Here is a 114,139-nt window from a genome sequence, read left to right on the forward strand (position 1 = left end):
CCGAGCCCTGATACCAAGATAACCCTGTAGAAAATAAGTAAGAAAAATCATGAAACTCAATTCTCAATAAAACTAATGTTGAATGATGAAATTGCAAAAAAAAATCAATTAAAAAAAAGACCAAATGAAAAACAACCTAAGACAACCTCGGGTTAACTTGTCAAACTTGTGTCTCGATTCATGATACTGAGATAACCATATAAAAAGCAAACTGAAAAAACCAAATAAAATCAATGTTAAATGATGAAATTGCAAAAAAAAATTCAATTAAAAAAAAAACCAAATGAAAAACAACCTAAAGCAGCCCCGGGTTAACCTATCAAACCTGCGACTTAATTCATGATTCTAAGATAACGATATAAAAATCAAACAAAAAAAATTACAAAATTCAATTCCTAGACAACCCAATAATAAAGAATAAAATTAAAAATATAAAACTAAATTAAAAGATGATGATCAAATTTGACATTAAAAAATAAATGATAAAACTACTTTGTTATTTTGGAGTGTGTAAGGCACAAAAATGAAGGATAAGAGAGTAGAAAAGAGATTGAGTTGTCGTAGCCCAACCAAACATCTTTTACACACACGTGTCTTGAATATTAAAAAACGCTGATACAAATCAAATGATATTAGAAAAGCCATTAATGAATATACGTGGCCGCCGCACACTCAACCAAGTATTGTAGGCCTTCTCACATGCTGACGCATATATTACACATGTCATCCATTTCGCATCATTTCTTTCAATTCAGTCATAGGATTCAATCATGAAATTCATCAGTTTAATCTTATTTTTCTTCACTCATCAAATCTTGAGAGTCATTGTTTTGTTGATATGACATGACATATGTTTTTTCTAATTAAATTGAAAAATATGGTATTCTAGCTTTTAATTAAATTTCTCTATGTGTTTGAGCATTTTGGAAATCTGAAAGTCACCATAAGAACATTAATTGAATTTAATTTTACGTTAAATGAATATAGTTTTTCTATTTAAGCTTCTATAGATGAGGTGAATTCAAAATCAATTGCGAGATTTGGAACATAAGTGACCATGCTCTTAAAAAACATGAGAGGATCCAAATCCACTGCGGATTGATTGTGGTTTTGGTGAGGGAAAAAAACGAAACCGAGGAGAGAAACACATGAGTGCGAGGTTACTTACAATGGCAACTTTGAAAACGAAGGTTGAATTCAACATGATATCTTTCTTCTGGGTTCAAACATGACAATTACTTAATTCAGGCCGCAATGGCACGTGTAGTCAATAGTAAAATCTCTTACAGAAAGGGCATGAAAAAAGGAAAATGGTCACCATCAATGTCTCGAAGACCATCGATCTGTTAAAGCGTTCACACAAGTGATTTTAATGTTTTCAAGTAGGGATTGTCCACGAAATTGCCTCCAGATGCAACCAAAACGCTACTGAAAAAACGATAAACGTTTCTTTCATTGAAAAATTACTCTCAAATAACTGCAAAAAAAGGGACTTTGGTGCACACTGCAGATAGCTACTGGGTTGAGCAAAATGTGGAGAAGAACAGCCATGTGCGTTTCCCTAAAAACAAACATAGCAAGCTTCAAACTGTTGAATTCAACGGTTCATATATATATATATAAAATCCTGTACATCAAAATTCATGCCTCAACTAAAAAAGCAAAGAATCTCCGTATTTCATAATAAATACATAAAAGTTCAAATTTTGATGGGGATTAAAGTTTAAGCCTTAGTGCAAGAGCAAAATCCAATGGAAATTAAAGGTAAATACCAGGGAAAAAATTAATTTCAAATAGTTATAGGTGGCCGTGGCCCTTTCTGGCGGCGTCCCGGAGGAATCCCCCATGCATCTACCCCACTGGCACATGCTCAAGGTTAATTAGGCCTGTTGCAGTCATGCGTGCACCGAACTACCCAAGGCTCAAGGTATACTTCGTGTGCGAAAGCTAAATAATAAACTTTGGAATGGCAACGAAGATCAAAATTCTTCCTTCCGCAAGGTCGGGATGTTCACATAAAATTGGAAAGCTGATCGCTTTTTGATGACTTGCAATAGAAGGTCGCCTATGGACAAAGTCGGACAAGGCCTTTTTTTTTTCCACGAATGATGCAATGGATTTTGATTTTTTAAATTGGATTGGGCATGTGCCTCATAAACTTCTACGAAACAAGATTTTTTTTCTTTATTGAGGAAGGAAAAATTACTTACGCGTGTATTACAGGAACCAGCGTAGCATGTGAATAAAAGCGCCTCCTCGTAACGGCACGTGCAACGCGTGTATTTCTCTACTTCCTTCTTTTCTTTTCTTCTTTGCTCGAACAATTGTCAACGCGTTTTTTTGTTTGTTTTCGGTGGAGCCTCTAGTCCAACCAATTGACTGGACAGTACCAATCCGATCTTGGCTGTTAGGCCTCTGGCCCAATAGCTTAACCAAACACTAGTTGGCTGTTAGGCCTCTGGCCCAATAGCTTAACCAAACACTAGTGGGATGTTAGGCCTTTGGGCCCATCACTTTTCAACGCTTATAATTTACTGTTTCCACCCATTCACCCCCACAAGGTCAGTCAAGGGAAAGCCTCTGCATAAATTCCTCGCCTTTATTTTAAAAATAGCCATTTATTTTTCTATTTTGGCTATGTTTGTTTTTTAAAATTCACTTTTTAGAAAATTATTTTTTAAATTTTTTTATGTTTGCTTGTTATTAGAAAAGTTGGTCAACAGAAAACACTTTCCAATCAAAGAAAAATTTAGCTTGGTTTCCAGGGAAGTGTTTTTCTGAAAAATTTGGGCGGAAAACACTTTCCAGAAATTGTGAAAAATTTAAAAATGTCATATTATTTACTGATTATATCAAATTTAGTCCTCAAACTTTTGATTGCTATATATATTTTGTTTTGAATATTTATTTTTCAATTTCATCTCTTAAAATTTATTTTTTATATTAACTTTGGTCCTAATTTTTATAATTGTTATTTGCTTTTTCCTTATCATTTTTTTATTGAAATTCTTTATGTATCAAATTTGGTTCTCATTCTTTTGATTGTTACTTATTTTATTTGAAATAATTTATGAAATGTTAATTATTATTATTTTAATTTCTTCATCTTTTATTTTTTTATTTTTTAGATTTGATCTCTATTATTTTGATTATTATTTATTTTATTTGAGATAATTTATGAAATTATATTTTTTTTTCAATTTTATTCTCATTCAAATTTTTTATTTGTAAGATTTGTTCCTTATTATTTTAATAAACTTGAGAAAAATAAAATATTAATAAATTATTTTCTAGCTCATTTTCCATGACATAACCAAATACTAGAAAGTATTTTCCAACTTATTTTTCATTACACTGCTAAACATTAAAAAATAATTTATTTTCTTAAAATTTATTTTTCAAAAAAAAACTAATTTCCAGCGGACAACCATTATTTCATCTTTCTAATCTTCATTCTTCATTAAAATTTGATTTTCAAATTGCCGGGCCCATCTCGGACCTTATCTTCCATGCCTATTCTAAAGCATCATGATCAACCATGGCCTTCTCAGTCTTAAGCCATTGATTACATGGTTTTAATCTAACCTACAAAGCCCATGGGCCGATCCATCTCAAAACTCTGGCCATTTTACAAATGCCACGTGACATCAGATATTTCATACACTGGATTTCATTACCGCTCTCTAAAACACTAAAAAAAAAACCATAAATCCCCATCTTCACTAAGGTTTAAGCACACCCTTCTCTATCTGTCAATCAATCCATGGCAATTTCAAGCTTAAGCTTTGCTTGTAGACCCGGTTTTCCTCTTAGGCCATCTCTTTTTCACCGCATTCAAAAAGTAAGTGAATTTTACGTTTCTATTAATGTTTACAGTAACTAAGTGAATTTGGATATTTTCTTTCTAAATGTTTTTTTTTTTCATTATTTTCTTGCAGGTTCGGTTCAGCTCAGTTGCAGCAATTGAAACCCTTGATGTTCAAGAGAATGTTATCAAAGGCAACAGTCGAAACTTGGGTACGTTTTGCTTTATTGGGCTGTTTTCAAGTTCTCTGGTTTTATGGTGAGTTTTGGTTTTTTTTTTTTTTTTTGAAATTTTGGAATCTTTTTTTTAACTTTTTTTTAGGGGACTGTAAGGCGCCGGAGTGGAAGAAATTGAGTTCCAAGGAACTTGGACTCAGTAATTCATTGATTTCAATGCCTACAAAGAAGGTCCTTAATGGGCTTAAGAAAAATGGTATTGTTTTGGGTCATAACGAATTATTTTGTATCTGTGGATTTTCCTTGTTTTGTTGGCGATGAAAGGAAACATAAGTTGTTGGTGATACTTACGTTTATGTTAGGAAAGTTATTGTTTGTTACTAATGGTCATGATGTTTGTTATAGTCTTTTGTTGTTAAAAGATTGAGTTTTTCTTTTGTTTATTTTAGGATATGAGGTTTATCTCGTGGGAGGTTGTGTCCGGGATCTTATTTTAAAGAGAATACCAAAGGATTTTGATATAATCACATCAGCTGAGCTTAAAGAGGTTAATTTATGCTTCGATGCAGTGCTAAGCTTGTATAATTGTTGGTTTCTTTGTCATTTTGTTTAACGCTTGTGATGCCTGAAACAGCTTTAGAATCTGTGTTTAAATGCAATGCCATTATAAAATGTTCTGTTGGAGCTATTTGACAAGCTTGGTGAAATTTAATCATGTGTATAGGTAGTAAGGACATTTTCACATTGTGAAATAGTTGGCAAATGGTTTCCCATATGTCACGTGCATGTTGGGGATACTATTGTGGAGGTATGATGCTCTTTTTCTCTCTCACTCTCTGATCATTGCATCTGACAGATCATTGAATTTGGTTATTCTTCAATTAGTACACTTTGTGCTGCCTGTTGACGACTTTTGCATCATGCCACTTCCAATTTTATTCCTTTTTGCACATAATTGCTATAGCATTTGTTTCTTGGAACTAAATCGTCTACCTTTTTTGTTTTCATTTTTGTATTTCTAACTCTCTTTAATAACAGGTTTCGAGTTTTAGCACCACAGGACGGAAGTTCAAGGTGGATTTGAGAAATGACATCATTTGTCCCATTGATTGTGATGAGAAGGATTATGTTCGTTGGAAGAATTGTTTGCAGAGGGACTTCACAATAAATGGGTTGGTAGTTGAAGATACAAATTACCATTTTCTAGTTAGTGAATATTGGATCTCTATTTTGCAACTCTCCTCATTCTTCAAATGTTTTGACGTGTATGTTTTCCTTCTTTTTTATATATTTTTTTCTGGGACAGTTTTTTTAACATGCATTTGTCTTTGCATGCAGGTTGATGTTTGATCCATATAAAAGAATAGTGTACGATTATATGGGAGGCCTGGAAGATATTAAAAAGGCTAAAGTGTGAATGTATTTCTTAACTTCGTTTGTTTTTTTCTATCATTTTTCAACAAGTCACAATGTATATTGTCCTCACATCAGCTTCTGTGGGCATAGGTGCGAACTGTGATCCCAGCTGGTATTTCTTTTCAAGAGGACTGTGGTGAGCCTTTGTCTTCAATTCAACTTCACCATCTATTACCAGTGAAGCATGTGCATTTCTAGTTCATTAACAAGTACCATATGCATAGTCAACACTTTTCTTCTCATGTTCATGATCAGGTTGTATGTGACTCCTTTCTATTTGCAGCTCGCATTCTGCGTGCAGTAAGAATTGCTGCTCGTTTAGGATTCCGTTTTACAAGGGAAACAGCTCACTTTGTAAAAAATCTTTCTCGCTTGTTATTAAGACTTGACAAGGTGATCAGCTCTTCCTTGCTTCCTTATAGTTTCTGATACATTTAATTTTATACACGGATGTTTAAACTGACCTAACTCTAGTATCAAAATGTTCTAGCCAAGAATCATGATGGAGATGAACTACATGCTAGCATATGGTTCTGCTGAAGCTTCTTTGAGGATATTATGGAAATTTGGACTTCTTGAACTACTTCTGCCCATCCAGGTTTGTATTTGATGTTTAATTTCTGTGTGACACTTCTGTTGCTGGGCTAATATAGATTCATCTTGCAGGCAGCATATTTTGTTCGTGATGGTTTTAAGAGACGGGATAAGAGAAGTAACATGCTTCTGGTAATCTTATTATTTTGGTTACTCATTTTGTGCCTTTCATCTGCTGGTTTGACTGTAATTGAGGTTCAATTATAGATCAGGTTATAAGTTCCGGCAAAGCTCGTCTACCATCTAGTCTTGATTTTGGTTGGGTCTCTAAAAACAGTGTTTCTTAGAAATTGGGTTTTGTTTCCTGCTTTTTCATAGTTACTGATTTTCTAAACTAATAATCCAACTAGGGTATACCCTCGGGCCTCGCCCATTGCCAGTTTTGTCAAGAAGACTCTTCTGAGTGGTTGACTTCTTAAATATTTCGAAAGCACGGGTAGTTGACTTCTTAAATGATTGAAGTGTTTGTTATTTCATCTGCAGTGTCTGTTTTCTAACTTGGATAAACTCCTTGCACCTGATAGGCCATGCCACAGCAGCCTATGGTAATATTTTTCTTGATCTAAAATTTTGCTTTTCCCTTTTCAGATGCTATAATAAACCAGCACATCATGATCAAAACTTTTCAAGTTTGTTTGTCAACTATGCAATTTATCACCTCTCATGGTGCATTGCCCGGGAATATATATGAAGCTGTTTATTTGATTGAATTAAAATTTGTAAAAACATTATCCATCAATGAAGGTAATTCAAAGTTACATCCTCTGCAGTCACATGCTTTTGAAAATATATTTAATGCATGCTAGGGGTTTTCTTTTTTGATATGTTGTTTCATTTTAACTCTGGTATTTCTAATGTCCTGATTGATTCAAGATCATATTGAAGCAAGCCCTATCTCAAGTAAATCAACATTTAGTACTGGCTGCACATAAGTTACCAAGAAGTCAAGACTCATCACATCATTTTTTTTTCTAGGGTTGGAATCTTAGCATTCCATAAAGCATTAGCTGACCAACCAAGGGATCCTATGGTAGTGGCAGCATTTTGTCTAGCTGTTCACAATGGTGGGGATATTTTAGGAGGAGTAAACATGGCAAGGAAGATCACCAAGCCACATGACATCAGCTTTCATGAGTTAACGAAACCTCAGGATCTGGACTCTAAGATGCTGATTGATGAGGTTGTGGATTTTGCTGCATCTGTTAAACAAGTTTTAAATTGGATGACCGATGAGTATTATGTTTCACTGGCAATGGCAGAGTACCCTCAAGCACCATATTCAGATTTGGTGAGCACTTCCTTTTCCTTTTCCCTTTTCCTAGTGAGGCTATGTTTGACTTTGACATCGTCATCCTATTACGAAAAACAGTAAGGATCCTGATAATGCATAAGAAATAGCATTATGAGGGATATGCTTTTGGAGGGGCCATTGCTTTTTTGCAATGGTAAAAATTGCATGGGCTTGCAACCAGAAAAATGGAGGTTCAAGTCTAGAGAACAGCCACTTATCCCAAAATTCTAATATATAGAACTGTCTTGAAATCATCCCTGAGATTTAGTTCCATACTTTAGCTCCATGACTAGATAGAGTGGCCTTTCAGAAGAAATTATCTCTGCTTAACTTTGCACTCCATCTTATAAATATAGTTTCATTTTTGAATTCTAGATATAACAATTTTCTCAACTTGTGACTTATTTCATTTTTATTGATATAGTTTCATTTTAAGTGCTTCAAATAATACTGGTAGTGGGAAATATCTCTGGTATCAGCTATTTTCACCAGAAGTAAAACTACTGATGATAAAAACAGGACCTCTCCACTATTCATAAAAGGTAGGATCAGTGCCTACAGATTTATGCAATCTATTAGCAGATTAGGGTGGATATTATTTCCACATGTAGGTTCAAGAATGGAGATAACTATTGTTTGGAGAGTATCTTGCTTTCTCAATGTTTGTTTTTTCTTCAATGCTTTCGGTATTTGTATTTATATTTATCATTCGGAATATGCCTCACATGATCTACAATGTGCAGGTATTCTTTCCGTTGGCAGTGTATTTAAGAGTGTGCCGGATTTTTGAGTGCTCAAGAGATGGCCCGGAAAAAGGTTTTCTGCCAAAGCAAGGTAGAAAGATCGATTACGAGATGTTGGGTTTGGGAGGCCTGCAGGAAGTTCGGCATACTTTTGCGAGGGTTGTTTTTGATACTGTGTACCCGCTTAATTAAAACACTATGAATATTATCATTTTTTGCTCTTCTCACGGAAAAAAATCATTGAACTAGCTATTGATTTTAATGGTTTTCATAAGGTTTATTGGTTATTATTAAATTAATCAGCGACTGGAGGTGATAAAAAAAGCCGACCAACTAATTAAACAGTAAAACCGACAAAAAATTAACTGAAAAAACTGAATCAAGAAAAAAAAATAAACTAATAAAAAAAATCTAAAAAAATATCAATTTTATTCAATTCGAATTGCATCAAATTGGTTTAGCCATAATTAAACTTTACTATAAAACGTTATCTTTCCCTCCTTAAAAACTTTAACTTCCAAATCAAGCTGTCCCCTCTCTTGCTCTCTCCATCTCCATGCCCTTCCCTCTCTCTCCACCGAAACATCTCCACCAGAAATCTGGCCAAACCAACTTAAATGGCTAGAGATAATAGACATTGCCAATGTCTAATGTTCTTACCGTGATCTTCCTGCTCTTGCTCAGGATTCAACTGTTAAGGTATATTGTCTATGCAAGTTTCTTTAATATGTAGAACAATCATTTTCCCTCATATTCTTTTCTAACAGTTCGCATTTAAGTCTAATAGAACTCCTGCTTCAATGTTTCATATTTCTTTTTGTTTTTTGAAAATTTGTTGTACCAATTTCCCAATGATTATTTAACTAACAAACCGTGTTTGTTTTTGAAGTCTGTAAAAGTCAACTTATAACATATGCTACTGAAAATTTCAGGCATATGTTCTCTGATCTTATCTCAATTTGTTGGTTTTAACCCTCTTATAAACCTTGCAACCTGTTTTGATTCTCCGTCTCTTGAAGCTTATTATGTTCTGATAGTTTTTGAAATTCAAAGGAGAAAGGAATCTCTCATGCAAAAACTACTTAATGTATATCCATAATGTAATAGGTTGTATTTCTTATTTTAACTGTGTTTTTATCCAGCATCTCCCCTAGAAAGAAGTTTCGCCCTTTAAGTTATATGCAACCAGTTTTACTATCTTCTCTTCTGAGAAACCTAAGTACTCGTTAACCTTGTCATATTCAGTGATCCAATCATGGAATTCTTTTATATCCAAATCTCCATTGAATGCTGGGATTTCTATCTAAATGTAAAACTTGTGTGTATTGCAGCTGTCTGTCTTGAAATGCTAAGATCCTGCAACCTCCATCAAACTCATCTCCACCAACAACCTCCACATTGGCAAATAATTGCCTAGATGGATCTTTAAGAATAGGTATGCCGTTAAGCCTGCCTAGAAGAAAGTCTCTAGGCAAGTTCTTTCCTCTTCACGGTCCCTTTTTACGTCTACCATTAGCCAAACTAGATCTGTTATGGCTTGCTCCAAATAACCCATTCTTTGTTCCTAAGCTTATTCCAAACGATTCATTCTTTGTTCCTGAGCTAGCGTAAAATAATATATTTTCTGCTCTTAAGCTCACACAATGCCCTGGAGTACCTCCAATTTTGCATCATAGATTAGGTTACTACCATCGCCCTGGAGTACCTCCAATTTTGCATCATGGATTAGGTTACTACCATCTTCATTTATCAAAGAGATTAGCCTATTTTGATACCAGTTGACGAGGTATATAGCGTTGCCAAAACTCTCCATTATTTTATAAAATATGAATAATGGTCTAAATATCTATTATTAAAACTTACTTAACTAATGTAATCTATCTAATATTAGGATTCCTAACTAATAAAATATTAATTAAATTAAAAATTCTAAACTAAAGAGAAAACAAATAATTAAAATCTAAAATTAACTAGAAAAATAATTAAAATAGAAAAACAATAATTTTAGAATTCATGTCGGATGCTTCCAGGTTTCTTCATGAACTTCTTTTCAAACTTAGCCTTATCTATCTAGTCTATAAATATAGTTGCAACATGTTCCACGTCAATCTTTTTCATTGTTGTTGTGCAGTCTTTTATAGTGGTGTTAGAACCATCCTGGTTAGCTTTTTAATCCAATCAAGTCAATGACTTAAGTATTAAATTTTTCTTATTTCTTTAAAAACGATGGTGTCATCCTAACATTTATTTTTTTGTATTAAAAAAAATTCAACCCAGCCCGTCACCCATCTAGTTCAACCCGAACCTGGACCGTGCAATCCTACACTAATAAGTGACGCAAGTTCAAGAACTGTAAAGGCCACAACTTGACATGAAGATATATTGGAAAACGTCTCAATTACTCAACCTGCTTCCTACTTTGTACGAGTCTTGTTCCACATGCAAGGATTTTCCTTGATTTGTTTTCTGGCTCGTGTATATACACACTGAATTACAGATTTTTATTATTATTATTTTCACATTCTTTGTATCATAGCTCTCGCTAGCTCCCATTAAGCTGGGAAAATTGAAGATTTTTTGATAATAACGAAATTGAAATACATCACATCTTACAGATTGGCTCAACTTTGGGATCAAAAGCCAAGGCTTCTTTCTAACCGGTTTGCTGTAGTGCTTCTTCGTAGAATTCACTACTAACTGGTAATATATCTTGTTATAAACTTGATTTGCTTGAGACAAGACTGCTTTCAAGCAACCAACTTACATGCTGTTAAGCTGCCAACAAGCCAGGATTCAACGAAGTTGCTGAACCTCAAATAACTTAACAAGAATGGTATGGTTCCAATCAGGTAGTATGACCTAATGTTGTTTTAAAGCGAAGTTATATATTAATTAGTGAATCAAGAAAGTAGTATCGCGTACTCAAGCAGACAAGATTGCTTTGATCATTTTGTCATCACACAGAAGCCAGTTTCTGCAGATGATATAAAAGCTTTGTGAATCATGATCGTCTGGACATATATGGACAGAAATATGAACTCGGTAATCAAACCATGGAAGCTGGTATGTTACTTTCACATCATAATACTCTCCTCTTTGTGGGAACTGAGATCCAACATTGCTTGTTAGACTGTACTAATTAACATGAACATATCAGAATAGAAGATGAAATGAAAATCATCCTCTTAAGAATCAATCAACGATGATAGAACAACGAAATACAAATCATGTTTTAAAAGAATACTGCCAATGAGCATGGTATCAGCTGACCAACTATTATTTGTCCATCAAAAAGAAACCCTTAGGAGGGTGATATACTTGTTCACCGGTAAGCTCGAAATTTAAGGCTTTGCAACAGCTGGAGCAGGAGCAGCACCACCAGTAGTTGGTCTATGAAAAGAACAAGAAAGTTGTTGAAATGCAATCTTCAAGGACTCAGGAAGGAAGATAACAAAGCATAAGACGATACAAAGCTAAAGGAAAAGAAACTTACAGGCCAACAAACACTTTAAATGCATCATAGATACCCCATTGTGCTCCTGTAAGTGTTCCTATCATGACAATTCGGAGAGGAAGGCCGCGGGTAAAGAGACCCCATAAACCTAGCTGCCTGATGGCCTGCGATAGAAGAAACCATGACAAAACATTGCAGGTGAACAAATGCTGACAAAATGTGGGAACAAAAACACTTGTGCATTAATTAAAAACAACTAGGGGACACTAAAATTCACTTACATCACCAGCAGTCGCCCCCCTGGCACTGTTGAGGAAAGACACCAGGTTGTCAGCAGGGTGTGAGACAATAGCACAGAGTATACCAGCAAGGTATCCACCAGCAAAGCTGACTCCAAGCTGCAAATTTTTGCTGCACTGGTCTTTTGGTGTTGGGATGACATTCTTGTATAGTTGCTCCACAATAGTCTCAAAGGACGCAAATTTCATCATTGTATCTGCAAGAAATATACCAATTCTGATCATCAGCTACATTCTTAACTTTAAACAAACAGATCCTTTTACTGAACATGTTTCGGCTTACATGGAATCTGACGTCCCCAAAGAGGAACAAGCCCTTTGTATAACCTGAGAGCATTGAACATTCATTCATCAAATAGACATTCGGTAATTTATATCGTGCCCTAAAAATTACCAAATAATCACAAAACGAAAGATTTTTTGTGCCAGTGTCATACCCAGAATAACCTTCAGATCTGAGAAACTTTGGCATGCCATCTGCCAAGCCCCTAGCAAAACCAGGCTGAGTTTGGACACGAACTTTCACTGCCTCCATAGGGCAGAGAGCAACATCAGCAATTAATTCAGCAGATGCTGAACCAGCAAGATAAATCAAGGTCTTGTACTTGGCTGCATATTCAGGGCCAGCCATATCTGAGTAGTACTTCTTAAAGAACTCATAGAATCCAAATTTGCAAGCACCCTGCGCACTATAACCAAGCAAGGTAGGAACCCATCCTCTAAAGAAACCTCTAACTCCCTGCTCCTTGAGCAATACTCCAAATCCTGAAGTAATGCTCTTGTACTTTGATGGGTCAATCTGAAATATCAATTACAGTAAAATTTCTGCAGCTGACCTATAAAATTGTGGCTAGTGGGGTATTCATTTTCAAGTCCACATCTAATAGTAATTTTGCTCCAAAGATGGAGATCAAACTTCTCAAAAAAAAATTTATAAAACTCTCAAATTAACAACCAACCATAAGAAACGCAAGAAATTACTTCTCTTTAAAGAGAGAGAGAGAGAGAGAGAGAGAGAGAGAGAGAGAGAAACAGGACAAAACCCTTAAAAATCACAAATTAATCAAAAGCTTTTACATCCTAGAAACAAAGAATAAAAAAGAGCCAAGAATTGTTTTGCTTCATAAATGAAAATCAGTTAAAAGGCAATTTGCCAAAGTTTAGGTAGTACTTTCAACTCATTATATTTTTACAACATCCTAGTTAATAGGATCATAAAAAGTGTAAGATCATAGACAAAGAAGTTAAAAAATCTTAATGTTATACCTGCATATTGCACTTGACAAGATCAAGAGGAGTGACAGTCATGTGAGTGAGTCCACAGCTAAAAATCCCACCAGCAGTACAAGCCAAATAATAAGCTGGTGAGAACATCTCTATCTTCTCCGAAGGTGCTGGTATGGCAAAGTTCTTTGACAGCACTCCATGATCACCACTGTTGGATGATGGTGAAAGCTTAGACTGTTGCAGGAGGTGCGGCACTCCTCCATTATAACTGGAGCCAGCGGAAGAAGAGTAAAGAAAGCTTGGGATCAAAGATTGACAAGAATTGTTGTTCTTGGCCATTTGAAACAATTTTTTTCGTTGGATTGTTCTTTTTTTCTCTTTGTTGGTTTTGTATCTCTGTCTCTCTATGGCTTTGAGGAGAAAATGGAGCTAGTGTTGGTCCTGTTTAAAGGGGGGAAATAAGGAGAAAATGTGGCTGGAGAGAAACGAAGTGTTTGGAGCGCCAGAAAGTTTTTCAAAGGGCTGCCCTTCCTTTGCGCGGTAATTTAATTATAGGCTGTCTGGCTCTGTTTATTCTAGTTAAGCTACGCCGCGGGCTGTCACAATTTTTTCCCAACATTAAAAAAAAAAAAAAAAAAAAAAAACACCCACAATATTAAGATGATCCAGGTATTTCTAAAAAAGGAAAAAAAATATTCAAGACTTGGATTAAAATGCAATGATAGTAAATAAAATAATAAAAAAATTGATAATATAAAAAAAACTGATCCAACCTCATATAAGTTAACATGTCAAATCTATAAATAAAAATATGATAACACCATTAAAAATATTAAAAAAAAAATTGAAGGTCATTTCTAGCAAATTAAATTGTTGAAATTTATAAGAAAAAAAAAATAACTTAAACCCATCCGAGTCAGCAAGCAAAATTTGCAACCTGGTCATGATACAAGGATAACCATGTTAAAAGTAAATTTAAAATGAATAAAATTATGAAATATTAATTACCAAACAACCCAATTCAAAACTGGAAAAAAATTTAAAAATACATAAAAAAAAGATTTAAGTCAACTCAAATTAATCCGTTAACACTGCGATCACGAGCATTAAATTGAGATAACCCCACGGGAAAGAAAGTGAAGAAAAAAAAACAAAGATAAATTCTTAATAAATCAAATTTGATATAAGAATTAAATGAAATCAAACAATGAGGGAAACAATTGAAGAAAAAAATCAATTTAAAAGACAAAACAAATAGCAATAAAAAGAATAAGGATCAAATTAGATGTAAAAACAAATGTCAGGAAAGCTTTATATTTTGACAAGGAGAAAAGAGAGAAAAGAGAATAGAGGAGAAATAAGTCTATTGGAGCCTAAACGCTACTCTATCGTGCACACACGTCTAACTACTAGAAAGATTACGATGATACGCCTCTAGCACAGCCATAAAAGGCGGCTTTTGGCCGTGAACCGATACCACATGGACTGCCAAAAGGGTGTGGGAGTTACCCAAAAGCACACGCCAACCACTTTTGTTTAAATTTTTTTTATATAATTTTAAAATATTATATTCTCTCAGTTAATTTGATAATAACTAAAAATATATATTGAAAATACAAAAAAAAAATCCTTAAACACTACTTGGAAATTTTTACTTTTAAAGGCAAGTTAATTATTTTAATTTTGATGTGCCTATAAAATATAAAAAAATCAAATTATTCATTATTAATTTGATAATGATTATATTAGCCTAATAGCTACCTCAATAGCTAGCTCATTGGGTGTTTTTTCAAAGGGCAAAACAATAATTATATTGTAATGATTTGTGTCTAGGGAATTCACCTTGCCTTTCAATTTTATTTTTTAATTGAATAGTATGGTCAAATTTTAATGGCATAATTTCACGATATTTATATTGTGAAACAAGGAGGAGCAATTGCAATATTTGTTTTTTTTTTTAAAAAAAAAAGAAGAAGTTCATTTCCACTCAAATTCAAAAAAAAAAATATTATATTTTTCACGTCTATGTATATTGAAAATAAACTTATATCTTAAATATAGATATCATCTCTTCAAAAAATCAATAAATAAACTTATATCTTAATAATATTTATCTGTCAGCAATTTTTTAAATAGTAATATAAAATTTACCTTCAAATTAAGTTAATTTTATTTTTACCATCTTAGCTGAGATTTTAAAGTCAAAAAGTGTATTTGATAACTTGAATTGTGATTAAATAAATAATATTAACATTGAAAATCCAAATAATATATAATGCATTAAACACCAACTTATCTTGACTAAACCCTCACCTCCTAATAATAATTTGCAAGCTATAGCTTACCAGTAATTGCCAATTTGACATTTTCTATTGGCAATTACAGGTAAGCAGAGACGTGATAGTGTCATACTGCCATGGATTCAAGCTCGGTGAAGACGTAAAGTTTGGTACATTCCACGGGACACGACTTTTCAGGGAAACCCCAAGGTTCCATCTCTTCCGGCAAGCAAAGAGCCAGAGGCTGGCCCTTTCCTTTTTGTTTTTGGTTTTTTCTTTTCTTCTTGTTCGGTGTCTTCGATTTTGGCTGATTTCCTGGCGCCCTTTCTCTTTCGAATCCCTCTTGGAAAAGTAATAAATGAGAAAGGTTTGAGTTTACAGGACCAAAATGTCAAAGGATAATTATATTCAATATGATCCTTATTCTCTTGAATTATTTTTTTCATTCAATTTTCTCTCTTAATATTTTATTTTATTTTTTTCTAGATTTAATTCTCTTTTTTTTAATTACTCTTTTTTTTTCATCTTTTTCTTAATTTTTTTTCTTTTAATTTTGTCCCTGTGTATTTTATTTTATTTGTTTATCCAATTTTGGTTTTCATTCTTTTATTTGCTCTTTTTTTATTTTATTTTTTGATTAAGTCTCTCATTATTTTTTTTTCATTAGTTTTTAATATTAGATTTGTTCTTTATTGTTTTGATTACTATTTATTTATTTTTTTGAATTTTTTGATGGTTAAAAATTTTATTCAAGATTATTTTTGGTCTTCTTATGGTCATCTTGGTCTCATGACCAAAGTTACTGGTTTTGAAGATTAGCCCGATTTAACTTCTTCTTTTTATTCTTTGTTATTAGGGTATTGGGCCTTGAACTTTATATTTTTTTCTATTTATTTTTTTATGGGTTATCCTGGATCACGTGTTAGTCAAGTTAACTTGAATTTACCTAGGTTATTATCGTTTGAATATTTTTTTATATACTCAAAAAAATTAACCCGGGGCAAAAAAAATAAATAAAGAATGAATCATGTAAAGGTGATCATTTTCGGTTCGGTTCGGTTTTCACATGAAAAAATTAACCAAACCAAAATTATTATTTTTTAAAATTTAAAACTGAAACTGGTTCAAACCGACCGGTTTCGGTTCGGTTTTTGTTATTAAAAAACCAGTAAAATCGAGAATCAAATCCCGTTTCTGCTGATTTCATGATTCAAAATGATCATAGATGTGGGATAAGTTGCTGCTGGACAAAAACCCCAAGACTTAGAGATTCAAATCTATATTTCGATGCAGAAGGCAATCCATTATTATCTAAAGATGTAGCTGAGACAACTCCTTGTAGGAAGAGGAGCTGGAAGCACACTACAAATGAAACTCTTAGGAGTTTGAGTCAGAAATTTAGGCCAAAATCCTTTGATGAATTGGTGGGACAAAATGCAGTGGTAAGATCTCTTTTGGGTGCCATTTCTAAAGGAAGGATAACCTCTTTATATCTCTTCCATGGTCCTCGTGGCACAGGTAAGACCTCTACCGCGAGGATATTTGCTTGTTGCTGCCCTGATTGCCTCTCACATGAGTACAAATCATGTGGTGTCTGTCGAGAATGTGTTGCATTCTTTTTTGGGAAGAGTCGGGATGTGAAAGAATGTGGCGGCTGCAAGTGTTAGAGTGTTGTTTTGGGGTTTAGTGTAGTAACTATTTATACTATCTTTTTATATATATTTTTTAAGAGTTATATGGTTGAAGAATCGGTTCGGTTAATTCTAGTTCAATCGGTTTTAGACATTTAAAACCGAACCGGAAATTCTTTTGAATTTTCTAATCAGTTAAGTTTTTTTTTTTTAGAACGGTTTTTCGATTAATTTTTTTTTTTGGGGGGGGGGGTATGAAAAGAAAATACTCACAAAAAATTTCCTTAACCGTCTTTGGTAATAAAATCATATGAGCGTGAAGTAAAATAATTTTAGTTTTAGTTTATAGTATTTATTTTTTATTGATGGGTAAATTGATTTAAAGCTGCTCCTTACCATTAAATTATCACACCCAAATTCTTGAAAGAAAGAAAGAAACAAAACAAAACCCTTCATGATCCGATTCTTACATTTCTTTTTCTCAAGATACCGATCAATAAAGGGAAAAATGAAAATGGCAGGAATACAATTTGAGTGAGAGTACAAAGCCGGGTTCTTAAAATCTGGGGACAACTCATCTCTCATTTTTCACCTTTACAGAGAGGCCCTTACTTGTTTTTATTGAAAATAAATGCATCAAAAATAATATTAAAAAAAATTTATTTCTTACATCAACAAATTTAAACAATCTAAAAATATAAAAAAATTAAATTTAAACAAAAAAAATCAAAATTTAGTTAAACGTGATTTGCACCACATTCCCGAACCGCATTTTTAGTATCAACCATAAACTACAAATGTTTTGAAATTTTTTATTTTTGTTTTTTTACTTAAAATAAAAAAAATTTATGTTTTCATATCATATATATGTACTAGTATTAAAAATAATTTTTTAAAAAAAAATTAATAAATTTTTAAACAAAAAATATTTTAAATCACCAAGCAATGAGTTTCAAGTTCTTGGCTCCATGCCAAGCCGAGACCTTGGTGAGTTAAGAGCCGAGAATTCTACTAATTGGTCGAAGCAGTTGACATGCGTTTTTAATAATGTGAATTCGAAACAGATTAACTTGATCGTTCTCAAGTGATGATATAATGAGACTAGTTAGGTCTTGTTTGTTGGATTTGCTGCTTGGCTGTATTTTTAAAAAAAATTGAATTTTTTTTTTTAAATTTTTTTTTTTTTAGTATTTTTAAATAGTATTAATATGTTGATATTAAAAATAAATTTTAAAAAATAAAAAAAACATATTAATATATTAAAAAAAAAAATTTAAAAACAACAAATATCACAATTACAAACACTGACTTAATATCTACCTTAATATCTTAATATCTGGCTACTTGATCAACTACAGTCTAGTGGGCAATTACATAACCCTTATCCCTTGGGTACGTATGCTCAAAGACTTTGGACTCAGCCCACTCGAAGCGCAATTACCTAACCCTTCTCACTTGAGTACGTATGCTCAAAGACTTTGGACTCGGCCCACTCGAAGCTCATAAATCCCACACACGCATCATTCCTTTCCAGGAAATCTCTGCCTTCTTGTAAAGGAGTCGGCAGTCATGTTACTAAGAAAGAAATAATGCGCACTTGAGGGCCTAGCTGCTGTGGTCAATCGTGTGACTTGTTCCGCTCCCGTTCCGGGTTCGACCCTCTATGTACACGCCTGTCACCCCCGCGGTGCCTTACCTGCTCCTGGGCTTGCAGGATGTCCAGTGGGCCGTGGGGAATAATCGTGGTGCGCGTAAGCTGGCCCGGACACCCCACGTAAATCAAAAAAAAAAATGCTAAAAAAAAAATTAGCATATGACTAGAATAATGAGGCGCATTTAGCATGCTGAAAAATACCTCACTCGTGTTATAGATTCCTACTATATAAAAAAAAAAAAAAAGTAATTGTGATTAATAAAATGAATTTTTTTATAAAAAAAAAATAAGTCATGATGACCTTAAAATGAAAATAATTTGAAAACCGATAAAAAAGTAAAAATTAAATGAGATTTTATAAAATAAAATAAAAAATTCATTTTTAATTAAACCAATAATATAAAAAAATATATATTAATAAAAAATGTAGAAGGATGAATCCTGAAAAGAAAATATTCAATTTTATAAAAAACAACCTGAGTCAATCTACTGAACACATAACCCAAGTCATGAAAATATGATATATCCACGGAAAATATATCAAAAAAATTTGGAAAGCTCAATTATAAGTCAATCCAATGTTAAAGGATAAAATTAAAAAGGAAATACTATTATAAAAAAAAAAAAAATGATTCAAGTTAACCCTAGCTAGCCTGCCAAACCCACAACTCAAGTTGTGAGACCCGGATAACCCAACAGAATGAAAATAAAAAAAATAATGATGCTTGTTAAAAAACTATCTCAACCAAATATCCTAAGTTATTAGGTGAGACTTCAAGATATGATTTATATTATTCTATTGAATGATGAAATTGAAAAAGAAATGTTGTAAAAAATAACAATAAAAAGAATCAAGATCAAATTTGACATCAAAACAAATTGAATCCCCATTTGCTATTTTGAAGAGAGCTAGACGCGAAAACTGGGAAGGAGAGAGAAAAGAAATGAAAAAATATATATATAAAATTTGAATGGTACCAAGAAAGGGCAACTCTGCACGTGTCATTAATGTGCGACGAGCTCTCTTACACACTGGAGCTTGTGTACACCTGCCAACAACTCTTTTAATTCTCTCAAATTAGTCTTTAAACACTTTTTTATATTTCAAATTTGATCCCTAAATATATAATTATTTTAAATCAATAAAATAGAATTTTATTTTACGGAATTAAATATCAAATAAGCACTAGAATTTTTCCTCGACACTGTAAACCAACCTAATTTGAAAGGATATTATTGGAAAAAAAAACTTATGGCACTATTACAATCTACAATAATATCTATTTATCTTGATTTTCATTGAAACCTAAAGCTCTTGCTATCATAAATCAACCTAATTTAAAAGGATAAAATTAAAAAAAAAACTGAGTGACAAAATTTATTATAGCACTATTACAATCCATAATAAACCTGAAATCCTTTAGTTTCTTTATAATATTTAGCTACAATGATTATTAAACATAGGAGATAAATTAGTGTAAAGAGCTCCTTTATTTTTCATTCCAATTGAACCAGAGTTTAACCTTTTATTTTTCATTTCAGGATACACTGTATATCATTAATGACGTGTAATAGATATTTATCCCTTATTAATGACATTATAAGCAAAAAAAATTTCAAGTCTTTTCATTTCTTGAAGACAACGAGGTTCAGGAGTTATAAATATTTCTTGAACTACTCATGTAAGAGGTTCATGACTTTTCTTACTCTAAAAACTTATATATTCCATAGTATTAATCACTCCCCCAAACAAGAATAAACACTCTTGCTATTAAAACTTGAGGCTCTTATTTTTATTGATTTTTTTTCTATAAAAATTATTGATTTTATCATCAGAGAATCTTTAAATTTCATCGATAGAGATTATTTTTGCAAGTACTAAGATTTTTGCCTTTAATTTAATACTTTCTGAGCTAAAAAGAGAACTAATTACATGAATATTTCGATTAACCAATATCCAAATACCAAACAACCGGCTCGTTGAACATACTGGATTTTGGTAAATTGTAATATCATTGGTCAGTGATTCATAAGGGAAATAATATGGAGAGTATTTATAGAGTGGGAGGTATGCTTTACCTTATTAGAAGAGAATATACGTGAACAGAAGCCTTGATGCAATTCAGCATCCGCAGCTTAACTGTAATCAGAACGAGTAGGTTGCCGGCTGAGAAATTCTCTTGTTGAATCAAAACTGTGTAGTAGTTTTTTTTATAAGAAGAAATTTGAGAATAATTAAGTTTTGGATATTTAAGTATTATGTGAGCAAATGATTAACCATTATAATCAATATTTAATGAATTTTTTTTCTTGGAATTGGATTTGTCGAAACACATTAATATTTATGCACTCTTTTGTCTTGTCATTAGTGGAGAGTCGGTGTCAAAGCATTGGCTACAAAACTATTCACTAACAGCAGTATACTGAAATGGGTTAATTCTCACGTGAGAAATTTAAAAGACAAGTTGCAATTCTTGAATATGGAGAGAGCCCACAAAGCAGAAAGTGATCCAATCACATGCAAGCAGCAGGGAGGCCTTGGATAATGCCCAGAGTGAATCTTGTCCACTCGTATCCCCGCTAGCTTCTCGCCTGTATTAATCTTTTTTAACAATTTTCAATAGCAAAAGTTGATAAGAGCTCTTTCTCTACCACCTGCTATTATCAATTCCTTTCTTAGGGAAAATCCCTTTCAGGATTCCTGTAATTCCATCACAAGTTATTTGGTGTTTGAGTGTGTGTTCTCCGCTAATGGCCACAGTCTCAGCTACTTGTCTTAGGTTCCAGCCTTTGTTTAGCCAGTCAAACAAGAGTAGTCAGGTAACTAAAGCCTTCACAATTCTCTTGCTCATACCGAAGAGTTTCTCTTTCACTACTAATCTCTTAGAAAAGTTTGCACGTCACAGATAATTACTTTTGTTGTTGCTCCATGATATTTGTTGAAAAATATGTTTTCTTCAGGATTTTTCTTCTGGGAAATTGTTGTATAGGACAGAAAACTAGTGCTAAAGCAATTCCCTAAACCGATTACAAATAGCCATGTCCAGAAATAAATAGATAGCAAATTATACCAAAATTGAAAAACAAATTGAGCCCATTTTCTTTTAGTAAATACATAACAACAATTTTAAATTTCTCATCGCAGTACATGGATGGAAGAGTTTCCACTGTTTGATGTTCATTTGTGGTTCTTATTGGTACAGGCAGCAGCTAGTTTAAAGCCTGTGTCAGTGGGTTGGGCAAAGAATAATGGCTTCCCTTCTTTGAAGGCCTCTCGATTCCGTGTCTCTTGTGCTGTAATTTCACCCTCCTCCACATTGTACATTATACTTACTGTTTTCTTGCTAAATGATCTAAAGCTAATCTTAACTTCAAGTAAAACTGAATTTAACCTTTAATTTTATCTCTATTTTCTTCTTTTTGGAATCCTTCGATCTAGTTTTATTTAGCCTTGTTTTATTAATCCTAACAAGATGTGAAATTAATTGTAATGTACATGATTTGATAGGCAAAGCCAGAGACCGTGGAGAAAGTTATTGAGATTGTGAGGAAACAACTGGCTTTGACTCCTGAGACTGAGCTCACCAACGAATCCAAGTTCGCTGCACTTGGTGCTGACTCTCTTGACACAGTAAGCCATTTTTTGGCTAGCTACTGTTAGGTTCAGTGGTGTCAATTCATTTCATCAAAGCCATTCAAGAATTTACTACTTAATTAAGCAATTTAAAGTGAGGTGCGATCTTATAATGTTATTGCAGGTGGAGATAGTAATGGCACTGGAAGAAGAATTTGACATTAATGTAGAAGAGGAGAACTCTCAGAACATAACAACAGTCCGAGAAGCAGCTGACATGATTGATAAACTTGTTCAAGACAAAGCTGAAGGTTGAAGTTGAGCCCAGGAATCAGTATATTAGTTTGGCGGGTTTGATCTTGTTAGGATTTTGTTGATTAATTTCTATGCCTGGTTAAATTTCCAATTTTCTTGCTTGTTGCAAGGTAGTGAACGAGTATGTTAAGTTTCGCTGTGTCATATTTTTGTGATGCAAACACATGTTTTGGTCCTTGACAGAGTAGGCGTGATCGCCTGAGATGAAATTTTAGGCCCATAACAAGCAATGTTTTTTTTTTTATTATTATTAATTTGAGTGTCATTCAGCTTATATATGTCTCGATTAATCTTATAAATTTTAAAATTAATAATTATATAAACCTCTAATAATTCTAAAAAAATCTAAACTCGTGACTATAAAAAAAAACAAATTTAAAATTGACTATCAAAAAAACAAATTCAAAATATAATGAGTTGAGGTAGCCTTTAGAATTGCAATTGGTCTTTCTTAAGCGGGTAATTCGACTTTCTTTCACAATATTTGGATATGGAAATTGACTCGGAAAGACATGGATAGTTAGAGTCACCGTGTTAGTATTGTTTTATTTTTTAAAAAATCTTGATATTAATTAGGTTAAGTTTGGATTTTATTAATTGGGGTTAATTAAATCACTAAATATTTAATCCAGGTTATACTTTAAATCTTTAATTTCTCTAATTAACCCATCAGGCTAAGTGTAGAGTTTAATGTTTTGTTTACAACTAATCTACAAATCCATATTTTTTTTTAGTTTAACGTGGGTGTCCGGGTCAGCTTGCGCGCATCTCAATTAATCCCACGGGCCCTAAAGTTAACGACCATGTAAGCCTCCAGTGACTATCATATGAGCAACCACATAGCTCGAACCTGAGACTACAGAGGGAGCAAACCTTTTAGTTCCAAGCTCTTACCACTGCGCCACCACCTAGATGGTTAATCTACATATCCATATTTGCAATTTGATGCACTTGCCGCCCTCCAATTCCTCTCTTCCTTATCTTTTTCCCATGCTTGCAAGCTCCAATAGCATTTTGACACAGCAAGAAGTTCGTTTGGTGTATGTTAGGCTATAATTAAGTGATTAATTACTGGATTGGGGATGACAAGGAGACAATGCGGTGTCGGTGAAATATTAATGTTATAAAGAGTAAATAATAAATTACACTTGGAGCAAGAAATAAGGAGTTCAGTGTTATTTTCAAGGCTTTTTTTTTACTATTTTTATTACTCGAACAAAAAGATGTGCCGTGATATGTTAACCAAGGTATGTTTTGAGCAAATTTTACTAGCCAGATAGCCATTTTGGTTAGCCCAGCAAGTGTTTTTATCAGGCAAACCAGGCCCATTATTTTCTTGGTTCACTCAACTATTCTTGCCACTGCAAACAAAAATAAAAAAATTAATTTCAAGAAAAAAAATAAATCCAACAGTCCCTAGGAGTGTCTTTGGGGTTAGGTGTGGTAAGGTGTTATTGAGTTTCCTTTTAGGTATAATTCCTTAGAACACAAACTACACCTCGTTCGTTATAAGCTCAAGATATATGTTTTTTGTTTTTTTTTTCCTACCAAAAACCTTAATCACACCTCACCCCGCCTCAATTTCAAATATACTTTTAATTAAGAAGCTTGACTTTCAACTAATTTAATATTAAATAATAAAATTAAAAAAAATAACTAAAACAACAATGATCAAATTTGATAAGATAAAGAAAAATAAAATCACAAAAATAACTCAATTATAAAATTTATCTCAAATAAAATAAATAACAATAAAAAAGACACATATGAAGAAATTAAAAGAGAATAGAATTGAAAAAAAAATAAATTTGATAAATTATTTCATATAAAATAATAGTAATCAAAATAATAATTATTAAATTCGAAGGAAAAAACAATTGAAATGATTCCTTAAAATTCTAAAGGGTTGGGCACTATAATCAAGGAGGAGAGAAAATAAAAGAGAAAAAAAGATCATGGGAGGCCCATTGTCCACACGTGCCCCCGTATAATGGAGGGGTTGCCGTGACGATTTCAATGTCTTCACAAAAGTTGATGTTTGAGCACCGAATGCATATGTTGCATAAAGGGTTAGGGGATTGCCCACACGCCAACAAACTTTTTAAAATAGTATTTATATATGTTAAAATACTAAACAACCCTCATGAACATGAATATTACAAAAACCCATAAAAAAATAATGAAAATGCTCTTTCACATCAATTTTAGTTTTTATTTTATTTTATTTTAAGATCAAATATGTCTTTTTATTGTGCTAAAAATATAAAAAACCAAAAAGCTCATAGATAAAAGCTATATTTTCTTATGTTTTAAGGGTGACATTGTACTAATATATATATATGTGGTTAATTTGTTAATGACTAGTAAATCTCCTAAAAAAACAATTTTATCCCATTAGTTATGTCATTAGGTTTTTCTTGTAGAGAATGAAAAAAAACACACATACATTGTTTTAATCTGCAGTGATTTATGTGTTTGGAACACCTTGCATCTACGAGCTTTTTTTAAAAAAAATTTAATAATAAAAAATATTAGCAAGTTAATTAGTTAGGCTTGTTTGGTATTATATTAGCGGTTATTTTTCAAAATATTTTTTGCTTAGAAATGCATTGAAATAATTTTTTTTATTTTGACATCAGCACATCAAAACAATCCAAAAAATACCTTAAAACATCAATTTGAAGTAAAGAAAAAAAATATAAAATCTAAATTTTTTTCAAAAACAATTTTAAAACACAAAAACAAATGGACTTGGAGCTCATTTAATATTGTAGTAACGGTTGTTTTTTAAAGTGTTTTTTCTTGAAAATACATCGAATTTTTTTTAAAAAATTTATATTTAATACCAGTATATTAAAATGATCTAAAAATATAAAAAATAATTTAAAACAAATAAAAAGATAAAATAAATTTAAATTTATTGAAAAATATTTTTGCGCAAAAATAAAGTGGTAAAAGAATTATTTGTAGCTATCAACTTGGACATGACAAGTGTTGAAAAACTACACGGGCTGGTGTTGCAACAGCTACTGCTTGTGTCGTGGGTTAAAAAGAATCACGCTAAATTGACAAGCCATTGCTTGTCATGTCACAGAATTTTAAAATTGACAACAAAGCTTGAATGTGCATACAGGACTGATATAAAACATCACCTGAGCAAGCCATGGGTTATAGAAAGATCACCTAATTTATTTTTAAAAAATAAATAATATTATTTTAATAAGATTTTAAAAAAAATATGTCAATGATTAAAGACTAGATTTTACCCTGGTCGACATGATATTTTTATATATCTTTTTTAACTTAGAGCCAATCCAAATCCCAGGTAAAACCACCCGACCAAACTAGATTCCAGGTTTGATAACTTTGGCATATAGTTAAAAGTAATAATTGTACATGGACTGATGGACAAGCTCGCATCGGCATGGCTCCATGCCTTTGTCCTTTAATGGATTGGACTTTCCCTTTCTATGAAAAAGATGACCAAGTAAGAGAATTTACTGCGCTGCCAAAACATACGTGTCCGAAACCCGTTGACAGATCATCGAGATCCTAGAGAACAAAAATATTGGACACGTCACCCACACTCTTTCTTTTCAACAGATATTTAAGGATCGCAGCTCGAACAAAATTATTTAGTTTTTTTTTAGCTTTAAAGTAAATTTTTATATTTTTAAATTACTTAACATGTTAATATTTTTTTAAAAAATATTTTTTAATATATATTTAAATAAAAATAATAATATATACCACAGTGCAGCAACCGCATTTGGATTTGGGTCCCACCATTTTCCACTCACGAATCGCCTACCGCGAAACTCGAATTAGGGTCAACCCGCTTCAAACGGCAGGTCGTTTAGGCCCCATTTGGTACAGCTATATCCTAGTTGTATATGTATTTCAAATGGGTCGTCAAAGTTTCGTATTAATTAAAATTACCCCTCGATTAGAAGACTCTACTCAATATCATCCATAATCGAAGGTAATCTCATCTCTTGTGCTTTATCGAGTCCATGCCTGTTTTACCGATGATGAGTATAAAAAATTATAATCCAAATGCTAGTGGCGTGGACACCTAGTCGTTCATATATTTAGTTTAGAAAATAGTTTTCAATGCTAAATAATTGTCAGATATATAAACCTGACATTTTCTATAAATTAACGTAGATTTAAATGCGTGCAAAATAGTAAAATTATTAGTTTCTTTTAATAAATATAAAAATTAAATGTGAATCTATATAAAGAAACGAAATACAATCCCTTTAGAAGTTAAATTATAATTCAGCAATACTCTTTTATTCGCATATAAAACATGATCTAGGAATAGTTTTAGAATATCCATTTTAGCCTAAATCCAAGTTTCGAATGTTGTATCTGAGATCTTATTAGAAATATTTTTATTATTGATATACAAAAACTGATAAAGATCACTCGACATTTTAAAAAAAATAAAAAAATAATTTCAATTATTTTTTATATAGTGAAATGATTCCTCAATATATTATCAAATGAGTAAATTTTATATTGGGTAGTATATTAATATGATTCCATGCAGGTGATTATTTTTTGTTTTTTAAAATGTCTTTGTAAAGAATAATGGCTTAATAAATTTTTATATGACAGGGTATTTCTCTAATTTATTTTTATATTTCTAATCAGCATAAATTTACTATTGAATATTAATTAAATTTCTAAAATTATAAAGTTAATTTGTTGGAATTAATCAGATGACGTATGCATGACCTAGAAACTTAACTTATATCCGGAAAAAAAAGAAGAAGGATTTTCTCAGTTTTGAATAGATGCTCCAATTGAGATCTTTTGATAGTTGAGACACTGATTTGTAGTTTTCTTTTTTTTTTTAAAAAAAAATCGACACTATTTCATTTTCAATTTCAAGCTTCAACTGCTATGAGATTCAGCTCAGAATTCTTCAACCGCCTCCTCTTTCTCTCTTTCCTTCCCTCGATTTCCTCGACAAAAATCCAGCTCTCTCAAAATCCTCGCTTCCCTAACACACACGAAAAACACGTACATTTATACACATACGAACACGTATAAATACAAAAAAGATTTTAAAACCTTTCCGCGCAAATGGATCGGAGGAGGGCGGGGAGTCCGGTGTATACCAGACAGTGGAGCAACGAATCACGTGGTTCAAACAGTACGGGCTCGTCATCTCCCGCGCCGATGTCACCGGCGCACCCGAACTCACGTCTAAGTTCAAACATGTCAACAATCAAGCGCACACAAAACGTGGCCGCTAAGGCTGCTGCCCAACGGCTGGCTCAGGTGATGGCGTCATCGCAGACTGCAGATGACGACGAAGAAGATGATCTAGATTTCCGATTTCCTGCTCGACCGGCTCCGGTTCCTGCTTCGTCGGGGTTTAGTAGTGTTAATCATAGAGGGAGCTCTAATGGTGTTTCGGTTACTAGACCTAATAGATCTCCGTCTCCTGCGGTAATTTTTAGTGCGTAGTGGCTTATACGATGCGTTTCAAAATTTAAATGAACAATTCGATTCTATAGTGTTTGAGAACTAGTGCTAGTAGTAGTTGCTATATTGATGTACAGATCTCTGCTTGCAGTGGCAATTTCGATATTTAATGCTTTTATATGGATAATTATGTGTCAATTACATTGATTTTCAATTTAGATATCTGATTCCAATTCTGTTGAAGTCGAGTTTGGAAATTCAATTTTTTTTTGAGGTTATTTTTGTGTGTGTATGTGTGTTAGGGTTTGACTGGATCCAGGCTAATTGCAGATTTGGTATTTTTAATTAGTTAGGTCGGAACTTTATGGAGAATGTGCCATCAGTTCGGTCTACATCGGCTGGAAGGCCATCGATGTCAGTTCGTGCAGCTACAGTGGTGCCACCAAGCAAACAATCACTAAGAACTCCCGTTTCTATTCCTCCTATCGACCCTCCATCCAGTAGGAATAGAGATAATAAGAGGTTCGGCTCTTGTTGTAATCTCCTTCTTTTTCTTTCTTTTTGGCGCTTTTAAGCTTTTGGAAGTGAATGTGGCTTATGGTGTCGATAGCTATTGGCTTAGCTTTTAATATGTTTTGGTCTAAATTTTTATTTTTATTTTTGTGGAGTATATGGATTTACAAGATGAAGAGCTTACGGGTATTTAAGTTCATCCATTTATCAATTGGCAACTTGAGTGTAGACTTCTATTTGTTTGCATCCTATCGATGCTTTGTGTTTCATTACTTGAATATTCTTGTTGCCATTTACTGCAGGTTTACATCAGATGTGGGACAACTTAAATTGGCTGATTCAGGAGATCAGCGTGAAGCTTCAGCACTTCGTGATGAAGTATGTCATTCTTACCAATCGTTAATAGTAGACATGCAATTACTTGTATTTATTGAAGATAGCTATAAATTGGTTGAACCAAGTTGCTTTGAGCTTTGAAGCTAAAACGAGCTAAATTTTGCAGCTTGATATGCTGCAAGAAGAAAATGAAGCTATACTTGACAAGGTGTGTGATCCCTCAAGAAAAATTAAAATTTTAGTTAGACTTGTCCTGTGATTTTTAACATTTATACCTGAGCTTTCTGTGCAGCTTCGTAGTGCTGAAGAAAAACGCGAGGAGGCAGAGGCTAGAGCCAGGGAGCTTGAGAAACAGGTAAGTCATATCATTTAGTCATTGGTTTGGTTTTCCTATTTGTAATTTCTCTTCTTCAGTATGTTGACTTTGATATATGAAGCAAAGCAGCCTTGGTCTCTTATCCGTGTCAAGCATACTTTCTTGCTTTTCTTTTTCTTAATCATTGTATGAAATTGTTTATATGCTTGGTAGAGTAGATACAAAGACAGTATCCTCTTTTAGTACTCTTCCTTCAATGGGAAAAAGGAAAAAGTAACTGGCTCTAAAGTACAAAGGGATGTTTGAAGTATACCTAGACAAAGAGCTCTGAAATAAACCATATTGAGTGCAGGTCCAGTTTGATGTGTTACTAGGGTACTTGTGGCTACTATCTAATTGGTGAGTGTGCTAGGGAGAGTCAGCAAGCCAACCAATTTTCTTTCTGTTCTGTAATTGACAAGCTAATATACTAATATGTCATAGCTGGTGCTGGTTACTTATAAGAAGTCTAGAATATGTTTCAGGGATTGTCGATAAAGCATGGATATTCTATTTCAGATGCAATGTGGATAGGGTTTATCTCGGGGAACTAGTGCCTCTCAGCTTTTAGGAAACATATCTCAACATTTAAAATCTCATATGCAGATACATTTGACTATGGTTATTTGCCTATATTTCCTTTTTCCTCATGTCCAACACTTTTATTCATCATGTAACTGATGGGAAACATCACACATTGCTTTTTCCAAACATGTAACTGAGTGTTTCAAGATTGACATGATTTCTATCTAGCAAATCCAGTTGTCTGTTAGACGACTCACCATATGGTCATTTACGAGGGTATATTGTTGACCTGATTGCCATTTTCATCTCATATTTGGCCTCTATGTTAATTGCCATAATTTCTGTAAAGGTTATTTTTTCCTATGTTCTCAAGTTCACTATATGTGACACTGTCAAACAAGCCTCAGCATATCTGGAATACACTATTTGATCCACTTGGATTATAGCACATGCTCTAAATTGGTTAGAAATTATAGCTCAACTCAGTTTAGTGGCCAAAGCACTCAAAATTTTTCTGCATGGTTGTGCTTTCAACAATGATTTACAGATCTTATTTCCATTTCCAATTCTCTATTAATAGGTTGCTGCTCTTGGAGAGGGTGTATCCCTTGAAGCTAAACTGTTGAGTCGGTAAGTATGGTTAGTTTTGTACGTGCCATGGTTCATTTGATTTCCTGGTTCTTAATTCTATTCTTTTTTTTTTAAAATATATATATGCAGGAAGGAAGCAGCATTGCGTCAAAGAGAGGTGAGTTTGGGGACTACGTGCCATTGGAGCATATATGAATTTGAGAGTAGAGTAGTCTTTAACTTTTTATTTCTCATGTTCTCCAGGAACATAAACTTGTTGGTCCATTACTTGAGCTTTTTTTATTACTTATTTTCTCTTTTTTGGCTAACAGTATCAATTAAATTTGCTGATTTTATTTAAGTGCTCTCTTCCTTTTTTTTTTTTTTTTTTTTTTTTAAGGGTGCTGACTCTTATTCTTTTAACAGTTCTTGTTACAGTACTGAAAAGTTTCTTGTCACAGGCTGCTCTTAAAGCTGCAAAACAATCTACAGATGGTAGAGATGCAGAAGTCGCAACCCTTCGTACAGAACTTGAGGTGCGATATGCTAATTCAGCCAAGTTGGTGTTTATTCTCATTAGTTACCTTGAGATGTCAAGCCTTACCTCATTTTTCAAACCAGAGCTTGAAAGATGACACTGCAACAGCTGCGGAACAGCTGCGAGAAGCTGAATCTGAAACAAAAGCTCTTCGCATGATGACACAAAGAATGATTTTGTCCCAGGAAGAGATGGTGTGTGCATTAAATTGAACTTGAGGTTTATATTTAGCCTTATAGCTGTTAACTGTTTGCTGCCCATATCTTTTAGGAGGAGGTTGTCCTGAAGAGATGTTGGCTTGCACGCTACTGGGGTTTAGCTGTTCAGCATGGTAATCAACTCAAATATGATCTTTCCTGCTTGGGGAAAAATGGTTACATGCTTTGAATTGCTTGTCTTTGTTTGAAGGGGCATATAGAGACTGAGGCATGAAGCCCAGCTAGCTTGTTAGATATGCTAGTGCACTTTGATGGGTTTCAACTTTTGATCTATATTGGATAGCCACCATAGAAGACCTTTTTTAAACCTTTCTTTGTTAATGGATCGTGGTTGCCATCTCTCTATTGTCCACATCCGACTAGGGGTGTGCACAGGTCAGGTCAGGTTTGACTGTATTTTGTATCCAACCTGACTTTTAATTTCTCCAACATTCTAACCCGTACAAAACCCAAACAGTTCAGATGAGGCTGGTTGGATAGTTTTTTTAAGATAATGTTGATAACCACAGGTTAGGTGGTTTGATAAAAAGAAGAAGATATCGAGTAAGATTATCTGAATTAGAAGGGAAAGTGCCAAGTCTTGCATTTTTGGATGAAAAAAGTATCGCCTGACTAGCAGGGCTAGAAAAGCAACTAAGGGAACTTTAATGAGCAGTTTCCCCATAGCCAAAGCTTAAAAAATTCAGACAAACCACACTCACTGTCGTACTTGAATTTGAGAAGACCATGATGATAGATTGGATCTAGCTTCAAGTCCCCTTTTGTATGTATATATACATATATATAGACAAATTGGATCGATCTTCTAAGGTTAGAGTTATCACTGCCACCAAAGATCCACAGCCGACTGATATCCTTCAAAGAGGTTTAGGGATTTTGTGGTTCTGATTTTTCAGGATGTAGAAGTTTTAGGATTAAAGGAGGAGAGAAGGTAGTTTGTTTTTGACAAGTGCAGGTGGCTGAAGCAGGGTAGCAAAGAGGGTAAATAAAATTATGTATCTATAAGAGGGTTAGTTACGTGGAAACTCATAATTTTAACTTTACCCTAAGGTGGTGCCATAAGAAATACATGGTTGCAATATATGCGGGTTGGGTCAGGTTTGGCAGTTTTCCAAAACTCTGACACACAACCTGACCCGCACAATCCATTTTCTAGCTCTTTAGATCCAATTCTATTTGATATATCTGGAAACCCAGCTTTTGTGGGTTGGTCACGTTAGATGATGTAGATGGATTCAATAATTTGAACATGCCTAATGTACATTATGTTGTTTTAGGTCTATTGGCTATTCATATGTGATCTTCCAATGACAGACTTATTAGTCACGCAATGGTCATGTTTTCTATCCATGGCAGACTCATTCCATCTCTTCATTCTTCGGGCTAGGCTAGAAAAAACATTTAACAGTATTGTTGCATACACATCCACAAGCTTTGAACCGTGTCCTTTGGCTACTGCTAAACTGCCTTTTGTTCTGTTTCTTTCATTTCTTCAGGGATTTGTGCAGATATAGCAGTGTCAAAGCACGAGCATTGGTCTGCTCTAGCTCCTCTTCCATTTGAAGTTGTCATTTCTGCTGGACAAAGGGCTAAGGAGGAGTTGGATAGAGGCTAGTTTGATGATTTCTTATTAGCATATTTCCTATTTTTGTTTCTTTGTTTAATTTTCTCCATCATTTACCATTAATTAGTCTTTTAATCTATAATGTTGTATAAATGAAACAGGTGGTGGTGATCCAGATAGGAGTAAAGTAGTTCGTGATTTGAGTGATCTTACTGGAGAGGGAAATATTGAAAGTATGCTTTCAGTTGAAATGGGATTGCGGGAATTAGCTTCTTTAAAGGTCTTCTTTTTTAAAAAGATATATTTTAACCTCATTGTCAGTTGCTTTAGTTTTATTTTCTTTGATATACTTGTCAGTAGCATTTCGTAGAACCATACTTTCTTAGTTTACATGGGTTTTTTTGTCAGTTGACATGGATTTCAAGAATCGCTTGTAATGATTTCTCATACTGTCATGCACTTTTGTAATAACTTTTATGTACCAAATGCATAGTTTTGCTTGTTGAGTCATTCATGAACCTTATTGTTGGTTATTCTAGTTTCATTTTCATTGATGTGCATATTTGTCGCTTGCATTTTTTTTTTCAGTTGACATTGATTTTAAGAATTGCTTATAGTGATATCTTTTACTGTCATGTACTTTTGAATACCATGCAATTTTTTGATTTTTTTTTTGTTCTGATAATGTCCCACCTCACCCTGTTATAAGGTTGAGGATGCAGTTGTACTTGCTCTGGCTCAACACAGACGACCAAATATGGTTCGACAATCCTTCTCAGGTAACTTACCTCTGTTATTTATAAGTTATTTTTCCACTCAACAAATGTGTTGGTTGAATTTCTTTACTAAAGATGTGGTATAGCATTTTAATGGTGCTTTTCCTTCTTTTGTCATATGAATTTTTGTAGCCTACTGTTTAGAATCTTTGTGATGAGTGTTATGGTAGTTTGATATGCAATACTAAAATCTGGTATCCAATAAAAGTTGTTCTGAGTTTGCTGAAAATTTTTACTCATACTAGATTAAGTTTTTGGATGTTTATCTGTTAATGATGTTACCGTTTGAAGCAACTCTTACAAAAGAAAACATGATAACCTGGCATATATCTTTTCCTCTTGTTTTTTTTTCTTTCCCGGTTTTCAGATTCGAGACCACCAGGTGATCCCAAGTTTACTGAGGCCACTGGTAAGAGCTGTAACTTATCTGTCATCAAGTTATGTTTCATGAAATAAAATTAACGAGCCCTGTCCCTTGTTTTAACTGCAGAATTAAGTAAAGCAGAGGCAGAAGATGTTGATTTCAAAGAGGTCAGCAGCCGTTGTACTTGACTTATTATTTGTTGTCACTGTTTTTTCATTTTAAGATTCCAGTCTTGCTACAGGACTTTGTTACAATACAAAGCCACTATTTTTTTTTTCATCTGTTATCATGTGCATAGAGAGGAAAGAAGACTTCCCCTCTCCTGTATACCTTACCTGACCATTCTTTCTTTCAAGGATCTTATCTTCTAGGTCTAGTCTAGCATTGCAAAGCCTTTGTAGGTCCACATGCATGAGGAGGTCTGTATTGTACTTTTATTAGTTCTGAGAAATTATTTCAAGCTAGAGTGGAATCCTAGACCTCACATTATCCATGTATTTATGTCTTCCAACTGTTAAAGCATCGAAACATGAAAGTTTAAACTAAGCGTAATAGCGTGTAGGTTTTGAGGGAAGGGAATGGAATGGAATGGAAATGAGAGTAATGGAAAGGAAACTAACCCAATTTCCTTTGTTTGGATCCTAAAATTAGGAACATAAAGGAAAAGAAAGGAAGGGGGGAAATTAAATCTCTAAATTTCCTTTTGGTTTGTAAAAACCTTTCTCCCAAATTGGGTGGAATGCAAGGGAAATAAAAAAAAAAATGACACAATTTTTCCCAAAATATCCTCCTAGAAAAACATTCTAGTTGAACATCTTCAACTCTTCTTGTGTAAGGATGATTTAGTAAAAAAAATAATGTCACTTGTTTTCTTTTCTTTTCCATGTACATCCAAACAATGAAAACTTAGTTCCCCCCACCTTCATTGAACCAAACAAAAGAAATTTAATTTCACTTCTTTTCCTCTCTTTAATTTCCCATGTTGTCCCTAACATCTTTAGATTGCCATACACTGTGAATGAATTTCACGTAAATACGATTTACTTTACAACAACCACAGACAACAACCACAGACTGGTGTTATAAGTTGGGATAACAATAACAACAATAATACTGACAAAACAGTGTTATGCTTTCCAGTCCTTCTCTTCTATAAAGCCATACAAAACTTTCAACATAATCTATTTGGATACTCAACATTACCCTTTTGGCATCAGCCCTTTCTAGATGTGCTTCCCTACATTTTGACTTTCTATTTGCTCTACCATGCATAGGGTTAAATAATAAGTTATGGTCTGGGGAAAACTTGAAGTTGATAACCGTCTAAATCAGACAACCTAAATCTGATCTCTCTCAAGTCTTGTTTGATCCTCATGATTTCATTTCATGAAAGGCTACCTTGATTGTCTGTTCTGGACTTCTTTAATATTATGTTCTCACATTATTGAAATGAGTGAGTTCGCAAATATGTGGTTTGTGACAGTTGATTAGTACCAGAATTTATGTATATTTTGATTAAAAAATGCTTCAATTTGTTACGTGCAGGCTTGGCTAACTTATTATTGGAGAAGAGCCTTAGTACATGGTGTGGAAGAAGATATTGCAGAAGACAGGCTTCAGTTTTGGATTAGTCGTAGTGGGCAGTCACCGACTTCACATGATGCTGTGGATGGTAATTTATATGCTTTTATAACAATATATTGCAAAAATTCTAGTAAACAGGCACCAATTATCCGCCTCTCTCTCTTTCCCCTAATGCTTCGTTTAGCTATTTATGGTCCCAGGTATAATTTGCAAAATCCTATTTAAAAATTCTTGTCATCTATTTAGGACAATTTATTGTCTAGGTTTGTGTGCATGTTTTGTTTTGTTTTTTTTTTTTGCTTCTATCTCATTTAAAGTAGGAATGTTGATGGAGATAAACTAAAATAAAAATGCTTTACGCAATACATGCGGTTGCTTGAGTTGGTAACTTGTGGGTATTTCAGATCCAATATTGATCAGGCCAGCTAGGTCCAGTATTACCTATTGTTCAAATAGTCAGTCATAAACTCTCTCCGCTATGCTGAATGGCTTGGAAATCCTCATGTTAATGGCTTTTATGAAATTGCAAAATGACTGAAATAATACATGTGGTCATGAAGACCTCTTATGTTGGCAGACTTGGTAGTGCAATCCTTTTTACATTTTGCCTCGATAGATGGCATGTGCAGTTCTTGATGTTTTCAATTGGTGTCCTTGATGCAGTTGAACGAGGCGTATTGGAACTAAGGAAGCTGAGCATAGAGCAACAACTATGGGAAGCATCTCGGAAAGAAATTGATCATTCTTCTTTGGCCCCAGGTGCTAACCATAAACACACCGATTCAGAGCTCTCTTCATAATGGTCGCAAGTTTAAATAGCTACATTCTTTCAATCCATTTTTCCTTGTAAGTTATGTCAATTTTATGCATGTAAATTTCGTTTTTATATATGTTTTTCCCCTCCACAATCAATTACCGTTATAATTCCCCTTTGAACTCGTACACAACCTGAAATTAGGCTTTATGTCTATACGATACTCAGATTGGATGTGAGAGTCAAGTACGTGGATCTACTGGTTCCTTCACAACTTAAATTTTGTATTCATGCAATTCATATGGCCAAGGCAAAGACATTGGAAAATCTTTAGTATTACCATTCAAAAAGTTGTTCAATACCCCGGTGCTTGGCCTTAATATTGCCCTGTGCCCCAGCACTTCTTTCCTGCTCGTCTAAATCGTTTGAGAGACTTCAGAATGTAGTAAGTAAATATCTTCGGATTCCATGAGACTTTTGCCCTTTACAGAGACATAGATCATGCCTGTGAGTGGAGTAATGGTAGAATCCCTGAAAACCATAGCCTGTGTTGCCCTGCTGAAACTTCCCCCCCTTGTGGAAGTTTAGCATAGAGCAATAACTATGCTAGTGTGATATGGAGTAGGGTCCGATTGTACTGGGCCTCTTCTCTCTAATATTCAACTCAATTTTATTTTGGCCCTAGATGTAAAAGGAGCAGGTCCAAGTCAGCAAATTCCGATGAGATAACCATTCTACACTATCAATTTTCAAATTCGTAGCTTTATGCAGGCTCTACATCCGGTCAATGCTGAGTTTACCTGCAAAGGAGAAGCATATTAGACAGGCTATATCATGTTCTGTTTGGTATTATAGAGTTTGTCATCTATTCTTTAAGTATCATTTTGTTAAAAACATGTTCCCTGTCAATTAAAAAATGATTTGGCATCAAAATTGCTTGCGAAGACTTTCAGTTTTCATGTCAACTAAAAGTCAATACCTGGCCTAACGGTTCCCGTGAACAAGACTAGGGCAGAATAGAATCTTATGCAATTCAAGAGCCAAACTTAGGGAGTCTTTTGGGTTTGGGATTGCTGTTGTATTGTGTTTTTTAAAAAAATTTAAGTTTTTTTTATGTTTTTAGATTATTTTAATAGGTTAATATTAAAAATAAATATTATTTTAATGTATTTACAAGTAAAAAATAATTTTAAAAATAATTTTTAATGGGAGTCAAACGTGGCATGTGGCATTTCATCCTTGAGCAGTAAAGGCAAGCAGACCTGAACAAAATAAAAGAGAAAAAGTTGATGAGCTTTTCTCCACTATGTAACACAAGGAAGGAGCCGAGTGAAGGAAGGCAGCAAAGGAAGAAAGGGAAAAAGCGAACCTTTGCTTTCATTGCAAGAGTTCAAAGGCCAACACAAACCACTCTTCGCACTATCACATTTTCCAACTCCGATTCACCCAACCACCTCTCATTGTTTATGGAGAAAAGGGGTTTCAAAGTTGCCTTTCTTGTGGATCGCATCTACACCTTTCTCTTTTTCTACCCAACCACCTCTCATTGTTTATGGAGAAAAGGGGCTTCAAAGTTGCCTTTCTTGCGGATTACTTCCACGCCTTTTTTTTTTTTTTGTAAATATATACTCTTAGGTTTTTTTCTCTTTATCACTGAAATTGAAATCTTGTCTTAACCAAACACATTTGGCGATAGAATCTTCACATTATAATCCTGAAGAGACTTTTAGTATTTCTTTTAGTTGGGAATGGTGAAGGAAAATCCATATAAATCAGCGGCAGTGGGGCGAGAACTGGTAGAAATGATGATGCCTTGTTAAAATTCAGTACGTTGGGTCCATTCCTGAAACTGGACAGCAACATGGCAATGCCAAACATCATGCAAGGCATCGGATTTTGGCATGTTGCTGTTTGTTTGCAGGCCTGTTTATATCCCAAACGAGTTTCTTTTCTTTCCCCTCTTATCTCGAGTAGACACGCCCCACGCCCTATAGCTTTTCAAAGAGTGGTCCAAACACTCGGCATCATGGATGATGGTATTCTTGTCCGTGATCTCTCAATGCCAGCCAGTCCCATCTTCCCCACGTTAGGGTTTTACATTTTCTTGTTTGTGTAGTTGTGATTAGTGAAAAAAAAGCTACAGAAAGCATTGTTTTTTTGCCCGTCATTATAAGCAATCCATGACCAGCATTGACTTCACTTCTCTGCTGCCATTGTATGTGGCACATTACACTGCAATTTGTTCTTGAGATTTGGTAGGTAAACTCTCTCTTTTTTCTTTTATGCAAGTAAGAGAGTGAGGACCCATTAGAAGCTATAATGAGATGTTTTGCAGCTATGATGGGGAGCATGTGGTGTGTGTGGACCATTGCATTTAGGAAGAAGACTTTTCTTTAAAGAAAAGATGGAGACCTCGTTAATACAATGTCCTAATCTTGTACAAGCACAAAAAGAAAGGAAAGACAGGTGACTGGATGGTGTATCCTTAAGATAATCTAACTTTTTGGAAGAAAGACCATGTTGCAGGCCTATGCCCATCTTCACAAATAGCCTTCATGAACTGGAATCCATGGATTTTTAGTCCTGGCAATTAGATGAACCCAGAAAATGGAAAATTCATGTTTTCCGGCAACAATTGGTTACCAAAACAGGATAATGCATGTGAACGTTCCTAAAGTTCTACTTACTGCGGATTGTCTTTCTGTTCCTTCAATCTCCAAGTCTTCTCAACATTAGAAAACTAGATAGTATTGTACTTGTAATTCAAGAAAGGTCGATCGATCAAGCCCTTTTTGGGAAGAACAAAACTGTGAAGGCTGCCAATACCCTGAAGATACTGCCATATTCTCGCTGGATTTTCTTGAGAAAGTAATGAATAATCCTCAGTTCCACGCATTTTCTGATAAAATGGAAAGTGATCCTGGAAAGCCACTTTTTAAGGGAACATACCCTATCCTCTTACAATAGTATAGAAGGATACAGGGTATTTGTGGATGCCTACTTGCCTGGTCGGTATAGCACTCGTGAAAGCCAAAACAAAACAAAATTAATAGAACTGTAATTTCTGAGAGAGAATTCAAGGATCCAATAGATAAAAGCAGTACAGATTCCATTCTCTCTTTTCCTTTTCAAAATGCCAACCATATGTGCTGACTCAGCTCTAAAGTCTCAGCCTAGTAAGCACTGGCACAACTCTCTCTAGTTATTTGAGTACTCTCTCACACATCTCTTTCAAACACACCATTTTCAGGCCTGCAAGCAAAAAGCTAGAGATCTAATGATAATATAAAACAAGCCTAGTTATTTATTATTTAATGCCCTGCCCTCAACTCCATGTCCTCCACTGAGCAACATTTTAAGCAGGCCTTTCTCTTGAAGCACTTTATCTCTCAAGTCATTTTTCACTTTCTGAAATTATGCACTCTCAAACTTGGAAAGCCATGACAATGGCTGCACTAGTGGTTCAGCTGTGCACTTCCATGGGTGTAGATTCTTCTTCACCTCATCCTGATAAGATTGCTGGGCTTCCTGGACAACCCCATGTGGGCTTTCAACAATTTTCAGGTTATGTTACCGTGGATGGTAACAAGCATAGAGCTCTTTTTTATTACTTCGTTGAAGCAGAAATAGATCCGGCATCAAAGCCTTTGGTTCTCTGGTTGAATGGAGGTTTGCAGCTACTCACCTTGCTTCATATTTAAGGCCACATAAATGAATCAAATGACAAATGAATGATGTTTGGAAAGAAAATTCAGTTACGTTCTTTGATTTGAAAATTTGAGTTGCCATTGATGTTCCATATCTGTATTTTGTAGGGCCTGGATGTTCTTCTCTGGGAGTAGGGGCATTCTCTGAAAATGGACCTTTCAGACCAAATGGGAGAGTTCTGATCAGAAATGAGCATAGCTGGAATAGAGGTACTAACACAGTCTCTCTCTGTTTTTTTTTCTCTTTCTTGAAAATGTAAACTGTATCATGATTATAGAGTAAAGGAAATTTTCATGCCCAAATGTATTGCAGAAGCAAATATGTTGTATCTGGAGACACCAGTGGGTGTGGGGTTCTCTTATTCTACAGATAACTCCTCCTATGTGGCAGTAGATGATGAGGCAACAGGTAAGTCCATCAACTTCAAAACATCATTCTCATTCCTTTTGTTGAGTGGCACAAATGAATGTGATGCTGGACTCACTGTGACGGAAACTTTATAGCCAAATTGTAGCCCACTATCACTCTTTAAACATAAAAGCATAAAGCTTTCCATTTCGAGAAGTTATGGTTTATTGGAAAGTACAACTAAGCCTGAATATGCAATTTTTATGCTGGGATGAAACAGTTTTTTTGCCCCCCCACCAAGCCCAAAAAAGATAAAACCAAAATAAAAGGGGAGATCTCTTGGTTCTTTAAAAAATCTTTAGGTTGTTGAGATGCATTATTAATCTACTGGAAGTATCATTATTACCTTTATTTAGCACTTTAAAGTTCTGTACTATCTTCTAAAGGTGTTTTTACTTTTGTTTTCTTAAGCCAGGGACAATCTTGTGTTCTTGCAAGGCTGGTTCCACAAGTTCCCTCAGTACAGGAACAAAGATTTGTTTATAACAGGGGAAAGTTATGCAGGTATTATTACATCTTGTATTACATCAATTTCCATCTCTTATAATCTATCTACAAGCAACAAGTAATTATAACATTCCTGCCCTTTGTTTTTCTCATTGATTCTTTCCAGGCCACTATATTCCTCAACTTGCAAAGCTTATGGTTGAAATTAACAAGAAGGAGAGGCTAGTCAATTTGAAAGGAATTGCGGTAAGGACTGTTGCATCATATTTGTGCGACCAAGAGATTGCAACCCTTCTCCAGAATTGAACTAATTTGAATTCTATTGACGTTGATTGATGACAATCAGGTAGAATTGAACATTTGATTAGACCTCTTCATTGACATGGTTTTTTCCCAATGCAGCTCGGTAATCCTGTTCTAGAATTTGCTACAGACTTAAATTCAAGGGCTGAGTACTTCTGGTCTCACGGATTGATTTCAGATTCAACATACAAAATGTTCACATCTGCTTGTAACTATTCAAGATATGTGAGTGAATATTATAGAGACTCGGTTTCATCTGTTTGCTCACTAGTTATGAAACAAGTTAGCACAGAAACCAGTAGGTTTGTGGACAAATATGATGTTACCCTTGATGTTTGTATTCCATCAGTCCTCTCACAATCAAAGGTTATAAGTCCTAAGGTAAGCCTTCACAGAAAAATCAACTGCCTTGCATTTACTTGTCTCCATTCTTCTCAAGTGTGCCTGAAAGTTTTTGCTCCTAACTTTCTATTGACAGCAAGTATCTGAGAGGATTGATGTTTGTATAGAAGATGAAACTGTGAATTATCTGAACCGGGAAGATGTGCGGAAGGCTCTCCATGCCCGGCTTATTGGAGTTCGCAGATGGGAAGTTTGCAGCAAGTAACTCTCTTGTACTAGCTGACATATTCTACAATAGCCATACCAAGAATTATTCTCATGTTGCAAATAAAGATTTCATTCCTGATTCATCCACAGTATCAATAAGTAACTGATCTTTTGACCTAAACCAAAACCATAAGAGTTATATGGACCGATAGAATTGAGAAAAAGAATTTCACTATAAGCCTATAACTTTTTATTTTTTCTTCAACTGAAATTCTTTACCTTGTTGAATACAGCATTCTGGATTATGAGGTGCTTAACATAGAGATACCAACAATCAATATTGTTGGATCACTCATCAAGGCTGGAATTCCAGTGTTGATTTACAGGTAAACGGACACCAAAATAGTTCTCGAATAAGATTAGTGAATGTTCAAGGTTGTAACAAGTATATAGCTCTTACAGTGGAGATCAAGATTCTGTGATTCCGTTGACCGGAAGCCGCACCCTTGTCCATAGACTGGCAAAAGAGCTGGGACTCAATACAACCGTCCCTTACAGAGCTTGGTTTGCAGGAAAACAGGTAAATTCTTGATCAAAAGGCAGCAAAATGACATTTTCTAAACGACCATATCAGAATATTGATTCCGTACTTCCTTTCAGGTTGGTGGTTGGACTCAGGTTTATGGTAACATCCTCTCATTTGCTACCATCAGAGGCGCATCTCATGAAGCTCCATTTTCACAGCCTGAGAGATCACTCATGTTATTTAAGTCATTCCTACAGGGCAAACACTTACCTGAAGTTTTCTGATGAACTGCTAAGGTACTGCAAACTCCAAAGTGATAATGTTGAGATACTATGTATATATGGGATGCAATTCATGATTTCCAGAAGCATTCTTTGTTTCTGCCGAAAGGAAAAAAAAATGTAATCATCCATTAGTTTGTTTTTATGGTTTTTGTGATGCGAAATATCTTTGTTGATGGAAATTTTAGAAGAAGTATGTTCAGAGAAAGAATATGAATACCTTCTCATTCTCACCATGGATAATCAGAGTTGCCCGCCGCTGCAATAACCATTAACCAGCAGTGATGCGCAAATCATTCTGCTGTAAGCTGAAAACACAGGAAACTTCAGAATAACGTTCTCATCACAACAGCAATAAAAAGGATAATCTTGGATTCAAATTCCGTTGATGTGTACAAAAACACAAAAATATTTTGCCAAAAAAATTCATGTAACATGAGTTGGAAAATCTGAAGCGGGATAATACTAGTTTTATACGCCTTGTAGCAATTTAATTAATTACACATGACATTATTATATTCATATAAATACAAATATAGTGAAAAAAAACATGAAAAAAGAAAAATCTTACCTTAATGTAGTTGGAAGTGAAGCTAAGAAGAAAAAAAAAACAAATTCGTAAAGTATATTAATTAAAAAAAACTGAGAAGAAAAAAGAATAATACATACGTGAGTATGGAGAAGAAGAGAAGGAGTTGAGGAGAGAAGAGAAAGAAATGGATATTGATGTTTTTTTATTTATGGAGAAGAAGAAGAAGAAGAAGAAGAAGAAAGGAGCCCCATCTGTTGTAAAATTAGAGATTCTAGGCTTTTTATTGGGGTGTTTTACCGATAGATAATTAAATATTAATATTTTTAACATTCCGTCGGTGATTCCGTCTGTAATATTTAATTTAAATTTTTAATTTAATCAAAAATTTTCAGAAACTATCAAATATCACCGATGACTTTTAAATCCGTCGGTGATTCTGTCTGTAATATTTAGTTTAATAAAAAAAAATTTAGAAAACCGCCAAATAACACCGACGACTTTTCAATTTGTCGGTGATTTCGTCTGTAAAGAACAATAATTAACAGTGCAATTGGGAAGTAAACAATTCCAGAGTTCTTTGAAAAATACCGACGGAATTTTCCGTTGGTGATTCTCTTTATAATTGACATGATGAACAATGTTCATAGTTTACCAACTATTTCACCGACAGATTTTACTTTGTTTTGATTTGGTAATTCTGTTGGTATAAATGACACATTATCGTTTTTTTACTTTGTTTTAAATTTTTTTTCCCACTGTAATTTCCTCGGTATATACTAAGGGAATCTGAAGTAAAGATAAAATCCATATAACAAAAATATTTTGCAAAAACATTATAAAGTTATTGTAATTAAAGAATTTATGTTGTTTTAAAATATTATTTCTAAAATATTCATGTTCGACAATCTTTTAAATATTAAATAATTATTACAGGAATAGAGACCTATATATAATTTAATATTTTTTAAAAAAAAATTCCCCGAGGCTCTCTTTTGCATGTGTCTGCTAACTTGGCAGATAAAACTTATTTTTTGACTTCTACTTTTCAAAATGGAGATGAATCTCGGCCACAATTGGTTCACTTCTCTACCTTTTCCTTCATAAAAAAATTTACCTTTTTCTTTTGTTTTCTTTTCTTCGCAGTTCTCGCTCTGTAAACAAAACAAGACCTCCTTAGTCTTTGTCAAAAAATAATTTTGTTTTCCAATTTGAAAAACGATGTATCGTTAATCCGTTTTACCTTGTCATTTTTACGGGTAATGTTAAAAATTAATTATTAAATGAAAAATTAAGGGAAAAAAATTGATATTAAATGTTTCAGGATGGTGGGAAAAGAAGTCAAGAATTCTCCGGAAAGCTAAAGCAATAAACTTCATTCAATCAACTAGAATTAATTATTCCTATGAAAAGGAATTACCTTTCTCCTAATTTCTTGTAATTCCACAATAACATGTGAGAGAGGTCATAGTGGATCCTTTTTTTATTCTCTTGATTTTTTTTTTTATTTGATCCTTTAACATTGTGTTTATCTAAGATTGATCTTGGTGATTTGATTTTTTATATCTGCGTACAGGGATCTTGTAATTTCAAAGAAATGCTTCATCTCTTGGTTGATGCTCGGTTTTGCAAAATAAAATTTAATTTTATTGATTTAAATAAATTAGAGCTTTGATGATCAAATTTAAGGCTTGGACAAATAATCAATCCCTTTTTTTTTTGCTAATATCAGGGACTAATTTGTACGGTCATGGAAAGAGTTTATGTTTTTTTTTCTGATCACTCAACTTTTTTTTAAAATTTGATTTATTCACATTGATTTTTTTTAGGATTTGACTTTGTAGTTTGTTCTGGTTGTCTTAGATAAGGGTTCTTATGATGTTGAGAGAAAATTCTAGCACAATTTCAGGAAAATATTTTATCAGCAGCAGTGTTACAATCCTTCTAGGATAAATATTTTATCAGCAGCAGGATATACATATCAGGTCTTTAACTTGTAATTATACACGAAATTATCTTTAACTGCTAACTGCTAACTGCTTCCACAATTTCAGGAACCGATGAGAGTGTACAAAGACAGGACACAAGATATTTGCAATATTAAGCATATGCAAAATCATTATTAATGAAGAACTAAATCCGACACCATCCTTCCCCGGATCATTTTATTTGGGAATACCTTGAAAAATAAACCCACCATCGACGATCAAATTCTGGCCAGTCACAAACTCAGAATCGTCAGAAGCAAGAAACAGCACTGCGTCAGCTATGTGCTTCGCTTTCAACACTCCTTTCAAGTAATAACACGACTGAAAAGCGTTCTCCACCTCCTCTACTCCCATTTCGAGTGTCTTGCATGTTAGAGGTGTTGCCACCAGTCCTGGCGACACACAGTTGACTCTTATCCCATGCTCGCCCAACTGATAACTTGCACATTTCATCAGTGCCAAAACCCCGCTCTTGGACATGATATAATCTGTGAACCTGTCCCCTGCCATATTCGCAGCGGCGCTTGATGTGCAAATGACGCTGCCCTTTACACCTCCGTCCACCATGGCACGCGCCGCGTGCTTTAGGCATGCTGCTGTGCCACGCACGTTTACTGCAAAGAGTTTGTCGCACAAGTCCAGGTCGAAGTCAAGAACATTTTGCTCACCAAAGCTTGCAATGCCGGCATTGCAGAATATTACGTCAAGGTGACCAAAAAGTTGAACAGTGGATTCCACAAGGGATTTGACTTGGTTTTCATCAGCTACATCACAGTGGATGTAAGTGGATCTGTTAGTTCCGATGGATTCTGCAAGCTTTTGGCCTTTTTCATCTTGAATATCTGCGATCACGACAGCTCGTGCGCCATTTTCAGCTAAGGCAAGCACGGTGGCCTCGCCTATGCCACTGGCACCTCCCGTGACGATAGCAACCTTGTCTTGAACCTTGTTCTTGCAAGGTTTTGTAGATGCCATTTTAGCTAGTTTGTTTTTGAGTTTTGCAATGAATTACACGAAAGATTCCGAATTTAGTATGTTTATATCAAGAGAGTTACTCTAGATACTTTGACTCCTAGTTAGCATTGGGACCATCAGATCTGCATCGAGATATGTGTTAAAAAGTGTTTTTTAGTAAGATAATAATTGTTTTTTAAAATATTTTTTATTTTAATATTAGAACACCAAAATAATTATAGAAAGTAAACGCCCGACATTATCTTAAAACTGTTTTTTGTTATACCACTTGTATTTTTAAAACTGTTTTTTTATTTTTTAAAAAAATTAATTTCAAAAAAAAATTTCAATTTTTTTTTAAAAATGTTGAAAGTCGAACTAGGCTGTTAAATTACAGAAAGTAGATGCATGCATGGCCGGCATTATCTTAAAATTGTTTGTTCTTATGCCACTTGTCTTTTTCTTTGACGTCCATTCATTTTCTTTTTTATGTTATGTTGGTCTTTATGATTAATTATGACCGTGAGATGGTATGACTGTGATGTCAACAATTTTATAGGTGATGGTGGTAGATATTATAATTGGATGGTATCAGAAGAGTGACGAGGTAGAAATTAATCGATGATATTATAAGTTAATTTTTCCATAAATTATTAGAAAATCTAAATGAGTTGAGATATTTCTTAATAAAATAATTGAAATTCCACACAATTATAATGTATTTTGTGTTCATCAGGTTTTTTTTGTAATTAATTCTTTTGGAAATTGAATATTTAATTTATATATTTTTTATCCATGTATAACTCGATCATTTTCATCCATTTTATATTATTTTCCAATTTGTTTTGTTTTCTTCTTTTAAGAAATAAAACAGGGGAAAATAAGTAGATGATACCAAAAAAAATGATAATAAAAGAGAGCATTTCTTTGAAACAAAATACTACTAAATTAATAAGCATGGTCAGGGACTATTTAATTAGTTTTGATATTACATGTGTCAATTAATGTTTTTTAATAAATTATGAGGATTAAGTTGTAATTAGCTCAAGAAAAAAGGAGAAACAAAAACAGCAACAAAGCATCAGTGCCGTAATATATACTTGGCTTTCAACACAAATTTTTCAAAAAAATATATAATTTGAAAATATATGGGGACTATAATTAATTTTCTGGAGAGCCTGTCTTTTGCACAGTATTCACTCCTATAAACACTGACTGACTATAATGTGTTGAAAATATTTTTAGTTTCATCATGATATTAAAGTTATTTTATCTTTATTATTTATAATTTTTTATTTTAAGATGTATTAAAATTTTCTATAATTTATTTTCAAACAATACCAAACACATATTTTAGTAATGGTTTATTTTTGTGATATTTTTTATTTTTTAAACATATTCAATTAAAAAATATTATGTTCAGTGTATGAAGAAACATACACATGGACAGCACATTGCAATCTTATAATATTACCACATACTAACCATCACCAACCATGACCACATGGGTCGGTATCCGTGTCTGATAACTCTGATCTCTTCTTTGCTGGAAACCATGGCTGCTAAAGCTATGGTTACAAGTTGTAGGATGTTAATTTCGTTCTGTTTCGTTTGAAATGGTCAAAATATTCCATACTAATTTAAAAAATAAAACAAAACAGAATAATTTTCATCTCATTTTAAATCTCGGTCCGTTCCGGATTTTTCAGCTAAATTTCGGCCGGAACGTTTCGGTTCTATTTCACATGTTCCATTCCGCTCTTGAAAAGCCATTGAATCAAATTGAACCTTGTTCAATTTAATTAATTAAATCACCCAAGTATAAAAATCTCTTTTTCATTACTATTTTCAATAACAATGATATTAATAATAATATTGAAAATTATTATTACTATTTTCATTAACAATGATATTAATTTTTTAAAATTAGATTTATCACTAATATATATGGTTTATATTCATGTTGTTTTTTTCATGTTTATACTTTGTAGGAATTTGAGCAAAACAAGGGATGCTTTAGATTCCATTAGCCTTGATAACATTGACCTAACTTTATATTTAAAATATTTGTGTTAAAATATTTTACTTTCATAATATTTTGATACTTTGTTTAAGTTGAATTACTTTAAGTTAAAGATCTATTTAATCTTGACTATTTGAAAATATTTTAAATTTTAAAATTATATATGTTTGGCATTGTGTTTGTATTGCATAATTTATAATTAATTTATCTTGAATTTGAATTATATTTGTTGAATATATATATATATGTGTGAACAGTACAACCTTGAAACGGCACGTTAAAACATTTTAAAACTGAAACAATTTATTTCAATTGAAAAAACAAAATACTTATCAAAACAGAATCGAGAATCTTCAACTTACAAGACATCTTTCATGAACATAAAACCATGACTTACAAACAAGCTCATCTGCAGTTATCATCATTATCAAAGGTCAAAACCCAAATCAAAAAGCACCAGATCCTTTACGTTTTAAAAGTATTTAAAAAAAAATTAATTTTTTTTATTTTTTTATTTTAAATTAATATTATTTTAGTATTTTTAGATTATTTTAATATATTAATATTAAAAATAATTTTTAAAAAATAAATAAAATATTATTTTAATATATTTTTTGAAAAAAAAAAAACGCTGCATATCATCCATGCTCTCACTTCTCTTTCTTTCCACCCTCTAAATTAACTTTACATTGGCCAATCAACCGCCAAACCAACCTGAAAAGGCGGGAATTGTTTCTCTCTTTCTTGGTCCCTGAAAGAAACTGGATCATCATCTTAGTATAGAACATACACGTAGACATCATCATCTTAGCACTAGATCATTAACTGACTACAGTGTGTTGAAAATATTTTTAGTTCCATCGTGATTTTAAAGTTATTTTATCTTTATTATTTATAATCTTTTATTTTAAGATATATTAAAAATTTCTATCTGAAAATAACTATAATTTTTTGTTTTTTACCCAACAATGTCGAACACATATTTTAGTAAGGGTTTATTTTTGTGATATCTTCTATTTTATATTTAATTAAAAAAATATTATACACTGCAACACTGTTCATTTACTTCAGTATATGAAGAAACATACACGTAGACAGCACATTGCAATCTTATAATATTGCCACACACGACCCATCACCAACCATGACCACATGTATGTTGGTATCCATGTCTGATCTCTTCTTCGCTGGAAACCATGGCCGCTAAAGCTATGGTTCCAACACATCTTTTATATACAAATTGTTAAAGCAATCTAAATTAACAAAAAAAATAAAATACAAATATAAAAGAGAAAGAGGCTAGGATTTTCATTAATCATCATATTTTAAAGTATAGTTTTAACCTAAATACAAAGAGACTATATATAGGCTAAACTGAAAATATTATTCTACCATTAATAAATAAAACAAGATAAATATATATATTTCTTAATATCTCCCCTCAAACTCATGATGCGGCAGCTACAAGTATCGAGAGTTTGCCAACTAGAAAGTGAAAACGAGAAATGAAATGTGACTCGGTAAAGAAGTCCGTAATCTGCAAAGAAAAAGAAACAAAAGGTAGAGTAATGGTGTCATGCTTGAGATGATGACGAGTAAAATGACAATCGATCTCAATGTGCTTAATTCGTTCATGAAAAACCGAGTTGTAAGCAATCTGAATAGAATTCTGGTTGTCACAATACATAGGAGTAGGATGAGAAAGAGAAACTCTCATATCAGCAAGTAACCAATGTAACCAAACAATCTCTTTTGTAGTAGATGTCATAGCATGATATTCTGTTTCGGCTGAAGAATGAGAAACAATAGATTGTTTCTTGCTCTTTCAAGAAATAAGAAAATCACCTAGAAAGATATAAAAACCAGTAACAGATTTGCGATCTGTGGGATCACTGTCATGATCAGCATCAGAGTATGCACGAGCTATAAGAAAGAGGTGGATAAGAGTAAAAGACTTTGAAAGATCGTACCACGAAGATATTATAAAATACGAAGAACAGTTGTCCAGTGAACTGTAGTAGGAGATGCAACAAACTGACTAACAACATAAACAACATATGCATTATGTGGACGAGTAATAGTGAGATATACCAAGCTCTTAACAATAGTACGGTATAAGGTAGGATCTGTCAATGGTAGACCATCAGAAAAAGAATACCTTACGTTAATTTCAATGGGAGTATCTATAGTCTTGTTATCAGTAAGTCTAGCCTGCTGAAGAATATCTACAACATATTTTGGCTGAGAAAGAAGGTAACCTCTAGGCTAAGGTTGACTCATGTTTTTTTTTGGTTTTTTTTTTAAGTTTTTTTTTATTTATTTCATCTTTCAACACTTGGTTGGTCTAGGAATTGAGCTTCATGTTTTTTTTTTCCTTTTACCAGGTTATCTTGTTCACATGATCCAGCTCGTGGGGTTTCGCAGACTTGCCTGGGTTTGTTGGTGTTGTTTTTTCCTTTATGTTAATTGATTTTTTTTCCCGGTTTCATCCTTTTACATTTGGATTGTTAAGGATTGGGCATTGTAATTTTTTTTTTATTTGCTTTATAAGGAGTTGTCTCAACCTCACAACTTGTGTCGTGGGTTTGACATGTTAACTCAAATTGTTTTTTTTCTTGTTTTTGTTTTTTAATTTTATCATTTAGTATTGAGTTGTATGAGAATTGAATTTCGTGAATTTTTTCTTTTACCAAGTGTTCCTTTTGTACTAGTCTTTATGATCACTTTGTTTTATAAAAATAATAATTCATTTATTATCGTTACTTTTTCTTCTTCTTTTTATTATACAATTAAATAAATAAAAAACGTATTGAAACTAGTGGAGTTTATGCCTTGAATCATGGTTTTTTTACTTCTTTTTGTTCACCTATCATTTTTCAGAATTTTCCTTTATTTTATAGCTTATTGCTTTCATAAAATGTAGACAAATGCCTCCGAACCTTGAATTTTCTCATTTTTTTAATCGGATTTGTCGTATAAAATAGATCTATCTTATCATACAAATTCCAATTGGCGCTTGTATGGTGTGGAAGGATTGAGAATCGAAGGCAAACGCTACACACATAGATAGATATCTGGTCAAGGATATACCGGATCTTATAAACTCTAGTTTTTAAACATTTTTTGTTTGTGAAATTATTAGATGAATCTAATTTACTATTTAAAAAAAATACATAGAGTATCTTGTAGTTTAGTAATTTTTTAACTCTGTCTTAGTTCTTTTAGAGATTATAATTTACATTTTTTATCAAAATAATTTTTCAATTTGAATAAAAAAATCAAATTACACTCGTATTAGAAGTAGTTTCTTTATCATATTACCGCTCCTCTAGCTAGATCGGTCTGCAATTTCTATTAATCTTCTTTGTTTTCTTTATGTTTAGCTTGCTCAAACCCTAAGAAAAATACATGTGAAATAAAAATCGATAGCCCCCCAACTTGCTTTTTGAGAGTTTTTTCTCTTACCTTTTATCAGATTCAAATAAATAACCCAGTTTTTATAGATCATAGAGTCAAGATTTGTGGCTGTTTCGCCTGTTGTGTTGTTGATGAAGGAAATAAAGTGAATTGCATGAGTTCTTCAAAGGAGATTATAATGAATGTAAGTGTCAAATTTATGGTGTGCCTCTTTTCAAAGGTGATCTGCGTATTTTTACTGAACCAAAACGATTCAATCGATCATGGAAAACAACATTGTATTCAAGAAAATTGAATTTTTTAAAAAAGTAGACCTCAAAACACAGTTGTTTTGCACGTCTTCCAGCGATTGAAAGTGTTGTTTTCCCATCAGGATGAGCAATAATGCATATCTTCCAATAATTGAGAGTGTTGATCATGATGCTTTAGTTGATTTGAGAAATCATAATTTTTAGTTTGATTTGAAAAAAATCAAATTTAAATTGATGGTATTACTAAATTAAATCCTTAAATAATAAGTCATTGAAAGAATTATTTGGAAGATCAGGTGGATCACTTAATAGTAAATAAATTTCTCAACAAATAATTAAGCATGTGCAAAATCATTATTAATTAAGAACTAAATCCGACACCATCCTTCCCCGGATCATTTTATTTGGGAATACCTTGAAAATTAAACCCACCATCGACGATCAAATTCTGGCCAGTCACAAACTCAGAATCGTCAGAAGCGAGAAACAGCACTGCGTCAGCTACGTGCTTCGTTTTCAACACACCTTTCAAGCAATAAGACGACTGAAAAGCCTTCTCCACCTCCTCTACTCCCTTTTCGAATGTCTTGCATGCTAGAGGTGTTGCCACGGGTCCTGGCGACACACAGTTGACTCTTATACCATGCTCACCCAACTGATAACTTGCACATTTCATCAGTGCCAAAACCCCGCTCTTGGACATGATATAATCTGTGAACCTGACCCCTGCGAGATTCGCAGCGGCGCTTGATGTGCAAATGACGCTGCCCTTTACACCTCCGTCCACCATGGCACGCGCCGCGTGCTTTAGGCATGCTGCTGTGCCACGCACGTTTACTGCAAAGAGTTTGTCGCACGAGTCCAGGTCGAAGTCAAGAACATTTTGCTTACCAAAGCTTGCAATGCCGGCATTGCAGAATATTACGTCAAGGTGACCATAAAGTTGAACAGTGGACTCCACAAGGGATTTGACTTGGTTTTCATCACCTACATCACAGTGGATGTAAGTGGATCTGTTAGTTCCGATGGATTCTGCAAGCTTTTGGCCCTTTTCATCTTGAATATCTGCGATCACGACTGCTCGTGCGCCATTTTCAGCAAAGGCAAGCACGGTGGCCTCGCCTATGCCACTGGCACCTCCCGTGACGATAGCAACCTTGTCTTGAACCTTGTTCTTGCAAGGTTTTGTAGATGCCATTTTAGCTAGCTTGTTTTTTAGATTTGCAATGAATTACGTGAAAGATTCAGAATTTAGTATGTTTATATCAAAAAAGTTACTGTAGATTCTTTGACTCCTAGCTACAGCATTGGGACCATTAGATTTCGGAGATCTGCTGTGATGGTATTTGTGATTGTTTACAGTTTTTTTATTTAAAAATATATAAAAATAATATTTTTTTAAATTTTTAAAAATTATTTTTAATAATATCACATTAAACAAATTTTAATATATTAAAAAACATTTTTAAATAAAAAAAAAATCGCATAAAGAAAGCTGCACTAATCTTAAGCCAATTGAAAGTCGTACACGTGATTTACAGGTGTTAAATTACAAAAAGTAGCAAGATGCATGCGTGGCAAACATTATCTTAAAATTGTTTTTTCTTATGCTACTTGTCTTTTTCTTTGACGTCATTCATTTTCTTTTTGATGTTATGTCGGTCATTAATTTATGATTAATTATGACCGTGAGATGGTATGACTGTGATGATTACAACAATTTTATAGGTGATGGTGGTAGATATTATAATTGGATGGTATCAGAAGAGTGACGAGTTAGAAATTAATCAATGATATTATGATTTAATTCAGTGTTTTAAGACCCGGCCCGGCCCGGCGGGTCGACCCGGGTCTGTGGTCGGGTCGGGTCTAAGAGAAAAATAGGCTGGGAATTGGCCCGGTCAGACCTGGTCGACCCGGGACCCGGCCGACCCGGCCAAACCCGGCTGAGACCCGGGTATATTTTTTTTTATATCCTCATGCCCAAAACGACAAGAGCAGAGGGACGAATGCATTGCAGAATGCAGAGCAACAGAAGTGAGAAGAAGACCTAATTAATTTCAAGAAATTGTCAAACCCATTTCGCGAAGAAGAGCAGATGAGCAGAAGACTCTTGAATCCTTGATCGTCGTTTCAATTCTGAGCATAAGTTTAGATGAGTTTTTACTGGTTTCTTTCTTCTTTCGCTAACAGTGGCATCGATTCTTCCCTCTGTTGAACTTGCAGGAGATCGAGTATAACAGACTAACAGTGGCATCGATTCTTCCATCTGTTGACCCATCTGTTCTTCCCTCTGTTAACCCATCAATTCTTCCCATCGATTGACCAATCGATTCTTCCCACAGGTATGTATCTTGTTTTCTCTGTTCTTTTATTTTTCTGCGATTTCAAATGGTCAAATACATGTTCGTTTGCTTTGAATATTGCTGTGAATATTGCTGTGAAATGTGAATATTTCGTTCTTTAATTTTTGTAGCTGTGAATATTGTTGTTAATTTTTGGCTGTCCTTGTTCGTTTACTTCTGCTTAAGTTGATATTGGTTGTCCCTGTTTGTTTGCTTCTGCTTCTGCTTCTGTTTGTTGGCCATTTCAGTTTTCTGTGATGTTTTCAGAAGTGAGAAGAAGACCTAATTTTTTTTTTTTGGGTTGACCCGGGTCAACCCATCTGACCCGTGATCCGATCACTGGACCGGATCGATGACCGGGTCGGGTTTTAAAACTATGATTTAATTAGTCTATAAAATATTAGAAAATCTAATGAGTTGAGATATTTCTTAATAAAATAATTGAAATTCCACATATTATAATGTACTATATGCTATGCAGTGCATGTGCGATGACGCGGGCTTGTGGCATTCTTATATGTTATTGTGGATTTGTGAAAAAAATCATATAGAAAAAAACTGTTGCAATCCATAATATTTTTAAGGAAAAAACTACAAAACTAAATTCCCAACTAACTTAATATTAAAAAAATAAAATTAATAAAAACAATTCTGAAAAATAAACACAAAAAAATGAAAAAAAAAAGAAGACAATTTTGGGAAAAAAAAGCAAAAAATAAAAAATAAAAACAATAAGGAAAAAACATGTGGAGAAAGTTAAAGTTAAATTCTCAACCAACTCAATATTAAAATCATTTAGGAAAACACTGTAGCAATCTATAATATTTTGTGAGGAAATATACAATTGTAATTCTCAACCAGTTCAATATTTAAAAAAATCAACAAAGATAATTTTGGAAAATATAAAAAAACGGAAGGAAAAAAAAACATGCAGGGAAACACTGTAGCAATCTATAATGTTTTATGAGAAAATCTACAGTTGTAATTTTCAACCAGCTCAATATTAAAAACAATAAAACCGATAAAGATAATTTTGAAAAAAATCATAATAAAAAAATCATGTAGGGAAACATTGTGGCAATCAACGGTGTTTTAAAGAAAAAAAACTACAAAGCTAAATTTTCAACCAGCTCAATATGAAAAAAAATAAATTCGATAAAGATAATTTTAGGAAAAAATCGATAAAAAATAATATGAGGAAACACTGTAGTAATCTATGGTGTTTTAAAGAACTACAAAGTTAAATTTTCAATCAGCTTAATATGAAAAAAATAAAATCGATAAAGATAATTCTGAAAAAAAATCATTTAAAAAAAACTATGTGGGGAAATACTGTAGCAATCCACAGTGTTTTAAAGAAAAAAACTAAAAAACTAAATTCTCAACCAACTCAATAGTAAAAAAATAAAATCAACAAAAGCAATTCTGAAAAAACAAAACAAAAAAAATATAAAAAAGATAATTTTTTTTAAAAAAAACATAAACTTACAAAAAAATCTAAAGTTAAATTCTCAACAAACTCAAACCAACTCATAATTGAAAAAAAAAAAAAAAAAAACATCAGTACCAAATGCTTGGCTTTCAAACAATAATGTGATTCACGCCAGAGGTGTTGCCACCAAGCACTGGTGACGCAGTCGCATACCGAGATACCTCAAAGGGAAAATATATATATATATATAATCTTTGGAGGGCCCAAATTAAGGATCAATATATAAACTACACTAAATTATGGGGACTATAATTAATTTTCTGGAGAGCCTGGCTTTTGCATAGTATTCACTCCTATAAACACTGACCCACTATAATGTGTTGAAAATATTTTTAGTTTCATCATGATTTTAAAGTTATTTTATCTTTATTATTTATAATTTTTTATTTCAGATATATTAAATTTTTCTATTTGAAAATAACTATAATTTTTTGTTTTTTTGTTTTTTACCAAACAGTGCCAAACACATATTTTAGTAAGGGTTTATTTTTGTGATATTTTTATTTTTTAAACATATTTAATTAAAAAAATATTATGTTCAGTATATGATAAAACATACACGTGGACAGCACACTGCAATCTTATAATATTGCCACCCACGACCCATCACCGACCATGACCACATAGGTCGGTATCCGTGTCTGATCTCTTCTTTGCTATGGTTCCAACTTCCAACACATCTTTCATGAACGTATAACCATGACTTACAAACAAGCTCATCTGCAGTCATTATCATTATCAGAAGTCAAAACCCAAATCAAGAATCACTTCACTTTCTTGCAATTAAAGCACTGTATCATACAGACTCTCACTTCTCTTTCTTTCCACCCTCTAAATTAACTTTACAGTGGCCAATCAACCGCCAAACCAACCTGAAAAGGCGGGAATTGTTTCTCTCTATCTTGGTCCATAAAAAGAAACTAGATCATCATCTTTCTCACTCAATTATGAAAATTATTACATTATATTAGTAGCATATTATATATACCCTCCTATATTCAAACCTCAACTTCTTTTCTTTTTTAAGAAAATGATGTCGAAAGATGAAAAGGAAGACACTTTATCAATCATCAACACCACAGTCCAAGTCCAGGTAAAAAAAACACACACAAAAAGGCCCTTCTTTTTTGTTTCTTTTTATACACGGGCACGTAAAGAATAAAGATTTCTAATCTTAGATAGAAACCCAGATGGATTTTATGGATTAATGGTTGCTTCAATGATAAATTTTACATATTTGACACTGTTAACATCTGGTTTGTTGTTGGTTATTTATGTGGAAATTGCAGGAGGAAGAGAGGGAACTGGACCTGGGATCTGAAGAGCTTGATCCTCCTTTACCTCCTACTGTTACTTCCCGGGTAATTTCTAAATTTCTGTTTTTTTTTATTCATTCTATCATTCTGTTACTTTTCCCTTTTTGAGGGAGAGGAAGTGCTGCTACCATGTAAATATTGTCAAGGGTAAATTGAAATTTCATTCTTTTCTAATATTTTCTGTTCTTTTTTTCCTTTGACTGAGGAATGGTACAATGTGATAGTACAAAGGAATGGAAAGGAAAATGATTATCTTTAGGGGTAAATTGGAGTTTTTCTTTTTCCTGATAGTTTGAGAGAGGAAATTGTTGAATGTGATGATGTAAAAGAATGGGAAATTGAAAATCTGTTTTCTTTTCCTGTTAGTTCAAGAAAGGAAATGGCAAGACTGGTGAATTTACTAGTTTAGTATTTTGGATTTTGATTTCAGGTATTGTATATGTTGGGAGATATAACGGCGGGCCCAGCATATCGGTTTGCACAATGGCTGGAGTTGGTTCGTAAGAGAAGTGACAAGTATCGTGCCTCGGGGTTCCCACGCCGGCCTTACAGGCTCGAAACTATGCCCTCCAGGTCTCCTATTCCCCTCTATCTTTGTCATCATTTATGTCAACCATCAAACTAATTATGGTGATTAGTTCAGATAGACTAAATGCTGGTGCTATTGTTAATTTTACTTGTGAGGTAGATAGTTAATGAGATTATAATGGGAGCCGATGAGGTAGATTTGCAATTATTACCAAAGACAATTAACCAAGACATTCCACAAAACTGGGAGCTTTTATTTATGTGTTTCACTTAAATATTGCCAGTAGTTTATCTTTTTTGTTTGTCTGCAGATGTTTATAAGTGATCCTTGGAAATGCTCTTAAGAATTATAAGAATGCATCACCAGCTGACAAAATAAAGTGAAACTTGTCTCACCTAATTGCTTTTCTTATTATCATGTGAAGAAGTGTGAAGTGCCTGCTGTAACTAATGGCAAGAAGCCCTTGATAAACCACCTGCTGGTTTCAGTATAGCAAGTGAATGAGGGGAAAACTTGAGTTGTTCGATGAGCAAACAGATACAATTGCAAATGTTTCATGCTAGTTTTTTGTTTTTGCGCGTCAATGTGTGATTCACATGCTGTCTGTCTCCATTTCCGGAATGATGTTTCTTTTTACCTACTTGTTGTCTTGACTACCGTGCAGTGTGGGAGAATCACTTGTTGATTCAAAAAGTCCACCTCCTGAGCAAGCTCCAGAGGTCAGTTTGTGGGAAAGGCTTGGTAAAGCTGCGGCACTGGACATTGAGTCGAGCTCTTTTTCTTGGGACATGCTGTCTTCCCTCCACCACACTGAGCATAGTAGTAGCACCGAAAATTCTGAGGATGAAATGAGTAAAGCCCTAGAAGTATGTGATCCAATTTATAATATAGTTTAAACAGCATCTGCTTTGTGATTTATAATTGTGAAGTCAAAGCACAAAGCCTTTGGAAGTTTGTACATATTCTTCAATGATGTCATCTTGATTCCTATTTTTCAGCCTAACTGGCTAATCGAGCTTCTAAACTAACGCTTGTTTTGGATTTGTTTAACCGAGTTTAACTTATTAATAGCTTAGACAAGTTTTTAGGTTATTTCCAGGATAGGAGTTCTGAGTAAGACTGTTGAACTGATATATTTTCCATTAAATAGGTATCATTGAAAGAATATTGAGTTTGCCTGTCTGTAGAATAAATTAGAGAATAAACCAGTGCATCACAGTTTCTTCTCATTGGCTGTCTCAAATTCTCTTTAGCTGTGTACATGTAGGTAACTGTAAATTCTGGGGGAGTAGTATTCTTTGCCTTGTTCAACCAGCAAGGAAATGCTGATGCTTTTCACAAGGAATCAGCAGCTGTCATAAAGTTTTCATCTTCAAGGATGGCCACACAATCAGAACGTCTTGGCTATGAATTTGCAAAGTGGTTAGGAGTCCAAACTCCACAGGTTATACTGTCATAACCCAGTAGTTAGTGGTTTTTCTAAGATTGCACTGAAGTCTTTTCTTAAAAAATCTTGCTCAAACATTTTCTTCTTTTCTTATTAATGATAAACATTCCTGGTGGAATATTTATAATTGCAGGCTAGAGTCGTTCAAAATTGCAGCCCAGAGTGGCTCCAGATCAAGGAAGCTGCAGAGAAAGCAAGAGTTACAGCAGCTTCAGAAGGAGATGAAGTAGGTGAAGTGACATGTTCTGAGCTTCTGGAAGCTCTTGAACTCAGCCGATGTCTTCTTTTGATGAGGTGAAACTAGAACCTAGATCTGTGAATCATGTTACTATAAAGTGAAATCATAAAACACTTTTGCTTCCTTCCCATCCTGCCTCCTTACCGAATAGGCTGAAAGGGGAAGGGCCGGGGAAAGAGATTTCTGTTCTTTGCTATAATCTAATATTGTGCGCGCACATATATCTTTAATGAAATTCGCGTGCGCGTCTTTAATGAAATTCACCTGTTTAGTATGTTGGGGTGACTACACTGACCACAGCTACCCTGCACATCCAATTACTGAGAAACTTAGGGATGCCACATCTAAAAGTTTGAGCTAGCAAAGAGTATCACTTGATATCATCATGTGCCGATTCATCTTTACTAGCATTTCTCAATCAGTTCCCTGGTCCCTACTCCTACTCTATATCACAGTGAGGAGGATGCATGGTTTTTCATATTGCAGGCATTGCAAAGGAGACCTTTTGCATTAGTATTTCAAAGGCCAAAATGTTGTGTGTTTGCAGTTATGTTCATGGATCTCCTTTATTGGAGAGCTCAAATGCATTTGAGCCACGTGAGACTGGAGAAAGAATTGCAGCAGCACTTGGTAGGGTCTTCCTATTGGACCTTGTCATCAGAAATGAAGATAGACTCCCTTGCCGTGAGCTCAGATGGCGTGGAAATCCAGCAAATCTATTGTTGGCTGAGAAAATGACCTCATCAAATGTAAATGCCTTGGAGGTTGCTTCTGATTCTGCAATTAACCGACACCGACCAAAGGTGATTAAAGCTCTACAGAAAGAAAGAAGGGCAACTTCACTGAATAGCAAGTTTAACACTCATAATCGAGTACCAGGACTTGTATCACAGGGCTCTGATGTTTCTGATATTACAGAATCTCCAAAATCCAACAAAATGCCAAGAGTCCGAAAATCAGGAGAATCATCGTTTTCTGACCTCATTTCTCACGCTGTGGCTATTGATTCTGGTGTTCCTCGTCGGCCTCCTGCTGAAAAACGCACAAACGACCAGGCAAATTATCCTAAATTGATTGAGCTGCTTCTCAACAGTTCTGATTACACCTCTAATTTGTTATATGAAGTAACAGGAGGGAAATTAGGGGCTCCTCCATTGGTAGGCACTGACTTTACTGATACACAAGTAACAGAAATGGCGTCAGTTGTTCAGGAATTTCGAGGTGGGTTTCGTGCTGCGCTCAGGGATCTGCAAGGTTTCCACGTGTTCCTTCTCACTCTTCACCAAAAACTCGATGGCTTGTTACGAGTTTTATTGAACATCGCAAATAAAACATCAGGGGACACTGACAGAGAAGATTTGGTGATCCCCGAGTCACCTTCACATGGGGTTCTTCATTATCCTTCTCCACCAAGTAAGGAACGCTTTCTTAATGATAACCATTCAGATTTTAGTGATTCAGATTCACAGAGAATGGCTCAAACTCCAAGGTCATCTTTAGGAAGTAAAGAGAGCTCAGATTCTAGTTCTCCCATGTCAAGAGAAAGCTGGCATGGAAAGTTGTCCAAGGGGAGTGGAGAGCCCCTTCGTAGCCTGTGTCTAACAACAAAGCTCCGTGAAATTCTTAAATTTGCCAAGGTTAGAATGTCAATTAACATGGATTTGGAAATCATATGCTTACTAGACATAGATCACTGGTTACAGTGCTTGAAGATGGCAATTCAGAGTCCAACTAGTCAAGAAGCAAAACCTTGGTTCCAAAAATGTATTTTGTTTTTTCTTCTCGCCCTGATTGTTCTATATTTAACATGTTTTCATAACTGAAAAAATGGATTGGTTAAGTTATCATCTTTCATGCTAATCAGTGGCTGGCTCTTGTAACCACTTTATATAACAAGCTGCATATATAACACAATAGCTCACCGACAACAGTGTTAGAAATGTGATTCAGGAATGCCAGAGGCAAAATGGTCCAAAATTTTCAACCATCAATTGCATGATAAGTCATTTTCATGTTCTACAGATTTTTTCATCTCGTGTAGTTTTAAGAAGAGATAATTGTTGCAATGATGCACCGTACTTCTAGTATTCTGCATAATTACCCCCTTTAAAGTGAGGAGGAAAAAACCTAGAAAACATGTGTATTAAAGGTCAAAAGAGAACAGGGAGAAATTGATACTTTTGCCACATAATTTCCACGTTGATCAATAGCATGCATCACCGCATTCTGTCAAGTGTAATTAAACTTCGTAAACTCTGAAACTTGATTTGAAAAGAAGGTCATGTGGCAAGGGGAACTGTTTAATTGCTTGATCATTAGGGAGTTACTGTTTAATCATCTTATTTTACTAGAATCTGTAATGTGAGAAATGTAAAGAATAATGTCATGTCCCTGTGCTAATTACCAAGCAAATAAAAGACGTTTGAGAAGGGTGAAAAAATGTAGAAACTGCATTGTGTAAGGGAAGCAAAATAAAGATATTTTTTTATACGAGTAAAGATTTTTTTTGTCATTGATCTAACATCTTATTGTTTGACATGCATCATTATATGTAAGGTCGATACTGAAACAAATGAAGAATTAGAACACTGGAATGAAATGCTGAGAAATGATGCTATCAAACTCTGTCAGGAGAACAATTTCAATACAGGATATTTTGAGGGCAGTGATAGTAACTGTGTTGTGGATGCATATGAGTTGAAGGTAATAGATCCATGCATTGTTCAGGTTGCATATCTAAGATGAAGTCAATGTTTTTTGTTAATGTTTTGCTAATATACAAGACAGTTCCTGGGAAAGATTTATTTTCCTTATTTTAGGATTTTCCAATTTTTTTTCATTATAACTTACAGGTAAGATTAGAGCACATTCTTGAGAGGATATCATTGATCTCTGAAGCTGCAAACACAGAGAAACCATCATTAATCACAAATAGTCTGTTTATTGGTGGCACCCTGGCTGCAAGATCAGTTTACACTTTGCAACATCTAGGAATCACACATATTTTGTGTTTGTGTGCCAATGAAATTGGACAGTCAGAGTTACAACACCCAGATCTGTTTCAGTACAAGAATTTTTCGGTGAGTGAGTTTTTCCTTCTCCGTTTGCAATCGTTTCATTCTTCTGGGGACAGTGCTCTGCTTTGTTTTATACCTTTGAGTAAAGCTGGATCAATTTGTTGAGGTTTCTCTCTGCTACTAGAGACCAAAAAATGAAATAATTTATTAGAACAGTAGGAGTAGTCGTTGTAGCATTCTCGGACATGTGCTCCTATCTGGAAGAGTCGGTAATTTTCAGAAAACCAACTGTTTTGCTGCACAGCGTGTTTTTTCTCTTCATGTTCTCAGAAAGTTTCTGCAGACTATGATCATAAAGTTTGCAGATGATTTTCCTTGTGTTTCTAATAGCCAGATTTTCCAATATCGTTCTGGGTAGAGCAAAATAATCTGTAACATTATTGATCACAGAATCTGGAGCTCCTCACCTTTTTCATTTTCCAGCATATATTTGGAACGTATTCTATATTCACAACACTACTTTCTACTTGAACAGATTAGTGACCATGAGGATTCAAATATCAGCAGTATCTTTGGAGAAGCTTCTGATTTTATTGATCATGTTGAATCAATAGGTGGAAGGGTTCTAGTTCATTGCTTTGAAGGGAGAAGTAGGAGTGCTACATTAGTTCTTGCATATTTAATGCTCAGGAAGTAAGTGAAAATCACAAGGTTTTTCATGTATGGAAGCTCTATCATCAAACAAGCGGATTATTGAATGTCTGCTGTGAATAAGCTGCTGCGTCATAAGTTCTGTAAATCTAGCATTTTTCTTCTTGATGCAGGAAATTCACTCTACTAGAAGCATGGAATGCTCTAAGACGAGCTCACCGCCGAGCTCAGCCCAATGATGGTTTTGCAAAAGCTTTATTGGATCTGGATCGCCAACTGCACGGGAAGGTTTCCATGGAATGGCAGAGGCGGAAGCCAGAGATTAAAGTTTGTCCCGTCTGTGGGGATAATGCTGGTCTGAGCAGCAGTTCACTCAAGCTTCACTTGCAGAAATCACACAAGAAGCTATCATCAGGCAGCGTGGATAGTGCAATGACTATGGAGATACAAAAGGCTCTGGATGCACTAAAAATGACCCGAGGTGGCAGCGTCAGCCCTACATTGAGGCAGTCTTCGCCATCTCTGGATGGCTAGGTACAGGAGATACATTTTAGTGCAAGAAAATCATCGTGCATCACCTATTCTTAGAAGAACTCTTGCTTATCAATCCATGTCGCTTGTGGCCATTTGTGAACGGCTTCTTCATCAGCACCAAAATTCACAGTATCGACAGACATTGAACGCGGCCATTCTATTGATAGACCACTATGCGCAACAAGAGAAGGAAAATTTATGTCGAAGTCCTAGGTTAGTGCCGCTGTGCTGATGTGTTGGAGATGAAGGTTCAAGTGGTATCATTTTTCCCTCTTTTTTTTTTTTTTTTTTTTTGTGGGGGGGATTGTAACATGTATAATTACACATCCGCAAAGGATCAATTGCAATTCTGGTATTTCTTTAACAAAGCTCCAGAGCACTCTTCAGCTGAAGACTCTCGCGTTGCCATATTTGGTTTGCCCTTGGTATGTTAAAGAACAACATCTGAGAGTATGTTAAATGGCACGAATCAAAATGCTAGAGAATTTTGAGGGCAGCCATTATATTATTTAAAAGGTATAGACATTCTGCATCAGAGAGAAGCATGACACCACAATTTCAAGTTCAAATCATAATTTCGTATTACATGACAGTTCTGTAAAACTGACTGAATCATAACCTTCCATTGTTAGTCCTTTCATTAGGGGAGCTAACCCATGCACCATACTACAATTTGCCTCTAAACTATTCATGCTATCATGGTGCAATGATACAGCCTTTAAACCCAGCCAGCAATGAAGCACAGCTCCAACTTCCGCTGACAAGTAGTCCTTTCAATAAAACAGACTACAAATAATTTGCCAATTCAAATGAAAACCACAGTAACAAACAACATTCTAGCAAAGGTTACTGAATAAGAGGATTCGCTCACACAACGTTCAACATGTCGGGCAAGGCATCGGGAGCACCACCACTTTGACCATTGAGCACAACAACATTTCCATCAGAATCAACATCTATAATGACAGAATCACCTTCTTTGATCTCTGCTGAAAGCATTTTCTCAGCCATGCTGTCCTCAAGGAGCCTCATTATAGCTCTTCTCAAAGGCCTTGCACCATAGGATGGGTTATACCCTTCATCGACCACCCTATCTCTAAATCTCTCAGTCACTTGAAGTTCTATTTCCTTGGCCTTCAACCTCTCAAAGACCTCCTTCAACATTATATCAGCAATATCCTTGACCTCCAGCTTGGAAAGTTGACGGAAAACAATCATCTCATCCAATCTGTTCAAGAATTCTGGCCTAAAATACTGCTTTAACTCCTCTGTCACCAGGCTCTTAATTCGGTTGTAACTGCTATCCTTCTCATCATAATCAAGATCAAATCCCATCTTGCGTCCTCCCTTCTCAATAACACTGCTACCAACATTTGAAGTCATTATCAGGAGGGTATTTTTGAAGTCCACTGTCCTGCCCTTGCTGTCTGTCAACCTTCCATCTTCAAGAATTTGAAGCATAATATTAAAGACATCAGGATGGGCCTTCTCAATCTCATCAAAGAGTACCACAGTGTAAGGACGACGCCGAACAGCCTCTGTCAACTGACCACCTTCAGTGTAACCAACATAACCAGGAGGTGAACCAATTAGCTTGGCAACAGTGTGTCTTTCCATGTACTCGCTCATATCAAGTCGGATCATGGCTTCTTCTGAGCCAAAGTAGTAGGCAGCTAGTGCTTTTGCCAGTTCTGACTTCCCGACACCAGTTGGACCAGAAAAGATGAAGCTAGCAATTGGTCGATTTGGGTTCTTAAGCCCAACACGAGCTCGGCGGATGGCACGGCTGATTGCCTTGACAGCTTCATCCTGACCAATAACTCTCTTGTGAAGGGTATCTTCCATCTTTAGGAGACGATCAGATTCATCCGTGGATACTTTCTCTACAGGTATGCCAGTCCAAGAAGAGACAATGTGCTGAATATCTGATTCAGTGACAGTGGGACCTACATCCCCAGCCTCTGTCTCAGCTTTGCTCATTTCCTTGCCTTTCTCCACAATAGCTGCGATCTGTGCTCTAAGGTCCATTTCTCTGTCTCGCAATTCCCCAGCCTGTTCAAAATTACCAATGGCATGAGATAGCTGAAGGAAATACGGACATAAATAAACAAACGGCAGAAGCAATGTGCAGTCTTGTGGTCTTAAAGCTTCTCTTCTCAAAAAAACCTTCACTGTTCAATGATCAGACAATTCAAAATTTTGAAATCATAACACTAAGTATTTTGGAAGTTCATAAAAAATGTCTCATCTCATGGAAACAAACAGGGTAGCCCTAGAAAATCCAATTAGACAATTGGAAAGCACAAGAAAAAAGCAATTTAAACCTTTTCGAAGTCTTGGCCGCGGACAGCTTCATCCTTTTCCTTTGTGATTTGTCTGACCTCTTTCTCAAGCTCTCTTGCTTCCTCAGGGACCTGGAAGAATGAAGTAAAAAAAATTAAAAATAAATGACAGGATGATGATGGAGCAACTGGATAGAAGATTTTACCTGTGCATGCCGAAGGCGAACCCGAGAACCAGCTTCATCGATCAGATCAATTGCTTTATCAGGCAGAAAACGGTCACTGAAAGAAATGCAAGGAGAAATAAAGATCCAGGGAGAGAATTTCCATATGACTAATTATAGAGGGGAGCTTTTGAAGGACTAATTATGCCAGAGACAGCAAAAATGAAAATTAACTTCTACAGAAAGGTGATTTTCAGAATTTGGGAGCATCCGATAGAATTGAACCAAGTGGAGGAAAGCCTTCGACATGGACCATGAACATTTCTAGGGTATTGTGGAGGGTTCAACACGAAGACAAGAAGGGAAGAAAAGCAGCAGGGGAGAACTCATGCATGGTTCAAAAACATCAGCTTCAACAGAGACTGTCTACAAGGCAGTCTGGTACGAACAACTATTGCAAATTGATGTGCCCCCACCGGCTCTGCCAAGATGATTATATAAAGCACCACTACAGGGAAATGATATCTCCAATATGCTCATCTCCTTCCTTTTTTTTTTCAAGTCATCATATGTATCTCAAGTTTCAAGTAAGCTTCAGAGATGCTGAGGAAATCTACCAATAAACTTGAGAGACTACTATAAACAAATTACTTGTTTTCTTAAGATATACAAGCAGTGACTTTTCTCCTCTATAAATAAGCATCCATGCAAGTAATAAGTGTGGCAAATGCTGCAGATACATGGAGCTATATAACAGAAATGTGAACTTCAAACTAAAAAAAGGATTATTTTATGGCTCACTCACCTGATGTACTGGTATGACAACTGAGCAGCAGCTACTAAGGCCTCATCTGTGTAACGGAGTTTGTGGTGGATCTCATATCGCTCACGAAGTCCTTTCAAAATCTGTATTGTTTCATCCACAGATGGCTCAGGTACTTTGACTGGCTGGAAACGTCTTTCCAAAGCAGGGTCCTTCTCAATGTGCTTTCTGTACTCATCTAGGGTTGTAGCTCCAATACACTGCATTAAGGAGGATGAATAAGAAACAAGATTGAATTTGAAACTTTGAGCCACAAATTTCAAATATAAACAAAATAATCCAAGTTGACCACATATGGAGGGGCTGTGGCCAGCCCCAAATGATGGATATGACTGAGTTATTACATAATATAACAAGTCAGGTACAACAAAGACTCAATAATTCAAGGGAACACAAACCATTACAATTTAGAGTCAAATTCATCGCTATTAAGAAGACTCAGTACAGGAAAGGCTTCAGAGTTTGCAAACCATAGACAGAACCAGGCCATAAATTGAGAAAAGGTATGATCAACTCAAGTTTAAGCACCAGAAAAAAAGAAAAAAAAATACTCAAGTTTCACACACAATAGGCTCCAGTGAACAGCAGATTCACCTACATGAACCCCCACACAGAACAGGCTCCAATGAGCAGTTTGTCAAGGTATGATCAACTCAGGTTTAATGGTCAGCATTTTTAAAATAAATTAAGTGAAGCTTAATAGTAAATGTAAAAGATGTAACAGTCAGACTGCATGCCACAAATTCACAACGACCTCCAGTCATAGCATTTAACCATTTCCCTTGAATATCATGTGCACAAGACAAAAAATTACCTGCAATTCACCTCTAGCAAGAGCTGGTTTCAAAATATTTGCAGCATCAATAGCCCCTTCTGCTGCTCCTGCCCCTATCAGGGTATGCACCTCATCAATAAAGAGAATTATTTCATCACTCTGTTTGATTTCCTCCATTAGCTTCTTCAATCTTTCCTCAAACTCTCCACGGTATTTAGTTCCAGCAACAAGAAGGCCCATGTCAAGGGTGATAACCTAAATCACACCAACAAAAAAAAAATACATATCGGTCTGTCTTGAGTACAATAGTTTCCCTACCAACTTAAAAATTTACAAGGAAACACTTCTAGAAATTTCTCACAAAGATGGCATAGCAACGCAAATTGTAGTCAGTTGACTGAATCTCCCATTTACATGGACGGTTTATCAATATTACAGATAATAAAGCAGGTGTGTTGTTCATTAATTGGTGTGCACTGAGCATACATAATTCACAGAAATTTTTATACTGCAACCCAAATGCACCCCCAAATTGTGGCAATAAAATGAACCACTATTCACCTTCTTTCCCTCAATTGTCTCAGGAACATCACCGCTTGCTATCCTCTGAGCAAGACCTTCAGCAATTGCAGTTTTCCCAACCCCAGGTTCTCCAATGAGACAAGGGTTATTCTTAGTTCTTCGGCCCAGGATTTGAACAACACGTTCTATTTGTGGCTGCCTTCCGACAACAGGATCCAATTTACCCTGAAGGCGAAAAAATCATCTTAAGAGAATCACTTAGAAGAGAAGTATCTACTTATAGCATGTTTAGAAACAAAACAAAAACAAAAAAAAAGCTTTAGTATTAAATCACCTCCTCTGCTAATTTAGTCAAATTAGTTCCATATTCCTCAAGTGTAGGCATCTTGTTGTTACTGCTTCCAGGTCCAACAGTGGAACCAGCCAGGTTTTCTGTGCTCTCACCCACCATACGAATGACCTAATCACAACAATCAACACTTCATTAATTCTATGTGTACACAACAAATGGCTTGATGAACACAGAAAATTAGGTTAACAAAGCTCCAGAGATGCATTGCTTGCCTGTGTACGTATGTTACTAGGATCAGCACCTAAATTCTCGAGAACACGGGCTGCTACACCTTCACCTTCACGAAGTAGCCCGAGAAGCAAGTGCTCGGATCCAATATAATTATGACCTGAAAAGATTCATGGAGGTCAGATTTCTTGGTTAGCATTGAGCACTTCATTTCTCAAAGTATCACGCACACAAACACACATAACAGAATCATTGCTCCGTTGAAAGGGAAAATTATTGAGTTACAGGAAGTGGAAACTGGCTTGAATTACAGGAAAGCTCTGGCGATACCATTGTATCTCTTAACAGCACATATTATGTTATGATTGCAATAACAGTTCTATGTGAAATTCCATCATGACCTTCAAAATTTTTCATCCCAAATTTAAGAGGATATTATAGTTCAAAATACACCTACGCCAACATGAAGAAACCACTTTTGGCCCAAAGTTCTCAAACTAAAATCAATGTCAGAAAAGGAGAAAGAAAACAAATTCTACCAAGTTGGCGGGCCTCTTCCAATGATAGTTCCAAAACACGCTTGGCACGAGGAGTGAACGGAATTTCCACAGCAACAAATCCACTACCCCTGCCAATAATCTTCTCCACCTCTACACGTGCATCTTTAAGATTGATTCCCATAGATTTGAGAACCTTTGCAGCAATTCCAGTTCCTTCACCAATAAGCCCCAACAGGATCTGTTCTGTTCCGACAAAATTATGACCAAGCCGTCTTGCTTCCTCTTGAGCAAGCATAATTACTTTGATTGCTTTTTCTGTAAAACGTTCAAACATAGCTCTAGGTACAAATCGCTTAGCCTTTTGCTGCCTAGGAGAGATTGTAATTGCAACCTTAGAATGGAAAGAGTGTCCATGTCTCAACAGTGTATCTAAACAGTTTGCGCTACGCAATCCTGAGTATCCACTTATCACCAAACCCCGCGATGGTAAGCTACACATCATTTTGGCAGAGGAGGCCCTTGATTTTTTAGATTCTTCATATTGACAATGCCTTGGACAAGGAGCTACAGCAGGTATATTAGCAGAATGAACTAGAAGCCTAGCCATGTAATTCCCAGGAAAGATCCTGCAAGTCACAATGACATTTATTAGTGAAAATCCAATAAAAGAGATCAGAGAGACAACAAAAAAAAATTAAAGAAATAATCCTTAGATATCAACTCGAGGACATCAATCACTAACCAATACCCACAGTCCAACAATACGGGGGGAAAAAAACACATCCACTGAAAAGCAAATAACCATTTCATTGTTTTTACTTAACATTCATCGATCAACAGAGGCAGAGGCGGCGTTCAACACTCAACTCAACTAACATTTACACTTCACCGATATTAAATTGAGAAACTCGGACACATGTAAAGTTCTCTCAAGGATAAAACAATTCCCAGTTCAAATACTACATTTGACATTGAATATATTACTAAAACTTAACAGAACCAAAATCACAAACAGAATACACAAAAATCACAAACACCATTCGAACCAGACCAAAAGGTAAGCAAACCTTGTCCCAAGACTATATCTACAAAAATCAATCTATTTTTTTATAGAAATAATTACTAATTAACTGAAAACAGCAGCACAACTTTCCATAAAACAGACTGAAGCTTCTCTATCAACAAAACCTACCAGTTTCAGATTTACAAATAGCAAAAAACATAATAACCCTAACAGCAAATTTATTCAACCACCCCTTTTTTTCATTAAAAAATATATATCAATCAACAAAGTCAACCGGCCGATAAAACCCTAAAAATGTCGAGATAATGAATTAAGATAAAAATCGATGAACAGCAACTTCTCATAAACCCTAATATTTAACAGATTGAAATGCAAGAACCAAAAAATAAGTTTACCTAGATTAACTTAACGAGCGGTGATTAAATGAAACGGAGAGATAGGGACCTAAGGGGGTCTATCTTACTACTTTCCGAGAAAGAGAAGGAGAAAGAGATATATAGACCCTCTTTAATGGTCGGCCAAGAGGTGGAGGTGGAGGAGATAGAGATAGAGATGGATGTGATTTATGATATGATATCGAACAAAATTTTCTTCTTTTTTTTTAATTATTGTTATTATTTTCTTGCCCTTGTTTTGTACCGGTGCTGGAGGCTGCCGTATCAGTGTTCATGCCCTTTCGGGTTAGCTAAATGTCACTTATGGTCCCTTTATTCTTAATTGTGGTCAACTTTGATCCTTTATTTTAATTAAGTTAGGTTAGACTTGACTTGACTTCGCTATTGTGCAAATTTAGATGAGTTGGTTTGAGATGAGTTATAGTAATATTCAAACTCGACTCCACTCATTTTCAATTTATCTGTACTTCTAATCGCATGTCATTTATATCCATTTATGTAATTTTATTTCTGATTATGTGACTATATGGAGTTACTTCGACCCGTTTTAAAATATAACCAAATATGCAAAGTAGAGGGACTACATGTGATTTTTGACCCCTCAGCTACCTAACCAGTTAACATGACAGCTGTCTTTTGATAGTTAATCTCACTGACGGGTTTCGCACCGTTTGATTTCGACGTGTTACACGTGGTTTGTTGTTATCGGTGCTGATGAGGATTCGAGTAGGCGCTTGACAATCGGGTTAAGTTTTGTTTTTTAATTTATTGTGATTATTTTTTAAAATATTTTTTATTTAAAAATATATTAAAATAATATTTTTTTATTTTTTAAAATTTATTTTTTATATTAGCACATCAAAACGATCTAAAAATATCAAATAAATATTAATTTAAAATAAAAAAAATAAAAAATTTTGATTTTTTTAAAATCGCTTTTTATTCTTAAACTTTTCACGGGGCGGGGTGATTTATTGGTATTGTTTTCTCTTTTTACATATTTATATTGTTTTTCCTTTTATTACCCTTATCTCATTTAATTTTTATTACACGAGGTAGTTTCCTTGAAATCTTCTAGTTTTAAAATGGATTTTTATAATTCTAATTATATCATAAATGTGAATTTAATTGAATTCTACATTATTAGAATAAGTTGTCCAAGACCTAAATGTTGTTTAGAGGGTTGGGAAAGGAGATAAATTTAAAGGAAAAAATAAACCAAACCAAAAATAGTATGAATAATTTGTAGAGAGAAATTGTGACACGGGTTCTTAAAGGGGAAACTGGTAGCTTGTAGGGCCTCACGATTTTGGAAATATCAATGATAGGAAGCGTGTGGGAGGCTAGAAAAATCTAGTAGATTTAGGATCGGCAGCAATTTTTGGCCTTGTTGTCAACTCTAGCACCATCTTTGAGGCTCTCAATCCACAGTCTTTGTTTTTATTTTTGTATCTTGTTCCAATTTCCGGGGGTGGACGGAAATTGGCTTGAATCCATTGATCTTCACCACATAAAGAAGTTTGGGGTCGACCCTCGTAGCGTGCGACTCGACTCGGGTCTTATCCCGAGTTAAATTATCGGGTTTTACAACCATGAATCGATCCTTTTGAGTTGAATTTCTCAGTCATGGAGAATACGAAGATTAAAAGCAAGAAATAAGGAAGAAAGCAGGTAAGAGTGTTCTTGCAGATGATAGGCCCGTGGATGCTCAATTGACATTGAAGGGCATGAAGCCCTGGCGCAATTTGGAGTGTAAACAAAAAGACATAGCTGAGACCCACACGCTAGGAATTAGCCTAGCCCAAGCAACAGAAAACTCTTTCTGTTTGGATTGAGGTGAGGGTAAGGGTTAAGGAGTTGACATTCTTTAGTTTTTTAAAATATAAGGGGTTAGTTGATATGAGCTCCTCATATATAAATATCTAGAAATTCGCGAACAAAAATTTTATAATTTTAAAAAGTTAAAAATCAAGTTTGGATAAAAAATCTTTGCTAGTAGATAAATTTATATCTAAAATAAATGATATTAAAAATTAAATTTGGACTCATTGATCATAGAGAATCAAGAACTCAAAGTGTGCGAAAAGCCGAAGACACCACATAATCAGTTATATCTTGATAAGTTAAATTTGTTATTTGTCCTAATAAAAAAAAATGTTATATCACACAAAAACATAAGTTTATTTAAAATATCATGATTGCTGAGTTTTGCAGCAAATAAAACAATATATAACCATCCTAAATAACACTAATGGATCTTTATTGGGTTGGAAACTAATGGCTCAAGTTAATAATCAGCTAACACAAGTCTAATACCTAAAGTAGTTTAAAAATATTGATTTTGGGCCAAAACAAACTAAAACTAAAACACGATCTCTAAACTGAACGTAAATATTCAAATAATAAAACAAAACAACAAAAAAACTTAAAATAATTCAGATTAATATAAAATAAGTCAACCAAAAAGTAATTTGTCATTAAATATTTCATCCCTCATTTCCTTGTGTAGTTAGGATAAACAAGGAATCATTGTAAGAAAATAATTGCGGAACATTAATAAATTCTTGACATACTTGGAAACTATATTATTGCCCATTAAAGATTCTTATAGAAATTGAAACTCCCAGAAATAAGTTGTTGAATATCATTGCATCACGAGGAAATGAATCATTTCCAAATAAAAAGATCACAAATCAAAATGCAACAAATAACAAAATTTATATTGCATCTGTTGACTTGTATTGCATGGTCTTTTAGAACTCTGATTGACCTGAAATTTTAACTCAATGCATAACAATATATCTAAAAACTTCTAATAAAATTTAAATATGATTCAATAGTCGGATTAAGATTCATACTTAAAAATATAAAACTAAACAGTAAATAAATTATGATAAAATCCGAATCATTTTTCTTACACTATTTTTTAGATATATGTTTTGCATGTGTAGTTTCTAAAAAATTTTGTGGTATTTTCTTCCTTGGTATTTAACATGGTTTTTGAATTATACAGTAAATAAACTGGAATGTTTATTAAAATAAAATATCTAAACTTAAAATATGAAATATTTATACAAAGTTTGGTACTTTTATTTTTTTAATTAAAATATATAGAATTAATTTTAAATACACTGTAACAAAATTTAACTACACTATAACAAAATTAGGAAATAAATTTAAATTTTTTTATCTATAAAACATGTAAAATCAATTTTAACTACATTATAATAAAAAGTGTGGGCATAAATTGAATTATTTTGGGTATTTATTAGTTAAATAATTAGGATATACGTGTCATAAAAAATATTATGAATAATAACACTAAAACATTCCCCTGATTTATTTACAACCTTAGTTTCTGCGACATGAAAAATAAAACAATGAAAAAACCCTTCTCAAAACGAGCAATTGCCGAGATTAATCAAACACGGGGATAATTAACAAAGCCATAGTTATACTTGTTTGGTATTGGTGAAAATCAAAGTTATCAACGAAGGCAACATGATTCTCCTTGGATAAACTAGATCGTAGCTCGCGTTATGTTACAATAGGATTAATATATTTTTTTACTTGGAAAAAAAGTTTTGGAGATTATTGTGTTTTTAAAAAAACAAGAGAAATTTAATATTAGGGTTAAATATTGATTAATTTAATATTTGGATAAAGAAATAAGGTAACAACAACAAGAAATAAATAAATATTTTCACAAGCAAAGCAGGCTAACACGTGAAACTCATGACCTGGATATAAGATATGTCCAGATTACATATCTATCGTGCATCCTAGATCATGAGATCAAAATAATTCGATAGAAAAAAATTGATGATCAATAAAAAGAAAACTGAAAAAATTGAGAGACAATTATAAATTAAGATATTTAATATCACAACATGAGTCATTTATCTGGTTGTGTTCAATGAATTTGTTTATCAAAACCAAATTATAATAGAAATTGACATATACATAAAATTTATTGAATAAAATAAGAAAAAAAATATTATGTAATGCTACACACATTAAAAATATTATAAAAATAAATATTTATATTTTTAATTTTAGAAAAATAAACTTAATCTATAAAAAATATATAAAAAAATCACATGTGAATCACATCAATCTCTTTAAAAATCAAACACACCCATTATAATTAAAAAATAATTATCATCTAAAAAGGTTAAATGATTAAAAAAATCATCGAGAATAAGTATTAATTAAAATATAAAATAATTTTAAAAATACATATAAAAAAAGTATTAATAAAAAAAAAGAAAAATAATAATAAGGCCAGGTGCTACTTGGTATGATGAGCCAGGCCAAGTACCTGGCCCATCAAGAAATGGTCCGTGTGTGCCTTTATTTTTAAAAAATAATTAATAGGGCGAACGACATGTCATACGCCCCAATTTCTTTCGGAAAAAATAGACAACATGTCATTTAGTTTCTCTTGACTCCAACCATTTTGGTGGCCGGAAAAACAAGGTTCATGTTTTTTTCCACCCAAAAACTCATTTTCAACTCTTTTATGATTAAAAAAAAAGAAAACATTTAGAAAACACCATAGAAACCTTGTTAAACTAATTAATAGCCTCCAAAAACACAAAAATTGCCTCAAACCCAAAAGTAACCCGAAACAAAAAAATATTTTTAGGCTCAGATATGTTTTTATAGAAACTTTTAATGTAAAAAAATTACTCATTTTGAACTTCTCTAATCACATGAAACCATTTGATACAAAAATCAACTATTTGGTGGTCGAGATCATCGTCAACAACAACTTTCTCTCTCTACACTGGAATCTGGCGAATCTCTCTCTCCTCCCATAAAAAAAAACTAAAAAATAAAAAAAATAAAGTTTGATATCAAAATTGAATTTTTAAAAATTAAAGAGGTCGGTTATGTAAGAGTTAAAAAAGATGGGAAACTGAAATGAATTTTTCAGATAAATTTCAAAGCCTCCTCCTATTTTACCTTATTTTTTTAACTCGAGTCCTCTATTTTTCAATTCAACCCTTCCTCTATAATAAAATGCAATTGGATGTTAATTTTAGCTCAAAAGGGCTAAATTATACAAAATAAAAGATTAATGATCAAATTTAAAATTAAAAAAAAAACCAATGCTCCATATATGAGATAAAGAACAATTATAGAGCTACAATGAAAAGCAAGAGCTCTTTTTTTTTTCTTTTAATACTACAAATAAATATATCAAGGCATTTGTTTTAAGTGCTCCTGGTTTGTTTGTCATGAAACTAGTTGAAATCTTCCTTTGGATTTGGCCATGGTGTGGTATGGATATGTGGGACAGTGGGAGACAGCATTTTGAAAATGCTTTTGATGGAGTTAGATATTCGATGGTGGCATTTGATTAGGCTTCGAGGGGAAGGGTTGGATATTCCTTTTTCTATTAAAAAAAAAAAACATGGATTTATAGCAAAACTGACTTAGATGACATACTTTGAGTTAATTGAATTACGAGATTGATAAGTTATATTAAAAAATCTAGATTGATCTAATATATTATAATTTTAATATTTAAAAAGATATTATTTATGATTTTTTTAAGCCAAATAATATTTTTACAGATTATTCAAGTGATATTTGAATCTGTCAAGTTGACCGAGTCATATAAGGATAATTTCTATATTATTTAATTTAAAACTCGAGCTGGACAATAAATTACATCAAGAGATTTCAAAGTTGACTCATTAAATCAAATTCAATAAAAATATTAAAGAGTTCCATACGAGCCGATTATTTTTTTACATTTAATATTTTTTAGCTAAATTTTCTTAGTTACGTGTGTATAATGTGTTTATGGAACAAATAAATAATGAAAAACCAATAAAAAATCAAGATATGATAAAAATAACCATAACATTTGATCACAGATAGATCATACTCAATTTTTACCAAGAGATTGCATAGCCCTAGTTCTCTAATAGGCCGGTTGATTATAATCAGTCAATGTCAGGAAGGCTCTCAAATTATAACCACAAGATGTTATTTTTGGAATTTGATTATTTTAGTGTTTTTTTTGGATTTACTTATTTTTACTAGTTAGTTTTGGTTTTTTGTTTCCTGTAGGATAGGTCGAATTTTACTATGATATAAATACTTAGTCTGTTATTTTTCAATTTAAGATGTTTTTCTGAATTTTGATTATTTTTAGTGTTATTTCTGAATTTATTTATTTTTACTAGTTAGTTTCGTTTTTTTTTTCCTATATAGGATAGGTTGAATTTTACTATGATATAAACAGTCGGTCTGTTATCTTTCAATTTAATTTTACAAATTATTAAATCTCAAAATAAATTAAACAAATTTTATATGATTTAAAGCTGTAACCTAGAACTTAAAAACCCTTGACTTTCTATTTTTCGTTATATTGTGGGCCTCGATGCATTAATTAATAAACAATGAATTGTAAGTTCCACGAATATTAAATGACTGATTGAGTGTGAAAAAATAAATTGTTGTATGATTTTTTAAAATTTAAAATTTTATTTTTAAGTAGTTTGCATCTCTAATATGCTTAAAACATCTTAAATAAACCCAAAACAACAATCTAAATAAAGTAGGAAACCTGAAAACATAGGAAAAGCAATAAAAATCTTAAATAAAATAGAAAAAATAATTTGCTAAGTAGAATAATTCATTTCTTAAACTAAATAAAAAAATAAAAACAATTGAAGAAAAATAATTTCCCTTAAAAACTTATTCCATTAATCTCTATGGATTGAGAAAAACTCACTCTGGAGTTTAAATTACTCTTACCTTAAATAAACATAGGATAATCAAGGCTTGCCAACCCCCTTTTTTTTTTTAACTTCGGATACATAGCAGTTTTAGATATTAATTTTAGTCTATTCATGTTAATTTTACATAAGAAACATTAATTGACAAATGATTTCTCTTCAACCGGCTTTCAAAGTAATGAATTACAAATCTTAAACATTTTTCATCAACATGTAATCTCTTGAACATATCTACCTTTATAAAAATAATAAATTTGTAATCAAATATATCAACATAACTCAAATTAACAATTTTCTTTTGTTAATTACCTTTTGTGTTCTCTTTAGGCTCAACCTCCACCTTATTAATGAGAAAATCATTACCATTACTATCATTGCTTGTGGTACCATCATCAATATAAATATTATTAAAATAAACATCATAAATTGAAGGAGAATACCAACTTACAAATATCTCATCATAAGATTCATAACTAGGATCATCAAAATCTTCACACTTCCTCATCTATTTATGCCTCTGAAATGGATTCTGAAAACTAACTATGGATTCGTAATCACTCTTCTCACAATCCCTTAAGATCCTTATTTTTGTCAACCAACTATTTAATTCTACAATCTATCTTTGCATGTCTTTTGTCAACAATTCCTATACTTCTGTTTTTTTAATGTAGAACCTCCTCATCTGTTTTTACACTAGTACATCTTGTTCTGCGACCATCTCTTTTAGTTATGTTCATTAAACATCACACAATAACTATCCATAAAATATCATCGAGCTCTAATAATAACAACTAATACAAACAAAAACAACACAAGAAAGACAACAAGAACAATCAACACATAATCATCAGGTTGATAACTTTTTAAATAAACTAAAAAAAAAACCAATTTAAACAAACTAGAAATCCAAAAAAAAAAAAACAACAAAAATCCTAAGCAAACTAGATCTAAATTAAACAAGAAAAAAAGTAAAAGTTTTCCTTGAAAACCTACTGCATAGAAACCCTCGAATTTTCGATTTATCACATGAAACTTTTCCCTGTTGAGTGTTATGTGTAAATGAGTCGGCAATTAATCCATAGCATGACACCCTATTATGTAGTTGATTGTGTGTAAAACAACAGCATTTTTCCATTTATGAACAATGAGCAATGATGGGGTGGGGTACCCCAAAATGTAGGGCAGTTTTTTGTGTCCCCAGCCAGGTTCACGGGGTTACACAAGCAATATTAAAGGCGACTTTCCTTCCCTGGCCATGGCAGCTGAACTGCGACATATTTAAAGACTCGTATCTCCTTTTCCTTTCCTTTTTTCAATTTTACATTTATTTCAATTTAATGTGGTCCTTATCTCCACCTGCTAATACATTATCAATGTAGACTTTGGAGTAGTTTGAAATCGCCTTCTATTTTCTAAAAAAATAACATTAAAAAATATTATTATTATTTTAATATTTTTTATAAAACAAACACTTCAGAAAATAACCGTTACGTGTGCTCCACACCCAGCTCCATGTGGTTTCTTCTTAAAAGTCAACGACATTATAGCCTCATCTAGAGATTGAGATAAGAAATTAGGAAAGGTTGATGTGTGTTTTCTATTTAATAAGCATTTAAATGTACAATTTATTGTTGATGAAGTCTCTCTCTTTCTTAGCAAGCAATAGGTTCGAATTCTTCTTGTTAATCAGAGGAGGGGAAGTGGATTGATATAGAATTTAATAATTTATAATTCTGTATTTGTAGAGGTGAATACATATTGTGTATAAGAATTTATTTTTTTCTTGAGAAATCAAGGAAATGTTCTTCAGTAAGAACTGAAAAACATGGACGACATGCAAGACATGGCGAGATAGTTTGATTAGCACAGCTTTAAAAGGATGATTTTACATCAAGAAAAAGTAAGAGAAGTTTGATATTTATCATATCATTGATTCATAATTATTAAAATTATAACGCAGCATCTGAATTTGTATGATTATATCATATGAAATATCTATCAGATATATTTATAGATTAAATAAATAAATTTAAGTCAAATAAAAAATTCAAAAGCGTCAAATCATCTTTTTAACAAAAACAAATATAATTTTTTAAATAATTGTCGGATTTTACTTAATTTTTTCTAAGATATTCTATAGATCCATAGCAAGGTTACTAAGATCCTAAAGGTTCCATATCAGACCCAAAAATGTTTTCTCTTAACCTTTTCTAGTTATTTAAAGGGATTTTACTCAATTTTTTTTTATTAATATAGGTGTCCGGGTCAGTTTGTGCGGTTTCGACTAATCCCACGGACCCTGAAATTAACGACCATATAAGCCTTCAGTGACTATCATATTAACAACCACAGGGCTCGAACCTGAGACTACAGGAGAAACAAGCCCCTTGATTCCAAGCTTTTACTACTGGATCACCTCACCTACTATATGATTATTTTTAAAATAGTTTTTTTCATATTAATTATTCATAGCTATATTCTTTTTGTGTGGGAACAATAACGTTTAAAGTTCAAGAAACGACTTCATTGTCATCTCAAATTCAAAGAACGTGTGGGTCAAGGCATTCTCTATCATTTTAGCAATTAATTAGCAGAGCAAAAATCATCACTTGATTTTGCAGATCTTACTTTGATAATGACAGTACCCTTCTCTGTTACACACACACACACACACACACACCCAAACAAGATATTAAACCATGGATAAAAGGAAGAAAAAAATGAAATTTTGGAGAGGTGGAGGAGATGAAGGAGGGGAAGGAACTGTTGACCAACCGAATCTTGAAAAAAGAAAGCTAAGGTTCTTGATTGGGTATTAGGTGCGGTGAAGTAAAAAGATTCACGAGATACCTGGGGCTCGAGAGGAAACCTATCTACGTATATAATATGTATCCTCCTCCTCAAAATTTATTCCCAATAAATAAATAAATAACAATTACAGAAATATCTGCTCGAGCCCTCTGAAGTAAGTATATTTTGAAACAATGTATTTTGTTTTTTTTATATATAAAATGCTTGTATTAAAAAGATTTTAGACAATGACAGTTACAGTTTATTGTATGCAAGTAAAGCTAGTTTCAGTTACAGTTCATTGCTTGTAAGAAGAATTTATTGTATATAAAAGAAATATACAAATTGGGACCACGGCTTAAAATATACTCTATGGTACCAGAGCAGCAATTGGCTGCTGCTATAAGGCATGGATATGAAATAATCAACTATATATCTCCAACAATGCCCTCCCAAAGTTTAAATATATTTTTTATAACAAACATTATTAATTAATTTAGAGTTTGCATTAATTGGATTCAATTGTGCCATGTGAATTTTAATGGACTTTAGAAAAAAGCTACTAAAATAAGGAAGAAGTCTAAGTTTTCAGAATAATTTTATATTATTTTTAATATATATATCTTCTTGATTATAAGTTTTTTAAGCTTGGAATTTATATAAATCTTATAATTTAATCAGATAAAATCAAATGGTATCGTATTGAAAAAAACTAGTTCAATCCATAAATTTAAATTATTAAATAATATTTTAAGAATAATTTTATATTATTTTTTTTAACACCAATATCTCCTTTATATATACGGTGACTTGGTAATGAATTAAGGAGATATGTATTTATAAAAAAGGGCTGGTGATTTCATGAAATTCACTTGCAATTTTAAGCAATATTTTCTTACACATATTCGTCTAGGAGTTATTAATGTCTCTGTCAACACAATCAAACTTAATATAAACTTAATTACATCAATAAAAAGTAAATAAAAAGAGACGAAACCATATTGTTTTAATAAAAATTACCAATGGAGTTGATGTAATAATTTAATAATTCATGTTTTTTTTCTCGTGTTTGTTTGATATTGTGATATCTTATGTTTTTTAAAATGTTTTTCAAATTATTTTTTTTAAATTAATATATTTTAAAGTGTTTTTTTTATAATTTTAATGCACTGATGTTAAGAAAAAAAATTAAAAAAAATATTATTTTAATATATTTTTAATTAAAAATTAATTTTAAAAAATATCATGTACTATATTATCATAATAAATTGAATAAAACAATTGTATATTAAGAGTTTATTCGTGAAATATTTTTTGATTGAAAATATATTAAAATATTTTATTTTTTATGTTAGCATATTAAAATAATAATAAAAATTAAATTAAAAACTAAAAATACTGTTCAACCGCAATTTGAAGCTGTATCTAAGTGCATAAATCTCAGATAATTTATTATTTGTCCCGCTAAAATAATTAACATAATTTCTGGGAACTTAACAGAACTCTCTGACGTGGGTCTATTTCGTTCCTGGCAGCGGCAACCTGTAAGTTGTAACAGGAACAAGATGCACAAAATTAAGGTTAGAAGAACGAGTGGCCCTGATGTGATTCCCAAACCAACTGGGTAGACAAAACACAGAAAGAGACAAAGCTGCCTGTATGTAGAGTTGTAGAGATTAGAGTAACGTTCAAAGGGATAGCGTGCCACATCCTTTCTCTAAAATGGATATCCTTTACCTCTCTGGCTCCTCCAATGCCAGTAAAGCTTAGCTTATAAAAAGCTAATGCCCTTTTCCTTCTGCAACGTCCTCTTCGTTCTCTCTCGCTCTCTTTAACTCCCTCTCTTTCTCTACTTTTCTTTTTAAACAATTTGTTTTTGTTTTCTTTCCTTCAGTTTTCTCTGAAAAAGACTAGAAAAAACCATGCTTTATAGACTCAATAGCAACAATATTTGGCTTGAAGATCATAAAGAAGAGCAAGATTCAACAACAAACCATCATCACCACAACAACATTACCAATACTGCAGCTGGTTGTGGCGGGGTTATGTTGGAGGGAAAAGAAGAAATGGGTTCTCTTTCTACTTTCAAATCTATGTTTGAAGTGGAAGATGAGTGGTACGTGACTAACAACAACAGTACTATTCATCAAAACCATCAAGATAGTATCAAAGACCTCACTTTTTCACCAAGTCTTGTCGACCCAGATAATCTTTTGCTTCACCAAGTGGATTCTTCCTCTTCTTGTTCACCTTCTTCTTCAGTTTTCAACAATTTGGATCCTTCTCAGGTACATTACTTTATGCATCCAAAGCCCACTTTGTCTTCACTCCTCAATGTGGTTTCTAACAACCCTTTAGAGCATGGGTTTGATTTGAGTGAAATTGGTTTCCTTGAGAATCAAGGAACAAATTCAACTACAACAGCAAATGTTTCATCTCTGTTAAACAGGGGAAGTGGTGTTTTGGGGAATTTGGGGAATTTCACTGATTTGAGCTCAAACAGTCAGATTAGTATTCCTAATTTATGTTCTGATCCACAATTTTCAAGTTCCCGCATGCTTCAGTTGCCTGAAAATGGTCCTGGGTTTAATGGTTTTAGAGGGCTTGATGAGATTTCGGGGAATCAGTTGTTTTTTAACAGGTCTAAATTGTTAAGGCCTCTTGAAACTTACCCTTCAATGGGCGCACAGCCTACCTTGTTTCAAAAGAGAGCAGCTTTGAGGAAGAACTTGGGTGAAGTTGAGAGAGATAAAGGGAAGAGAGAAATGACTCAAATTAGTGAAGAGAAAGACAAGAAGAGAAAATTTAGTAGTGGAGATGATTTTCTTGAGGATGTTAGCTTTGATGGGTCGGGTTTGAATTATGATTCTGATGAATTTACTGAGAATACTAATTTGGAGGAGACTGGCAAGAATGGTGGAAACAGTTCAAAGGCGAATAGTGGTGTTACTGGTGGTGGTGTGGATCAAAAGGGGAAGAAAAGGGGGCTTCCAGCTAAGAATTTGATGGCAGAGAGGAGGCGCCGGAAGAAACTCAATGATAGGCTGTACATGCTGAGGTCTGTTGTTCCAAAGATCAGCAAAGTAAGAATTTTCTTCCTCATCATTTTCTTGTGAATTTGAATTGTTCACTGCAATTTTTTGTCCTTACAATCATTTAGTATGTCTTTGAGCGTGAGAGAGAATGTGTTTGTAATTTGTTTTGTTTTTTTGAATGAGTAGCATCTTTTGTTTTTGCATGGATAAAAAAAGTTGCATTAAATCCTCTCACATGGACCCTGGTACCATTGTTTACTTTCACCATAATCCTTTATTTTTTCTCCATCATGAAGTTGTTGAATTGCAGATTTCTTCTTTTCTTTTCTTCCTTCTTTCCTATGAATCGGTTAAATCTTATGACTTTCAATTCCTTTTGCTGATATATTTTGCTTTCTTCCATAGACTTAACAATCCTCTCTATCTGTGCCTGTTAGAAGCTCCATGTTCCTGACGCTTCTAATTTGTCTGTGTTTCCTGCTTGGTATAGTTTGCTTTCTTGCCATGGCATACTCATGGATCTCGGTGTTTGGTTTACTTATTCACAAGGTTGATTATCAAGCTTGCATTCAGCAATGAGTATTTTAAGAAATCCACTTCCAATACACAGCTTTTGATTCTGATATTATTTGCAAGCTTACTTAAGAGATCTGAGATTGTGTATTGAACAAGAGAAAAGATAAAGGTTGGATTTTATTTCAACTTTTAAGCTTTGAACCATGTAAGAAAATCACAGTATACCTTGAATTTGTGAAAGTTCTGCCGAAAGCCAAACTCTTCCCCTTCACAGTCCAACATAATTTGCAGCCTACTCCCAACTGTTTGTACTTCCTAAGCTTCCTTCAATCAGAAAATACATAGCCTGATTCATTTTATTGTGGATCTCAAGAGTATATTTTTGAATTTTCCTCCGAAACATCATTTCCCATTTAGTTTTTCTTACTGATTCAGGAACCACAGAAGAAGCAAACAAATTCAAAATGACCTATTTTTTGTACTGTCTGCATTAGCTGAACTCTGGTATCTGCCTTTGAAATTTTATCACTCTTTGACATGACGATTCAATAGTTCATCTTGGACTGAGGAATATTGAGATTCATAATAGAGATGACAAATTCTTGAAACAATAGTCTTTCAGTTTTTGCACTTTCTGTTTAATTTGGCTGATCTTAAAAATGCTCTCTCCAAAATCTGACGTTTCTGGAGGAAAACAGAACTCTTCCGCTCTTTAAGCCAAATTATTAAAAGATGCATCTGGATTTTGGAACTCAAATTTTTCACCCGTGCTTTAAAATCATATTATGGAATTTTATTGGCCTTGCACTTACAGATGGATAGGGCATCAATCCTTGGGGATGCAATTGATTACTTGAAAGAACTTCTGCAAAGGATTAATGACCTCCATAATGAATTGGAGTCAACTCCCCCCAGCTCTTCATTGACGCCAACCACTAGTTTTCATCCTTTGACACCGACTCCATCAGCGCTGCCCAGCCGTATCATGGACAAACTTTGCCCCGGCTCATTGCCAAGCCCAAATGGCCAACCTGCAAGGGTAAATTTTTTTATTTTTTTTTCTTATTGCCTCTGTTGGATTTAGCATGGTTGCTGAATTAGCTTATCCTATTTTATACTTCTATGACATACAGTTTCAGTTTTTAAAATTTCCAAAAAAGGGAACACTTGGATATTGTGGGTTCTGAATAACCTATCAAGCACAATGTTGGTCTCATTTCTCATTACTTGGTTGTATGTAGTCTGTTCTCAAGTGTATATTTTAAAATGGGTGGTTCATTTTATATTACATGAGCGTTTCATCTGTTGAGTTACTATTTTGCTAAACTTACAGGTCGAGGTTAGAGTGAGAGAAGGGCGAGCTGTAAACATCCACATGTTTTGTGGCCGCAAACCAGGTCTTTTGCTCTCCACTATGAGAGCTTTGGATAACCTTGGGCTAGACATCCAGCAAGCTGTCATTAGCTGTTTCAATGGTTTTGCCATGGATATCTTCCGAGCTGAGGTACTCTTTGTCCTTTACTTCCTAATGTAGAATATACAGCTAAACTCCACATCATGTGTTGCAAGCCTTGTCTAAAATGATACCTGTTAGTTAAAAACAAAGCAAATATCATATTGTTTATGGTGATCCCATTAGTTGGTATTTATTCTCCATTAAATTGGAAGTGAAACTTTGAGGTATCTTACGCATTGATCCATATGATTTTCCAACTTCAACCTTTTTATATAGCAAAGATTCGAGCTTGTCTGTTTGCAAATCTCTTTTAAAATCTTGGGATGTATATCATGCAAATGGCTTTATTTATATCCCATTGGATATACTCTCCCTCATGACTTCCTTCTTGCATCTGTTCGAGGGTTTACCTTCTTATTTAGATGTACACAAACTTGGATGCGATTGTTGCGTTGTATGTGTTTCATGCTTGGCTTACTGACATGTCATTTTATTTCTCAGCAATGCAAAGAAGGGCAGGACATGCATCCAGATCAAATTAAAGCAGTCCTACTGGATTCAGCTGGCTTCCATGGCGCGATGTAGTAATCAGTTGAACTTGAAGAAACGTTATGAAGCTCAGTTGCCTGGTGACGGGAAAAGTTGCTCAATTGTTGTCTTTCTGTCAATCGAAGTGGTCTTCTATGTCACCAATAGTGTTATTAGTTAGTTGCCTCTAAAGGCTGCTGTAGGGTAGGTATCATGCAGAAAAACTCACCATCAGTTTGAATTTTTGAAAGAATCAAGATTCTATATTCTCCTGCCTTGCTTTCAGCATTTCAATAAAAATACCCATTAATTAATTAATCAAATATATACTAAAGGGGCCTGGCTTTGAAAAAACAGTGAAAACTAAGCCCATTCACTTTGGTGCAGACTTTTTTTTTTTAATTTATTTTTAATATTGAATTTATTGAGTATTATATTTTGTTTAGATTTTTTTATATAAGTTTCCCGGTTTTATGATCTGAGTCACGAGTTTTGTGGGTTAGCTATGTTGACTCGAGTTATTTTTTTTTGTTTTAATTATTTTTTTCTCGACTTCATCCTTCAACATTGAGTTGATAGGAAATTGAGTTTCATAATTGTTTTTTTATTTTTTTCCTATGAGGTTATCATGATTTTATGATCTGGCTCGTGAGTTTTGCGAGTTAGGTTGATTCGATATTTTTCTACCCTTTTGAATATTTCTCTTTCAATTTCATCCTTCAACATTTAGTTGATTGAGAATTAAACTTTATAATATTTTTTATTTGCTCTCTATATAGTTATCTTGGTCTTCTAATCCGGGTTTGGTGTATTAACCCGAGTTGACTTAAGTTATTTTGTATGTTTTATATTTTTTTTCTTCAATTTAATCATTCAACATTAGATTGATTGAAAATTGAGTTTTATAATTATTTTTCGATTGTTTTTTATGCAGTTATCGTACTCTTATGACTCAAGTTATTTTGTATGTTTTTTATTTTTTTCTTCAATTTAATCATTCAACATTATTATTTTTTATGCAGTTATCGTACTTTTATGACTCAAGTTATTTTGTATGTTTTTTATTTTTTTCTTCAATTTAATCATTCAACATTAGGTTGATTGGAAATTGAGTTTTATAATTATTTTTCGATTGTTTTTTATGCAGTTATTGTAGTCTTATGACTCGAGTCGCGGTTAAGTTGATTGACTCAAGTTTTTTTTTGTTTTTTTTGTTGATTTTTTTTTCAATTTTATCCTTCAATATTGGATTGATTGTGAATTAGGCTTCATAATTTGTTTTAGTTCGTGTTTTACGAGGTTATCTCAGTCTTATGATCCAATTCATGAGTTTGATCGATTGACTCAGGTAATTTTATGTGTTCTTTTTTTAATTGAAAATTAAGTTTCATAATTTGTTTTGATTTGCTTTTTATTGGGTATTCCGCACTTATGTTTAGCAGGTTAATTCAGATTAACTCAATTTATTTTTTTTAGTTAAGTTTGATTTTAATTTCATCCTTCAATATTAAATTAATTACGAATTTAATTTAATAAAAAAATTATTTGTTTTATATTTGGTTGTAAGGGTTCTATAATCTAAATAACAAAATTTACAAGATTAACCCAAGTTAATTTAAGTCAATTTAATATGTTATTATTTTAATATTATTAAAAAAATCTTGATTTTTTTAAATTTTAAATTATATTATATTTTTATTAGTTATTTGAATTATTTTTAAATATATTAAATCAACAAAGTCATATCATATCATGTTGATTAATTCTTTTTCTTCTAAGACATGCATTAACAACGCTTGAATGTTATTTTATATTAAAATAAATAATCAAACCCACAACGTACATAGATTATTCAAACATTTGCACATATAGACTTGCCATGCTTGTTCAATTTACAATACTTGGCCTCTCCTCATATACTTGCTGAGTTCAACTCAAGATTTTCTAGTCTTCATCTCCGCAGCAAGGATCATCCAACTCTGAGAATCAAGGTTTATTTAAAGAGCTTTCCACTCATCCTTTTGAAACATTTTCACACTTATTCTCCATGTCTTTAGCACTGTAACAGTTCATTTGTCTTGCCAAAGCTAGTTTCCCTGATTTCTAATTTGTTTTTACACAGGCCACACAAGTCATTTCTATGGATTTTACCGCGGAAAATAATGTAAAAGAGCCTTCACTTTCCAAGTAAAATCTTTTACCCTGTGGAATAAAAAAGAACTACAACAATTATAGCACAAGGTATTTTTAATATGTTTATAAAAAACAAGTGTCTATGGTTCTGATGAAGATGAACCATACTCACGGTAACGTTCCTGATTTGGATCTCATAATACCAGCAAGCATGGCCTATCATAAAATGAGTGTGCAACACTTTGATTTTACTTAAGAGCACGTTGAATTTCCCATCCACCATGCAAGATACTACATGAAACCATGGAAGAACAAAAACCAGGTAAGCAGCAGATGCAGTCCTTCGAAGAGGAAATCCCCACTGCTTAAACCAAAATTTAAAATGGCAAGCAAGCAAAAAGTGATTCAAAGCAAGATGAGTGACAGACTCAGATTCCCAACCGTCCAATTCCTTTGATCCAATCCGATGTAAAACATCAAGTACATGCCTTGGATCAGATAAGATGACACTTCCATATCGTCAATTGGCTGCAACAAATGAAACCCAGTTTCGTTTTTGCCTTATCTTTATCATGCGGGCACCCCCTTGTTCCCCATTAATGTGAACCCCTCACCAACGGGTGCCCTGGCCCGCAACCCACATGCAGGCGACTGAAACCCCTTTATTTACTGGGTTCCCCAAGAGAAGCAGAACGGGTCACTCTTCTGTCACAACCTCCCACCAACCACTTCTTTACCTTTTTTCCACTGTGTGCCTAAAATCCTGACCTCCGAGGCTCCACCACTTCTCAAGCCTACATTATAACAAACACTTGTGATAGACATCAATGTTAGAAACCAATTCTGGGAGTCCTTGCACGATAAATGATTTGCTAGGACGCTTTGAGATGGCTAGAACCACGGAACCCAACAACATGGAACATTAGGAGAAGAGGGAGCTAGACTTGCCCAAAAACCCATTAGATGATGTATAAACTTACTTACATTAAGAGGTAGGGTAAAGGTAAGGTAGTTATGTACAAGGTTCAGGATGGTTTGGTTCAGAAAAAAAGCAAGGGTATCGCTAGACATTGCGGCTATATATAAATTATGTATAACTGGACACCATACAATACTAGCTCCATAAAAGGTCCAAAATTGGATTATATCATTCTTGCATCTATTTTTTATAGCAGCAAACTTGACATCTTGAATAGTAGTAGACTGGCACCCATCTCATTCTTACCAACTGAAATAGCCATTGCACTCTCTAGCTGCCTGAACCCAAAACCTGACATAAGAACGACAGCACATAATTTTCTGTTAATATCCACATTCTAAAAATAGTTAAACGCAAGGGAAAGGGCTCTCATGGTATCTGAACAGGATTTACTGCTAAGGAATGCAAGGACAGAAATGTAAAAACTTGCTTTACACAACTAGAAAATTACCTTGAACCCGAGGAAGCCAAATCTAACAACTCAAAGGACTAGATGCTGAAGGAAGTGGCAGATGTTTGGCTTCTTTAGCATCCTCACCCTCCACGCCCGATGGATTTTCATTGACTCTTGAATTTAAAGTGCCTGGTTTAATCCTCTGTACCTCCTCTCTGGTGTAAATAACAATCTTCCTAACCATGCCGACGAATTCCCTGTTTCACACACGATGTCACCAGTTATACAAGACCACAGCAGGAAGAAACCCAGACAAATGCCTATATCTGAGTCAAAAGACAACAGACAATAAAATTATCAAACAAAATTTAAAGAGTCCTTACTGCCAGGGATCATCTCCAACAAGCATCATATCATCCTCGTCATCAGTATACACAATCAACCAATTCTTTTGGGGAGCCAGTAATTCACCATTAAATTCAAACAACCGGTCCAATTCAGCAATCAACTCATCATAGTTATTGAACCTCGTAAGATCAACGGATCTACCAAGTGCAATCCCCTGCTTGTGAACCTGAAGTAACAAAAGATGCAATTAGCTTATGAATTTTTTCTAACAGGCATATACCAAACATCTTATGTAACCAAAGAAAGATGTTTGGTGAGCAAATAGGCAAGAACCTTTGTACAACTCCTGGTTGAGCTGTTTTGTGCTTTTCCATGACTGTCCCTCATACGCATGTGGCCAACCTGGAGTGGTTTCTCGTTTTCATTTTCATCGGCCAACTTTGAACCCCTGGAGTGTTCTGACTTCTGATCTGATTCAGATGTGAGTTGGTGACTCGCAGGTTGGGTGTGACCCATCGGTTCGTTCACCATGTTTGTTGGTCCTGCTTGCTCTGGTGTGGCGGGTTTACTAATTTTCAGGGGAATACCAAATAGCTTGCAGTTTCCATCCAAAGATTTTCCGGTATTATGTTCTTGCACCAGTTTGGGTTTTGGTATTAGCTCTCTTGTATGAGCATGATTATCAAAATGAGATGGCGGGGGAGGCATCATACAGTTTCCATGAGATTGCTCGACTCTCAGACCGTGAAGCATGGGATACTCACTGAATGCACTGTATCTGATATTTTCCCTTGATTGATATGTTACATCGCTGCTGCCTTGTATTGGAACCCTAGAGTTTGACTCTGACAACTTTAGAGAGAGGCCTGGGGACATTATGGACCATGGGCTGGCAAGCAAATTGAACTGCCCTTGATCTGACAAGTGTTTCTTCATTGGATTAGCGCCCCCAGCAGTTTGGTCAACAAACGGAGCACCAAACCCATGGGATGAATCAGCATTTGCCCCGAAGCCAGATAGCAAATCTGTGTAGGTCGGTTCCTGTCTGGCAGAGGATATCCACCACTCTGATCCAAATCTTCTTGAAGATGATAACACATCAATCTTCTCATCGTCTGCTGAGGGTGGCCACAAAACAGACTTTTCAGCAACATCAGACTCGTTGCCCTCTTCGAAATTGCCTCTCAAGGTCGAGAACTCTTGACCTCGCAGGACCCTTGAAAATCCACTTGCTGATGAAGGGTCTGCAGTTACTTTGGATGAACCTGCACATTAATAGTCAAGAGACTTAAATATCATTTTAACTACTTAAATTATCTACAGACATCATCAATTAACGACAGAACCAACCTTCTCTGGTAAGAACAGAGGAGTCGGGAGATGAGGGCACCATGTTTGCTCGGGGCCTTTTTGGCCTGGGCATTGGAAGAGGATTTAGTGCAGGAGGTGCAAGAGCAGGCTCTATTTTCCATGGTGAAACTCTATCTGGTCGAGGTATTGTAGAAGTTTCATCCCATCTCACCTGGTAGGAACATAAAACACTGTTTAGCACTCTAAATGAAAGTGCTACCTGCCATCATATATACTACAATACTACCTTAAGGCACCTCCATTTAGAATCCTTCCACCTACTGGGATCAGCATCTTCAATTCCGACAATAGTGCCAGTAAATCTACAACAGAAAATCATGAACCACCAAAATGTTACGTTTTCCATGGACACAAACATCCAATAATCCTACAAAGCTTAAATCACAGACAAGAAATTGCCAGGGTACATCAAACTTCCAAATAACAGGTAGCTTTCAGCACAAAACCTGAAAGCAAGCAGCAGTCATACCTTTGCTCAGGAGCTTCTTCTCCTTCAAATCTCATTTTAAACCTCATCCCTATGGAATAATTACTCTTGACAGACTCCATGTATTGATCAAATGGGACAATGAACTCAGCAGGACTTGTCCTGTAGCAAGACAATTAGAATAATTAAGGTTACCAACTGAAGGCAAGAAATTAATCGCTCGATTGTACATTTTAATATTTAGATATGATAGATGTATTCCCCTTATTTTTGTTTACCAGAATAAGTTACAAAAACAAGACCATTCCACTTCAAGGAACCAGGCCATGCTAATCAACAATCAAATCCCATGATGAACAAAAATCAAAATCAAGGAAAATCAAAACATGTACAAATTTGCATATCAAAAACTGATAAATAAATTACTCTACCAGTTCATTTGTTCTCGACACAAGTTAGTAATAAACCACTCACCTTGGCTTGTAATAAACAGTGAACATTGTCCCTGTTGAAACAGCATGCCATGCGGTAGCAAGAACACCAAGATGCATGCTGTGGCTGGATATGACCGATGATGGAACATTACTCTGCTGTCTCATTGCACGTCTAACACCAACTCGAAGTTCTCCATTCTCACCTCTATAAAATGCAAAATACACATTTTATTCCACTCAGACAGTCAAAATTAAATTAGAACATCAAATCTAATGGGTATAACAAGGAAAGCAGACCTTAGAAATATAAAGGCATCACCAGCAACAAGCCTTTTAGAGCTAACAAACACACTCCATCCACTCTGAAGCAAGTGCCTCCGTGGTTGACCTGGCATTAAAATCATTTTGTGTATCAAGCAACTGGTGGCTTAAATGCTATAACAACAATCCATGCCTTGAAAGTTGAAACTAAATGCATTAAAGCTTTATGGCAGCAAGTTGACATCATCATCGCAACAATGGAGATATTATACTAAAAGGGGTCTCGATACATTCACAAATAGGTGGGAAAGGTTTGAATATGTTCCCACCACAGGTGTATTAGAGGAAATAACAGGGTCATTGAGTATAAGATGATTACCCCGAAAAATGTGCCTGAATCGCCATTCACTTCCATGCAAATCCTTGGCAACCAATTCCTGTGTTGGAGGCTGCCTTGACATATCCTGTAATTCAGCAAGTATTAAACATCCACACTTACAACTTAAGTCCTAATTCAACAAGAAGGCCCACAGGTAAACCCCAGGTAGAAGCTGTAAAAACCCACCAATGGTGGAAGACATTCATCTGCATGTCGTCTAAGAACTGAAAAACCGCCATGAGTACTGGTATCCGAAGCAGTCAGGGTTTTACAAAATGAATGTACATGAAATCGCGGTGGTGGAGGTGGAGGAGGCTCCTTCTCCGATGCATTCTCATCTTGCTGACATTAAAGAATCCATGGAAAAAAAATCAGAATTTCTATTCCAATCCCGAACGCTACATAATCACAAATCAACAGCGAATACTTACGTTGTGCAAAGGAAGTAGAGTCACTTGTGCAAACACCTCATCAGTATCCGGTTCAGCCTGTGATAATTCACAAATTAATCGCATAAGCAAACCACCAGACACGCAAAACCCTAAAAAACCCAACACGAACTAATAAGCAGATTTCGCATACCTTCAATTGAACATTAACCACACGACACAAGATCTTCGGTGGAAGATCGTACAACGGCATCTGCTGGTCTGCTACCTGATTCGTCGATGCCTCCACCTACACCCATTTCACAACCCAATCACACCAAAAATCCAACAACAAAACCTTCAAAAGTCCAGAAAACAAACTAAACCCGCAAAAATGATTGCTGAATTATAGCTAAAAAATCTCAAAGAAAAAGGCAAAAAAGATACAGCTAGAACAAAACAAAACCAAACCTGCTCTAGATGTCCTTGAGGGAAATAAAACACATGATCTCCTTCGCGAGGTACAGTCACTAGAGGACCAGCGCAAGCATGCCATAGCTCATTATACAACGCAGTCTCAGCATCTACAACAGCACAAAACAAACTCAAAATCCAAAAGAGAAATCCACAAAAAAAATCACTTCAAACATCCACTGAAGCGTGAATTGTACCTCTAGCTGAGCTTGGATGGGTGGAATGACCTTTTTGCCCTTCCATAGCTTCACTGTAACCAGAAGAGAAGCTCTCTCCTCCTCCTTTAATGTTTCCACTGTTAGCTTTTGCTGAAATCTCTGAGGAAGCCATAAAATTATCACAATCTTTCCTTCTCTTACTTTAGATCTCTTCTTAAAACAGAATAATTAACTTAATTTCACAAATAATCCAACTCTAATCAACCATTTCTCCACTTTCTCTCTCTAAAACACAATTAATCTTCACAGTTACATACGCCAACACCATAAAACTACTACTCTCTCATTTCTCCATAAAATTTCCTCGTTTAAGCTTCAATTTCGCTCTTCACTTCTCTCTATCTCTGCAATTCTAGCTCTCTCTCTCTATGTTTCTCTCTCTCTCTTCTTTGTGTGCGTTTTCTTTTTTGTGTGTTGTTTGTGGAGGAAGAGAGACTTTAACCATCTCTGGTCAAAACAGAGTTGCAATCATTTCAACTGCAGTCAAATGTTAACCAGTCTTATTACCGGCATTAGCCGGTCACCTGTATTTTCTTATTATTTTTCTTAACATTCAGTATATACTACTTGTCTCTATCAAAAGAATGCCAACGCTTTGGGAATGCATTTGCAAATACTTTCATTTTTAAAGGAATTATTTTATATGGGTTGATATGCTGATAAATAATAGACTTAGAGTGTTTTTATTTATTTTATTTGTAATATTTTGGGAGGTTTGTATATTTTCGTTATTGTTTGAATTTTAGTTTAGAAACTATTATCTAAAAATATAAAATTTATTTTACTAAATAAAGTAAAATAAAATCTAAAACCCTTCATTTTATAGATTTTAAGATTATTTAGTATTGTAATAATTTTTATTTTTTATATGATTATTAAAAAAAACTATTTGGCTAATCAAATAACTTCTTCTTTTTACACTATAGTAATGTTTGATATTGTGATAGTGGTTATTTTTTAAATTATTTTTTACTTGAAAATATATTAAAATAATATTTTTTTAAAAAAAATTAAAATTTATTTTTAATATCAGTACATCAAAACGATTTAAAAACACATACAAAAAAAATAATTTAAAGTAAAAAAATAAATAGGAGATATCTCATACATAATTATCCTTCAAATCTTTATTTTTAAAAGCTAAAATAACTTATTTTTTATTTATAAAAACCTATGTTTTTATTTTTATTAATGTAAAAAATTTTACAGCAATTTTAATGAAAAATATATTTTAAAAAAAAACATTAAAAGAAAAAAACGTTGTTGTTTCCAAGCGTGGACACGAGGAGATTCGAAAGGTTGTCTTGTTTATTACCGGATAAGAGATGGTAATAATTTTAATACAAAAAAAAAAAAGGCGGTTGTTTATTATTTGCTTGGAGCTAACGGAGTTGACTTGACGTTAAGCCGTGTCAATATATGATAGGTGCTTCCCAGCTAACGGCGTTTGTTATAATGGAAAAGCTGTTCAGATTTTATGGGGAAGTGGTTTTGCCGTGCTATTAACAGGCAGGTTTGGATGGAAGTGAAATGGGAGGGGTGTGTAGTTTAACTTCAATGGCGCACGTTAGCAATGTCTCTATCTATTGAACTGTCTTCTTTAATCTTACTGCATTTTCTCTAGCTGTTTCGCCAGGTGCTGTCGTGCGCCATGGGTTGTAGGGTACCGCAATTATGAAGAGCCATGGTCACCCATACTATCTCGTACGATTATTTCCTCGTGAGAAATCTGATTTTATCGTGGTAAACATAACTAGAGATTCGATCTCTTACTTTATTGATGACAAGGACTTTATACGATAATGTTTGTTTTCATGAAATTGAGGTGGCTACTTTTGCTATTTTTGGTAATGTTTACAGTCATCTTTACATATTTTGAGCTAAGATAAAGCTATAAAGCCAGGCTTTATTCGATTTCTTGCTCCATTTCCTAAAAGATCAAAGGCAAAACCTACAGCTGGTGCCTGGTGATCAGCACTAACCTATGATCAAGACAAAAACATTGTTTTCCACTAACAAAAAAATTGTTTCTTGAGGTACAGAGAAGGCTATGAAACCAAGAAAAAAAATGGTTTCGAAATTTTATTTTGCGTGATGGAGAAATGAAGGCAAAATTTGAATTTTTATATGGGCCATGCTCACCATGCCAGACATGTCCCATTTCAAATAGACATTTATATAATCTAATACATGCTTTGCATCGCCAATTAGCCCTATAGTAAACATTTGATCATTGCTTTTTTTAAAAAAAATTGAGTAGCAAATGGTGCGTCCATGTTGTCTTTGCAGAAACTAATGACCATTTAATTTGCTTTTTATAGTAATTATGTGCAAATTAGGAGGTATGAGATATTTGTGGAGACCTAGAAAGTTATTTGAGAGTGGAGACCTAATTTCTTCCTTCACTTAGGGCCTTCCATTTTTAAAGACAAACAAGGAAAATTTATCTTGAAAATGAATAATAACTTGAAAAGTTTACATTTATTTTATAGTTTTGTTTTAAATAACCACTTCTGGATTGTGTAACATTCTTGTTACACGTCATAAGATAATTATATGGAGAGAAATTTAGGCACGGATATTTTCTTGTTAATTTATTGAACTTAAAATTAATTTAAATATATATTTGATAATGTAATATAAAATGTTTTTTAAAAATATTTTTTAATTGAAAATATATCAATATAATATTTTTTATTTTTAAAATCACCACGGCAAAATCATAGAAAAAACACTAAAAACATCTATTTAATATTTTTTTAAAAAGAAAAATAATTTGAAAAACAAAAACTACCCTAATCTCAAACATGCACTAAAATCTCATGTTATGCTTTTTTATATATATATCTATATATACACAAATACATATAGGTGTATAAGAGACAAGCTTACAAGTAACATTATAGCAAGTTTATATATGATGATAAATTCTGTTGTTCCAAATAAATCTCAATTAGATATATTTTACTTCTATATTTATATCAAATGCCTCGTCCTAGTGAATGAAAAATAAATTTCACGCAATAAAAGACACCTTTTGCTATATTAAACGAGTCTCCATCAAGTAGGCACTTAGGAGGAATACATTTGATAGAAATATTTGTTTTTTTATATTCTTCCAGGTCATCAAAACATTATTTGAGAAATTAAAATACATTTTTCTTGAAATATAAAAAAGTACATACTTGATTTATTTTAAATGCAAAGGCGTTGCCAAATTACCTCATAAGTAAGGCAGTGACTATCAAGGAGTTAAATAAACATCATTTAAAAAAAAACAATTCAAGTTTTTAATGTATTTAGTATCAATACTTTTGACTTTTTTTTTTTGGAAAAGTTTAATGGATGAAAAAAAGAATATTTTAATATTCTAGTTTTTTTTATAGATATGTAGAAATGATATTTCTCCTATAAAAATATATTTTGACTATTCCATTGGAGCTACAAAACAACACATGGAAGAAAAGTAAAAGAAATAGTTTTTTTTTTCTCATACATTGAAGATGCTCCAAGCATAAAAGAAATTTTGAATGATTCATATACATATATACGACCTTTCTATATATATATATATATATATATATATATATATATAATTGTGCTAGAATATTCAAAAAATTCATAACCACAAGCGTGTAAAAGACAATCTCACCGACGTCGTTACGTGATGTTTATATCATAAACGACAAATTTTGTAGCCCCAGAAGAATCTTGATTAAATGTACTTTAATTTAAATTAAAACCAGATACCTCATCAATTTTATAATTAGTATTAATAAACAATGAAAATCGTATTATAGACAGCAAATCTCGTTGCATAAAAAAAAATCTTCAATAAAAAGTTTTTTTTTTACAAGAATCATTCTAGTTAATTTTGTAATGCCAAAACAGCCTCTCTAACGCACAAAAAGGTTTCATGTAATAAATTATGATTTTTTTACACCAAAACGAGTTATGAGAAATTTTATTTTATTAAAACGAAACTTAAATGAAAAAGGAAAACTTTATTATTATTATTATTATTTTTTGGACAATGAAGGTTTTTTAGTTGAAGGAGATGCCCTTGTTAAGGGTATGACCTGGATAAAGATATGTTTTTTTTTTAATTTTTTAATTATTTTGATATGCTAATATAAAAAATAAATATTAAAAAAATACTATTTTAATATAAAACAACCATAATTACATTTACAAATATTCAATATAACAAAAAAAAAGAAGCTAGATATTCTAGACAAGTTGAAGTTTTTATCTGACCAATTAATTTAATGGATAATATTTTTTAATTAAAAATATATTTAAATAATATATTTTAAGATTTTTGATATTAATATATTAAAATAACTTATTAATAATTTTTTTAAAAAATAATTTAAAAAAAAAAAAGGCAGGTACAACAACAAAACGAGTCAGGTATAAATGAGTTCCTTTGACAACACACCATTACATTAGAGACGAGAAGAGCAAAAACGGGTGCCGAGAAAATGAAGGGCAAGTTCACGTGATGGTCCAAGCAGGCAGCAGGGGGGGAAGAGCAGGTGATGGAAGTCAGTGGGCCCCACATGTATTGTCTATTAGCAGTTGTGTATGGTCTAAAGCAACAAAGGGATGAATCTTTGTCCTGAAAAGTTTTTATATCTCCAAAAGAAAAATCTTTTTAACATTCTCTCATTCTATTTTATTTACCCTATCCTCTGCCACCACTGTTGCTCTAGCCCTATCGCACACGCACACGTTCTGCAAGGTCATTGGTGCTTTATTCCTCGCCCTTTGTCTCGTCCAAGGAGAAACTTTGCTACGTTAATGTCACCCGGTTTTCGTAAAATTATTAAATTAATATTTTTTTCAAGTATCTTTAATATATTAATATAAAAAAATATTTTTTTATTGGTTGAGATATCGACTCCCCTCATTACGAACAGAGACCATACATGATCCCCCATGTCATTTTTCGGGTAGCACAGATATAAAGAAATAAACATTGAATTCATGAATTCTTCTTTTTTACCATCTTATTATTAAAATTATTATACACACCAGCCATTAATTTATATATTTTCCAGTCAATATGTCAAATTATCAATTATTATATTGACTAATATATTAGCATAATTCAGCAATAAGGGCATTTTGGAAATTTAAAACACATGTTTTAATTTTAGACGGAATGTTTTCGAAGCTCTGACATGTAGCTTGGATGGAGGGGAAAGAGATACTATATGAATTAATTATGCAAGGTTTCGTTTTATTTTTTTATTTTTACAACACACGCCTCGAGACCAAAAAACAATAGAATATAAATATTTCGAAATCTCGTCTTCTTGTTAACAAGAGGGGAAAACTAAAATAAATTAAAGTAATAGATACAAAAAATCGTTTTATAACTTAACCAAGAGCATGGCAAGGGTAATAGAATGGGAGTGTCAACTATTTTTTTTATAAATAAAATTAATATTATTTTGATATTTTTAAAAAATTAATAAATTTTTAACCGGGTTTAGATCAAGTTTAAGCAAATTAACTAAATCATGGATCAAATCAAATATATTCAATTATTTTTTTTTTCAATTCAAACCTGTCTAGGCCTACGTTAGTAGTTTAGATTTAATTTTTTTTTTACAAAAAGTAGAGAAAACCACAAAATTATTAAAATAATAAAAATTAAAACATCGTAAATGAAGGGAAATTAACATGCCAAATCATATTATTATTTTTTTGTATTTTTTTAATATTAAAATAGTTGGAGAAATTTACCCCACTCTCTAAGTGAAAAGATTTTTACCCCCTTGTTTTATTTTTTTGTGGGAAATTTAAAAGATTTTTCTTCCATTTTTTTAAAGAAGAAGGGCCGTCTTTCCTCTCCATTTCTCCCCAAAACAAGCACACACCCTTGTGTACGACGCTTGTTAGGAAAATGTTGCTTATGTCGAGCTTGCCGCAACCATGTTTGTTAGAGAATGTGTCTTCGTATCTCTTAACAAATCAAATACGGCAAGATATGATTGATTAATTATCCATTACAAGATGTGATCATTTCAGAGTTGAGTTGTGTTTTTATTATTTTAAAATACTTTTCAAAACTTAACCTCCAATCCACTTCCCTCCATGCTTTTGGAATACTCTCTTGATCAAATCGTTGTTTTTTAAAAAATTATTTTTAATATTAATATATAAATAATTTAATAATATAAAAAAATTAAAATTTCATAAAACACCATTTAAAATATAATCTTAGTCTTTTCCCGTTTATTTTTGCGTTTCAAAAATATTTTTGAAAAAAATTAAATTAAATTTTATTATTTTATTTACTTTAATTTAATATTTTTTGGTGTTTTCAAATCATTTTAATGCGCTAATATAAAAAATAATTTTTAAAAAATAAAAAAATATCATTTTGATGTATTTCTGAATGAAAAATACTTTAAAAAACAATCACAATCACAGTCAAACCGGCTTTTCATAAATCAATTATCGAAGTTAAACCCACAAACTCTATTTTCACACTCCTGTATACTCGTTTGTATCTCTATAAATTGATTTTTCAAACAAATCATCAATCTAGCTTAGAACTTGCAAATCCCTTAATCTCACTAAAGACACAACCTATGTCAAATCTTTACCAAATTAGGGGATTGTTGAAACCTATCATTCAACTTTTGAACCTGACTTCCAAGAACTAAAAAGAAAGACAACAAGGGTAAATATTTCCTAGACAAAAAATGGTTCGAAAACACTATATATTAAATCAAGAAAATAAAAACATTAATTATGGCGTACGAGACCGAGACTCGTAGACATTGTAGCATGCTTGTGCATGTCAAGATCAAGCCAGCCAGCCAGCCGTACATGATGGGCAATCCGAAGATACAACCAACGGTATCCTAACGCAACTGTATATATAATTTCTTTCACAGGCGGGCTAGATTCTAGATTCTACCCTTTAATTCAAGGTTACCTGTGAAATTAAAGAATATGAACATAATTTATACTCCTGGAAAGTTCAAGTTACATTATATTTCACCGCAGACTTTGCATCCATGCATAAAAATAGCTCGAACTGCGTGTGTGTGTGTGTGTGTGTATAATTCCACAAACACCAATTATTTTGCAGTTTACAAACTTGTCAAGTGGTCTGGAACTCCACTGAGTTAAAAAGCTCTGTCCAGATACAAAGATTGATATGATCTTGTAAATTGATCGTGGGTGTCCAAAGCATTGACAGTGGACCGGCTTTCAAAGAGAGAAACAGGGGCAAATAATCAATTACTATTCCCTTGATGTTTTGTTTTTGGACCAACCCCCGTGACGTCAGAAGCTTCCTTTTTTTTTAAAAAAAAATATGTATTTTTGTCTGATAATATGCATGTTTATTTATTATTTATCGCATGATAAAGTTATCATCAAGCTAATTTTCATACCTTTTTTTTTAAGTGGAAAATTTGCCTGACTCGGTCCATGATGATTAATATGGCAACACCCTAAAATTAATGCTCTAAGATCCGCACATTAAACCAATAATATGGAGTTATAAATTGATTAAGACATGAGGATATCGATCGAGCCATCCAATCCTTCGGTATGTCTTGTTTTGTATTAAAAAAATTTAATTATTATCTCTCTCTCATTACTGCAGCGTATTATATTTTTTATAAAAAATATGTCAAAATAATTTTTTATTTTTTTAATATTAATATATTAAAACTATTAAAAAAATAACAATCAAATATTTTTTAAAACACAGTTACAAATACAACATAAACGTGCTATAATATAAATTTTGAAATTTTCTTCTGCTAAACTTTTTTATATCTCTAGATTATTTTGATATGTTATTATCAAAAATAAATTTTAAAAAATATAATTATTTAGATTTATTTCTTAAAAAATAATAATTTAAAAAATAATCACATCACCAATATCAAACAACACGACTTAATATATACTATTTAAGAAGAAATCATTAGCTTTCAAGTTGCAACCTCAATATGATATTCTTGAATCCGGATGATTTATGCCCGCATGGTCAGAAAGGGACGGCGCTACGTCCATGATAGAGAGCATTTTGCATCCACTCACACGAAAGATGTTTGTTTAAAACCCACAGGATCGCATAGTTGTATCAAAGATTACTGACAATTATTATTAAGTATTAGCCAAGGAAAAAGATGATATCGAGATAGAATATATCAAAATATTCAATTCAAATTTAATACTGCTAATTATTCATGTCTTTCTTGCCACCTTTTAGGCTTTGAATTACATAGTGGGAATTTGGATAATTCTCCACCTCCCATAATCTCTTTGTTTATACAAAATTCTATCTCATATGATCATGTGATGCCAAGTAATTTTACCGACTAGACGAGCTAGCGAATAACTTTTATAGAGAAATTTGGCCAGTCAATATATTTGTTTTGCATTAAATATAAGAAAACAATTCTGGTTTTTTATTTATTTTTGTTTTGCATAAGACGTCGACCCACACTTAAAGTTTTAGACAGTTAATAAATTTAATTATTCATTGAATTATAAAATTACAAAAAAACATCATATGATAAGAAACTAACTTATAATATTAATTATCGTTATTACTTCAATTAAAAAAAATAGTATCATGTGTAAAATAAAAGGCTTAACTTAATGTGGCGGCCTCCCTCCCCCCCTCTCTCTTTATATATGAATATGACAACACATAAATGATAATGTAGACCATATTATGAAGAATAACTCGATACAAGATAATTACAATATTTTCTATAAGATAACGCATTTCATAGCACACCTTCTCAAACTAAAAGTAGAGTGCCTACATAAACCTTGATTGTAAATGAATAAAAAAAGAGTGAGACAACAACTTAGTAAGAACATTAACGAGTTGGTCCTTTGAGGATACGAAGCGAATCTGAATATCCTTTTTGATCACTCTATCCTAAATAAAATGATACTCAACCTTGCTACGAGCATGAAAAATTAGATTAGCAGATAAATGAATAGCATCCAAGTTGTTACACCAAATAATAATGACATAACTAGGACAGAAACATAAATCTAACAAGAGATAGCGAAGCCAAAGAACTTCAGCAGTGTCATTAGCTAAAGTTTTATACTCAACTTTAATGGATAAGCGAGCAACAATTAACAACTTATTAAATTTCCATGAAATGAGAGTGGTGTAAAAAAAGACAAGGCAAGCCTCGATAAACTTATGATCATTAATACTACCAGCCCAATCAGCATTAATAAAGCCATGAAGAGATAATGAAGAACCACAATTAATGTGTAAACCAAAAGAAATCGTACCTTTCAAATATCATAATATGCATTTAACAGCAACTCATACTATACACAAAAAACTAATTTTACACCAAAATTTTTCAACCATTAGATTATTGCTTCAATTCAAAAAAAAAAAAATAGTATCTTTTGCTTCAATTCAACCATTAGATTATTGCTTCAATTCAAATATCATAATATGCATTTAACAGCAACCCATACTACACACAAAAAACTAATTTTACATCAAAAATTTTCAACCATTAGATTATTGCTTCAATTCAAAAAAATAAAATAGTATCTTTTGTAAAATAGAAGGCTTAACTTTATGTGGCGCCCCCCCTCTCTCTCTCTATATATATATATATATATATATATGACAACATATAAATGATAACGTAAATCATATTATAAAGAATAACTCAATACAAGATAATTATAATATTTTTTATAAGATAACACATTTCATAGCATACCTTCTCAAACTAGAAGTGGGGTGTCCATATAAAGCTTGGACTGTAAATAAGTAAAAGAAAAATAAGACAACAACTTAGTAAAAAAGTGAGGTGCGCGCGCACACAACATACAAAAAAAACTATATACAAAATAATTACAATATTTTCTATAAGATAACACATATTTCATAATAACTTCATTAACATCTTCTCTATCACTTTTATTATTAACACTATTCAACTTTCATCATTGATAAATTTATATAGCTATGTCATTATAGGATTACCCTCTTATCTCTACCATACAACTATGGCCACCACAACCACCACCAACTCACCACCACCACCACCACCTTCCCTATTTATTATTATTATTTTCATTTTACCCAATAATATTTTCCATATCCTTCCCAGATATTGTAGAAATTATTCCATACAAAATCTCTTACGTATAAAACAATATTTTGACGCAAGACAAAAGTATCCTCTCCTCTTCTCCCCGTGCCTGTCCACTTAACCCTTGACGCGTGGACTTAATTAACTAATCTAATAAATTGAAAAGACATTTATGTGCCTACTTATGCAACTAGCTAGTAACTAGTATCGAATTAATTCAACAGACCCCTCACACCCTAGCCGAGGTCTTCCATTTCATCACAATTTACCACCTCCTGGTTTCAATCTTGTGCTATAAGTTGGGGTCGGTGGTGGAATGGAATGAAAGAAAGTCTGCTTGACTCGCAGGCGAGACTTGAATGAGAGAGGGAATCCAGAAAAAAAAAAAAAAAGCCCTCCCATTAAAAAAAGGAAAAAAGAAAAAGAAAAAGAGATTTAAGAACCAACCCTAAATGGGACCGACAAAATGTCTTCAGTTCAGTTTACACTAATCGAAGTTAGTGGGCCCCCTCTAACTCTGCCTCCTCTCATCTAGCAATTTGGACAATCCCTTAATCCCTCCTTTCTTGACCCCTAACCCGCAGACCATAACCCATGTCTCCCTCCCCTTCCCTACCCTTTTAAAATCGAGACCTGCCCTTAATTATTAATATTTCTTTTCTTTTTCTTGGTTACGGATGTTTCATGGAAAATAATTTTTTAAATATTACTTTTTTTAATTTTTTTTTGTGCTTGTTAAAAGATTTATTAATAAAAAATACTTTTCAGTAAAAAAAAAAATTGACCTGGTTTTTTTAAATATATTTTTCTTTAATTCTGGACAGAAAATATTTTCTAAAAATTATGAAAATTTTAAAAAATATCTTATTATTTATTTATTATATTGAATTTATTCCTCAATCTTTTGATTGTATATATTTTATTTTGAATAGGTTTTTTTTTTGTTTGTTTCAATTTCATCCATTAAATTTGGTTGGTTTGATTTTTATATCAGTTTTGATATTTACTGTTTTTTATTTTTTCTTATCCTTTTTTTATTTGAGTTTTTTATAAACTAGATTTTGTTTCTATTTTTTTAATTGCTATTTATTTTATTAATAATTTATGAAATTAGATTTTCTTTTAATTTTATTCTTTTTAAATTTTTTATCTTCCCTATTCTTTTAATTGTTATTTTTTATTTAAAATAATTTATAAAATTATATATATATTTTTTAATTTCATTATTTTTTAAATTTTTATCTGTTAATTATATTTGATCATTATTGTCTTAATAAACTTGAAAAAAAATTAAAAAATTGATAATTTATTTTTCATGACGAAACTAAACTTTGAAAAATATTTTTTAATTTATTTTCCATAACATTATGTTAGCATTTTATAAAATAAAACCACTTTTGAACAAATAATCAAAAACAAGAACTTTAGCATCATCCAATGTGAGGAACTTGGTGCAAATCATGTTTCATTAAATTTTGATTTTTTTAAAATTAATATTTTTTAGTTTTTTTATATTGTTTTGATGTGCCGATATTAAAAATAATTTTTAAAAAATAAAAAAATATTATTTTAATGCATTTTCAAATAAAAAATACTTTAAAAAACAATCACAATTTCACTCTCAATAGCTTATTATCATCACCCAGCAGTAGCATTTTAATCTCCCCGTATAAAAATTCATTATTTAATATTAAAGGAGGAATAATTCAATCTCGAATTAGTTTTTTTTTTTCAGAAAGCAGCTAAAGGGGGGCAAGGGATGACCTCGGCTCCTTTGAAGTTTATTTATTTATTTTTTTAAATCCAGAACCTCCTATTTCTTCTCAGAAACTTTTCAAACATTCCTTACGTCAAAATTCTACATTCTCACCATCCACGAACACAGAAGTCTGATTCATTCCTGTCTGAATGTATACAGCCATTAAATCAATACCCACGAGGAATCTACTCATATAAATACAATGGTCAATAAAATTCTAGAAAATTAATTTACTGTATGTGCAAAATAATATTTTTATATTTAATTGAAATTTTATTAAACTTGATCAACCGACCCCTCTAACTTAGAAAATGTAAAAAAAAAGCTAGTCAATAACTGACCCGATCCAAAAAAAAATATATTAACTTGATTAATTAGATTAAACCATCCAATTATTTTTTTTAATTTTTGATGTTAACATATGAATACTATTAAAACACATTTTTAAAAAATAATTTTCACACGTTTAATTGCGTCTGCTTTTTTTTTTTTTTTTTTTTAAGGTGGTCAATTCAAACTTTTGCAATGAAGCTAAGTGCATGGGTAGTTTCTTGCCACGTTTACATATAGTCCAAAAGGGGGCCACGTGGGTATGATCTGGACGGTTTTGGTTACGTCCTGTCACGCAACCGTTGTTAAGTGAAGATAAGAGCGTTACGGGGTGATGTCATTATACGGTATGAGCGGCATCATTCATAAAACTGTGGACGAATTAACTTTAATTAATGAATGATTATCTTCTCCATAAACATCATTATTTCACTAATGGAGACATCTTGGTGGACGTGATCAATGCTTAGAATTCAAATGCACATGGTGTTGTTATTAATAGTTAATAATTAATTCTAGGCGATCAAATGACTAAATTTTTAAAAACATGCAGGCCAGTTGCATCAATTTCATAAATAATAGAATATAATATATAATAATTAATGTGATCGGAAATATAATAGAATTTACGGTCCAATCTCACTCATAAAAATTAATTTTTCTTGTTATTTTTAATCCAAACATTAAAACAATTTAATTTTACCAATTCACAACTCAATTTCTAGCCATTCTCATGTTGACACGGCAAGATGTAAAAAAAAACACAAAGTGGCAGTAAAATTCAATGATGTAACTTAAACCTTTAAACTTTCAATAAGGGATTCATAACAAAATTGCAAAAAATAAATAATTAATGACAATGAAATGGAAAATAATAACTTTTGATTAAGGAAGTAAAGAATAATGACAATAATGGCGGCAATCCTCATTGGCGTGAGGAAAAGTAAACCTCAAAAAAAGAAGACAGGTGGGGTGTTAGGCGTGAGGGCGACGGGGTGGCACAGGGAATGATGTAGAGTGGCCGGAGGACAGGAACACTGATAATCCTTATTAAGTTAATTAATTTAATAATTTGTAGTTAATCTTGAGTGATCAGGAGGTAAGCTATGGAGGCTGGCACGTCTGCTTTACATTTTTAGGAAAACAAAATGAGATATTTATTTGCATAAATACTTTTGTTTTTTTGGTGGGTGGATTGGTGGGGAAAGAGTGAGACCAGGTCATAAAGACGAAGAAAATTCCACAAATATGGACCCCCATGTAAATATCATGGCCCCTCCATGTGTGATATTTCTTGGCTATGGACCGCCTTTATTTTTACTGGGACACGAGAAAAGCTAGCTGCCTTGGTGAATGATCTGGGAAATTCCTGGTAAGTTCATTGCTAAGACTTCCATGGATTTTGTTCATTTTCTCGATGAGTAACTTTTTGTTGTTTTGTGTTTTTATACCAGCTCACCTTTGTTTATTGATTTAGTGTGTGATTTGTATTGCTATGTATAGTTTTTTTTAACTGAAAATATATTAAAAATATTTTTTTATAATTAACACATCAAAACCATTAAAAAACATAAAAAAAATCAATTTAATAATTTTTAATGCGAAAAGTAATAAAAAACTACCCTATATATACTCAAGTAATGTGTCTCGCATTCATGCAGACCACGGAAATATGAAATTCGATTTTTGTTTTTTGCAATCAATTTTGTCCTAGAGGATGGATAGATAAATGGATAATATTGTCGTTGAAATTTCTGAGAGTCCAGACGCGTAATGAAATGCACGTATCTGCTGGGGTTGAAATTTCTCAAGTGTGAAGGGTACTAATTAATGTGTCAAATATCAATAGATACACAAAATGTATTTTCGATTCTAGACTTTTTTGAGATATTTTGGATTAAATTTAATTGGGTTAAATTAAATCATGGATCTACCTGCTAGGTCATTAAAGTTTTAATCAAGTTAATATCAAAATTAATTAAAATTAAAATTTAATTCAAGTTAGATTCGTGATTATGTATTTATCAAGTCAATTCACCGAACTAAATAAGATGTTTGATTGATAAGACTTATATTTCGACGATACTTTGTAAAACGGAAGGTGGAAACCCTAGCTAGGATCATGGGTTTGTAACTAGGAATAAAACAATGATGGGCAATGATGGAAGGAAGATGCTTCTTTGGATTTACACAAAGAAACATGGAAATACCACACCAACCATTTGAAGTAAGTTTTTTTTAACGAAAGATGGGAGAATACAGGGGTCATGAGTTGGTGCCGAGTCTTGACTCGTTGTCATCAACCATGATGGTAATTGAAGCTCGAGTTCTGACTCAGGGGAGGGCATGCAGTCACTTCATGGGGGAACTGTGCGTAGGGACTGCCCACTTAACTGTAGACTGTCTTCTATGATCATTTGGTGTCCCAACGCTTTCCACATTCTCAATCCGACACCTTGTTTCGTGAACTTTCAAGCAACTTGCCGAGGATTGTCAGCTGTCACCGAGTATTTTATTGCATCCGTTCAAATACCATTAAATAATCCAGCACACAATATATTTTATATATCCCCAAGTAGAAGCTTTCTTCGTTTTTATAAATTAGTTCTAGAAACCAAAACATAATTGGAACTTCAGTAACTTGTATATGAAGTTAAGAGCTTATGAGGCTAGTAAAAATCTTCGGAGAAAGATTTGGGACGCTTTATATGGGCATATATAACTGGATTTGAAGGATTTGATCGGCTCAGCAACACTCGTAAACAAAACATCCCGATATTTAAATTAATATAGTGTTCATGCAGGTGAAATGAAAAATAAGATATATTATATAAGCTTAAATATTCCTTAAAACTTATTTAAGTCTAATATTAGATTTGTTTTGTATAGAAAGATAATTAAACTCTAGAGAGATGGAGCTTTGTTTATATAATTTTTTTTAAAATAAATATCTTAAATATTTAATATAAATATCTAGGATATTTATAGAAATATTTATTAATTAAGGTGTGTGCATTATATAAAATATTTGTATAGTTTTTTATTAATTAAGCTATCAAATATCTTAATAGATGGGTAAGAATAAAATCCTGTTGCATGTGGGAAGAGAGCATGAGATGTTTAGGAACCTAACTTGTAAATTTTCTGCCTGGTTAACCTCGTTTAAAGGAGACAAAAGTGTTGAAATATAATGATCATTTCATGGAAAGAGGGTTAATCAATCAATATTAATTACCATCATTAACAGCTAAAAATTACCACCTTTTTTGTGTTAATTCGATCAGCATTGCCATGATTGTTGCATTATTAGCTGTTATCGACTATTCCTTGTCAGCTCTTCAAGGAATTGTCTGCCATCACCATTAATAAATCCTGGTAGTGGGCAGCCTAACTCGAGCCACGAGGTAAAAAGTACAAAATTCACCCACCTAGCTAGCCAAGACACTGCGCATGGACACCGTGCAAGCTTTTACAATGAAATTATTTATGAAATTCACCGCCCTCGCTACGCGAGCCGAGGTGGGCATGCACTAGCTAGCTAGCTAGCTAGTGCCCGCCGAGGGAAAACGGGAGGGTAATTAATTTGTGTTAGTTTCTAGATTAAGAAAATCAAACTGTCAAACCTCGTGATTAACAACACTGTAAATAATTAATGTATGGTGCTGGAACTCCTAAACACTGTTATGAGCTGCTGGCTTTGTTTATGATGACGTGAGTGTATTAAGCAATTAGATTATTCCATTAGCCATTAAGCTCGAAATAAAGAAACCATTAGCAAGATAATATAAATCTATGAACAAAGGGTGTAGCAAGTAGCAACACGTGTGGTCAATTAGGTATCCCAACTTTCTTGGAAATAATTATCTTATTAGCATCTTTCTTTCTCTTTAATAAATAAAAAATAATTAATAACCTCAAAGGTAAAGATTTTGCAACCCAAATCAATATTAGGCTTTTTATAGATTTGAAAACCATTCAAAAAGCCGACCGGAGGCCAGGCTTGAATTACAAGTCTAGAGAATTGAAAAAACTAATAATTTAAAAAATTAAAATGATATTATTTTTATTTTTAAATATCAACATGATTTTAATTAGACAATAATCAAGATTTTGTTATTAAGAAGATGTTTAATATTGTGGTCCACCTGTATTTTAAAAAAAAAGTTAAAAATTTTTAGTTTTAAATTAATTTTTTATATTTTTTGATCATTTTGATATGCGGATATCAAAAATTAATTTTAAAAAATAAAAAATTATTATTTTAGTTTATTTTCAAACAAAAAAACTTTAAAAAATAACCTATATCATATTAAAAAAAAAATTTATTTAAAATAGTAGGTCTCTTTCACAAAGTTCAAACCTATCCAGCTAGCTACAAGAGAGTATTTAATATACTGATGCTTGGTATATTCCAAACCATAAAACTCATTGTGAAGACCAAATCAACCTGATAGGGATGAATGCGTCGCTTTTCTCCTTCCACATACACTTCCTTCTTCTTTTCTTTTCTTTTTGGCAGAGGATTGAATTTGTCCTGTGCTGAATGGCGGAGGCTTGTATCGCACTGGACAGAGTTGTCGCCGCCATCATTACTTGGAAATCAAGTTTAAAATACGTAATGTCGAGGTCTTTTGAGACACATATATTGCTTGTCATGGTAGCTGGCTCCTTAACTTGCAAGTGGGCAAGCAAGGCTGATGTTATGGCTGCTGCTTCACGTTTTTTTTTATCAATAATCTTCTATGTAGTTTATTAATATCATAGCTCTAGAAGATGAGATAATCTAATATTTCGCAGCCTTAACTATTGAAATATACACATATTTGTGATGAATGTAAACGAAAAATGTCATTCAACAGACTTGGTAGATTGAACAGATACACAAACGTTTAGATAAAACTAACCTAGTCAAACAAATTAAACAGAGCTAGGGCATCGCATCTAGGCAGTGCAGAAAGAGTCGTAGATTGATGTGGAATGCTTGTGGTGGGAAGGAGTTTTTTGGGGCAGAAAAGGAGGAAATGGGGTCATGAATAATGCTATCTATATCCAAATCAATCAAGAGTCTCTGAATTCGAACCCCACAGCTCTCGTGTCACATTTTTTCATGTGTTTATTTTTTCTTGTGTCCCCATAACTTTGGTTCTGGCTGTTGAGTAGCTTGGCTTGCTCAAATTCATGGTAGCTTGGCTTGAAGTGGTTTCAAAAAATTAAAAAAATATGGTTCAGCATAATTCATTAAAAAAAAAAACACGAAAGAGAAACTTCCTTCTACTCTACACCAAGACAACGTGTTTAACAAGGTATTCAGCAAATCATGGCCAGAATACCATTGTTTATGAGCAAGATATAGCCTTAAATACCCGTATACATAATAATGTAAACATGCATGATGCATCCAGTTTTTTTATTAACCTAAATAGCATGTCCAGATGTCAGGAATTATGTGATTAATCGGCTGCTATAATCACCGCTTAGCTAGACCTTAGCATTAGTAAACTCCAGTTGCCGACATCAACCAACAATTCTGCTTCTTGAGCCAAATAATTAAATGGTAATAATCCCATGTCGAAAGGAATGCGTTACAGTAACCACTGAATTGCGTTTGCATAAATAATTTAACAAATATTTGTTGAAAAGGGTTGGGGTTCGATGACACATTTTAGCTACCTGTCTTTGTCAAGGAAGACAATCACTTGCTACAGTTATCGGCACATAACACATGATAAATTAAATCCCACCGCCCTATGTTAATTTCTTACACAAGTAATGACTTCACTAGCTACCAGGGTAGTTTTTTTCTTTCTCATTTGCAGACCTAAATTTAATGACACGTAAAACTTTTGACCTAAGCTTAAGCTCTGGCTAAATTGCATTTGGTTTGCTGCAGTAAGGGGTGTGAGAGAGGAATGCCATTTTCCCTTGGGTAATAAACATTCAATAAATTCCTTAAAAGTAATAAACTTAAATTTAACGGGCTAAAAACCATTGAAAAAATTAAAAATTCATGGTCTCAAATAACATGCATGGGTCCAATTAGTTATGGGCTCAATTTAGAAGAAGAATTCAGTCTCCTTAGACTCAACCTAGAAGAAAAGCCAAGCTCCATGATTACTGATCTTAGACAACATGCCTGAGCCTAATTGACCATGAGCTTAACTTGGAAGAAGAGTTTAGTTTCCATGGGCTTAGCCTAGAAGAAGAGCCAAGCCTCATGGTTACTGATCCAATATATTTTGGATCCTACTCTTTTTATATCCTGATGTACATAAAAAGTAATAAACTTAAATTTAACAGCTAAAAATAAACTCAAAACCCCATGATCTTAGACAATATACCTGGGCCTAATTGGCCACGAGCTTAACTTGGAAGAAGAGTTCAGTTTCCATGGGCTTAGCCTAGAGGAAGCCAAGCCTTATGGTTACTGATCCAATACATTTTGGATCCTACTTTCTCTAAACCTCGATGTGCATAAAAAATCTCTCAAAAGCTTACTATATTTTCATCTTATTAATGATTGTGTAAAATATATTTATCTCTCATTAATATTATTAGGGCAAAATGAATCTTCAGCCCCTCCTTTACACAAAAGAACAAAACTCATGAACTATAAATTTCCCTTTAATTCTTCGAGCTTTAAGTTCACAATCTCCATTCTCTACTGCATACATATTTTCAGAGCATCTCTCTCTAAAATATTATTGCACTCTCGTTCTAAAAATATACCTACTTAAGCATGTGAGAGCTGTTAAATCTATTGAAGGAGGACCTTTTGTATCCGGCACCAACCATCATGACTAGAAAGAATGAATCAGATTGTTAAAATCAAGATATCAACTAATTATCCAACACATGAGCCTTGTTTCTAAACTACTTGAATTTTTGAGACATCATCAAGTAGCATAAAATTACTGTTTTGAGACAGAAAAAACAAAGATAATATGGACATAATCGTGTTTGGTTAAAGATATAAAGACAAAAACAAAATATATTAGTGTTTGCGGTAATTGTATAGTGAATTTTTATGCTTTCAAAACATAAAGTACATGAAGATATGTCCAAACGGTACTTTATATAACCTATACTACCGGTAGTATGTTTGGTATATAAAATAATTTCTTTTTTCTTTTTGTATATATAGAGATATTAAAGGCATGTAAATTATATGCCCGTAAGATATGTCTTGAGATGCAATTTTTGGAAATAAATCCAAATTTAAATTTAAGTTAATTTTGTGGGTAAGAGCTCAACTGTGATATATATATCAAAGCACCTTAATTCAATTTAATTATGTATTTTTGAGGTCAGCTGTGATATATTTTTGTTGGCCCGTGCGTCCTGTCTAATATGGTGAGACTAGCATTCCTAATCATTTCTGCCTGTGGTAGACAGGGCAAAAATGAGGGTTGCTCTCGGTGAAACAGCTGTCTTTTCATATATATATATATATATATATATATATATATATATATATATATATATATATTACGAGACCAATATATTTTTCTTATTGTCAGATTTTCTTTTTTTTTTCTTTAGTTTCCAGTGCTTGGAATGTAAATATTGTCATAATAGCTTTGCGTGAATTCATAAAATAGATGGAAACCTAACGACGCACGCAAACTAGAGACATGCAAACCATGAGATATCTATAACGGGGGCTCGAGGCTAGTAGTGATGAGAGGATAAGATAAGCAACAAACCCACCAATGGAGGACAGGAGGGGGCCGGACTCGCTAGATTCTAGCACAATTCCTAACAATTGCAACGTCTGAAGCTTTCAAAATGGACGAGAAAGTCCAAAGGTAGTTCTAACTAGACAAGATAAGTCACGTTAGAGGATATGTAGAGGCAGTTGCGGTCTGAAAATTATTTTTTTCTTTCTCTACCCATGCAGGGAAAGTGGCTTGGTTTGACCTTTTGCGTAGACTATATATAAATGGCAAGATCATGTCTGTATCATAACCTCTTAATTTCTAACTCGTGTCATGTTAGAGAACGGAATTTTCTTCTTCTTCTTCTTTTTTACAAAGATTTCAAGCAAGAACTAATTCTTGAGATGATAATCACTCAGAATCCGTTTGTTTCTCCTTGTTCAAGGATACTGACAAGCAATCTCAAGAGATATGTTTAGTGATAAAAGCAAGCTCTAAGCCACTTATAGTCATGCTTAATTACTGCATATATATATATATTTCCGATTAAAATTAAAATGGAATTAGGGGGGGGGGGGAATATTCGAATATAATAATAAGTGGATGACATGGATCTAGCTAGGTGGAGAACTATGCATAAATATTATTTCATATAGACACATGTATTTTGCAACCATAAAGAGAGAGAGCAGTGCCATTGAAGGGAATTTTGTTCCAACACGGCACTAAAAATATGTAGAATGATGAAATGTGCGAACACACCCATCACCCGAAACAGAAAAGCACACATCTTGTCTTAATCTTTGCCTTTTCTTCGTCTTTCTACATCAAACACATAGGGTCCAAGCAAGCAAGCCAAGGGGGGCTATTCATACGATCTTCATTTGCCCTAAACGTGTGCAATTCTCCTCTTCTCTCATCAATCCCTCTTGACCTCCTCAAAGACAAAAAGACAAGCGTGTGTGTATTGAATCAACAACATCTATTCATCTTGTTCGAGGGTCTTTCGGAGTAGTTTTTCTTTGACAAGCATGTAAGTAAGTATACACGTGGCATTAGCTCGTCTTTTTCGTTGACAAAATTTACTAGGTAAAGGGACCAGAATTGTAAACATTCATGCACCCACGACATGTAATTTGATTGTGGGGGGGCTATGATGATCTTTTCCCCTTTATTATGTTTGAATTTGAAGTTGATGTGGAAGCCAATTAGCCTCCCATCCACGAGGATAATGTTGTGCACTTGTTACATGTTTCTTGCTTAAGGTGTGAAAGCACTATGGTATGACCAAATCTCTAAGCACATCTCAAGTCTCTCATTACACGAGACAAAAATTTATACACACACACGCGTAGCCTGTTTGGTGCTAGAATTCTTTCAAAGAAGAGAAATGAAAGCTCATTGAGCTCACTGTTGTTCTGAGTCCCGACCTCAAGTGGTCATCTATATGTCT

At 33.4% G+C, this 114,139-nt stretch overlaps 10 protein-coding genes across 18 annotated transcripts; 6 read left to right on the forward strand and 4 right to left on the reverse strand.

The window, feature by feature from the left end:
• Positions 1–3,672: 3,672 nt before the first annotated feature.
• LOC7454593 (uncharacterized) lies at positions 3,673–8,287 on the forward strand. Its single transcript, XM_002318125.4, has 14 exons — positions 3,673–3,841; positions 3,939–4,017; positions 4,127–4,237; positions 4,431–4,528; positions 4,706–4,789; positions 5,020–5,153; positions 5,320–5,392; positions 5,488–5,533; positions 5,681–5,790; positions 5,888–5,995; positions 6,064–6,123; positions 6,475–6,536; positions 6,967–7,279; positions 8,026–8,287. The coding sequence occupies exons 1-14, from the start codon at positions 3,764–3,766 to the stop codon at positions 8,215–8,217; spliced, it is 1,548 nt and encodes a 515-aa protein (XP_002318161.3). The 5' UTR covers positions 3,673–3,763; the 3' UTR covers positions 8,218–8,287.
• Positions 8,288–11,059: 2,772 nt separating this feature from the next.
• On the reverse strand, positions 11,060–13,541 carry LOC7484875 (mitochondrial phosphate carrier protein 3, mitochondrial). The gene is made up of 6 exons (XM_002318729.4): positions 13,045–13,541; positions 12,216–12,577; positions 12,062–12,105; positions 11,761–11,975; positions 11,519–11,643; positions 11,060–11,415 (listed from the first exon to the last, which is right to left on the reverse strand). Exons 1-6 carry the CDS (start codon positions 13,342–13,344, stop codon positions 11,367–11,369), a joined length of 1,095 nt encoding a protein of 364 aa, XP_002318765.2. The 5' UTR covers positions 13,345–13,541; the 3' UTR covers positions 11,060–11,366.
• A 7,536-nt stretch (positions 13,542–21,077) lies between these two features.
• Positions 21,078–22,732, forward strand: LOC7484876 (acyl carrier protein 4, chloroplastic). Its single transcript, XM_024582203.2, has 4 exons — positions 21,078–21,389; positions 21,773–21,865; positions 22,078–22,200; positions 22,328–22,732. The coding sequence occupies exons 1-4, from the start codon at positions 21,321–21,323 to the stop codon at positions 22,457–22,459; spliced, it is 417 nt and encodes a 138-aa protein (XP_024437971.1). The 5' UTR covers positions 21,078–21,320; the 3' UTR covers positions 22,460–22,732.
• Positions 22,733–27,352: 4,620 nt separating this feature from the next.
• Positions 27,353–36,353, forward strand: LOC18103822 (coiled-coil domain-containing protein SCD2). Of its 4 annotated transcripts, XM_024582505.2 has the most exons (18): positions 27,353–27,931; positions 28,251–28,419; positions 28,713–28,788; positions 28,913–28,954; positions 29,039–29,101; positions 30,207–30,256; positions 30,347–30,374; positions 30,658–30,732; positions 30,818–30,928; positions 31,005–31,065; positions 32,449–32,562; positions 32,678–32,796; positions 33,226–33,295; positions 33,660–33,701; positions 33,783–33,823; positions 35,202–35,328; positions 35,904–36,086; positions 36,223–36,353. In XM_024582505.2, the coding sequence occupies exons 1-17, from the start codon at positions 27,553–27,555 to the stop codon at positions 36,038–36,040; spliced, it is 1,704 nt and encodes a 567-aa protein (XP_024438273.1). In that variant the 5' UTR covers positions 27,353–27,552; the 3' UTR covers positions 36,041–36,086; positions 36,223–36,353. The 4 variants fall into 4 exon arrangements, with proteins under 4 accessions (XP_024438273.1, XP_024438272.1, XP_006376918.1 ...); XM_024582504.2 differs by having other exon boundaries at positions 35,904–36,353; XM_006376856.3 differs by having other exon boundaries at positions 27,353–27,921; positions 28,247–28,419; positions 35,904–36,353.
• A 2,725-nt stretch (positions 36,354–39,078) lies between these two features.
• LOC7484878 (serine carboxypeptidase-like 45) lies at positions 39,079–42,449 on the forward strand. Of its 2 annotated transcripts, none has more exons than XM_024582507.2 (10): positions 39,079–39,663; positions 39,810–39,911; positions 40,015–40,110; positions 40,522–40,614; positions 40,724–40,803; positions 40,960–41,241; positions 41,339–41,463; positions 41,703–41,795; positions 41,863–41,989; positions 42,070–42,449. In XM_024582507.2, exons 1-10 carry the CDS (start codon positions 39,411–39,413, stop codon positions 42,217–42,219), a joined length of 1,401 nt encoding a protein of 466 aa, XP_024438275.1. In that variant the 5' UTR covers positions 39,079–39,410; the 3' UTR covers positions 42,220–42,449. The 2 variants fall into 2 exon arrangements, with proteins under 2 accessions (XP_024438275.1, XP_002318164.2); XM_002318128.4 differs by having other exon boundaries at positions 39,083–39,663; positions 41,872–41,989.
• Positions 42,450–44,637: 2,188 nt separating this feature from the next.
• LOC7484879 ((-)-isopiperitenol/(-)-carveol dehydrogenase, mitochondrial) lies at positions 44,638–52,633 on the reverse strand. 4 transcript variants are annotated; one of them, XM_006376857.3, is made up of 2 exons: positions 52,366–52,633; positions 44,638–45,497 (listed from the first exon to the last, which is right to left on the reverse strand). In XM_006376857.3, the coding sequence occupies exons 1-2, from the start codon at positions 52,574–52,576 to the stop codon at positions 44,911–44,913; spliced, it is 798 nt and encodes a 265-aa protein (XP_006376919.2). In that variant the 5' UTR covers positions 52,577–52,633; the 3' UTR covers positions 44,638–44,910. The 4 variants fall into 4 exon arrangements, with proteins under 4 accessions (XP_006376919.2, XP_052301749.1, XP_052301748.1 ...); XM_052445789.1 differs by having other exon boundaries at positions 44,638–45,287; positions 52,156–52,633; XM_052445788.1 differs by having other exon boundaries at positions 44,638–45,072; positions 51,941–52,632.
• Positions 52,634–55,879: 3,246 nt separating this feature from the next.
• Positions 55,880–63,339, forward strand: LOC7454595 (dual specificity protein phosphatase PHS1). Of its 2 annotated transcripts, XM_024582365.2 has the most exons (12): positions 55,880–56,308; positions 56,505–56,576; positions 56,962–57,104; positions 57,725–57,926; positions 58,328–58,504; positions 58,641–58,801; positions 59,293–60,158; positions 60,246–60,382; positions 61,302–61,448; positions 61,598–61,825; positions 62,298–62,455; positions 62,587–63,339. In XM_024582365.2, exons 1-12 carry the CDS (start codon positions 56,246–56,248, stop codon positions 62,945–62,947), a joined length of 2,715 nt encoding a protein of 904 aa, XP_024438133.2. In that variant the 5' UTR covers positions 55,880–56,245; the 3' UTR covers positions 62,948–63,339. The 2 variants fall into 2 exon arrangements, with proteins under 2 accessions (XP_024438133.2, XP_002318165.3); XM_002318129.4 differs by having other exon boundaries at positions 55,881–56,308; positions 59,293–60,382.
• A 164-nt stretch (positions 63,340–63,503) lies between these two features.
• LOC18103824 (chaperone protein ClpC, chloroplastic) lies at positions 63,504–70,172 on the reverse strand. Its single transcript, XM_006376859.3, has 10 exons — positions 69,953–70,172; positions 68,573–69,159; positions 68,078–68,193; positions 67,848–67,973; positions 67,553–67,738; positions 67,031–67,246; positions 66,199–66,416; positions 65,436–65,511; positions 65,272–65,361; positions 63,504–64,999 (listed from the first exon to the last, which is right to left on the reverse strand). The coding sequence occupies exons 2-10, from the start codon at positions 69,138–69,140 to the stop codon at positions 63,815–63,817; spliced, it is 2,781 nt and encodes a 926-aa protein (XP_006376921.1). The 5' UTR covers positions 69,141–69,159; positions 69,953–70,172; the 3' UTR covers positions 63,504–63,814.
• Positions 70,173–81,109: 10,937 nt separating this feature from the next.
• Positions 81,110–85,298, forward strand: LOC7454596 (transcription factor ICE1). The gene is made up of 4 exons (XM_002318130.4): positions 81,110–82,580; positions 83,863–84,087; positions 84,382–84,552; positions 85,006–85,298. The coding sequence occupies exons 1-4, from the start codon at positions 81,420–81,422 to the stop codon at positions 85,087–85,089; spliced, it is 1,641 nt and encodes a 546-aa protein (XP_002318166.1). The 5' UTR covers positions 81,110–81,419; the 3' UTR covers positions 85,090–85,298.
• Positions 85,299–87,212: 1,914 nt separating this feature from the next.
• On the reverse strand, positions 87,213–93,237 carry LOC7484881 (auxin response factor 2). The gene is made up of 15 exons (XM_002318731.4): positions 92,798–93,237; positions 92,598–92,710; positions 92,341–92,436; positions 92,190–92,246; positions 91,945–92,100; positions 91,759–91,843; positions 91,416–91,506; positions 91,159–91,323; positions 90,727–90,846; positions 90,484–90,559; positions 90,237–90,408; positions 89,220–90,151; positions 88,922–89,112; positions 88,596–88,795; positions 87,213–88,435 (listed from the first exon to the last, which is right to left on the reverse strand). The coding sequence occupies exons 1-14, from the start codon at positions 92,928–92,930 to the stop codon at positions 88,618–88,620; spliced, it is 2,565 nt and encodes an 854-aa protein (XP_002318767.3). The 5' UTR covers positions 92,931–93,237; the 3' UTR covers positions 87,213–88,435; positions 88,596–88,617.
• Between the last annotated feature and the right edge of the window lie 20,902 nt (positions 93,238–114,139).

The sequence above is a fragment of the Populus trichocarpa genome, chromosome 12, assembly GCF_000002775.5.
Source record: "Populus trichocarpa isolate Nisqually-1 chromosome 12, P.trichocarpa_v4.1, whole genome shotgun sequence".
Lineage (NCBI taxonomy): Eukaryota > Viridiplantae > Streptophyta > Magnoliopsida > Malpighiales > Salicaceae > Populus > Populus trichocarpa.

What these genes read in the sequence shown, in the direction of transcription:
- LOC7454596 (XM_002318130.4), top strand. Translation starts at nt 81,420, where the DNA reads ATGCTTTATAGACTCAATAGCAACAATATTTGGCTTGAAGATCATAAA. An exon ending in CAAATGGCCAACCTGCAAGG is followed by an intron (nt 84,088 to 84,381) that starts GTAAATTTTTTT and finishes CTAAACTTACAG; the next exon opens with GTCGAGGTTAGAGTGAGAGA. An exon ending in TGGATATCTTCCGAGCTGAG is followed by an intron (nt 84,553 to 85,005) that starts GTACTCTTTGTC and finishes TTTATTTCTCAG; the next exon opens with CAATGCAAAGAAGGGCAGGA.
- LOC18103822 (XM_024582504.2), top strand. Translation starts at nt 27,553, where the DNA reads ATGGATCGGAGGAGGGCGGGGAGTCCGGTGTATACCAGACAGTGGAGC. An exon ending in ATGAAGCTATACTTGACAAG is followed by an intron (nt 28,955 to 29,038) that starts GTGTGTGATCCC and finishes CTTTCTGTGCAG; the next exon opens with CTTCGTAGTGCTGAAGAAAA. An exon ending in CAAGTTTACTGAGGCCACTG is followed by an intron (nt 33,702 to 33,782) that starts GTAAGAGCTGTA and finishes TTTTAACTGCAG; the next exon opens with AATTAAGTAAAGCAGAGGCA.
- LOC7484878 (XM_024582507.2), top strand. Translation starts at nt 39,411, where the DNA reads ATGCACTCTCAAACTTGGAAAGCCATGACAATGGCTGCACTAGTGGTT. An exon ending in AGTAGATGATGAGGCAACAG is followed by an intron (nt 40,111 to 40,521) that starts GTAAGTCCATCA and finishes TGTTTTCTTAAG; the next exon opens with CCAGGGACAATCTTGTGTTC. An exon ending in CAAAGGTTATAAGTCCTAAG is followed by an intron (nt 41,242 to 41,338) that starts GTAAGCCTTCAC and finishes TTCTATTGACAG; the next exon opens with CAAGTATCTGAGAGGATTGA.
- LOC7484875 (XM_002318729.4), bottom strand. Translation starts at nt 13,344, where the DNA reads ATGGCCAAGAACAACAATTCTTGTCAATCTTTGATCCCAAGCTTTCTT. An exon ending in AGATCTGAAGGTTATTCTGG is followed by an intron (nt 12,106 to 12,215) that starts GTATGACACTGG and finishes CAATGCTCTCAG; the next exon opens with GTTATACAAAGGGCTTGTTC. An exon ending in GGGGGGCGACTGCTGGTGAT is followed by an intron (nt 11,644 to 11,760) that starts GTAAGTGAATTT and finishes CTTCTATCGCAG; the next exon opens with GCCATCAGGCAGCTAGGTTT.
- LOC7484881 (XM_002318731.4), bottom strand. Translation starts at nt 92,930, where the DNA reads ATGGCTTCCTCAGAGATTTCAGCAAAAGCTAACAGTGGAAACATTAAA. An exon ending in TGGTTAATGTTCAATTGAAG is followed by an intron (nt 92,247 to 92,340) that starts GTATGCGAAATC and finishes GAATTATCACAG; the next exon opens with GCTGAACCGGATACTGATGA. An exon ending in ACTGTTTATTACAAGCCAAG is followed by an intron (nt 90,847 to 91,158) that starts GTGAGTGGTTTA and finishes GTCTTGCTACAG; the next exon opens with GACAAGTCCTGCTGAGTTCA.
- LOC7484876 (XM_024582203.2), top strand. Translation starts at nt 21,321, where the DNA reads ATGGCCACAGTCTCAGCTACTTGTCTTAGGTTCCAGCCTTTGTTTAGC. An exon ending in AGTCAAACAAGAGTAGTCAG is followed by an intron (nt 21,390 to 21,772) that starts GTAACTAAAGCC and finishes TTATTGGTACAG; the next exon opens with GCAGCAGCTAGTTTAAAGCC. An exon ending in GATTCCGTGTCTCTTGTGCT is followed by an intron (nt 21,866 to 22,077) that starts GTAATTTCACCC and finishes ATGATTTGATAG; the next exon opens with GCAAAGCCAGAGACCGTGGA.
- LOC18103824 (XM_006376859.3), bottom strand. Translation starts at nt 69,140, where the DNA reads ATGGCTAGGCTTCTAGTTCATTCTGCTAATATACCTGCTGTAGCTCCT. An exon ending in TTGCTAGAGGTGAATTGCAG is followed by an intron (nt 66,417 to 67,030) that starts GTAATTTTTTGT and finishes TCCTTAATGCAG; the next exon opens with TGTATTGGAGCTACAACCCT. An exon ending in TTCGCCTTCGGCATGCACAG is followed by an intron (nt 65,362 to 65,435) that starts GTAAAATCTTCT and finishes TCATTCTTCCAG; the next exon opens with GTCCCTGAGGAAGCAAGAGA.
- LOC7454595 (XM_002318129.4), top strand. Translation starts at nt 56,246, where the DNA reads ATGATGTCGAAAGATGAAAAGGAAGACACTTTATCAATCATCAACACC. An exon ending in CTCGAAACTATGCCCTCCAG is followed by an intron (nt 57,105 to 57,724) that starts GTCTCCTATTCC and finishes ACTACCGTGCAG; the next exon opens with TGTGGGAGAATCACTTGTTG. An exon ending in CGATGTCTTCTTTTGATGAG is followed by an intron (nt 58,802 to 59,292) that starts GTGAAACTAGAA and finishes GTGTGTTTGCAG; the next exon opens with TTATGTTCATGGATCTCCTT.
- LOC7454593 (XM_002318125.4), top strand. Translation starts at nt 3,764, where the DNA reads ATGGCAATTTCAAGCTTAAGCTTTGCTTGTAGACCCGGTTTTCCTCTT. An exon ending in AGGGACTTCACAATAAATGG is followed by an intron (nt 5,154 to 5,319) that starts GTTGGTAGTTGA and finishes CTTTGCATGCAG; the next exon opens with GTTGATGTTTGATCCATATA. An exon ending in TGTTATTAAGACTTGACAAG is followed by an intron (nt 5,791 to 5,887) that starts GTGATCAGCTCT and finishes AAAATGTTCTAG; the next exon opens with CCAAGAATCATGATGGAGAT.
- LOC7484879 (XM_006376857.3), bottom strand. Translation starts at nt 52,576, where the DNA reads ATGGCATCTACAAAACCTTGCAAGAACAAGGTTCAAGACAAGGTTGCT. An exon ending in TTACATCCACTGTGATGTAG is followed by an intron (nt 45,498 to 52,365) that starts GTGATGAAAACC and finishes ACTGTGATGTAG; the next exon opens with CTGATGAAAACCAAGTCAAA.